This window comes from Rhipicephalus microplus, chromosome 3 (assembly GCF_043290135.1).
Source record: "Rhipicephalus microplus isolate Deutch F79 chromosome 3, USDA_Rmic, whole genome shotgun sequence".
Classification (NCBI taxonomy): Eukaryota; Metazoa; Arthropoda; class Arachnida; order Ixodida; family Ixodidae; genus Rhipicephalus; species Rhipicephalus microplus.
The window spans coordinates 27,697,162-27,841,340 of NC_134702.1; the positions used below are offsets into that span (position 1 = coordinate 27,697,162).

General features: G+C 44.9%; 1 protein-coding gene and 1 long non-coding RNA gene across 2 annotated transcripts; both read right to left on the minus strand.

Moving 5' to 3' along the window:
- Positions 1-6,498: 6,498 nt before the first annotated feature.
- Positions 6,499-94,221, minus strand: LOC142803652 (carotenoid-cleaving dioxygenase, mitochondrial-like). The gene is made up of 12 exons (XM_075889141.1): positions 93,970-94,221; positions 20,181-20,317; positions 19,269-19,393; positions 18,348-18,489; positions 17,229-17,370; positions 16,186-16,394; positions 14,639-14,796; positions 11,785-11,878; positions 10,731-10,842; positions 8,810-8,910; positions 7,875-7,989; positions 6,499-6,752 (listed from the first exon to the last, which is right to left on the minus strand). Exons 1-12 carry the CDS (start codon positions 94,028-94,030, stop codon positions 6,598-6,600), a joined length of 1,551 nt encoding a protein of 516 aa, XP_075745256.1. The 5' UTR covers positions 94,031-94,221; the 3' UTR covers positions 6,499-6,597.
- A 41,582-nt stretch (positions 94,222-135,803) lies between these two features.
- On the minus strand, positions 135,804-139,496 carry LOC142802748 (uncharacterized). The gene is made up of 2 exons (XR_012893976.1): positions 139,271-139,496; positions 135,804-136,015 (listed from the first exon to the last, which is right to left on the minus strand). It is a non-coding gene; the product is annotated as an uncharacterized LOC142802748 (long non-coding RNA).
- Between the last annotated feature and the right edge of the window lie 4,683 nt (positions 139,497-144,179).

The window sequence follows — 144,179 nt, forward strand, 5'->3', positions numbered from 1 at the left end:
TTTATCACAGAGTATGACATTGTCATGTAGCACAAACCAGTGTAGTTTGCGAAATGCGAGACTCTCAATTCTGCTGTTTGACTAGATGAAGGCCAAACGTAATGAAGCACGTGGTAACTGCAGCTGCACTCTTTACGAGGTTTCACTTGAAGTGCTAGATATAACTAAGAAACCCGCCATTTTTCGTCTAGCTTCCTGGATATAGCCAACATAAACCAAAACCTGACTAACAATCTACTGTGGCAGCTTTTTTTTTTCGTTGAGTAATAAGGCAGCGTCTTAAAAGAATATACCGAATATCGCAAGACCGAACGGTTAATAACCATCGTCTTGCGACAGTACCACAGCTTAATAGTGCCCTATTATTGTCTTTGCCTGCCGAAGGACTCGACAATCCCTTCTCTGCAGCGTGACTACATGTTTCGAAATTTCTCCGCGCCCATAACGACCCTCCCATAAACGTGCTTGCGTAATCGCTCTTCCACACGGGTGCTCCTGCAACGCAAGACATAAAACACAATGAAATAGGGGAGTCCATTTTCGGTAGCGCGGTATGGTGCACCTCATCAGCTGCACACACTGCAATCACTAGCTATAGGTCTCGGGCCAGGTATCCTGCGCGTGGCACGCAAGCCCTTGCCGCAATATGTGTTCGCGTGTTATAGCGTCTATACGAACGTGTCCGAGCTCATATAAGCCCGCAGCTCGGGAGCTCTTTCAGTTGTGGTTTACGGTAGCGCCTACACTGAAGGTTCATTGAAAAGAAATAGTCAAATCACTATAAGAAATGAGGTTATTGGACAGGCCCTCACACACAGTCGTGAGTGTGAGCATAGTTACGAAGAGCATAGTGACAAAAATCTGCGTGTGGATATATCTAGCCTTTACTAAGTTGTTATGCCCGTGTATATAAGTAGTCCAACCTTGCCAGGATTTTGTTTCCATTCGTCTTACATAAAAGCACATCTTGTCAAAGATACATTAAGCTCGTGTCTTAGGCTATTACGTTGCGGCGTTTTCCTGATTTTAGAGTGTGATATGAAGGTATGCCGAAAGTCTGACTTTCTTATACGTTTTTTTTTTTGTTTACATGGTAGACAGCTAGAACTTAGACGCCACATTCACTGTGTGGCAGAGAAGGGGCTCTAACGTGAAATTACATAGGTAGAACGTTTTGCGTACATAGTATAGCACGTTTTCCTCGTCTAGTAATGCTACCGAGTCCATGCAGTGTGTTTTGAGGGTGCACCATTTACAAGAATTCAGCATTTGCCTAAAACTTGATTGAAATGGACGGCTTCGAAACTGTAAAAAGGCCAAGCACCACGTTTACTTTTCTGGAAAAGAACATAAAACGTATGGATATGTAGTGTACAGTCTTTCTGGTCTCTTGCGTGGGGTGCACGCAGGAGTCGGACGCGACAACCGCTGGACTACGGGATTCATCTGGCATTTGATAACTAGTGCGATGTCTCGAGCTCCTGCAGATTCTGTGATAGGTGTGGCGTCTGCATTTTGGCATAATGAAGCCCACTATTTCTGACAATGTAGCAGCAGGAGATGTATGGGCTTTCTTGGCGTGATAGGATTACAATGCACCCTGAGTGATAACACAGAGATATGAAAGAAAAAAGCGAATTGAAGAGTTGGTTTTTTTCTTTCGTTAGACAGAATAATAATGGAAACTAGAAGTCAATATCAAGGAGAGTATAGGGAGTGTTATTAAAAAAATTGTAATTTAAATGTGACTTTTGCATTGCAATTACCTAAATGTCACATTTACATGACAATTCTAATAACATCCCCTATACATTTGCTTGCATCAATGTCTGTTAGTTCTCATTATTACTGGGTCTAACACAGAGATATAGGCGACATACAGTGTCAACACAGTGATGTAGACATTGACGTAAACGTAAACGGAGACCTAGATATAGACTTGCACCTTTAGGCAGCTTTTTATATTGTCCTCCATCTTTATTTACTTGTCGGAAATAAATACTTTATTTGATTCGATTTGACATTGACTGAAATATGGATGTATACACAGCAACAGCGCCATAAGGTGTGTTTACATTCTTGATGGAATCGTAGACAGTCTACGCTGATAGCTTAGAAGCTATAACTAAGCCGTACTACTCCAAGAAACGAAAGGAGTCTGGATGACGTTAGTGCAATATGACGCCACTTCGCGTCGAGAAGGGAAAGCTAACAAAGTAAGCTTTAACTGCTATATCTTTAACTTTTTTCGCGTTCGATTCTATGAATAATTGAACGTAGCTTAGAATTAGTGCTTGTAAAGGCGTCTGTGCTGGTTTTCAGACGACCCCACCAGCGAGTAGATTGCGTCGTTTTTTTTTCAACGCCGTCTTTTCGAAGCTGTATGTTTTTCCGGCTACATGTAAACTAAAATAGAGCCATGGTCCTAAAAGACCACAATAGGACAAAGTGGCCACTGTCCTCTCGACTTACCGTTCTGTCATCTATGGTAAGCATTGAACAAATCAATAAACGCGGCACATTGTTTCTTCACATGCGTTCCCCGTAAATATCTATCATTTAGTCAATGGCTAAGAACGAGTCGGACAATGTGGTAGGTTTCTTCATTTTTATTTGATATTGCCAGCCTGGATGCCAGACTTTGGCATGCTTTGGTAGTACAAGCAAACAAATTACATCAGTAGGTTGAAGGTACGAACAGACTTTAGCCAGAAAAAGAATTATGACAGTGATCATAAACTGAGAGGTAGCACAGTGTGTGAAAAAGTGACAATGAACCAGTGCCGTCGTAATGAGCACAGGGACTGCGCAAATGAGGGAAGCTCCAAATTAATCACCTTGTTATCACAGTTTGGGACTGAAAGTGTGATGACTGTACATTCTACGGCATTGAAATTAACGACAATGTTTTTTTTTTTTTGAAGTGCCGCAATAGGATGACCCAGATTTGAGTGAGCACTGGGGCACGTTCTAAAAGCCATAATTCCGTTTGCACTCACACAGAAAAATACACAGTGCACGTAAAGTGGCGAGAAAGCAACTGCTGAACTTCCATGTTTTGGTTCTATTTTTGTGTCATGAATATAAACATGGGTCACCAATTTCGTACAGGTAAATTAAAAAAAAAACTTATCTTGATTTTAAATTGTTTTTTTTTTATTGGGAGCCTTATGCGTAAGCATGATCGGGAAAACAAATAAACTGACTCATGTCAATCACGGAGATAATTTGCAAAAGCTACTGAAGAGGACGGCAAAATAGGCTGGGTTAATTTTTCGTAATTGTCACACACTTGCAGAGCTCGAATTTTAGGCGTTATATTGACGGCGCTTCGCAAGTATTAACAAGCTGCAACGATAATACGAAGATGTGCGAACACCATGAAGATAATGATACCATCACCAACACCCTGAATTGCCAGAAAGAGAAGTGGTCCCGCATGTTGTGGCATGAGGATAAACTCCGAGAACCGATAGAAGAAAAAAGAATAGACTAAAACCATGTGCTAATTAGTTTGTTCAGAACGCCGGGCGACTAGCGTCAGATACTCGGAAGGTGCATCTCCGTAAAGCATTACGTGGGCAGAACCTCTGCAACGACACGCTCAAGAGTAACTAGTGCACTAATTCCACGGAGCGCGTTCTACGATAATTTTACACAAATATAATCTTCGAATCTTTCATCATTACCTGATGCTGTGATGAAAGTCAATCTCTGACTTTATCGCACTAGAGTTGAGTGTACACGCTAGGGGATTCTCAACCTCACCAGTTGGGTTCAGTGCCACGAAACCTGTCAGGTTCGCCACTCGACGAGAGAGAGAGAAAAAAAAACACGACGAGAACAAATTTGTTCTCATCTGTCTCTCATTGTCCTGCGGGAAGCAATTATGTGATATCTTCACTAAAAGGTCAGTAGTACGTTGAGTGCCAGTTACTACTATTTTTTTCTTAGCCCAAATTAGCCTGTGATTGGCTGTGAGGAGTCTTAGGCTGCACTGAACGGGGTGTGTGCAGAAGATTCAAGCCGTACTTCGTGATATTACACTGCCTGAAGAGACCACGAAATAGCCTATGGCGACATTAGGATTCGAATTTTTTATCAATTTAAGTACTGATGCCGTCACTACTGCGGTTGTATATAATTGTCTCCAATAACAAGTGAACCCAAGCGCTGGTAAAACGCGTCTGCTTTATACCACACTAAGCGATTTCTCATCAGCAAGTATTTGGTCTCGGGGATTTTATGGGGGTCGTCTGGTCATGTGGATTTTCTGGGTCACTGATTTCAATAGTATTTAACTGCGCACCTTATCAATATCGGTTACTTTCTGGTAGTCAAGTTTACGTTGAACGCATTTACCTTTGGATCATTGTGTTTCACCATGTTCTACAAAAATGAACGTTATACAATGGATTCACATACTCTTTTCATAATTATGTATGATCTCATTCCTTAAAGTCAGCACATATAAGCACCCCTTATCAATAACCCGATACAGTGTTCTAATGGTCATGGTTCTCGACTGCTGACCAAAATGCAGTCGCGACTACCGCATTTAATATAATAATATATAATGTTCATCATAGTCATATTGTTGTTTCGAGACGTTCAAATGCAACACTTATTACATAATTACCCGGGGCCATTGCTGTCATTGGTAAGGATGGCTTTGTAAACCTATTTCTACAGTCCAACTTTACTCTGTATTTGCGCAGGTCTAGTGCATTATTCCTTCATGGTATGTTTGCAACCATTATTTGGATGCGGAAGAGACCTTGGTATATTACTAATGTGTTGAGGCAAGCGCTTCTCAAATAATTATCTTTTCGCTTGTCGATGAATAATAAGCAAAATTAAATGAATGTAAAATGATATACACAAGCACCAAAACTTAGGTTGTCCTGACGTGGTCCACACAAAAAGCAGGCAGGGAATCAATGAAAGAAAACCGTGATCTATAACTATAGTTGAAGCAATAATTTACTTTCAGTAAATTCACTAGCCCACAAGTAACCTTCATCAGTGCGTAATAGTTGCCGGGAAGCTCACTTAGACTATTTTTTGTGCTCACTTAAGAAGCAACTTTCAAGAAAAATAGGCAAATGGATAGAAAGGATGATTTGAAAATAGTTGATTGTATTCCGGAGTGCCTTCAATAGACCAACTGTGCCATTGCATTTGCTATTGTAATGCAAGCACAACGTGTCTTCTGTCGAGGAGGGCAAATTTTAAGAACTTCGCTAAACTTCATCTTTCTGAGCTTTCGGTGCTCTCTGCTAATGTATAGTACTAGTTCTACGTTTCATCTACACAACTGTGAACGTGAGATCTCTGTTTCTGGGTTTGGAGGATCGTATATGTTATTCTTAGCATGATGAAGTATAATAGCTTATACATCGTAGAAAATATTCTCAGTTTTAAGTAAAAAGAAAATAAGAAGGAGCCAAGCTACTGCCACGACACCTGCACAGTGGTTAGTAGAAAATAGCACAATTTATTGGGAAAGCTGGTTGTTATGCTGGCAAGAATCCTGGAAAACAAAAAGAAGAAAGTTTCAAGCATATGGCTGTGAAACGATGTGAACGCACACACCTGCGTAATTCTTTTGAACTCGACTTCACAACATCAATGTCTCTCATTCACCTACACAGTGTCTGTTATTAACAAGTCTGTCTGTAACAGTCACGTAACATCGGAGATCAACAACACGTTACACACGTGCAACCTTGACAGCAAGTCACTACAAAAAGATTGCTGATTTTAGTCCTTGTTCGTGAGCGTACCGTAATTTACGAAATGCAACAGCACCAGACACTGACGTAAGCTGAACCGATATTAGAGCCTCATTGCCATAGAGTTTCCTAAAATTAACTAGAGGGGACTCTGGCGCTGCGATCGTTCAGCGACCATGGGAATGATGGGAATGACACACATTTGCCTAGTCTTCGTACTTGCGGGTTGCGAATCGTACTTGCGGCTTCGTTTATTGCTGTGTTGCGGTTTTGTTTTGAAAGAAAGATTCAACCCTTTTGAACTTCGTGACCCGATTTGGAAAGGTAAGTCAAAAAGAATCAAACGGTGAAGCGCAACGGCTGAACATTTGCTAATATTTGTTTCGTAAGAAAACAGCTCCAAGCCACACGAACACACACGGAGCCAAAAGCAGGCCAGAAGTGCGAATATTAGACAAATTTATGTACTACCCATAATTCCCATGGGAGCTGAAGCGCCGTGTGTTGCAGCTCCCATAGACACTAGCGCCAGAGTTCCCTCTAATGTATATTAAGAAACTCTATGCTCATTGCGTCCCTCGTATATACACTATCTCAAAGCAGCGTTGCAAGGTGGAAGATAGCGTAACGCCATGGCGCACACGGTAGCCCGTCAGTGTTAGATGCTCTTGTATTTATTAAAACACGATGCATTCCGCCGAGAAGCGGAGGAGGCTTTCTAATAAAAAAGCATGACGTCACTGAATGATACTTTGCACAGCACTGAAAAGAAAGACATGCAATGAATTGGACCAGGGCATCGCGTATACAAAGGCGGTTTGTGTGCTGCTTCCCGAGGAGGAATGAGAAGGGGCTGGCCCTTTCAGCTCCTGATGAAGCAGCCGTGTATCGAGGTACAGGCGCGCACGTGAGGGGGCACTTGGGCCCGCGCAAGTTCAGTCAGCGTCTTGGCGTCCAGCACCAAGAGGAAGTCCAGCTTGTTGTAGTCTGTGTCGTTCACCACCGACAGAAGAACGCCTGTGGTGCGAATGGAGGGGACAATAAAAGCGGAGGAAGAAAAACAAAGGAAAAAAAAAAATCAAAACTATAATTAGCGAGAGCATTTTAAACGAGTTCGGCGACACCTTCCCAAGTTGTGATATATCGAACTCGCTGTTAGAATTTCGCTTCGCGAATCTATTGCCTGAAATTATTCAATAGGATAGCTCCTCTCCGCCCTGTTCAAACCATGAAAACAACTTTGGGCATGCGCTTGACTTTGAAGCTCAGCCAAAGTTGACTTGCTGCTCTTCTTTTTAAGGCGTGCGTCATCATTGCCACAGACATAGTTAGTGATGGTTTATTCTCCTCTGCCACACGTCCCTTTCCGTCGGTCGCCAGACACGCGAGCCAGAGGTTTTGCGTGCCTCAATACTTCATCTCGTGTCGTGTGACTTCCACGCCGGCAATACTAGAACAAATGTGAACGGCGGGCATTTTATAACTTTGACCATCTTCGCCTTTTTGTCCCGCCGTGCACAGAGCCGACCTGCCGCAACGCCGAGCAAGAGGACGCGGTACCTGCCCCACGCATAAAGTAGCCTACACGATTTTGGCTGTGGTGGGCCAACTGGCTGACAGGATGATACGACGTGACGACAGTCAAACATGCATGCATTTAGGAGCAACCGGGCTATGCGGTAACTGGGGAATAAATGTTAGAATAGCTTTCACTCACTACTGCGAACAGCATTAACATGGGTCTAAGTTCACATTTTCTGGAAGAATTGCAGACAGGGATCAATATTAGGAGACGACCAAAGCTATTATTGTTTGCGACAAATTTCAGCCATTGACGTGTTCGAACAGTAGCGAAGCCGGCGAACCAAACAAAGAATGCACTTGCAAATGATGGCTTCGTGTGTATGGGCTAAGGTATCTGTCAAAGCATCAACTGTACCACTTAATTTACAATCTGGCATGACTTCTTTCCATTTGCGATGGCTGATGCTGAATATTCTTTTTGAATCGAAGAAAGGTCACCCACTGTTACTTTCGCCATTATTTGTAAAGCTAAACGCAGAGAAGGAAATCCAGCTTTTGGTACATCGTTCTGGTGTTTTCAAACATGCCTATTTCTGAGGAGAGCAGCATTCTTACCGTCATCCTCATCGACTCCTTCGGGATTCGCAATGAAAATGGCTTCGCTGGGGAACTGTGTGTCCGAATCTCGCCAGAGTTGCATTTCCCGCCTCTCGATGTCCAGTTTGCATATCTGCAAAGGCATCGTTTTGAGAACCGATCAGTGGTGGTATATAAAGGCAACTATTAAATGGGAGTATTAGGACAAATACTAAGTCCTAGATAGCAGTCAGTATATTGTACAGATTTTTAGATCTCTGCACTCAACGGCAACTTAAAAGCTACAACCTTCTAACTTCCACGAATTTACAATTTACGCCAGAAACTTGATAAGTTTTGTCTTCCCAATTTTCATGGGCTTGCTTTTTTTTTTAACTCGCAAGTCATGCGATAAAGTTCCGGCCTAGGCAGCCGCATTTGCATAGAAGCAAGTTCATAGAGGCCCTTGTGCTTAAATTTTGGCGCACGTTAAGAACTTCGGGAAGGTCTAAATCTCCATATCAGCCCACTCCAGCGTCTACTCGTAATCACATCCTTGTTTTGAGATGTACAACCCGAACAAGCTATCATTATGATTATTATTTTCCTTCCCCTGCACCTACCTATAAGTTGCACAACGTACAGTAAGATCGTCGTATTTGTGACTCCAACCCACCGCCTTGTTGACGGCACCACACCGCCAATTTCATCGAGGCCCACAACAGCGCTATTCCTAGAATAACTACATCTCTCTGTAAAGATATTTCCACTTCGTGCCATGTACCCAAATAATTACGTAACGTGAGCAGATGTGAAAGTGAGCATAAATGCCTTCGCACGAAATTAATAAATACTTTGACATTTATGAATGCGTTTAAAGCAGCACGTAATAAAGGGTTGATTGTTACATTATTGAAAAAAAAAAAGTTTATCAGAGTGGAATAGGGTTGAAGACGCTGATGCGCTGAGCTTACCGCATTTCGGCACTCGCCTAGCCGCTCGAAATTCCCGCTGCCGTACGTGTAGCGGTAGGATTTCCCTTTGTATTCTGGATTTATCGTTGGCAAGTCGTACCCTGCAACAGTGAAATGCGCTTTGAAACAATCATGCTTTCCAGCATGTAGAGTACGAGCAGGCTTTGGTGCACTTGCGTGTAAGAAGAAGAGAATATTTCTTTGCATATTTGAAGTACAAATTATTCGATCGACCTACGTGGGGAAAGACGTTTCATGTATGAACGGCTGGAGTAATGAAAGCGATAGAACACCATGGGATAGGACAGAATGTAACGAGACGGAATTGAATTAAATGAAAGGAGTTGAATTGGGATTGTATGGAATGGATTGGAGTGGAATGGAACAGGTTGGAATCGGTCGGTGTTAAACGTAAATTGATGTTGAGAGGGACGGAGTGTCATGGGACCGAATCGTATGTAATAATATGGTGTGGTACCGTGTGGAGCGTAATCAGATGTAATGGGACGAAATATAACAGGATGGCATGAACGTAATATAATCCGATAACATCAAATGGAGTGAAATGGATCAGTATTGAAAGGGATTGGCGGGATAGGAATGAATAAATTGGTTGGGAAAGAATGAAATGAAATGTAATGGGAATGGATCGGGTGGTGTTGGTATTGCGCATAAAATGGTATGGTGTAAGAATAATATGATATAGTATGAAATGTCATGAGATGGTTGGAGTAGAATGTAATGGGATGATGCAATGCAAAGCAATTTATTACCTACTTTCTTCACACAGTGGTGGTGTAAGGCTGTTATCATCCCCTGTAAAGTTGTTCTTGTCTCATGGCGCATGAGCGTTTGGTGGAACAGTCGTAGCTAGCTTAAATTCAGGCAAGCGAGAGGTGGCGTTATGCTCGTGCAGTGTAAGCTTAGAGCGGTGGAGCCAGCAGCACCGCCTGGAGGGAGAAATCTTCGGTTGGCGCACAGGGAACAGCAGTGAATATTTGGGGCTTGTCAGCGTTCGTGGACGGTCGCCTATGGTGCATGTTGCCGTGGACCCACGGACTCATGAGGTCAGTCGAACGTTGGTGACGACACATCTACGGCGTTACGTATGTGATATTTTTAACGCAATAGCATTAAAGAGCTCGTTTCGCAGAAATTCTAGCGTCATTGGTTGTGAGCAAAAAATCGTCATCTCTTGGGGGAGCCGAAAATCGAGAATTATTCAAATAAAATAAGTGATGAAAAAATCCTGGGGCAGAGTGGAGATCGAACTCGAACCGTTTGTGTTGCAAGTGGATGTTCTACACCACACGGCCCCGCGTATGCTTGTGATTGCTGTGAAAAGAACTTCATCTGCTTGTTAATGTAGTGAAATTAGCTTTCATGATTCACAAACAAACGCGCCCTGTATTAATTCTTCACAATGCTACATGAAATATTGCAGTAGTAATACGTGGTACAAGCGCCGATTGCCAGCAAGCATCAGAACTACTGATTATCATATCGGCTTCATGGTTGAGAGCTGGTCACTCACTACAAAAGGCACGCACGCTACTGCGCCTATTAACTTATGGCCACGTTGTGGGTGGATAGCAAGTTTGAAAAAATTTCATGCACTAAGTGTTTTCGAAGTACGCGCTAGAAACAGGATATCGCTTTCGCGTTCAACTCCTAAAGGCGAAGCGTTAGGGTCCCTTAATATTTTGGTGTATGTTCTCTATGTGCGTGTTCCATAACGGTAATAATTAGGCCATTCGTATTGTAACTAGTTATTTATAGATTCCACTGGCGAGCTCATCAATGTAAAAACAGTTAAAAAATGCCCAATGCTCGTTTGTTTGACGGCGTCCACTGTGTCCATTTGTTCCGAGATCGGCGTTTCGTTTAGATCACACCATGAATGACGCAACTGTACTCCTACCTTTAGATCCCATCTCTTCGTGGGTGAGCCAGATGGTGCTGTTGTCCTGGCGGTAGGCTCGGGCTTCGGTGTACTTGAGGCTTACCAGGTTACCTTCCTTCGTGCTGTTCATCTGCGTTGTTTAATGGTGGCAGATAGAAAGACATAGTGACACTGCATTCCGAACATAATTTCGATGCAACAAAATGGCAAGTGTTGGCTGTTCAAAAACGTCCCTATTCCATGTCCCTAAGTTGGGTACAACGATATTCATTACACGTAGTGATGTAGCCTCACTGGTCAAGACCCGTTAGGAATATAAAGCCATTGCTGGAGTTCACAGTTGAGTTTCAATACAAGGGAGGTGTTGTGTCTGGTTGCATTCTTCGGCATCTTACTTTGTGCTGACAGGCATGTATAGATCTCGAAACACATGAGGTGATGCCGGCATCAGCGTCAATGTGCACCGAAAGACGCACCCCTAAATTCCTCTTCGATCGCGTATACAATTGTTGCTGCATAGTGACACCTCAGCCGAGTTAAAACATCTCTGTGGAGGTCATTTTAGCAACACCCAGCTAAATAAAGCTCATGCAGTAGCGATGCTTACACTGATGAACGATAGTTACTGAAGTGAAAACCAAGTGCACAGTTGAAAATGCAAGTTCAAAATGAGACACACCAACTTATTTCAATGCCGATTTCAAGCTGCGTATACGTTTATTTTAAATACAGAAAGACTTCCTCCTTTCCTTCACATTCTCTTCCACTTATCATCCCAACAAGCCGAGCCATCAATTTTGTTCATGGTCTTCCACAAAAGTAGCAAGAACCTGGTAATTTCTGATTTCTTTTTTCGTGTCTTACACTCAATGTGCAATGTCAGCAACCAGTCTTCATTCTTCTGCCTCGGTCAGCAGTTTTTTTGCAGGACGTCTTTTGTAGAGGCTGTAAAACGCGCTTAAGGTAAGGATGAAATACAAAGAAGAGTTCTTTTTTTTCGCTTTTTCCCCCTTAAAATTGGAGCACAGCTTCGTTTTATAACGCAAAAGACTCAGCTTAAAAGACTGAGCACCTTAGATACGGGAATCGCAAAGCGCCGGAAATGACCCTGGCAGTCCGGATCGAAGTCCTCGCTCCCGGAGTTCTTGAGCTTGTCCAGGTAATACCTGCAAAAAGCAAGACAACTTTCGTAAACAGACAGACTTGAAGTAGAGAACTGGAGACTAATTAACTTGATGGGGCCCGGGAAACACATAAGCTTTCAGTGAAGGTGTTCTTCTACACGTTTCGTTATTTTTATTTTCATGCTCAGAATCTTGGCATATGTACATTCGGTGAAGCTTTATTTTTTGTGATGATAACCGCACGGAAATCCTCGACGAGGTTTTTTTTTTCTATCTACGTCATGTTTTCTATCAAGTCCAAATCGATAACCTGTTACACTCGCAGATAAAAGCGTGCGAGCCGGCGCCGAAAGTGGCTGAAACAGATGAAACGAGCCGGCCATTTCCGTCTAAAAGATTGCGCACGTGATAACGTCCCGCCTACGTGCGGCGCCTGCCACCGATCTCCTCAAGCAGAAAAGAAACACCCTGCCCACATTTTCTCGTACGAAGGAGGATGGACGCCGAAGGAGAGGGGGGGGGGGGCTGCATCACTCGAGCAGCATTTGGGAACGTCGACCATAAGGGCGTGGTCCCAAATTCTGACGCACTTATTCAGTCGACGGACATCCCTAAATCACTCGCATACCTCCCTATGTGTTGTGCTCTAACCGCTTCGCGTTGAGAAAACAGACCCCGTGAAAACCACTTCATTCCCTGGAGTGGCCGTAATCCCTTACACCAGCCTTTTAGAGCGAAGTTGTAAAAGCCAACTTCAAAAGGGGGAAGCATTTTGCAGCAGTCAAGATTAAACTTCGCTTAAAAGGCAACTCGTATAAACATGAAACCATGCACTATGTTTGTTAGATGTCATTATTATAGTGTCTGATAAAGGAAACTAGCCCTTAAGCGTACACTTCTTTCTGTCATTCATAGCGAGGATCTCGTTGTGGCAGACTTTGTGCCCTCAGGTAGTATACGAGCGATTATTGATCAGCTGCCAGCTCGTAATAAAATCACGTGCAACGTGACACCAAACAGACAGAAAAAGAGTCGTCGTCATGGCCACAGGCGGCGCTGCTCCCACGCTTAATTCACATATATACGCAATAAAGCGGAGAGGGGGATAGCTGCCATGATAGCTCACTTAGTAGAGCATCAGGCGCGTTATTCGAAGGCCTCAGGTTCCGTTTCTGCTCCCAGCAAGTGATCTTTTCCTTAACTCTTCTTTCTTCACATTTACATTATAATCACCTCAAATAACACGCTCTATACCTTCCTTGACATAATTGTCTGTTAGAGCTCCTTAATATGGCGTAACCGTGCATAGTGTGTGGCATAGCAAGAGGCGAGAAAGGGAACGAAGGGTGAGGGGGAGGTCGGAAATAAGAGAGAGTATGACCTAGTATAGCGGAGGCGAGTTGGAGGTCAGGTGGCATGCAGGTGTTCAAACAGAGACGAAGAAAATTCAGTGTCAAACCGTGTGAATGTTCGTCTAGCCTTGCATCACTTTGCCTTTCATTGCTGAGGCTTCGCGTCAGTTCCACTACACGGTGGTCTTCACGACATTGGGTCAATAAAAGCATCGTATAAATTGCAGAGCTACACTTCACCGGATCCAAAAGAGGTAGCAGCTAGCCTTACTTTGTATGTCATTCCATTTTTTGTCATCTCATTATTAGCTTCGCATTTGCGGCTCAATTGTAATTCCTTTTTTTAGGTATGGAGGTAAAGCTGCTCCACATTGGTAGAAGCAATAAATGACTGGAACAACAGGCACGTTGTATATTTATACAGCTGTTGGTATTACGACCCACAGTCAAGCTATAACAAGTTCGTGATACTCCAAACTGTCATGCCACGAGAATTTTATTTTTCGGTGTGAGCTCCAACACACCTGTTAAATGATTTTGCCGGCGCAAATGCGTGCATTACCAGGATTCTCATAATACTACAGTTTTTGTAATTAAACGAGAACCAACAGAGGTCTGACGTAGACATCATGGCTGAAATTTTACCGCCTGCTATAAATACTGTAGAAAGCTGGCTGAAGTGTTACCTAAGTATTCAGTTATGCAATAAAAAACTAAAAACCACCGAAGCATTCCGCGTACAGCTGGTGTACCATTGAAGCTGAAACGAAATGTCACTGAACTAATCACAATTCGATAAGGTTGTTTTAAATCATTGATTGCGTTAATACAGAAATAATAACTGACGTTTGCCATCCTTGTGTTGCCTTCCTTATATATCTGCGGACGAGGTAAAAGTAGTGGAAATGGCGCCACATCTATGGCACATATGGGCTAACAATGTTTCCGTACCAGAACAGTGTGAGACCGTGCTGTGTAGTCTCGAGCTGACTATTCATAATTCACTTTCTTACTCCTCTTCTTTTCTATATCTTTCCTTTCTATTATTCTCTCTTTCCCCCATTCCAAGTGTAGGGTAGCTAACCGAGCCAAGCTTGGTTAACCTCCTTGCCTTTCCTCTCTATTTATCTCTCTCTCTCTCCATATAAAGCCTGCACACTGTATAAGCGTACATCCATGAGAAGTGCAATGCTAATATAGAACGACAAAAGTTGCGCGGATTCATTGTAAAACAAAGGCGCTCGCATATGAACCGAAATCAGGAAACATGACAGCGCAAACGGTGTTTGTGTTTTCCGTTTCTTGCCTCTTGTACATGCGCGTGCGAGACAATAGACCAAGCACGACGACACTTACAGGGCTCTACCGATTCTTCAAACACAAAAATGGCTTGTACAACACTGAAACTAGGGGTCTTTTAAGCTGGGAGCTATGGATCCTGGCGACGTACCTGTCCAGTATGGTGGCGTCTTCGTAGGCGATCATGTCGAACACAATGTGGCCGTCATCTTCGTAAGTGTTCACCACGTGAAAGAAAAACAGGGGATCCGTGATGAACCGCGTCTTCAACACGGCGCCCGAAGATCTGTCCAGCACCACAAATTTGGTCTAAATGCGCCGTGTTTTACAGGAGGGTATTGTCAAGTCCAAGTCAAGTCCAATCCAGTACAGCAGTCGTGGACGTCCGTGCAGAAAAAGAGAGTGGGTGACAGAAGAATAGAGAATGTGTTATATGAAGTAAAGCAAGAAGCGTTGGCCTATAGGCGAAGGGGTGTTTCTATATCACATAGGATAATAGCATGTGAAAGCAAAGGCATAGTAAATGTATGAGTACAACTAATAAAGAAAATAAGGCAGTGAATAGAGTAAGCTTAACAGTCCTGTTTAAGAACACAAGTGTACTGGAAGGTAAAAATCTTGTGCGTCAGCGCCGCCTATTTGAACATTAGCGCCGTATGACGTGGAGTCATTGTGCAGACAGCGAGGGTAAGCACTCTCCCACTAAGCACGCTCAGCCGGGTCCAGAATCTTTTGGCTGTTCCTTCTTATAAGGACGTCGGCGCATATTAGTGCACTTCGGACAAGTCGTGTTCTTCGGTTTATCACATAAGTGAGAACGTGTGACCTATCTGTAGGCTTTATTTCTGCGATTGGTCGCTGGAACTTTTATCTTCGGAGCATGCAGTTGGAGCAAATCACTCGCCAGTTCGTGTGCAGTGAGCCGACATTAGGTGACGTTCTTAATCACTTGCAGACAATGGTCCCAACTGAGCACGCTTTGTGGACATGCGCTTACCCTCAACTTGTTTGCAACTTCACTCCGGCATATTCCTCTGGCGCATTCAAAAGTCCCAGATTGCGAACTCGTTAAATATTTGGTTGCCTGTACGTAAGGTCTGTGTTAACCGCTAGCTTGGGCTTTACGCAAATGTCTGCTACACTCCTGCTCTGTCCACTAGCAGCCTAAAAACTCCGCGCTAATCTACCTTTTAGCCTGTATCAGTGGTTCGTTTTTCTTAGGTAACAGTGCTACATTGTAAAAGTTGCACATGCGTCAAACCGTTTCAATGTACAAACAATGATTGATTGATATGTGGGGTTTAACGTCCCAAAACCACCATATGATTATGAGAGACGCCGTAGTGGAGGGCTCCGGAAATTTCGACCACCTGGGGTTCTTTAACGCGCACCCAAATCTGAGCACACGGGCCTACACCATTTCCGCCTCCATCGGAAATGCAGCAGCCGCAGCCGGTATTCGAACCCGCGACCTGCGGGTCAGCAGCCGAGTACCTTAGCCACTAGACCACCGCGGCGGGGCTCAATGTACAAACAAATTGTAGCTTTTATTGCTATACTTATGACGTCAGATTTGATGCCGTAAAATTCTACGGGACACGTTCACCTGCGTTACTTCTCATTCTGTTAACTGCCCCTTCTCTATCCAGACACAAGAAGAGATTTACTTTCATATCTGGAATGGAAGAGCATAGTCACCTTCTCCTTGGGTGCCCAGTCAAAGCAGTCCTTGAAGGAGTAACCCTTGATGCGAGATCCTATCAAGCGCATGGCGTTGACCAATAGCGGCTGCTCGACGAACACCACGTAGTTGCGCGTCATGCCGAAGCTGTGGTAGTAGCTGAAGGTCGTCTTCCAGCTCGACGGTATGTGGTAGGCCACCGAGGCCCGCTTCAGACCCGAACAGCCTGCGCGTGCCACAAGGTGTGTTTGTACCTGCCAGAATGGCTGACTGGGCGAGTTGTTGATTCATTATATTTGCAATGTGCGAGCACGGAGACATTACACAGAGACACAAGAAGACAGGGACATGCGCATGGTCCCGTCTTATTGTGTTCCTGTGTAGTTACGTGCCCACCTTTCAAGTATTGTGCTCCTACAAACACACAGTTCCGTTTAACACGTTTTGTAAGAAAATTATTTATTCTGTATAATACGAACATTAGCAGCGCATATCAGCTTATACTTCTAAGCAGGGCACTTCTAGTCTGTCTGTGTTCACATTGACCACGCTCATTTCGTTATAATTTGATAGGCAGTCTTCGCAATATTATCGCGGCTGCTGCCCTAAACCTGTAACTGATAAGCAGCGGCATCACTGCAGACTATATAAGGATGAAAACTTACACTTCACTCGAATGCCCAAATCCTTTTAAAGCCTTGGCGCGGTGTGCTGGTGTGCTAATATTTGCGTAAGAAAGGAAGGAAGCGGAAAAGGAAGGCAAGGCTGGAAGGTTGGGCGTCTGTTTCGCTATCCAACACTGGGGGAAGGGCAGTCAGCGATTAAAAGATATGGAGGTAAATTTTCATGAGGCTAACTGACGTAGGTAGAGATATGTGGAGATGTTTTGTGTAGCCGTAAACAGCCCTATATAAACCATATTAGTGTTTGACTGGTGTCTTAGTCAAAACAAGAAGAAACGTTTGAAAAGGCAACGCATTCAAGATAACGGCGGCACTGAGCATATACACCGGCTGTTCTAACATACTTGTCTGGTGGCAAGAAGAGGTGCATTCGCTACCTTTGCCGGGTGGCGGTATCTTTATGATGTGGTACTTGAGGCCGGATACAAAACTGGCACCCAGGTTATAGCTGGTCCCGTCCTCTTGGGTTACGGGGTGGGCGCTGGCGAGGTTCACCGAGACCAGCTTATTGACGTCATACTGAAACGAAGCAAATAAGCAATGGGTGATGTGTTCTTACCTAAGGTGAACTCTAGACACAACAGATATCGACACAATTACGTATGGGTACCATGAAGCAGCAAATTAAGCAGGACTAGTTATAACTTATCAGAGCGTGTAAAGCGTTTAGTATTGTTGCTTGTACTTATAATTTCAAGGTGCGATTATGAGCATAGAACGTTATACTTACGTTCACTTTAAAGCGGCTGTTATTTTGAACTCGCTTATCCGACGAGTGCAGCAGGTATGTCTTATTAGAAGGCGAAAGAGTTTTCGGTATTTCTTTCTTTGACTGTTTCCGAAATCCAAACAAACAAGTTCGTGGGAGGATGGTGCTTTGAGACCACAAAGAATAATTGACCGTAGAGTGTCACTGCCAACGTTTCGACAAGGGGTCTCTTCATCAAGGCAGTAAGGAAGACAAATTCGCTTGTCGAAACGATGGCTGCAGAGGCCCTTCATGCTCCCTGATTTTTCGTGATTGTAAGCTGCAGAGCACAAATACATACGGGGCAGAGGTTAACACAGAAAGCCTTTCTCTGTCCCGTACAGAATTTGCACTCTGTAGTTCATAATTATGAACAAACTCGGCCAGCAGTGACTTTTTTAACAACCTGCAGGGCACACTGTGTAATAATTGCTACATTATATATGATGTCTCAAAAACGACAATGAAGCGGTCAAAGCCTAATGATAAGCAGTTATTGAGATTCAACATGCCGTGCTGAACTTGCACTGAATTGAAAATTTAATCGAAACGATTCTTAGTTATTCAGATCTATCATATTTTGGCAAAATAAACTAAATTTTATTCCGTTTTTTAAATTAACTGCACGAGAATAGTAAAAGCGGTCAGTGTTTACTTGCAATTTCTTTTCAAAGGATAGCTTTTTGAAGGCATGACCGGGTTTAGGATACTTTATTAATTTCTCGATAAACTTCTCTTTCTCACTCACCCTTTGGACGGCTTCTAAAGTGTCTTGGTCGACCTTCCACATGAAGCACGTCTCTGACGTGCAGAACAGCTCATCCCCTAGCGAGTACACGTTGCATAGGTTGTTATCCGTCAAGTCGCTAGGGACCAGGGCAGCAAAAAACCTGCGTGGTTTGTGGAATCATATTTAACCTCGTCTTGCATTTCTCATCTGTTGCATTAAACTGTGAAGCCAGATCACGCAATTTAGAAGTGTGGCAGCTTGTGCTAGTTGGTATGGCATGACGATAGTTATAGCGCGAGAACAAAACGACGACACAGAGACCTTCGTGTCCTTCTTGTCTCTGTGTCGTCGTTTTGTTCTCGCGCTATACCTATCGTCAGATCATTCAGCTACGTAGAAGAGACACATGCCAACACATTTGGTCATGTTACTGAAAGTATTCGCAGCGTAAACATAATAGAAAGAAAATTATGTAATTCACCAACCATACACGGCACAGAGCTACCAGGTTATCTCGAAAACGCGTTGATGCAGGGTTAGAAGCCCATATTAAGACGAACTTCGTCGGCTAAGATTTTTTTCTGTGAAATTCACATTGATTTCGTTGTAACTGTTTGTTGCAAACGAGGGGTGATAGTTTTTCCTTTCACGATCATTTCTCAATTTTGCAGGATTTCCGTATAGATTAAACACAAGCAAGTAAATATAAGGGACATACTGCCTTTATTGCTACAGCTCTTTCTGAAACACACTTTCTAAGAATAAAGACGGAAGCCATTTGGCTGCAATCTATTCATTCGCGATGCCACAGCAAAATGATTCAATGCAATCGAACAAATAGAAACATGTGAACATAAAGGTAGTCGTTACAAGAAGCGATTACCACAAGGTAATCACAAGAAACACACACAAGGATTACCACAAGAAACATATACTCGCCTCGAGAATATGTTCTTGCAAGGGTCGGGGTAACACTTCGTCCCAAACTCGGTGACGACCGGACGACTGACGCTGCTCATCTTCTTGTACGCCTCTGATTGTAGATATCGCGAACTATACCGCACCTGCGAAGCAACGCATGGCGGCGAGAGATTTGTCGATTTTGAAGCGCGAAGCACTGGATGCACACCTTCCATATCGAAATCGATAAGTAAGGATTCCCGATAACAGCCATTCTGCACTTAAATGAAAAAGATATGCAAATATTATATATATATATACCTCAGTGGTTACAGCTTGAAACGCGTTATTTGAAGGTCGTAGGTTCAATTCTTGCTCACGGCAAGTTATTTCTTTACCCACTTTTCTTTCTTCTTATTTACATTACATTGGTTCTAATATCTTCTTCTATACATTCCTTGGCATTATTGTCTGTTAGATCTCATTATTACTGTGTCAAAACACGGAAAAACGAGCCCTTAGGTATACACTTCTTTACCTTATATATATATATATATATATATATATATATATATATATATATATATATATATATATATATATATATATATATATATATATATATATATATATATATATATATATATATATATATATATATATATATATATATATATATATATATATATACAGACAAGCGGCCCTGTCTTTGTCACGGCACCAGTCATCGCCTTGACAAAGCCAAGATCGAAACGTAGACTGTAAGGACACTACCTGTTCCAGAATTTTTCATCACTTGTAATGTAGGTCTCACGAAGCAACAGAGGGTGAATCTAGTTGACATTTGGTATTAGAAAGTATGCAACCGCTTTAAGTTACTTCAATACAGAATCAGTTTCTCTTTTGTGAACAATGACAAATAGCGTGCGTATGCCAAAAAGTCGCGCACACCTTTCCTTTGTGTATCTCGAATGCAGACAGAATGGCGGCGCCGTCAAACCAGTGGCGCAAGCAGAAACCACCGCCTAGCTCCCATTTGCCAGGACCCAACCGGAAAAGTTTGCCACTCAGCCACTCGGGGATCTCACCTGCGAAAAAAAAAATGTTGTGGCAACCACGTTAGCCTCGAGCATCTTATAGGATCTGCACCGGCTTTAATACCATACCGCATTTCTCGGTCATCATAAAAAATTACACCACCTACCACTACAGGAAACCATGAGTGGCATGCGAAGCAATGCATGGGTAGACTTTAGATCCCGTTCATCATGGGCACGTTGCCCGATGTTAACGCGTCCTTGCAAGTTGAGCACACCATGAATTGACAGCAGTTTAGGTTGCTATTACTCGTCTCGAGCTCTGTTTGAGCGCGCCACGCGAGTTCATCGCCACGCCACGCGGGGCACGTCGATTCATCACGCGTCTGCAGTAGAATGAATGGATGACAACATTATTGTTCAGCCAAGTAAAGAGGTTTCCTTGTCCACGTGCCCGGCACACAGACCTATATAACAAACTGCTTTTGCACTGCCTTCAGAATACGAGGTATTGCAATTTTTCAGAACCTCACCTAATTTTACATTACCTCTTTGATTGGTTTGCTGATCGGGGAAGCAGTGCGATGCGGCAATGTTATGTGATGACGTCAGAAATTTATGCGGTCTGTGTCGTTTTTCATGACGTCATGTGGCGATGTCATCACGGGATGATTTTTCTCATCACTCATATTAACGCCGGCGACAGTCAAGTTTAAGCGTTTGATCAGGCATCTAATGCTATACCACTAATTTAAAAAGTATAATAAGAAACACATCATGAGTTTAATATATTGTCACGGGGGCGTGACGTGGCCGAAGACAGGAGACTTCGTGTTGGGATTTAACTGTTTATTTGGGCGAACCTGTGCCCGGTAAACGGAAAGTCCAATTACAGCAGCAGTCTCGCACAGATAGCAGTCTCGGACTGATAGCGGCGAACGGAGCGTCGGCCTTCGATCAACAACTGACAAGCGGCGAAGCGCGTCGGCATTTATACTCTTGCAGTCGAATGTTCTAGCGTTATCGCTGGCGGTGGCGTAGGTTTCAGAACAATCTGTACCGTTCGCACAGTGGGCGTGATCTTATCGAAATGATCTACTACAGTCCGGAACCTTCTCGAAAACTGCAGGCGCGGTTTGCGCTGAGAATCGTGTGGTGTTTTGGGACGATAACAAAAACTTGGGAAATGGAACGTGGCATTGCCCCCCTCTGAGAAAAGGCATCGTCCCGATGCTTTAACTAAAGATGAAGGTACAATAATAATGCAAGAAAGTACAATGAATGAATTACGATACAACAATAATACAAAACAAAACACTGTTTCAGTTTCTTAACGCGCATGAAACGGCTTGAGGCGCGCGACATGGACGACTTCAGGTCGCGATCGGCGTCGTTGAGAGTTCGTGATGCCGTCGGGGACAACCTCGTAATCAAGTGGGCCGAGACGTCGAACCACCCTGTAGGGTCTGAAGTACCGTCGCAGAAGCTTTTCACTTAGTCCACGTCGGCGTATCGGCGTCCACACCCAAACACGTTCACCGGGCTGGTATTCCACGAAGCGTCGTCGAAGGTTGTAACGGTGGCTGTCGGTCGTCTGTTGATTCTTGATACGGAGACGCGCAAGTTGTCGGGCTTCTTCAGCGCGTTGAAGGTACTCGCTCACATCGAGGTTTTCTTCGTCGGTGACATTAGGTAACATGGCATCGAGCGTCGTTGCCGGGCTCCTTCCGTAGACCAATTTGTATGGAGATATCTGCGTCGTCTCCTTCACCGCCGTGTTGTATGCGAAGGTCACATACGGAAGAATGGCGTCCCACGTCTTGTGTTCGACATCGACGTACATTGACAGCATGTCGGCGATCGTCTTGTTAAGCCGCTCGGTGAGGCCGTTGGTCTGTGGGTGGTACGCTGTCGTCCGGCGTTGGTTTGTTTGGCTGTATGCCAAGATCACTTGAGTTAAGTCGGCAGTGAATGCCGTTCCTCTGTCGGTCATAAGGACCTCCGGGGCGCCGTGACGTAGGACGATATTTTCGACGAAGAACTTAGCTACCTCGGATGCACTGCCTTTTGGCAGGGCTTTTGTCTCAGCGTAGCGGGTGAGGTAGTCGGTAGCTACCACGATCCACTTGTTTCCGAAAGCCGACGTCGGGAACGGCCCCAGTAGGTCCATACCGATCTGCTGGAAAGGTCGGCAAGGTGGATCAATTGGCTGCAGAAGTCCCGCTGGCCTTGTCAGCGGTGTCTTGCGTCGCTGACAGTCCCGGCATGTCCTCATATAACGAGTGACGTCGGTGGTAAGACGCGGCCAGTAGTACCTTTCTTGTATCCTCGCGAGCGTGCGAGAAACTCCGAGGTGCCCTGCCTTCGGATCGTCGTGCAGGGCCTGCAGGAGTTCTGGTCGCAGAGCTGAAGGCACCACAAGGAGGTACTTAGCTTGAAGCGGTGAAAAGTTTTTCTTTTGTAGAAGACCGTTTCGTAGAAAGAACGACGCAAGTGCGCGCTTGAATACCTTCGGGACTTCGGCGGTCCTGCCTTCGAGGTATTCTATTAGGGCCTTAAGTTCCGGGTCGGCCCGCTGTCGTTCAGCGAAGTCGTCGGTACTTATCGTTCCCAAGAAGTAGTCGTCATCCGGGTCGTCGGGTAGCGGTTGGTCGACAGGCGCACGAGAGAGACAGTCGGCGTCGGAGTGTTTTTTGCCGGACTTGTAAATGACAGTAATGTCATATTCTTGAAGTCTCAGGCTCCATCGTGCGAGGCGACCTGAAGGGTCCTTCAAGGTGGCTAGCCAACACAAGGCGTGGTGGTCGCTCACAACTTTGAAGGGCCTGCCGTAGAGGTAGGGGCGAAATTTCGACGTAGCCCAGATGATGGCGAGGCACTCCTTTTCTGTTGTGGAATAATTTGCTTCTGCTTTGGATAGCGATCAGCTGGCGTAACTAATAACCCTTTCAAGTCCGTCAGCCCTCTGCACAAGAACGGCGCCAAGACCTACGCTGCTTGCGTCAGTATGTATTTCTGTCTCGGCGAATTCGTCGAAATGGGCAAGTAACGGAGGCGTCTGGAGGCGATGTTCAAGCTCCTGGAAAGCGTGTTCCTGTGGTGTTTCCCACTTGAACTCCACGTCGGCCTTGGTAAGGTTAGTGAGAGGATCGGCGATGCGGGCGAAGTTTTTCACGAACCGCCTATAATAGGCGCACAGGCCCAGAAATCGGCGCACGGCTTTCTTGTCAGTGGGCAGCGGGAAGTCGGCGATGGCGGCTGTTTTCCGTGGATCGGGACGAACTCCAGACTTGCTGATAACGTGCCCCAGAAACAAGAGCTCCTCATACGCAAATCTGCACTTTCCTGGCTTCAGTGTGAGTCCGGAAGTCTTGATGGCTTGAAGTACAGCTTCAAGGCGCCGAAGATGCTCGTCAAAACTCGAGGAAAACACGACGACGTCGTCCAACTACACAAGACAAGTCTGCCACTTCAATCCTGCCAGTACTGTATCCATAACGCGTTGAAAAGTTGCAGGCGCTGAGCAAAGGCCGAAGGGCATCACCTTAAACTCGAAGAGGCCGTCCGGTGTTATAAACGCCGTGTTCTCTCGGTCTCTTTCGTCAACTTCGATTTGCCAATAGCCAGTCTTGAGGTCCATTGACGAAAAGTACTTGGCGTTATGGAGCCGATCAAGTGCGTCGTCTATTCGTGGGAGAGGATACACGTCCTTTCTTGTGATTTTGTTCAGGCGGCGATAATCGACGCAGAAACGTAGGGTCCCATATTTTTTCTTCACTAACACCACGGGGGATGCCCATGGACTCTTGGACGGCTGGATAATGTCATCCCGCAGCATTTCATCAACTTGTCTCTTCATGGCTTCACGTTCTCGCGTCGAAACCCTGTACGGACTCTGACGAAGTGGTCTGGCATTTTCTTCAGTTATGATGCGATGCTTCGTGATTGGGGTCTGCCGAATTTTTGATGACGACGAAAAGCAATCTTCGTATTGCAGGAGCAGGGCCTTGAGCTGTTCTTGCTTATCGTTCGGAAGTCTGGGATTGACGTCGAAAGCTATGGGAGGGGCTTGGTTCCTCTGAGCAGGTTCCGCAGAATCGGCGAGGGCGAAAGCACTGGTGGCTTCGACAATTTCTTCGATGTATGCGACCGTTGTTCCTTTGTTCACATGTTTGTACTCATTGCTGAAATTCGTGAGCATAACCATTGCTTTGCCTCCCCGCAGCTCTGCAATTCCTCTTGCGACGCAAATATTTCGGGTGACCAGCAGATGCTGACTGCCTTCAACGACGCCTTCCAAGTCAGGTGATTTAGGAGCGCCGACTGAAATAATGACGCTTGAGCGAGGCGGAATGGTGACTTGCTCTTCCAGCACATTTAAGGCATGGTGTCCTGACGGCGTGCGTGGCGGTAGTGCGTCTTCTGTGGATAACGTTATCGACTTTGTTATTAGGTTGATGACAGCACCATGGAGGCATAAGAAGTCCATGCCAAGGATGACATCTCTCGGGCAACGCTGTAGGACTACGAAGTCTGTAGGATAAATACGGCCGTTAATGGTGACTCTCGCTGTGCAGATTCCTGCAGGCGTTACGAGATGACCTCCGGCTGTGCGGATTTCAGGGCCTTTCCAAGCTGTCCTAACTTTCTTTAACTTCGCGGCGAACGACCCACTGATGACAGAATAGTCGGCTCCAGTATCGACGAGAGTGGTCACACTGTGGCCGTCGATAAGAACGTCGAGGTCGCTAGTTCGCCGTCTCGCATTACAGTTTGGGCGTGGCGTCGGGTCATGGCTGCGTCGGCTTGTTCCGCTGCTTCCATGTTGCGTCGTCAGGCCACCTTCGGTAAGTGAGCTTTCGCCGTCAGGGCTTTGCCTGGTTGGCGTTGTGTTCGGAAAGCTCCGTCGCGGCGTCGTCGTCGTCGGAGGATCTTCGGTAGTTCGTCGCACAGCAACCGCACCTCCACCGGTTGCTGCCCTTAGTTTCCCGAATACGGGCTAGGAGACCGGCCCCACGTAGGGCCAGAGTACTGCCGGTGGTACGGTGACGTGCGGCGGCTGGGCGACGGGGAACGCGAAGGGCTTCGTGGTGTCCACCGAGTTCCTGTCAGGTAGTCGGCGATGTCACGTGGTCGTTCTCCTGGCTGTGGACGCGGTGCATTGACGGCGAAGCCACGCAGTCCCATCTGTCGGTACTGGCAACGGCGGTATGTGTTTCCGGCCTCGCCGCAGTGGTAGCAGAGCGGGCGATGGTCAGGGGTGCGCCAGACGTCAGTCTTCCTCGGTGCACTGCGCTGGGCCGCTGGCGAACGGTATGACGTCAGTGGGGGTGGTGGCGGCGGTGGCGTCTGTCGACGGAAGTGCGACGGGGCGGCGTTTTGGCGTTGACGGGGAGGAGCGTTTTGGCGCAGTGCAGTGGCGTAGCTCATAGCTTCCGGCTCGGGCAGCGGCGCGAGGGGAATTTGAAGCGATTGCCGAACTTCTTCTCGCACAATGTCGGCGATTGAACCCACTTGAGGCTGCGCCGAAGGCAACAGCTTGCGCAGCTCTTCCCGCACGATCGCTCGGATCGTTTCACGCAGGTCTCCGGAGTTACTGGCTTGAGCAGCAGCGCAGTCTGCAGTCAGGCGACGAATATACTGTCTGGTGCGCATGTCCAGGGTCCTTTCGATAGTGGTCACTTCGGCTACAAATTCTTGCACGGTTTTCGGTGGGTTTCTCATCAGTCCCGCGAAGAGCTCCTGTTTGACCCCTCGCAAGAGGAAACGAACTTTTTTCTCCTCAGACATGTCTGGGTCAGCGTGACGGAATAGTCGGGTCATTTATTCTGTGAAAATGGCGACATTTTCATTTGGTAGCTGAACCCGGGTCTCTAATAAAGCAGCGGCCCTCTCTTTGCGAGCGACGCTCGCGAACGTCTGCAGGAATGTGCCGCAAAAAACATCCCACGTTCGGAGCGTGGACTCCCGATTTTCGAGCCAGGTCCTTGCGGTGTCTTCCAAGTAGAAGAACACACGACGCAGCTTTTCGTCATGGTCCCAATGGTTGAGGGCGGCCACACGTTCGTATGTTTCTAGCCAGGACTCCGGGTCTTCGAACGATGACCCATGGAAAATTGGTGGTTCCCTGGGTTGGTGCATGACCATCGTGGGCTGGGACGCTGCGGTTGTCATTGTCGCTGCAGTCGCGGTCATGGGCTTGGTCTTCCGCGCCTTGTCTTGTAGAAGCCCGTACTCCGGTGGTAGCCCTTGCTGTCGGCGGCTTGTTCGCTGCTCCTGGTTGGCGTCGGTGTCTTCTCCGCGACGTGGGCTGGGTTCACGGCTTGACGGGGGCGTCCGGTACATGAACGAAGCAGCACCTCCTCCAGATGTCACGGGGTCGTGACGTGGCCGAAGACAGGGGACTTCGTGTTAGAATTTAACTGTTTATTTGGGCGAACCTGTGCCCGGTAAACGGAAAGTCCAATTACAGCAGCAGTCTCGCACAGATAGCAGTCTCGGACTGATAGCGGCGAACGGAGCGTCGGCCTTCGATCAACAACTGACAAGCGGCGAAGCGCGTCGGCATTTATACTCTTGCAGTCGAATGTTCTAGCGTTATCGCTGGCGGTGGCGTAGGTTCCAGAACAATCTGTACCGTTCGCACAGTGGGAGTGATCTTATCGAAATGATCTACTACAGTCCGGAACCTTCTCGAAAACTGCAGGCGCGGTTTGCGCTGAGAATCGTGTGGTGTTTTGGGACGATAACAAAAACTTGTGAAATGGAACGTGGCAATATGAAGACTTGCTGGAAATCAGCAAATTTTCTTGTATGCACGAAAATTCACAACTCTCGCGTGAAGGAACTGTGCAGCGTCTTATGTTTAAGTTTTCGTCTCTCTCGCGAACATGAAACTCTACGCCCTCTTCCCACGTGCAACCTCAAGAAGGAAGCGGAAACGGGACAACACTCTGACGAGCATCGTGCCATAAGGCAGGACCGCAACCAGACATCGTTTCAATTTATTTTTATTTATTTATTTATTTATTTATTTACTTATTTATTTGACAATACATGATTGCCGTGGTGCAGAAGTCGAAAGGCGACTTTATGAGTCACCTGACTAGGCCTCTAGCACCACGCAAATATCTCGTGATATGGCGTGCTCCCCCACTAGAAAAACGTTCTCCAAAAGTATTTACCTCGGGAAGGTCAATCAGGTTGGCTGCTGGTAAAACATCACGTGAAGGTTTCTTTGGTCTAAATCTCTGTGCTCCACCTTTCTGGTCTGTTTCCTTAAGCCATCTTTGCGGTCATCTTCGCCCTTAGTCATCTTTGTTAAAGATGAGCTGATATTCGCTACTTTATAAATTCACCTTTTTGTTTCATTACAGCAGAAAAATCATTCACTTTCGATGAGCTATAGATAGTAAGTTTCTATTCTGTAGGTACCGAACAGTGCTTCTTTGCGACAACTTCGTTGTGAAAGAGCCAGCAAATTCAGTCTATACTGACTTAAAGTGTGCACTCTTATAAAAAAAAATTGTGCAATCTAACTAGCTAAGACACGTTCGTGGTTCATGTTAACCAGCGCCATTTATAATAGAGGAGGCGGTGTGTTAACTAACGCTGGCTGTGCATGTAGTGCAACGAAGGCGCCTATAAACTTCAATAATGACTGCTTCCTGGCTGCACGCTCCCAATCCTCACTCTACTCTTTTCTCTTCTGTGACTCTCCTCATCGCGTACCGCACTGAAACTGAGCCATATATACTACAGGTTCAGTACGTGCCGCTACTAGTCTTGTCTTCCCATCTACCCCTACACCTTTGTTTCCTTTTACTTTCAGCTACGCTAAACACTGGGAACGTCGTCGGATACCAACTCACCCAAACTGCTACACCCTTGCGAACTATGGATCTTTATGTAAAAAAGCGGGTCTATCACGCATCCCACCGTCTCACCCATACCGCTCACACGGATGTTTTCATTCACATAATTTGTTAGGTGCCTTGTGTCTGCCGCGAAAAGCAGACATGTAACATCTAACCACACACACAGCAGACTCCTACCACGAATAATAGATATTCCTTCAATTCTGGGTAAAAAAACTCTTCATCCGTGGCAACCAACGCTTCTTAACAGCAGTCACACAATAGTATCGCTAGTGATATGTGAAAGGCAGCGCTCGGAGCGACTCTGAGAAAGTTGCCGTCAGGGTTTATATATGTCGCACGTTTCCATTCGTGGCTGTGGAACAAATAGCCGCTTTTTTTCGCCACCGTTTTATGACCTCAGGTCACCGAGACAGGAGCCTCCATAGCTCCTGTAGCCACGTGTCGTCTGCTAGTTTTCAGTTCTTGTTTTTCTCGGTGTTCACCTTATTCACCTTGGAGACGCCTTGTTTTCCTTTAGTCTAGACTAGAGAAGCCCTCCTCTACGACAAAAGCGGGTGTGCACATCAGCTATAGCTACAGACGGCGAGGGGTTCTTCTGTTGGCTCTTCTGTCTACCTTACGAAACACTGGCGCAGCAAACATTTCTTGCTTTTTTGTGCCATTCTTTCTCTTTCCTCTGTATGTACGTGCACATAGAATAAATAAGCCGAGCTATGTATCGACCCCACGGGTGACTTGGTTTCAGCTGAGGTGCATTTTCCCGGCCGTCATCTGGTCTACTGCCAGTTTTTTTTTTTTCTGGTTCTCCCGATATTTCATAGCTGCCTGAAACCAAGCTAAGCCAAGCCGAGCACTCCTTGGTGACTTTTCTCATTTCCTGAAAATACCCGTTCGCGGTTTTGTCGTTTCTCTTGTTCACTTTCCGGCTCACCCCTGCAATTTCCTCAAGCTAGACTTCACCCCCTCCTTCGCCACTTCACACACCAAGAGACAGCACACGCGCAGTTTGCTATTACTATTCATGTGATCGTTTATATTATTTTATAGAAGGCACTGAGGTTCGTTGCTGTGATGTATGTTTTTCTTCCGCTATATTACTCCCCTACAAGAGCTGAGCCAGCGAGGATCAGCAAACGTTTCCTTTTGCAGACGCGTCTTTATCAACGTTTCTTCGCTCCTCAACACTAAAGGCGCCACTCACATTTTGAGCACTTAATTGGCCTTTTCTCTTTCGTGTAGCCACAAGTGCCTTTTTTTCTGTATTTAACTGGCTTTCTTCATTCGCACGCTTTCATTATAGTGTTTATTTTCATTCACACAAGAGCGGAGGGAAAACCCAATGGCAGTTGCTTTTCGGGAACTGCTATTAACAAAATGGTAAATGTAATTGCCCCCACGTGCAATGATGTAAACACTTATCTTGCTCTTTTTAACTCATTTCTTCTTTGGTTCATGTTTATATATTGGCCTTCAGTTTTGTTTCACAGGGTACTATTCACCATGCACATGCAGGCGAAACAGACTTTCTTCTTTGCTTGCGGCATCCGGAACACTCACTAATAATATTTCTAGTACAATAAGATTTTCTGTAGCGCCCCTAATAATCCCGAAATCGAGGTGCACACGTCTGTATACACAGAGCCTATTCGACGAATGTAGTCCGACCTACCACCCTCACAGCGCTTCTTTACCAAAGGTTTGTACACAAGTGTCAACTTCCTTGCATATTATTACAGTGTAGAAGAAGACCATAAGACAGCTATTTAATTGACATGGATAGCTCACAACTACGGAGCTTCCAAATATAAATGAGTGCATTCCAAAAAGAAAAGGCATTCCAGTGTAAGGAAAAAAAAAGATAGGACCACATACAAGCAGTCTTTTTCATGATCGGCATCAACATTTCCCAAGGACACAGAGTGAACTGCAGAGTTTCCTAGCAGTGATTTATTACTTTGTGTTTCGAGCTGGTGCTCGAATTAGCCGAGAGTTTTTCACAAGGCTGCATTAGGGTTTACTATGCTGTAGCCAATGAGACGTTAGCAACGAGTGCCCAAACTTGGCTACTCGCCAGCGTAAGGCAACTGCGCATTGCTGAACACTGCAAATTGAGCGTAAGTAAACCATTGGTTTACTTCTTGTAGCCTGTACTGGTGCCTGTAGTCAAGCGTGAACTGGTGGTGCTCTTGCACCCGAGAGCTCCTAAGTGCCTCTAGGTGACGCGCTATCACTGGGCAGAGCGAAGAGGCCTAAAAGTCAGCTCATGCTGGTCCTCGCGATGGGGAACGTGTGTCACTAGCTATCCGTGCAAAAGGTTGCCATGCTCTACAGCAACCGACGATACGGAAACTTGAGTTACTCTGTTAACGGCAAACAAAGCTGAGACTGATTTTTGCAGATGCGTTTCTCTTTCGTGTTATGACTGATACTGATGACAGATCGATTACTTTCCTATTCATTTTATTACAAATGTGTTCCGTTCTAACTGACTCGATGTAGAGAGATTCGAATTTAGGCCACCTCAGCTATTGCATTTATGTAGCATCTGCAGTGGCAAAAAATAATTTTTGAAAACAAAATTCTGGCTACGTTACTGGTAGCCGTAGTATACCTGCGATTCGCACGTAAGAAACGCCTGTGTGCTTTTATTCTTGTGGATGCTCCAGATTTCTAGATGACGTAAGCTGACGAGGCTGTCGAAACGTGGTTTCCTTCTAAAGTATTCTTCGATCGCCTATCTTCGCACACTACGTTTCTTAAAAGGCTCTAACTTTGCAATGCACCGTTTAAGTGCGATTGTTGCTGTACACTTACTGTTTTCGTAGAGAGGAGACTGCAGCCTGTTCGCCACTAAGTCATCGGATACGCGCTGCCATTAAAAAGGAGTATACTCGGAAATCCGCAGGTTCAAAACAATAAAGCTCTCGAGTGACGGCCCTCTCTGCAACAAAAAAAAAAAGGGGGGGGGGTGCGCGTGGCTTACGGTTGTGCGCTTATCATTCCGTAGCACCTCGTCCGCGTCCTTTCAGCCACCACAAAGTTAGAGACGAGGCGCTAGTGCTTTGGTTGCGTTTAGCTGTATCGTCCGTACAGGCGCAGACACTCGCACGTGTGGCCCCACTGCGTCACCGTTTAATAAAGCTGGTCGTCTCGATCGATGAGTGTAATTATCGCTGAATCGGTGGCACGGAAAAGAAAGAGGATGGATCCAGGAACGACTTCCTGGCGCGACATCTCTCTAAATGCGTGCAGTAGCGTCAGACATCGCGCAATACACGCGTTACTAGTCATCCCGGATGTTGCTCGATTCTCCCATATAAGTGGCGTAGGAGAAGCGATGAACTTGTGACGCATTGCGAGGATGTAATATTTTGCTTTTCTATAGTTTCCTATTACAGTAACCCTATTTGTTGAGAACACATTCTCTTCAATAGAATTAATCAGGATACATTGTATTGAACAAGCTTGTGAACAGAATTAGCGCTAATGCTAGAAAAGGTTAACAGTGATTCCTTAATTTGAATAAATCGAAAGCGGCGACAATGACAATCTGACGTCAACCTTTCAGAAAACTTATGAAGCAGCGCAAGAACAGTTCATTGTGATACGTAGCTACAAGTTGAAGAAATAATGGTGATCCTGCCGAAATTGCTGGTGAGCAGGAAGTAATATTACAGAACAATGCAATTCTGTTTAGCTATTAACCTGTTAACCATTTAACTTGTTTCATGCATCAACACTGGCTGTACATTGTTAAAGTTCGACTTTGTACGAATATACTCAACGTCTGGAGCCTGAATCTGTTCTCATATGCAAATGTGTTATTGAGACGCTTTGTACATTCAAAGGGCTCGTTTCTGCGTTTGAATGTCGCAGGAGTGTGCTCAGTATTCAATACACGCACGCTCGTGTATCAGTCAAAGACATGGGCTCTAAAGCCGCAGAACGGCTCGCGTAACTTCAGAGACACCGCACGTTTTTCACGTTGGCTGAATGTACCCCCCCCCCCCCTCGCACACATCCTAGCAACCTTAAGAGAAGTTGCTAGGATATGCGCGAGGTAGGCGATTACACTGCCCTGTCAAGCGCGGTGTCGGAGGATACAGCACCACGTTTATATCCTGTATACTGACACGGATGTCACTCGTACTGTTGCCGTTTATTCCATTTTTACAGAGCAAAAACGGGCGGGACCAAGGAAGAGAAGCTACGGGACTCTCTCTCTCTATCTCTGTTTGTGAGTGTTCAGCTGCCACAGAGCGAGATAGCCAGGTAAGTGAGGCAACAAAAAACATTGGAATTAAGCAGATGCACGTTCAGTTTACTACCCTGCAATGAGGAAGAGGACGCAGGGGTGAATATATATAGAGAAAAAGATATTGGGATGGACAAAATCGCAAGCCTGTTTGGGGAAGTAAATCTATAGCCTGCAGGTGGTTACACAGATATGTTGCTTTTGGGTATAGCAGTAGAGATTTTGTTGCCTTCTGAGCTCTCGATGCACATGCCCACGGTCCTAGAATCTTGGCGCCTCAAAACGGTACTCATTGCAACTGGTTCAGAATCACCCACAGCGAAAATGACTGCGTGTCAAAACAAGCGCAGCGGCACAGTAGGTGTTCAATTATCCATTTAATTCGCGACATGCAAACACTGGATATAGCTGTCAAGTTATAGGAGAGTTTAAAAGCTTTATTGTGGCACACATAGGAACAAAATCCTTAGATTCGAAAGGAATCCAGTGATTTCCTGACGTTGCAGCAATCCTGCTATCCTTAGTGAACATTACGCAGTACTGTAGTACATCCTGAGACTGAGCAGCGCTAACGAGGGTTGATAAAATGCGTATGAACACGGTAGTGGAAGTTATATGACTAAAAAAAACGTTGCTAGACTGCACAGCCGCCGAGCTTGGCTGCTAAATTTTGTTAAACTTGTCGTCCGTGTTTCGGCCGGGCTCCCTTCCGAGCAACAGATCGAACACTCATCAGGAAGAGATATCATGGAGACGCACTTAGCGCAGGTGATCGATGTTCCCGATACGCCCGAACGAATCCAATCGGAGCTTGCCCTGCTTTCATGGTGCAATTAGATAGCTTCGAAATTCGCTGTGCTAACAGATTGCCACAACAGCGCCGGCACAGAAAAACGAGGACTACCAAATAACAAGCTATCGAAAGCGCTATGCTACTGCGCTAACCACTCTCAATGGCGTTGCGACTCTTCGATCGATTGCTCACTCACTCACTCACTCACTCACTCACTCACTCACTCACTCACTCACTCACTCACTCACTCACTCACTCACTCACTCAATCAATCAATCAATCAATTATTATTATTCAGTTTGTGAGGCGGTTATAATATTTCTTGACATCAACTAAGTATATACACAAGCAAAATGGTTCTGAAAAGATCTGACAGGTAGAGACCAAGTCACAAGTACCCCCCCCCCCCCCTTCCTGAGAAAAAATAGACTCGACAATGGTCAACATTTCATATTCATATTATTGCCTTTTGCTACGAAACCCATGTATTATACTTGCCTAATTATAAATTTACGGGGATATATTATGGGAATGTGTATCCCACGCGATGCTGATTCTTGCCAAATATGTAAAATACATTCGTCGTCGTATGATGTTTAACGTATGAAAATTTGTACAAGATACCGCATCATTATTGGAGTACCGCTGAGCTAATAGGCTGCTATTAATTCTTGAGCACGCTTCATAGTTTCCTCTCACGTTAGTCTACGACTGAAAACGTTGGTGGCCATAAGGCATCCAAAGAAGTCGAAACGACCGGAAGCGAGTTGGCGCTTTCGGTTCCCATTGTTTCTAATTTACGGGGCCCACTTTGCTCGAAGTGACTGCATTAGTCGCTTAGATTTCTGAACACAATAGGAAGGCCAATAAAGCGTACCGGAGTCATTTAGGAACGCCACATCCCCAGTGGAGATTCTTGTTGTTGTTGTTTAGCCTCAGAAGCCAAACACAGCGCCAGTTGCACCTGGAGGTATCTTGTCTGACACGAGGCTTTCAGGTTGACTGGCAGCTGTGTTACATAGTGCTTTCATACACTAAAAAAAAGGTCTTAGACAGTTATTTTTGCGAGTTCTCACTTGCTATATATTGAATGTTCTTAAAGAGACACGCTCTCTTTGGAGATAGTTACACTTTCAACAGAGAGTCGTGAGATCCAAGTGGGAGTTAACGAGCGTCTCAAAGATAGTAACTCAGGATTCACTGAGAGTGTCTTACGTACTCGCCTTTTAATGCGATGATACTAAATAGGGTATTTCGCAGAAATTACGTCGTTGGCGGTGGTTTCGGCATCGTTGGTTGTCAGCGAAAAATCATCATACTGTCCATGAGCGAAAATTCGAGAAGATTCAAATAAAATAAATAATAAATATTTTCAGATCCGAGCGAGGATCGAACCCAGGCTTGTGTGTGGCAAGCAGGTGGTCTACTATACTACAGCCGCACGTCTGCTAAAAATGTAGTGAAAATAACTTCCCCTGCTTGGAAATGCAGTAAAAACAACCTTCATGTTTTACAAACACAGGCATCATGTTTACAGACTCTACAATTCACCACGTGATGTCGCAGTAATATTCCACATTACAAGCGTAAATTGCCATCGGGTGTCAGAACATGTGCTTATCATGACTTCGTGGTTTAAAGCGGGCCACCCGTTACAAAGAGCACACACGTTACTACGTATATTCTCTCAAGACTACGTAGTGGGTGCCTCACAGGTTCTAAAAATTGCACAACCAGACGTTGTCATGGTTAAAGATGCTACGTATTACACAGAATGCACCCATATGAGAAAGTTTCACTGACACAAACCACTCTCAACTTTACCGACTGCATTGTAGTAATGTACAAATTAAACTTCCCGAGTGACAACATACAATAAAAAGTATTCACTAAGTTCATGCACACACTAGGCACAGGATACTGCTATCGCATCCAACTCTTCAAGGTGAAACTTAAGAATCCTCCAAATGTTTCGGAGTGTAGCGTAGCAATGACTCATGTCTGACAATGTGTACTGTGACAGAAATTATGATGAACATTCTCCCAACTATTTATCTCTCTCCTGAAATATGTGACCCTGAGTAAGGAGAGGGGAATGCATATGTGCATTCCACATTTTGATTGCTGCTCGCATTGTAGCGTTTTCTACTTGGACTAGCTCGCAGACCGTTACGTCGTCGAACGGTTTAAACCTCTCGGACCACCTTGGCCATTGTTTTATTATATAGACGACTCAGAACCACTATTTCAAAGCAGGGGAACCACAAATTTGAATTTCTTATCCTCTGTTTATTTTCGTAAGCTGGGAATAAACCTTCAAAACTACGTGGAGAAAATATCGGCATAGGGGTGGTGCCAGAACTTTTCATTGTCTCTATGTGTGTGAGGGGGGGGGGGGAGGGGGTGTCGTCGACGAATTAAGTTCCTTCAAGGAGGCTGAGAGGCGAGGAGTTTGCGTTGTGTTTCGACGCTAGTCGCCCTTAGGGAAGGCAAAAAAGGGGGACGAGGGCAGGCAAAATTATGGAGAAGATTTAAATAAATAGAATATTTAAAATAAATAGAATATTTTCAACTTAATTCAAAGCCGAAAAGGCGAGGAGGAGTAATACCTCAATGCAAGAGTGAACAGAAATGTGAATAGGTTGTGCTTACACTTCCTTTCTTAGCAAGTGCTTTTAGAAAATTAATTAAAAAAAAGCTCATTTGTATAGTGATACTTGACTTGAATTCGCACACTTTAAACTGCCGCATTTCGCCGGTATTGACGGCTGCATTTCCGATGAAGGCGGAAATGTTGTAGGCCCGTGTGCTCAGATTTGGGTGCACGTTAAAGAACCCCAGGTGGTCTAAATTTCCGGAGCCCTCCACTACGGCGTCTCTCATAATCATATAGTGGTTTTGGGACGTTAAAACCCCACATATCAATCAATCGCCGGTATTGAATTTCGGCTTTGTGTGAATTATTTGAGCTTGCTTTAGTTTTGGCATGTAATGTATTTGAGTGCTTTTTTCATTACACCTCGGCGTTCTCTACGTGGGCGTGTAATCAGTTAGCCCACTTTGGGCAATTGATGTGCCTCGACGAAAAACAAGAGGGCGTAATGTCCTCGGGTGACTAGGATGAATAGAGATTTTACTTTAATGCGACGCAATCCTCAAACTTACTGAACTAATACGTCGTGAACCACTTGGCGGCGACAGTTTTTCGTCGGCTGGTAACACAGCCCAATAATGTAATGCGAAACTTTCAATTAGAAAACTGAGGACAAAACTATAAAGTACGATGCTTACTAGATATGCCAGAAATGTACAGTGAAGATACTTTTCAAGTCTTTCGTTTTTAGTAATGATTTAGTTAGTTCGTGTTAGGAAATGAAATGCTTGTAAACATTTCGTATGTCTGTGGCATTTATCTCTGTAACATTTTAGTTTTTTTATTCTATTTACCGAAATAAAAATGTTAGAAATTTCCTCGGTGGTTCAGGTAGGCAAACAACGGCATTGAGAATCGGCTTTCGGCTGTGTATTTTTCAACTTGAACCCACGCTTCGCACAGACGCACGTACTTACACGTGTGTTCTTCAGGAATTTAATACGCACTTTTATTTTTTTTATTCTGTACAATCAATGCTGCACTGAAAAGGAGAGGCTCGTTATCCGGAGTGACGCTCTCCTAATATCCCTGATGGAGTCTGCTCAGTAGAGTGCACTCCTAGTATTTGTACTCTGGCGCAATTTCCTTCAAGTATGTTGAAAGCTTTTCAAGTATGTTGAAACCTTTTTCTTCTGCAACCAAATTAGATTCGCGCTTAATGCATACATTACACGATTACCCCTCCACTCGAGAAAAAGTCTCAGTGTTCAGAAGATACGAAATGCCACCTTAGAAAGATGACATAAACAACGCGAATGTTTCAGTTTAAGGAATGCAGTGGTGTTTGATCTCGTACGTCATTGGTGAAACCTTGCGAAGAGTCTTATATGACGGATGACAAACAGTGATGGTTCCGAGTCATAGTTAGCTTGCTAGGTTGCACTGGTTTGTTGAAATACTCAAGCATGCTGTACAACGCATCTACACAATGAATACGTAGCCAGTGTCATGAACGCGCATTAGATCCCGGTTGCGGCATTCTATTTCGTTAAAGACGACATGGTGTTAAAGCACGTTGAAGAACATGAGATGGTGAACATTTTTAGAGCCCTCCATTATAATGCCCCTTATATTCTTATAAAGGGTTTTGGGACGTAAAATCTTGGATATTATTAAAGACCCAAAATTTACATTACGGAGAATGACGATGCAGAAATGTTATAAAAACGAAATAAAGGGTTTTCTTAAGGTGATATACTTGTCCTTTTCATTCGACTACATTTCCCGGTTCACCAGACCGAGATGATATAGTCGCAACATTGTGCATACTTTTCGGTGTTCCCCAGTGCACGAGTGTATAAATGAGACAGGGATGCGTCATGCATTATGTCGTCTTGCGTATAAGTTCACCACCCGTGGAACCTTCAGTACGGAACACTTTATTTCCGTTAGTGTTCCGTCTTTCGCACAACCGGAACAAGACAGCTTGCAAGGTCATCTTTAGTTCAGACGTCTTACACTTCAAAAGCAGTCACAAAAAGAAAAAAAGTAATTTGTCAGCACCTTCTGGTGCGATCTGTCATCGTTAGCCCTTCGTTATTTTTGTGGTCTGTTTTTAGGCTTTATTCTTCATTTATTAGTGGTTTCTGCCTTGAGGCATCAACGTTTGTCATGCACAAATTAAGAACGCTTCATGTTGACTTCTGAGCAGAGAAAACTGACGCGTGCTTTCTCGAGCGTATTTCAAAATGGCCTAAGCAAGCTCGACTGACCACGAAAAGCCTTGCGATGTCCGGATAGAAACGCACCGAAACACGTGTTTTCCTGAAAGTACGGCCAAACTGGCGCTGTGTGAGAGGCCGTGAAAAAGAATGACCCGGAGAATGGGTTGGCAGTGGAGAAATTCAAACGCTAGCAGGTAAATTTATTGTATTTTATTTATTTTATTTACTTGAATTTGAGCAGCTACTGTAAATACTCATTGGCAATGGTGGAGGAAAGAGACAGAGTGAGAGGGACCTGCTATAACGCAACTGTAAAGAGAAGTCTTCTGTTAGAGCCCAAAATGAATAAGGTACAGCTGCGGTAGTTTTCAATGAAGCGTCGGAAGTGTTATCCGAAAATTGCAGACGAGGTGCCTCCATGCGACAGGTTTCATCATCATCATCAGCCTGACTACGTCCACTGCAGGACGAAGGCCTCTCCCATGTTCCGCCAGTTAACCCGGTCCTGTGCTTGCTGCATCCAATTTATACCCGCAAACTTCTTAATCTCATCTGCCCACCTAACCTTCTGTCTCCCCCTAACCCGCTTCCCTTCTCTGGGAATCCAGTTAGTTACCCTTAATGACCAGCGGTTATCCTGTCTACGCGCTACATGCCCGGCCCATGTCCATTTCCTCTTCTTTATTTCAACTATAATATCCTTAACCCCCGTTTGTCCCCTAATCCCCTCTGCTCTCTTCTTGTCTTTTAAGGTTACACCTACCATTTTTCTTTCCATTGCTCTCTGCGTCGTCCTCAATTTAAGCTGAACCCTCTTTGTAAGTCTCCAAGTTTCTGCTTCGTAGCTAAGTACCGGCAAGATACAGCTGTTATATGCCTTCCTCTTCAGGGATAGTGGCAATCTACCTGTCATAATTTGAGAGTGCTTGCCGAATGTGCTCCACCCCATTCTTATTCTTCTAGTTACTTCAATCTCGTGGTTCGGCTCCACGGTTATTACCTGCCCTAAGTAGACATAGCCTTTTACAACTTTTACAGCGACAGGTTTATTTTACATTTACTTCCTTTCCAGTTATGTAATAATTACTATGCTGCAGTGGAAACAAACAAGTAATGTGTCCTATACATTCATCAGCTTCACTATCAGTGGGTTTCATTAGGTTGTATATAACAAATAAATAGACACTGAGTCTTCAATCAATACCACCCTTTCTAATTGCGTAGCTTGAAGGTCTTTTTGGAAAATTTCTGACACTTAACACAAGCAGTCGCCCAGAAACAAGCCCAGTAAGCGGGCAATTTCAGCGAAAACTCACATTCATTTGCAAACAAAATTTTCCAACTCCATCTGTCCTCGACAGGAATGCATAAGGCTTTTGCACTACATAGTGGATTCCAGAATGTCGGAGACAGCGTCGCGAGGGAAGCATTTCGAAACTACAGGGACAAATTCGATGGCGCAGCCAGACGCCACGAGATTGCATTTGCGTTCTCCGCCGACATAAGTCGTGATTGGTGAAGCAGTTTTTGCGGCCTAAGCCGCTTATCCGCCCAAGCCATCGTTCAAACCAGCTGGCGGGCCAATTACAGCCACCGCCGCTGCTGTTGCAGAAACAGCCATTACGGGCTCGAATGATTTATGAATTTGCGTTGCAGCTTTGCCCGGAACGCGAAACAGTGCCTTAAGACAGATATTATAGCAGCAAAAGAAGAAAATGTAAAAAAATTGCTCTAAGAGACGTGAATCAGGACCCAATGTATTTAAAGTTTAAAAACAATTTGTGCGGCTGCTTTTCCTTGCCGCACAGCTTTCCTCTAATCTCCGAGCATGGTAAAGGTACCGTGCAATTTGAACAATAATTTCTTTGCTTGCTTTGCATTTTGTCAGCTTGACATGTTTCATTCCAAAATAAAAATGAAAAAAATAGCTAAAATGTGTAACTCTCATGGTTTCAAAAGAAGCGGGAATACTTAAGACTCACTATCTTCATCAGTGTGCCATTTGGAGCAGTGTTCTTTGATTCTATTTTTTTCTCAGCAGGGTGGTTATTTGTAAACTGTCTTCTTTCATTCTCTTTTGAGAAGTGTTTCCTGTCCTAATAAAGGAGAACTTCACTGAAAATAACGATTTATATTGCTAATGATTTATCGTATACGTGGAGAACATCCAAATTCACACGACCACCGCTATGCGTTTACGCAACAATTAAATACTGCTAAAGAATACTAAACACTGACCTTGCTGATCAATTCTCTGGAATACCGCGAAATGGCGGAGAGTTTAAGAAATGGGAATAGACAACTAATCGATTGTTACACGAAGCCACAAAAAAACTCATACGTATTTCTGAGAAATGAGTGTGTATTTCTACGGATTTTTCATATATATATTTTTCAGTGATCCGTATGAAGTTTTTTGTGCTTCAAATTCCTATGAATTCAGTTGTGAAATCGTATAAATTTCTGAGAAATGCTTACGAGTTTCTCAGCAATCCGTAAGCATTTTCTTGTGACTTCGCGCTACGAATGGGTGTTTTTTTTTTGTTTCTTTTCTTATCTATTCACCTTACAGAGTAGCCTTCAATAATTGCAAGATTTAAGCTTTATTTGTGTAATTTTTCTGCTAAATGCGAATAAGAAACTGTGCAACTTATCGAAAACACGAGCGCTTGTTACAAAAAGTTATTTCAGTGCATATTCTGTTGTCAAACAGTTCTACGCAGCTTGCTTAACGAAAGAATTCCCCATTTTCTTTTGCGAGATGTTTTTTATACCACTTTATGTAGCGTGGTCTTTAATCGCGAAAATTGAATATGTTGTCAATATGAAAGTTTTGGGTGTTAAGCTAATGCTCCGGGTAAGTTGGAAATGATGCACGCTTATATCAGCGCTGAAAACGGCAGAGGTGTCCAAGAAGTATCATTTTTCTCTGTCTCTTTAATTTACGCGGTGATTTTGAACACGAGAAAAAAAGTTATGCTCTGAACTCGCAACTTGAATTATTGGAAAAATATTTGCTGGTTTTTCAAACAAAATCGTTAAAGCGAGCGAGCATGCTCATGAACTATACATTGGATGGACGGATAGATTGATATGGCTGTACCCTTCAGATCAGGCGGTGGCTAACGCCACTACGCCGTAATACTTTCTGAATCCAAAACTAGATTTATTTTCTTTTCCTTTTCTTTAAATAGTGAAGTTGGGGACTCGTACTTTGCAGTGAAGCGTTTAATTTACTCTCGTGCCTTGACTTTAACCACCAATCACATAACCTCCTTCTAGTAAATTCTACCCGTTTAAGTCTATTTTGCCCACCTTGTCCTTAATCCCCAGTGCTTTGGAAAACTCTGCGCCATCATCCTGAACTATAGGGTGAAGCCCTTTACAGAACATTATCAAGTGTTCGGCAGTTTCCTCTTCCTCTCCACACGCACTGCATACCGTGTCTACCCCTTCGTATTTGGCCCGATATGTCTCGGTTCGCAATACTCCCATTCGCCGTTCCCAGCAGCACCACCTCATGTGAGGTCACCGGCCACCTTTATTTAACGAGCCCACTTCCTTTCAGTGCGCCAGGAAAGGTTGGCTAACGCATTTAGTTACTGTTTTCGGTATATTAAAAGCCTCGGTCACTGTCCATGTGTACCAATTATTGTGAACGTACAAGGTTTTGGTGTCAACCAAAAACGTCACACACCGAAACTAAGAACAGAACTTTGCCAAGTTAGTTGATTTGTTTGCTAGTGAAGTACTGGTCTTTGAGAGCCTCGCATTAGGGCACCAGAATGTTTACCCTGAGCGCGTACAGCTGTGGCTTAAAGGTATCTGATACACAATGGCAGTCTTACACGAGACATACTTGGTCACTTGTTTTATTCGGCAGCTTTTGTTTTCTCTCTAACGCCTCTCTCTTTTTTTTTCTGCCGCTCCCACATAGGCCACTTGATCAGGAGCTGAAAACAGCACATAGACACCATTACTGGTCTCCACTTTGCGTATCTTGTGGGGAAGAGAATGCACGTTATTACTGTCACCTCTGCGCGTCTCCAAGTCACGTTTTGAGGGTTTGAGCATTCTCAGGATTCTATCTGCACAATCTACAAGGACCAAGTCCTTGAACCTAGCTTCCCTAGAGTTTTGAGGCCCAAGCGGCTTGTTGCGGTGAAGCCGAATTAAAAGAAAAAAAGAAAAAAAAGGACGGACGGAAATGAAGAAATAATAAAATAATGAATGAATGCGGGAACGAATCGTGTGCTTAATGTAGCTGCATTTCCTTTAAACATGCGGAAGTGTGTAGCATGTCGATTCATTGATTGCCTTGGCGCTTGCCACCGCCTAGTTGTCGCGCACATGCCGAAACTGTGGTCCTTCTCTTGCACCGCAGAGGTGTCGACCACATATTTTCATCAGCTTTTTTCCCAATTTTTGGCGATTGATTACGATTTACATTGGCGATTTTTTGGTTTTTATTACATCTGATGTTGTTAGTTTATATTGCGATGGTTTTCAACATTGCTATCCTTGTATTTGGCTTGTCTAGATCATTTGAGACAATGCCACACAAGATGTGTAAATGAGAAGTCTATCCCCTCAAAGAGATCTATAATTAGGTTACGCACTCTATTCGTAAATCAGAGCGACGGCCGAGTGGAGATAACCTACTAAGGTAATCAATGCGATGGCAATCATGAAATGCTTATGTCAATGTGATGCATGACTGAGTGGTCTCTTCAAAGCTGGTCGGGCGCCCTGATGTGGTTAGAGATCAACCAATTTATTGCCACAACTATTCACGCAGTTTCTGCGAGGTTGAATTGCTCGAAGAAGCAACGTTAGACTGCTTCAGTGACGCCATAAATCAAGTCGAGCTATGATTTTGCAGCAGACCTGACCATGCTGGCGATAGGCGCTATTTTATGTGCTTCGGGTTGTGTCCATTACGCTCTCTTGCTTCGGACTTGATATGCAACAGAGAAGCGATGTTTGTGGGATATGTAGCAATGAAACAAATTTCGTGCCCATCCTTCACCATTGCTGACAATAAAATTGACGTTGCCGTAACTAAAATACGAAGATTAGGGTAACAATTTTGCATTCATTCCCGATCATTCCGGATGTGACACGTAATCATTTCTAGATGTCGCAAGCCGGTAGTAAGGAGTAACCATTATCTTCTTTATTGAGGCTTTCGAACTCATTGTTCGATTAAAGACCAGTTGTCTCCGCCCCAGGACATCATGGAGGAGCTTTCCGTCAGTCCTCACTGTCTTGCATGCGTGGTAATGTGGACTGCAATTTGAATTCTCAGCCACATATCTGGAAGCACGAGCACGCTGAAAAATTCTTTCTATCTAAACTATCTAAACACGCGACTGTCTACAACTTTTCAATGCTAATATGTCCACTCATATTGCAATCAATGAAAATTCCTGACTTACTCTTAGCTAATTTGGCAGCTGACACAGATTAGCGTCATCTTGCTTTGTGCGCCTCTGGATACATATTGAAGCACAATGGAGGCCTTCACGTACCTCCCAGCTCTGAAGTTGTAAGTATATCCATTAAATTCAATTATTCATCCCCCTCTACCATGCAGAACTTAAGGTTTTCGTTTCGAACGTGATATAACGTGTCACCTTACGAATAAACACAGCTTGTTCAGTGTAGACGAGTACAATTAAAGGTCGGCATTTAAGTGCAGAATTCTAATATTTTTTTTCAGAATCTGTTATTCACAATAGGTATAGATATTTTAAATTAAGCTCTTTTGCAGTTACCATGGTGTTAAGAACACAAAACCTGCAAATTCAGAACTCCAATTCTAGTTAGCGCTTGCGTAGCTTTTAAAATGTCTGTACCAATAAGAAATTCGAAGCTATTTTTGTCTCCTGATTTCATTTTTAACGCTGTGTTTGCTCCTTAATTGACTTCAAACACCATGCAAGATCATTAGCACTCGCTGAACTCGCTTTCGTATAAACGCTCACTTGTAAGACATTAACGACAGCCACACATCGCGCAAGCGGTAATAGCGATCCCCTGAATCGATCTTCCAGGACTGCTGTGATGACACAGGCTCGGTGAAGTTCAGCCCTATCAGGATGGATTGGCGTTGCACTCTGCTTTGACAACTCACGTTAATCGTCTTACTTGTATAAATAAACCGTCGTGGAAAAGGTTAGGAACGAAAACTCGATAAGCTGCGATTCACTCGAACACTTAAACACTGTTGTGGTGTGGCATTGATGTAAATTAAAAACAAAGTGGCAGTTAGCAAGAGTTTCTGAGCAGTTGTTGCTTTTTTGCCGATACCGCTGGTTGACAGACAAAAAAAAATAGCGTAGCTTGCGTCGAAGGCGCAATGCCAAAGAGGCAGTGGAGATAATTGGTAGCTTCACACCACTGGTGCCAATCCTGGAAGAAGGGTGGAACAGAACGAACTTCTTTGTTTCTCTTCAGTTTTTTTTTGTCTCTCTCTCTTTAGTTTTCTTCTTTTTTTTGTATGTTCTGTCTTTTTTGTCTCGGTTTGCTGCCTGTTTTTTATGTCTTTCTTTTTCCTTTCTCTTTTCTTTCTTTCTCTCTTTCGTTGTCTTTCTGCATTTCGTTATTACTTTTTACTATTGCTCAATCTTTATCTGCTATGCTATACTCTTTCCCATCCTCTTTTACCTCATACTTATTTTCACATATCTCATTCTCCCACTCACTTCTCTTTCCAACACCCTTGCTATACGATAGTTTACAAGGCTATGCTATATTCTGTCAACTTGTCTGGATGGTCGAGTTCCTTAGCTGGCTTTCATATCGTGGGTATGCGGTTTCAAATCCCACCACCTTGAAAAGAATTTTCTGTTTCGCCGACTTGTGTTCGCTTTCTCGGCCCGCGCGCCGCGGTACTCTAGTGGCTAATACCCTTGTTGCACAGGCAGCCTAAACCATGGTTACGCTAACCGCGGTTAACGTTACACGGTACACGAAACCGCGGTTATGCCGCTAACCTTGGTTTTAAGAAACCGAGCTCTGCAACATCGGTTAGGCAAATAACCGAGAAAATGGCGGCGCTCACCACCGATGACGGCATGCCGGCATGCGCGTGTGAAAAATAAGAGCTGGACGGCATGAACCACGCGTAAAGCCTGATAAGAGTGTGGGAAAATTATTTGAGTAATATGCGGAGCATGTCACGCAATGGGAAGGTGTACTCGGCCATTACAGCCGAATTGAACATGGAACTTCCGCTTGACGCAGAGCAATTCACGCCAAAGCAAGTCCGGAAGAAGATACACAATTTGAACAAGAGGTACCGGTAAGTACATGAATAAATTAGGGGGCAGATATGACAATTTTGCCTGGTTGCTGTTGAATGTATTCGGAGCATATATACGCAAGGAAGTGGCTCTGTTGATTGTTCTACACCAGATAGCATTAGCCACCTTAACCGAGAATGCTTTCGCGCTGTGCAACATGGCTGGCACTAACCGCGATTCAACGCGGTCAACCGTGGTTGGTCGTAACCACGCTTGCTTTACCTGTGTAACATGGGTATAAAGCACTCGATTGCTAACCCGCCGTTTGCGGGATCGAATGCCAGCTGCGGCGGCTGCATTTTTGATGGAGGCGAAAATGTTGTAGGCCCGTGTGCTCAGATTTGGGGACACGTTAAAGAAACACAGGTGGTTGAACTTTTCGGAGCCCTCCCCTACGGCGTCTCTTATAATATTCTAGAAGTTTTGAGACGTTGAACCCCACGTACTACTATCTGTTACCTTTCCCTTTCGTGCATCTCCTTCTTGTTCTGTTTCTCTCACCCCCATGCTATGCGATGGACAAAACAGTGCAAGTGCTTTGTGAGCGAAGTAGATTAAGAGGATAAAAAGGACCAAGAGAGAGGCTGTCGGTTGATGCTGACGATAGTTTTGGGTTATGACTGACATTTTACGCTGAGATAAAGCAGGATCGCTGTTAAAATCATTATCAGCTAGGTTGTTTAGATCCCCCCTCCCCGGTTGCCTGTACTAACGGGCGGTTCTACAGCATGTCTACATGGCAATGCTTCTTTCTGTATAGTTGCATCGGCAGCCCAAACTAGTGCAACAATCTGGGATATATTGGGCTCGCGAACGATGCTAAGACCTCCCAATCCCCCTAGTTGGAAATCGCAGGTTGTCCCTACATGGAAGGATCAAGGGGGCAGCGGAAAACGATGTGAGAAAGTGTGGCGTGAGGCTTGCCGCATAAGGAACATGTAGAAGTGTCACCGTAGTGCGGCAACAGCAGAGCGGAAGGAACAGTGCGGATTGGGGGGCATCTCCATAGGATTTTCCGAAAGCGGGAACGGAGGGTTTTGTAGGATCGTCCAAACCCCTCCTTTATTCGATTGTTCAGACGTTGTATTTGCGTGAGTTCTGCAAACGTGTGCTCTCGCTCATTCAAGAAGCCCCAATCGAGTCTGTGTTTAGCCTAGAAACTCAAACCTTGGCTCGATTTATCGACGCTGTCGTTTTCAGTTCTCTCTCGTTGTGCCGGCACCAACTTCAGCTCTAACATGCGTGGTACATTTTTGCGTGTGGGTGTACAGCAACTGTTAGAAGGGGGGGAGGGAGGTGTCCTACCTTTGAAATAATTGTACAGAGCTCTTTTCGAACCACTGATGTGCTGTGCGTGGGACTGTGCAAGGGCAAATGTATTAGTGGTCTCCTCCACCTCATCAGGGGTACAGCCTGAGAAAAGGCGGTGAATCAGGGATGGGTAGAGTAAGATTTTAAGCAACTGCTGGAACTATATAACCATTATCTACCCAATCGGCGTCCTAAACTCCTTCGTAACTCTTGTGTGGGGCATTTGTGCGAGCTACGTGGAGAGTAGTGTGATTCTGAAGACGCACACAGCTATGCAGATTTTTACTTACGGGGGAAGCTTGAATGTGTCGAGGAAGTGCTATAAAGACTGGCTGATTAGCGGGTATGTTGATGTGAAGAAAGGCAAGATTGTGGCAGCTAGTGGCACTCCCGGAAACGCTCGAGTGGTGTGTCTTAGGTGCGCGTCAACTGAATCACGAAGGGTCTTATTAATACCCAGTTCAAAAAGTTTGGCTGTGCTTGTTCTACAAGGAAGGTTCAGGAGTACCTTAGTTGCGTTCACGTTTTCGGCTCTGGGGTCGTTCAACTTGAGACATGTGATGGCGAATAGAAAGGGACTAAGCGCAAAAGCATGTACAACTTTTATGTGGTCCACTTCGTCTAATCTGCTACGTAGGGACGATACATGGCCTAAAAGCAGCAACGTGGGTTGCATGGAAACCATGAGTGTCTGCAGTGTATAGTCGTTTCATCCGTAATCCGGAAAGTAAAGACCAAGGTTGTGCAAGGTGGGAGTAAGAGGGTTAGTGGTTTCTTCTAAAATTATGATGAAGGGTGAGTTAGCGGTTGATTTGATCTCATTGTATGGAGAAGTGTGAACCTAAATGTGGAGTATTTGAGTCCATTAGATAACGCATGAGCTGAGATGGTGCAGGCTTCTAATTGAAATGTTCTCCAATTTTCCTGTCACAGTAATCGGCAGCCCTTGGGAAAATACCATCCGCACACAAAGTATGTTTTACACGTGTAATGCTATTAAGAAGCTGCACTCATAGCAGAACGGCTGGCCTGTCCAATCGGTGTCAAGTTCACTTTTAGGAACTTCCAACGACAAAAAATAAAAAGAAAACTACGGGTGCAACTAAGAGAACAAAATATCAACACACACCTTTCTTTTCTTAATGATCCTTTTTACCTTTGCCAATTCTATCTCTCTGCTTGACCTCGTGCAGTTCGATCTGAGGGTAATATATTCACCGTGGCATGTTGCAAATGGCCGCGCAAAAATTACGTATTTCAGAAAAGTTTCTCATGACCGTTTTTGTTGTTCATGTGACTAGGAAAACAGGAGGAAAAGAACGGCAGGGAGGTTAACTAGCCTATAGGCAGCCGGTTTGCTACCTTGCGCATGGGAGGGGGATGAGGGAGATGAAAGATAGAGAGGAGAGAGGGAAGAGAGATAAACGCGGCACATTAAGCAGCACACGCGCTATGTAGTAAGCGTGATGTAGTATGTGGCCTTTTAATTTTAAAACCTATACTTTTCTTCTGTAAGGATAAGCAATGAAAGCTCCAATAAAAATTTACATAAGTACTTAAGCACACAGCTTCTAAATCTATATTCACCAACTCAGTGCATAAATTTGTGGGTTGCTTACAAAAAACTAAAATTGGTGTCCAGTTATAAATACTGTGTTTAGGTTCGCTCTTCTCCTGATGGTAAGTTTTTCGCTGCGCCGGCCTGCAAAATTACAGTTGTGTTTCGTTCATTCCTGCGCTAGTTGGTAACTTCTGCCATCAAGAGCTATGAAGCAATATTTCTTTGTTGTGATCAATGTAAAAGAAATAGAATTTACCAGCAAGTGATGTTCTTATCTTGAACAAGTCGAGCTCTAAACAACTATAGCTCTTGTTCACAACACAAAAGGGCTATATAATTTCACAAAAGTCACAAGAAAAAAGACAGTGATAGGTGGTTATATAACCAAAAATTAGGACCCTGTAACCGTATTAACAGGGTTCATTCACATGAGTTCACACTAATTTCGATCTTCATTCTAGAATTCCTACAGACGTAAATAAGATACCTTCGCAAGGCCTCGTAAATTTGTTAGAATGTAGATTACACGTGTTCTATTAAAGTACAAGGGACATGAGACGCCTTGGTAGAAGCACTGCGTACCAACACTGCACTGCGTACCATTGTACATGGATGCTGCACATCCACGTACAATGCCACCTGGTATTCTGTGCCAGTGAACAGTGGGTCAGTTCTGTGCCGGTGAACGAGGAAGACGAAGACGAGCAACCCATGCCAGCGGAGACGTCCTTCTTTGTCTCTGAGATTCAGACAGTCGCGTCCCTTTGTACGTTCCTTCGAGCTCTTAGCACGTGACAACTGGTGGAGGTGCTGGGTACCCTATGCACCGAACCCCTCCCAGTACAAGAAGCTCCAGCCCCATACCGGTGATTACGCCTGTTCACCGTGCTAGCCGCAGGATCCGTGGACTGGATTCTGAGTTCGGACTTCTCTCAGAGGAGACGACGGCCCCAACTATTCCAGGCAGCGCCGTCCTAAGCGGCTTCAACCCAGCCGGTATGGAAGGCGCAACGCCATTGCAATATACGCTGTTCAAACCACGAACGCCGAATCCCTTTCATGGTGCTGTCCATGAGGATGTTGAAGATTGGCTAGTCCACTATGACTTCGTTGCCGCTCATAACATGTGGGATGACGCAGACAAGCGCCGACATGTCTACTTCAGTTTGAATGACGGGGCACGCGTTTGGTACGAAAACCGGGCAGGTGTGTTCACGTCATGGGTGGACTTCAAACACCGGCTTCTCGAAACGTATGCAAGTCCTGATCGCCGATAGTGAGCTGAACGTGAACTCCAGTGCCGTATGCAAATGCCAAATGAAAGCGTAGCAATGTATGTTGAGGACATGACGCGTCTTTTTTGACTAGCCGACCCTCACATGCCGCAAGAGAAGAAGGTGCGATACCTGATGCGTGGAGTGAAGGAGCAGTTGTTCGGTGGTCTTGTACGCAGCTCCCCCAAGACTACGTCAGAGTTTCTTGCTGAAGCCGTCCTGATTGAAAGCACGCTTCGGCAACGGACCCAGACGTACGAGCGACAAGTGAACTTTGCTTCTGCTACGGACTACATGGGTGGTCTTGAGGGGCCACGTCGACTTCTTCCGATAGCTCATGCGCTCTGTAATTCGCGAAGAACTGCAGAAGTTATCTGTACCCTCGGCGCCCACTGTCAGTTTTTTGTCCGGCATCGTCCGAGATGAAGTTCAGCAGGCACTACGGCAACCGTCCTGTCGGACTAAGCCGCGGCCCCTAAATGACTTCCCTCGCATGTTTTATGCACAAACTCTGCTCCAGCCAGCACCACCTTTGGCTCCGCTTCCCACCACGGCCCCTGCCATGCTTCCGGTAGACCAAACTCTGCGCCAACCTGCACCACATTTCACCCCGCCTTATACCACAGCCCCAGCCATGCTTCAGGCAGTCCAAGCGGGCCCGTACCTCAGTGACCGCCGACCGATTCTGCGAAAATCAGACGTGTGGCGGGCCCCCAATCGACGTCCCCTTTGCTATCACTGTGGTGAACCTGGGCACATCTACCGAGAGTGCACTTATCGAAAGCTGGGACTTCGTGGTTTTTCGGTCAACTCCCCACCTCCTAGGTTCGGCCATCGGCCTCCGGTAATCGCTGACTACGTTTCTCAGCAGCGCGGATCGACATCTCGGCACCACTCACGCTCTCCATCACCGCGGCGGTTCTCGCCGAATCATCGCACCTACGCGGGCGTGGCGAAGGGCCGATCCCCTAGCCCGCGTCAGGAAAACTAGCCTCAGTGACCTTCAGGGGCAAGGCCGCTCAGACCAGTCATGCTCAAGGCCCCCTATCGGCGCGGACTGAAGATACCGACGATATATCGACAACGACACCACCGGCTGATTGCGGAAGAGTTTCCTTAGATATTCCTGTTCTGCTAGATGGTCGCGAAGTCAGCGCTTTAGTGGACACTGGTGCGGACTATTCCATAATTAGCGAAAAGCTGGCCGCCCTTCTCAAGAAAGTAACGACGCCTTGGAACCGAACGCCAGTCCGTACAGCTGGCGGGCATATCGTCACACCACTCGGTGTGTGCACGGCAAGACTGCAAGTCCGCGGTTGTACATTTGTTGCCAGTTTGAGCGTTCTCCGGCAGTGTTCTCGAGACCTGATCATTGGAATGGATTTTCTCAGGGAGCATGGTGCTATAATTGACATTCGACGACATCTAGTCACTTTCGCGACCACAAACGCCACAACAGCTTACGCCGACACCAGCCACTCCCGAGTGTCTCTTCGCGTCGTCGACGACGCTGTCACGTTACCACCCCGTGCAACTGTTGTGGTTCAGGTGGCGTGGGACAGAGTGATGCACGGTGAAGCAGTCGTGAAAAGCAATCACTCGCTTCTGCTGTCTCAAGGTGTCTGCGTAGCGAGAAGCCTTGTTGACTTCGTCATGATCACTGCGACGTTTTTTTCACAAACTTCAGCTCCGAGTACCGGTACCTTTTTCCTGGAACTGTCATCGCCTACGCCGACCCAGTCGCCAATGTCACCGAGTGTTTTGCTTCCGAGGCCATCGGCACTGCTGAAGCGCCTTTCCGCAGCGTCGACAACAATCCAACGCTTTCTGAAGCGAACAAGCAGCGTTTGAGAGAGCTGTTACTGGAGTTCCACACATGCTTTGCACGTTCTTCGAAGATACGTCAAACACCGATAACGAAACACCGCATTATCACTCACGACGACGCGCATCCCATACGGCAGCAGCCTTATCGTGTTTCGCCAACCGAACGGCACGCGATTGAAACGCAGGTTACGGAAATACTTCAGGATGGCGTGATACAGCCTTCAAGCAGCCCTTGGTCATCACCAGTCGTTCTTGTGGAAAAGAAAGATGGCACGCTTCGCTTTTGTGTCGACTACAGGAAGTTGAACAATGTCACAAAGAAGGACGTCTCCGCTGGCACGGGTTGCTCGTCTTCGTCTTCCTCGTTCACCGGCACAGAACTGACCCACTGTTCACTGGCACAGAACACCAGGAGGCAATATATGTACGTCATCAATTTAGACATAGAAAGCCGTGGCAACACATAGTTCAATACTCCTTCGGTATTTAAGGGTATCGCGATGTGGGCGCGGTTGTCTGTACAATTTCTTTCATAGTGCAGCTGCTTTACATGTTAGTGCCAGTGCACGCGATGTTCGGAATAAAGATATGAGATGTGGTGCAAGTGGCAGTAATCGACCTATCTGAAACTCGCACTTGCTCCGAAGGAGTATGATGCCGATACACGTTTTCTAAAAATGACCTCCGCCGAGCAATACGATGGACTTCCAAGCCCCTCGACGATGTACCAGTTCCAACATCTCTGTGTAACGTGCGTGTCGCGTGTTCTGTGCTAACACATCCCAATTCGGGACGGTATAGAAAGCTACGAAACGACGGAAATGCAATGAACGACAGAACCAGCTCTTGATACGAGTGAAATGAAGCTTTCCAAAGCACTCACAAAGAAGGACATGCTCCTTATTCTTCTTTAGTAGCTTCGATAACGCTTTTCAGTCGTCACAATCAGTGAGGAGAAGGGGGGGGGGGGGGGAATAACGCAATACACAAGTAGAGAACGGCTGATAACGACGGTCAGCTCGGCGAGAAAAAAAAAGCACTGGTACAGCTAGTCCTCTCTAGGCTGTCTGGGACTGGCACATTTTGAGGCGTCGTGGATGGTCCTCAAGCTCACATTCTTTATATATGAGCATGAAGAGGGAATCAGAAATGCTCAACGGTTACGCTTTGACTGCGTCTCGAATCTCGGAGGCACCGAGAAAGGGAGTCGCGTTGCAGTTGTCGACAAAGCCTTTCTATTTGAGGAGGTTTTGAGCACTAGAGAAAGAGAGAGAGATAAAGATGCAAGGAAAGGCAGGGAGGTTAACCAGAAGCACATCCGGTTTGCTACCCTGCAGTGGAGAAAGGATGAAGGGGCGAAAAAAGGTTGAGAGAGCACTAGTGCAGCAAGTTTTGAAATACGTCTCGTCTTTTGCTTTCAAGGGCAACAAAAGAAACGCCATTACGGGTATGTTGTTTCTTCTTCAATAATAGACTTGATGAAAATAATACAAATGCTAAAAATATTTTTGTTCAAAATAAATACATTGCAGGGCTCAGACGAATGAGCTCCGCATTCGAGCGAAGTAACCTACAGATGGCTTATAAATGAAGATAAATATTTTCAGCGAACAATTAGTTTTAACTTCAAAGCAGCTATTGTTTATACGAATAAAAATGCGCCCAATTCACCATCGTTGCCATGTTTAACAACTGGTATAAAATGATTAATCATCGTTTTATCATTGGGCTAGTTGATTGAATCGCATAACAAAGCTTAGCAACGCAACTGACTGAATGCGCAGTAATACACACACACACACACACACACACACTCTCTCTCTCTCTCTCACGCACGCACACACACTCACGCACGCACACAAACGTAGAATTAGAAAAAAAAGCCGCCCGCATCTTCCCCCGGGAGGAACTCGAGTAAATGCGTTGCAGACTCTAAGGGGGGGGGGGGGGGGTATGATGTGAATCTATTTTGGTATGGTACGGAAATGTTTATTGTTATTTCATCTTTGTTATTCTTTTTTTATTGAATGAAGAAGATGCGTTGCTCTGAACGTCAAGCAAAAGCTACGTAAAGACGTCCTTGACTGAATTCCTAATGCGTGATTCAGTGCCAACTCATACGGGGTTGCCCGTGAACGGTTGCGCAGCACGAGTGCGTTAGTCAGCTATCTTGACTCGTGCCTGTGTTTTTCCCAGTAAATACACCTTGTAAATATGACATCAATCCCATAACTTATTGGTGGAAGAGCGAGGTGCATCAGGCGATGGAACTTCGCAGCGGACGCCGCATCGCTCTACCACACAGACATACAAAAACGTCAGCAGAAGTGAGACTGACTGCTTTCTTTTCCACAAGACTAGTATACTTGCGGCAGTGCACGCTTTACAGGAGGCGTGTCGTTATATGAATGTTTTTAGTGGCACGATGTCGCATTTTGGCGTCGGATGTGGCGCCGTTTACACGCCCACTGTGCGTGATCACGTCTCGCGTCTCGTACCGCATGCTCGCGTCTTGTGCCAGCCCAGGAATACTTCCGCAAAACTGTCGCTCCTCTTGCCCTCTCTCACGTCGCAAGGCTGCGTCAGCCTTGCCTTCGTCAAACAGGCAATAAGCGAAGGAATGGTGCGACAAATAAAACGTGAACTTTGCGCGACTTTACGGCCGAGTTATCTTAAAGCGGTAATGTTTTTTTTTTAATAGCTTGGGGACACCTTTTGCACCTTGCCCTTTTTTTATCCCCTGCTTGTGTAAACGACCCACAGCGGATCGATGGTTGCCCTCTTTACCGCCAAAAAAGAGGCGGCGTTCCGCCGAGAGGCCTCCAGCGATGTCACACAAGAGCACCACTGCTCTCCATTGTAGAATAAACGTTATTCTTTCGTACGCTCACCCATTTCACATGAATTTCAAGAGAATGAATGGCGACCGTACAAATCTAAATAACAGAAGTGCCACAGCTAGCTGAAGTCTTTCATGTAAAAATAGGAAGATGCATGATTCAAAATGAAGCGGGACTTGTCTTGAAGGCAACAAAGGTGCGTAAATTAACACACTCTGTCAGATTTGTGACCTTGTATTCCGAGGTGTTCGATGAAATTTTAGGAATGTGTTTTGGAACAATTTCTATTGTTTGCTGCTAATTTGCTGCTAATTTGCTGCTGTTGTTTGCTGCTAATTTACAAAGCTTGGTTTCAGACATGATGAGAATGGGTGAAAAAAATAAGAGAAATAGACTGGTTAGAGATTCTCGGAAATGAAAGAAATCGGTGTATTTAGAACTGAACATACTTGTCTTCTTCAATCGCTGACAAAATTTTCCAACAATAATTGGTGCGAAAGCCGTTGCCATAATCCTGTAAACCATTTGCAGATGTAGCGGATGAAGCCCAAGTAGAAACGACGAAAGGTAACAAATCCGGTGTCACCAGGCTAGCCCGTAACGCCTCACCTACCCAGGCATTGATCTATTTTGAGATATCTGGGACCCCGTTCGTGTTTTTGGCAAGCGAGGTTTTGCGTTGCGTGACAAGAAATGAGCCTGCCAACTAACACGGTATGACTATTATTTAGAGTGCCAATTAAATGTGTAGTGTTGACTACGACACATTCAATTACTGCGAGAGAGTGCCACGATGACACGGCAACCACCAAACATCGATGAGAGGGAATGTTGTGTGGCACACGATGAACTCACAAGCTGAAACACTCTGAAAAGAATCCCAAAGTCGTGATTCCGAATTGAATCAGAGTAATCCTGCTGTTATATGTGCCAAGGCACTATTATTAGGCACATTGAGAAGTTGCAGGCCAACAAATCAATGCGTGCAATATTAATTTTTTAAAATTGTTTTCGGCTAAACGATTGCGTGTAGATGTACAATGGACCAGCGCACATACACCCTGACAGTGCCCCCTTCCCTCTTTATTTGTTATTTTAATCACTTACCGTCCCAGTGTAGTGTAGCAAACTTGACGCACGTCCGATTGGCTTTCTTGCCTCTTCACCCTCATGTGGGGTATATTTTGTGAACTCCCAGATGACTCTTTATCCAAGCTCTTGCCCAAAAGCATCAATAAATGAGTTAAATTCCATGTCTCCGTTATTGTGGAGAGTCGCCTGCACGAGCGCTTAATGTACACTAATTGCAATCGTCGATTATTATTTATGAGACCCCTACTGGCCTCGAGAGCAATATAGTAAATCTATTGATATACGATCAATAATTCCTCATGCAAGCAGAACCACTGTGCAATCCAATCATGTTCCAAATGACCCTGCCGTTCGAAAGTACAGCCTCTCCCACTCCAGTGCACGAAATACACGTGTCTTATGTAGAGGCACGTGCATGAAAAAAATCTTTCGGGTGGTTGCGCAAGTGAAACCGGCCAGGTAAATGTCAAAAACGTGCTCGCGGCGCTGCTGCACTATTTTTGAGCGAATTTCTTTTTTTTTAATCTCATCGCCTTAATGGCCCCTCCGTTGCTCTGCGGGAACTTTGAAAACACCTTTCATTTATGTTCTTTTCTGACGTTTCTGTGCTAATAGAAGGAATACAGAAGTAGTTTGTCCGGTTTGAAACTTGCAGCCTAATGACCTAGAAGCGGGAGAACAGAAAAAAGTACAGAAAAGTATGAGGTAATGAAAAGAGAAGGCAAGAAAAATGATGCCAAAATGAGCCTGAAATGAATACGCAACGCAGTGTGATCTATTATGACACAAAAAAGTCAGAATAGTAACTCTTAATTTGTGGGCAGCAAAAGAGTTGCGGGGAAGTGAGTCACATCTGCAAACTTTCTAACTTCTTTACACCTGCTGAGTTGTCACCAATGTGTTAGAAATACTGAACGCGCCTTTGTTAGACAGAATCCGAGACATGCAGTAATATTGTTTTTGTTCTTGTTCACCTATTATCCGTGGCGCATACCCACTATAGCTTATTGGCCGAGAATCACGTGGTTTTAAATATTATTGTTCAGATTTATAACAACGGAGATATGTGATGAAACTGAGTATGTGCTGCCTCCCAAATAATAGAAAAATTACCGATGACCTAGGAAATTGTGCATCTGGATCTTCAAAACCTCAAGATGATTTCCTTTGGGGCCTGACGTATTTTCATTTTTTTTCATCCGCCAAATATTTTGATTATCTATTGTTTCTTTAATATTTTGTTGTTGCTATAAGCCTTGATAACAAGCTGAAACGGGCGGGCAAACAGGGAGCTTGAAGGAAGCGCTCCATTTATTAACTGTGAACAAACGCCCGCAGTAATAACAAAAAAGTTTTGTTCTCTCTACCATTCATTAACTCCTTGATGTTAATCTTTCCCACTTCTTTCAATTTATTCTGAATTTTAATATTTACATTTGAGCTACGTTTTTTTGTGTGTGTCTGTGTGTGATGTTACCAGCTATTGCAAGTTCAATTACAGGAACCCGTTTTCTTTCCACCTCACAAAAAGGGATGCTGTCTTTATATTAGACATAGGAATTCATATACCTCTTAATAATACTTTTTGTTTCAGTACTGATGTTCATTACTGGATTACTGTGGACAGAGCTGAAATCAGACCAGTGCGAAACTACTTAGTTATTCGTTTCTTCTACGGAGTCGAATAAATGTCGTCTCCTTATTAACATTATACTAGTGGGGACAGTGATCCATAAATCATGGGCAAACGAAGTTTCTCTCGAGCTCTCTCCCGTTTATCGTAGAAAAAGAAATGAGAAATGAAATAAAAACATAAATGACATTCGTTTATTTTCGCATCATAGCCCGTATTCCCCAAGCAGTTTCTACGCCGTCCGAGGTTTCGAACGACCACGCCACAGCGAACACGTCGTTAGCGAAGGAATTCTACCATTAAAAAGCACGCCTTCGCAGCAAGAACAAAGATAAACTAAGTTTTGTCACTCTTTCTCTCCAACGAAAGATTATGAAAATTCTGTTGTCTCTTGTTAATCGAAGAATAAGGAAGGATTAACGGAATGATTTCTTCTGAGGCACCTAAATAATGTTTGTATGTTCATGCATTGTTTTTTTGCGAAGATTTTGCTCGGATCGAGTAGGAAATTACTGTTCTTGGTAAGCGGGTATGCGGCAAGTAGCAGAGACTTTAACAAAGAATAACATATAAAAATAAAAACAACGCGCACAGCGTGTCTATTTCGGGCTTTCTGTAAACAAACAAGGGAAATGCATCAGAGGCTTTTTGCTTTGGCTCCAAGCTGTCGCGCAAGCCATGCGCTCATGGACGTGGAATGACGGAGAACAACAACATCGATTCCTACGTAGCCGCCTCGCAACGAGAAAGCTGAGTCAACGTCACTCTCCGAAGTGTTTGGGTGGAGCTGCGTCAGGAAACTGGCCGATGGAGCACATCTGCGCTATCGTGAGCACGAAACTTGTGAAATATTTCCCGCAGCACGAAGAAAGCGTAGCGCTCACCGGCTGCTTTTATTCTGTTTTCTTCAGCCAAACCTTCTGTCCTTTGTTGTTGTTTTTGGCACCGTTGTTGTTGCGGTTGTACTCACCATGATCGTTGACGATGTCATTTATTTATATTTTACATACACAAAAACACCGGTAGTTGGGCTACGTTAGAGCCGGCAATCCCACAATCATGATATGTATGTTTAAAAACACGCAATAACAAAAAGAAAAAAAAGCGTCGTGCTGGTATAGCGGTCTTTGTACTCGACTGCTGACCCGTAGGACATAAGATCTTTAGGACATGAAACCCTAGGACATGGGACCGTACGACATGGGACCGTAGGACCTTTGTGGGACGGAGGACAAGTTACCGATACCTTAAAGAACTTCGCTATAAAAATGAAAATCACTACGTACATACACAATCTACGCCGTATGAATAATGGACGGAGTCAACAGATAGAGTCCAATACATACAGTGTGAACACGCATATGCAGATTACCGCGCATAGAGTGCGCACTACCGTGCATATAGTTTTTCAAGTTTGACATGCCTGTCAGATATGTTAATTACCAATCTGAAATAGCCCTAAGGGGAGCAATGATATCAACTGAAAACAGCCCATTCAGCCTTTGTCCATAAAAGTTTTGTTGAAGCTGTTTCAGCAGCCTCGAGGTTTTTACTTGCAACTTCTATAATTCTCCCCGCTGCTGGGTGATTTCAGTTATGCCTTGTTTCTTTGTGCCAATGCTCAATTTCATGTTTTCTTTTCATCGAACATTTTTTCCTCAAAGAACTTTCAAAACGCTTATAGCCAGCTGTTAGCAAATAGCTATACTGTGAACATTGACAATTCTATAGTGCAACTATTACATGCGCGTTAGTGCAGTAATGCTCATTTCTGCCTTTTCCTTCCTCCTTTCTCTCTAGATTTTTTACTCTTTTTTCATGCTGTCAACGTAGTGTAGCCGGCCGAACATGCCATCCTGGTTAAGCTTCCTGCAATCTCATTATTGCTTTCTGCCTTCCTTAATACATCGCGTCACACTTTTATTTCCAAATCACCAAAGCGCCAACGTGCCGCGTTGACCTCTCTTGCCCAAGTTGCATCAATGTCCCCATAACACCTTATCTCTACAGCTGATTGCTTCCCAACTTTTTTTTTCCCGCAGACGGGGGAGAAGCCGAGCTGGAAGCAAGAAAACAATTTCACTGAAAAACTTTTTATATCCATTTTGTGTTGTGTTTAGCTATTTTCCTTGGTGAAACGGGAGCCTCTTCTTTCTTTTATTTTTTATCTCTCGCCTTCCATTGTACACATAGAATGTCAGACAAGCTTTAACCCATTCATATTCTTCTTTCTGGTTCACCAATCATCTTCTCAGTTGCCCGACATGGGACGCTGCACGATTGACGTTCTGCTACTTATACATTTACATGTATACAAAGCATTCCGCATGCCTGCATTTCTTTCCTGTCTTTTTGTTTTCAAATATCTCTTACACACCCACCGACCGGATGAAAGTGGAGATTAGGATATCTCTTTCACTCTGCGGCGTTAATTTCTTTTGGTTTTGTATACCAAACGTGAAACTTTCTCTGCGCTGTTGTTTTGCAGCATACTTTCAACTGTTTTGTAGGAATAAGTGTTGAAGCGGTAACGTGAGCAGTGTTTCGCTCTATTTTCATGTTCATTTACAAGTTTCGTGAAAGATAATTTTTATATTTCACACCCGCCTTTGCATTTTATGTAACAGAACGATTTTAGTGACACGCTCCGCAAATGTGCGACTCTTCTCATGTGAGGCATTTCCTCTAATGTGAAAAAAAAATATTGGTGATGTATGCTGTTTCGACATTCCTATCGCGACAGTGAGTGCAATACTTCGCTTCACCTGTTTTTTTTTATTTACCAGTATCTTCAAATACAAAGGAAACAATGGTGTATTCAATCACGTCTTTGCTCATCAAAAAGAGCGCTGTAGAATCCGGCAGGAGGTTACGCTTGATTACTGTTCATTTCCATGAAAGCTTTTAGGTATTTTAACACAATCTTCAAAGACCGAGAAAAAGAATAAGAAAAAATATAGATAGCCATATAATGCCCTTATTCATCATGACCAACGTATTGTTAGTCACATCTTTAAAAAACCTACTTTTCAGGACATAGAACCCTATCTACAAAAAAACATCTTGCGCAAAACATTCAGAGCAAAAATGTTTAAACAACCAGAACGTGGAGCGTGTCATTAGCGAAGCTAGTTGACCAATGAGAAGGTGGACCTATGAAAGAAAAGTTTTGAGAATTGGGCACAATACGCCTCTTTCCGGCGAAGTGCTAGAATATTAAAATTGCCTTCCATAATATCTTTTTTTTTTATTTTTGCTGTTTTCCAAAGCAGTTTTCCGCATTAGCGAAAACGAAAAGAATTAACGAGCACATGTATACTCAACTCATAATTACGATTTCTTTATCTATTTTGAAAAGTGGAAATACCTTCGACTTAGCCCATTAGAGCTCACAAGACCGTTATCTAATCCATGCACAAATGCTCATGCCATATATGCAAACTTTTTAAACTAAATCCAGCAGGAAAGTTGTCGATAAATTCAAGTCCCGAACAGCATAAAATATGTCATACGCAATCTATTGTATAAACAAACAACGACTTTTTTTTCAGTCAACGCAACTTTGAAAAGAAACTTATTACATCTCAACAAGCATCGCAACCCTGCACAAACAGCGAATATTAAATTTAAAACGTTTTTGTCACCACTTGAAAACTTTTTCTGTAGAACTATACGCATTTTAACTGAATTTGATTCAAGAGCGATCGAAACCTGAAACCAATGTTTCGCGTTTCAACATCAATGCATGCTGCTTTTTTTCTTTTTTATACTTCAGCCTTAAAGCCAAGGAGACCTCACCGCTGTTCTAAGCTGTTTTTCAAGATGTGGCGAAAGAGGCGAAAAGGATGGCTTCAAAGACGACGAGGATGTTCAGTGGTGCAGTCTTTACTCCGTGCCAAGTTGGCAGAAAAGTGATGCGGTAAGATTGATTCATACTGAACTTTCTTTCCAGTTTTTTTTTCTTTTTACTTGTAGGAAGGTCAGAAAGTGATGTAGGTTGTGCTGTTTTGCTAGCGTTGACTTAAATATTTAGATATCAATATTTCTCTTGAGTAAAGTAGAGAGAGAATGTGCAAGTATGTCTAAACCGCATTATGACACTGAACACACACGGCAGGAATTGCACAAACCAAACACGTCTGGAAAGAGACGAGAAAGACATAGATCAGCACTTTTATTACATCGAGCACTTATAACATTCGGTGCCTCATTTCTACAAAAAAAAAAGTGAGGGTGACTGAACTTCTTCCACTGCTCAAACAAACCTAAAAGTTCTTGATTTAATTATGTGAACTACAAGTTATTGTGCATCACTCTCTATGAAACAAACGGCAAAAGCAGCCTGTTTCATTTTTTTTTCATCTCTGTCTTACATTCCCTTGTTTTTTTTTATTGTTTCTTAGCGAAGACATGCTACATATAACTTCTTCCCTATACCAGCGCCCATATTTACAGACATGACTTCTGACGCCAATCGCACGGCAGCAAACAGCTTAGTGTCATTAAAAACTCCTCGCACTGTAGTGTTCTTTACCCACTCTTCAATAACGGACAGCAGAAATTGATATTAGAGGGTACTGTGCGAACATGAAAAAACGCGGTGAACAAATTGCGCATTGTGTGGTGGCATGGGTGTAAATGCTTTATTTTTTATTTGCATTCAAAGTAGTGCAAACACAAGTTATGCTACTAGTCTTTGAGAATCATTAAACACATATCCGAAGCAATGAAATCCTGAATTCATATATACTGGCAGTTTTTTTTTCGCCCTATTTGTGTGTAAAGCCCTCATTGGGGGACAATCATGTTTACCCCTACAAAGTAAAATTTTAGTCACGGTGCTTTTTTTTCCAGTTATAGAACTCTCTTGAAATGACAATTTGCAAACAGCATCTTCTTTTCCTGCCCGCAATTTTGGGGTAGTGAAGATGGAGTAAGTAACAGTGTTGGAACTAAAGAAAGAAACTCACCCTATGCGACCACGTAAGTCGGTGAAATGAATGTGAAGTCACCTTCTTTCACGAGTGCTTCGTTTTGGTAATGTACTAGTATCGGTGAAAACAAGCTGAGTTGCATCAGAAGCAGAGCATCTAATTCAATATAGAGTGTCTGCAACTACATTTAGGCAGTATTTTTGGCTGATCCACTCACGAAACAAAAAAAAAACCTAATTAGAAGGCATCAAATTTATGGCGAGGTATGCCTGTCCTGTGCTCCATTTAGCGGCCGAGTCACGTTCGCGGTGCCCTCTATACCTACGGCAGACGACTCACAATGCGATTACACTTCATCTCGCTAGTTCCGTGCAGAGTAATAAGGTTGTTATCATTCACTTATAAAAAAGCTAAAGGACCCTACAGCATTCGTGTGCTCTCTTCATGCGCCAAAATATCAGGGACACGCTTTTATAGCAAGCTATTCATTCAGACATGCAGTAAATAGTATGTAGTGCACACAATTACAAACATACTCGCTTTACTGCTGTTGTGTCGCATGTAATATTGTTGACGTCGGCGACATTGTAGTGCACGAAACCCGTACCTTTGGTTAGAAGCGATGTAGCTGTGTTCATGAATGAGTGCTGCACAGAATTATGGCCAGAAAAGGTGTAAGTGTCCCGCTCGCCTGACATGAATCCAGCGGGGCACAATCAAACGTTTGCTCCAGACCATGTCAGTTCATTCGTTGTGCATGACTGGTGATAGCCTGCGATCTTCTTTACACTTCGTAAATTAGTCGTATCATTGTCAGCTTTTTTTTAGTGGTGGCAATGTATTCCCACCTCGAAAGCTTGTGTGCGAAAATAAAAGGAGCCTGGTAGACATTTTTTTTTAATGTGCACTGGAAAATAGAAATCCACAGTGTCTTCTCTCACACTTCTCAAAAATTCATTGACGTGCTTAGCAAAACCGTAACTTGACGTGGCATTGGCTAAAAACAGTCTGAAATTTAACGTCCCTAAACCCCCACAAGAGATGGTGTAGGGGAGGGCTCCGGAAGTTTCAACCTTGCGGTGTTCTTTGGACGTGCCCCGACATCGAACTGTACACCACTCTCTATAGTGTCCCGGATCGAATCCGTCTTTTTCGGGCAGTAGCTGAGCAGCGCAAACGCTACAAAACCGTGGTGGAACAACATAGCTTTGAATACCGCGATATATACCTTACTGAAATGTATACTCAGCTTTTCCTGTGTAAATTGACCCGCAAACCCAACAAATCATGATAGTTATCACCGCCTTTGTGTCCTCTTATCATTGTAATGTTTTAACGGTAGTTATTTTAAGGGCAAATCTCCTTATGGTCAAGGCTTGTGCGTTGGCTTGGGAAGTAAAAACAGCGCACAAATATCGACAAGGACAGAGGAAGAGGAAGTATGAAGCACCAACTAGCCCAACTTTAGCTAATAATGTGCGTTGGCATTGGCATGGGCGTTGTCGTTGGTGTCGGCGTTGTGCGCCGTGGCCGTCGCTGATGATAACGATTACGTTGATGATGAAGAAGAACAAGCGCGTTTTTGGCCACCCATTCTATTTCTCTCATCACGGCACAGCACATTCAAATGTACTCGCTATACGCCATTACGACGGCGGTGACGCTGAGGGCGATTGAGATGACGATGATTATGAATGATCATGGGCAACGACTGATTTGTGCAGTAGATGGCGTCTCGATATACATTTGATGCAATTTATATGACCGGACGCAACTAACAATCCCCAAGGGAACGTGCCCAGACAGATTTTTTTTTTTGCAAACTTCAGACTAGATCCGATACCACAAAGCACCAATAGTAAAGGAAAAACTGAATTGACAACTCAACACAACATACCAATTATGACCAATACAAATTGTATATAACTGTACACCACTTGGCACTCATTTACATGCGTGAGTGGTCAATGTCACGGAAGATTTACGCTAACACCGAACAATCCCACTGCTTCGCCCATTCATCATCGTTCACTTGTGAGCATGTCGCGTTTTTTTTTTTTAAATGCGAAGCATTCTTTAGCGAACTTAGGCGACATTGAGCGTATCTATCTATCTATCTATCTATCTATCTATCTATCTATCTATCTATCTATCTATCTATCTATCTATCTATCTATCTATCTATCTATCTATCTATCTATCTATCTATCTATCTATCTATCTATCTATCTATCTAGACGCCTACGACTTGGTACCAATCTTGGTATGGCATAACGTCACTGTATGAAGAACATATTTGACTAGCCATAACATGAAAATCATGACATGTATGTCAAGAATGTCATGATTTACATTTCATGGTCCTGCAGCTCTTGCGGTGGTTTCATTCACATGGCATGTTGAAAAACTGGTATGGTATGACATGATTGCATGGCGAACACAAGCGACAGACCCTAACATGAAAAGCATGACATGCGTGTCATGTAACAACATGACTACTTGCCTTGCCCATGATGCGCTCGCGGACATTTAGCTAGCGTCACATATACCAAATTTGGTATTGCGGTACGTGAATGAATGACGAAGGTATGTGACTGGTGCAAACATGATAATAATGAGATGCGTGTCATGTAACAACATAAATACATGCCATGCTCATGGTGCGCTGGCGGCCGTTTCGCTAGCTTCACTTATACCAAGTTCGGTATTACGGGACGTGAATGGATGACGAAGGCATGATACTGGTCCAAACATGATAAACATGACATGCGTGTCATGTAAAAACATGACTACATGCTGTGCTCATGACGCACTCATGGCCATTTCTCTAGCTTCACATGTACCAAACTCGGTATTACTTGACGCGAACGAACGATATATGCGAATGACACGTCCAAACATGATAATCACGACATGCGTGTCATGTAAAAACATGACTACATGCCACACTCATTATGCGCTCGCGGCCGTTTCGCTTGCTTCACATATGCCGAATTGGGTATTACGTGATGCCACGAAGGTATGTGACTGGTGTAAACATAATAATCATGAGATGCGTGGTGTCATGTGAGAACATGACTACATGACACAGTCAAGGCGTCATTACTTTTCGACATGACGTGGTGCGCGTGCTCACCGGCGTTCATTTCGTCGCGTCATGCCGGTGTTGCGACGCCAGGCGCTGGTCCGGCCATATACTCGCAGGCGCGCGCCGCGCTGCGTTGCTTTGACGCATGCGCGTTTCGGCACGTCTGACGACCCTCCGTCACGAAAAGAGGGAGACGCTGTGTTGTCCGGGGGGTAACGCATCGGCATAGAGTATTGTTACTGTATGGCATCGGTGCGAAATGCAGCACGTCGCATTTCGTACCGGTTGCCGTCGGGCAGTGCCGACGGACGCTGGTCGCGCCTGGCGTCAGACTTTAGAGTGCTCGCGTTTTGCTAACGTAGCGTCGCTGTGCCCAGCGTGCGCGCGTGTCAACGCTACATTGCAGTATATTGAGCCCTTCGTTACGCGCTCGCGGCCGTTTTGCTAGCTCCACATATACCAAATTTCGCGTAACGTGACATCAACGGATGACGCAATATATGACTGGTGCAACATAATAATCCTGACACGCGTGTCATGTAAGAATATGACAACATACCACGCCAATAGCGTGTTCAAAGCCGTTTTGATAGCTCCACACATACTAAATTCGGTATCACGTGACGTGAATTAATGATGAAAGTAAACAACAAATCCAAACATAATAATCATGATACGGAAGTCATGTACGGCATCATTTACCTTTACCTCGTGATGTTGCGTTGATTTTAAATTGACATATACATTTCTCATTCATGCTTCGCATATCATCGATCCCCACTGTACGTGGGATCTGCCTTTTTTTTAATCTCTCCAGATTCCATGTAGGCTACACAAAAACTAGGCTAATGCAAAGTTATTTTGTTGCCTAGGATTCTCGTTTTGTGTCAAGTCTGCCAAACCAGGTGAGACGAAAGGTATACAACACGCACCGACGTTTGCTTCAATCAAGGTCAACTCCAACGTCCTATACGTTTCGGGTTTTCGTTCTTTTCAGGGAACGGAACGAAACGAAATGCAATGCGAAGCACGTACGAGACACCCCTCTACAGCCTTTCTATTTTAGGGGCGAAGCTCCTTATGCCGTGGCTTGTGCGTCCCTCGTAGTACGTAACCACCAGTGGCACATACCCGAAATAGCGGTCCTTACGATTTTGACCTCCAAGGTGGTTCCGGTGAGATATTTCTTCTGTGCGTTGTTGAACAATAAAAGATAGTGCTCAATGCACATGTTAATGGCTGCTAAGAGGGAATGAGAGACAGGAGCATTCGGCCTTTAGGTAATGCGCACGCTGCGAACCCCATTAGCAGCTATTGGCATGTACATTGAGCACGATCTCACAAGAAAGGGTTGCTACGTTATATTCGCTGGGTGTAACCTCCTTGGTTTTAGAAAGGTTTAGCGAGCGTTGGGCCGCATAGCCATGAATACAGTGAACTAGTATATACCATGAACTCGAGGTGGTTAAAGGTGGGAAGTAACCCGAAGCGCAAGCCGTAAGAAAGTGTGCATGTGCCTCCTCCCGTTTAGTCCTTGAAATGTCCGCTGGATGGCGGTGCTTCTATATGGAGAATATATGATGAAAAGATGCGAGATGGTGGTATTTGGAGTGCTGAATAGATGGACGAACGGACACACAGACAGATGAATGGATGGACGCATGAACGGACGCAGGCGCGGATGCATGGACGAACGCAGGGACGGACGCACGAACAGACGCACGCACGGACGGTTGGATGGACGCATGGACGGTTACACAGACGTACGCAGGAACGGACGGAAGCAAGAACGAATGGATGGACGAATGCTTCACCCCACTCCCCATCATTCACTCCGTGGATATGTTGCCATTTTTTTGATAGCTATAATAGCAAACCACTCTACAGCGTTCCTATTTTTGCTTGCTCTGGGATTATAATTGCCTAAGCTGTTGACAATGAATACACAGAACTACGCTATTTCGTGCAGGCTTACTCGGCAGCGGTGAATCGAACGAATAAAGAAAAACGAATGGCAAGTGTCACAACGCAGAGCTGTGACAAAAAAAGGGGAGGGGGGTAATATGTGAGCCGAGGACAGCGACGCAGTTGGGAGGGTGGGAAGTATATAGAAAGAGAGGGAACAGCCCGGCGCGCCTGCCCCAAAAAGATTTACTGCGCGAACGCGCGTAGCGTGTATTGCGCATTGCACAAAATACGGACCCATTTCGCAACATTCGCTTGACGCTTCCAGGCTCCCTTTGAGATGAGCTTTCCAGCGGTGAAAGCGTTTATGCCTAAATTCATAAACGTTGGTGTGACGTCTTTCTTTTGTTCGTTTCAGAAGTAGTTTGTTGCGCGTGCTTTGACGGATAATAGGCTGTAAAATAAAGTTAGCGTAGCTTGCACTGGAGCTGCAAAGATAAAGAGACAGTGGAGTTCCTAGGCACCTATGCCATTTTACCAAGTTTTGCGAATTTTCTGTTTCCTTGTCTATCTATTTCCCTCTTTTTCTCTCTTCTATCTGTTTCTGTGTAGTTCTTGCCTTTTGTTTAGTTCTATTTCTCTCTTTCTCTTCCGCGGTCTCTCTGTCTTTTTTTCTTAATCTTCCGCGTTTTTTTTTTCTCTGTGTATTTGCCGTTTCTCTTATCATCCTTTTCTGTAGCCCTCTCGTTATTACTAATTCCCTGATGTTTTAGTTTTGTTTTTCATTCTCTCAGTTCTCTCTTTTTTTCTACGCTATCCTTTACTTTCTCTCCCATGCTACACACACCAACTCCTGGTCCCTTATGCTCACTTTCCTGTCTCGCGCCCTTGCTTTATTATTATTTTCAAAGATATACTATGCTCCGCTAGCATGCCTAAACAAACAAGCAATAAAGAAAAAAATGTGGACCTGTATATCTCAGTGGCTAAGACAGTGGCCTTCGAATGGCGAGTTCAAATCTCACCACAAAACAAGTTTTCTCCTAGAATTTCTCTTTTCCGCTCTCTCTTTCTCTCTCTCTCTTTTCCTCTTTCTTTCTCGGTATTGGTTTTCTGATCCATCAAAAATTGGATCCCGTGCCAGAGCAATCGGCGTACGTGTTCTGACAGTGCAGCGAAGGTGACTTTTGAGAAGGGGACGAATATTAATTACAATTATTTATTTAGTGGGCCTAAGAATTACATAATACAGAAGTCATGGGAAGACTTCAGCTTTTAGTCAGCCAATTTCCTCCAATGAGTGTGTCTTGTTAGAAGGTCAAGAGGTCAAGAATATTGCGAGTACTGGTTTCGTGAAGCAGGTGCGGTGAAGCTCTGGCGTTATATCGGTTGCTCGGCAACGTGATGCACTACGCGGCATTTTTTTTTTTTTTTGTACGCACGAATACTTTCAGGGAGTGATTTAACAGCGTCGTGGTTAACAAGACAGAAACGTAGAGATGAAGCGAGCGAGATGCAACGTAAGAAGCAAGTTTGAAACAGAAGCCAGCTTTATGTGGTCGTTACCAACTTCCTTTCCAAGCGCTCTGTTGACGTAAAAATCTGGAAAGAAATATGACACCCTCGCACTAGTGGTGTCAAGGCGTATGAAAGAGCGGCGCTGGGTGGCCTTCTTTTTTTATATTGTTCTTCTTTGTCTTTTTTCAGTTTATTCTATCGTTTATTTTTTTCTGGATCTTGCTTTCTGTTTCTTTCTTTCCATTTATTTATTACTTTCTCGCTCTCTTTGTCTTTTAGGGGCGAAGCTACTCTTAGTCTAAACTTGTCATGCGTCACGTGTAACCGAGAGAAGAAGAGACGAAAGAAAAAAGAAGGCAGTATCCCCCAAACAGTATAATAGATGGTACTGTCTCATAAAAGTGCATACACACTGCAGTTAAGTGAGTATATCCTAGGTGACCTTGTACCGCTACTCTCCGATTGGCTGCTGCGCGGGCTGTGCCTGGGTAGGCGGAGAACCAGTCAGTGCCTCTCTCAGTCTCCTGGCTAGTCACCGTATGTGGTGGATTGTTGGTGGAGCATAGACGAAGCAGAGCGGCGAGCACTTTGAAGACGCTTGCGCTCGGCTTCCTTGGCTAGCGTCTTGTCGGTATTACCCGCGCTCCGTCGGCATTCTCGAACGCGATCGGACGCATTTACACATGCATGAACGGACGGACACACAAACAGTTGAACGGATGGAAGCTTCCTCCCACTCATTATCTTTCATTCCGTGGATATGCTGTGATTTCTTATTTCTTCTTTTCTTCCTTTTGCTCCATCTCTTCCCTTCTGCTTTCATTCCTATCTTACTTTGTTTCTCATCATTTTTTCTTTCTCTCTTTTCATATCTTGCTCGGTATTTTTCGTTTGCTTTTTCATGTTTGTTACTATCTTTTCAAGCTTTCTCTACTCTTATTTACTCTATTTCTTTTTTACTCTTGATCTCCCCTTTTTATTTCTTTTACGACTATAGCTCATTCTTCTTCTTTCTTTCTTTCTTTCTTTCTTTCTTTCTTTCTTTCTTTCTATTTCCTATTCTTTCTAGACTTTACGCCTTTATTCTCTTTATTTTTTTTTCTGTTTTTCTCTTTCTATTCCTATTTCTCGCTTTTCATTTCTCTCTTTTCTCTCCCCTTTTGTCTCTCGCGTTCACTTGCTTCCCATGCCCCACTTGGAGCAGAGTTTTCAACTGTAAATGGCGCTTGCCGAATTCCTGTGGCGCATACCCACCTGTTATTTTCCGCTAACAACAAACATTTTACCACCGTCTTAGCCAGCGTCGCTAATGAAAGAGAAAACCGCACCCTGCTTTCATGGACTGGTTTGTCTAGGTGGCCACAACAGGAACCGTCGTAGGACGAAAAAAAATATTAATAGCGCTTTCTGTGTTTGCTAGATGATGCTAAACATCACACCGGCACCCGAAATCGGAGCATAAATTGATTTTGAAGATAGAAAATAACTAAATCTTTGGTTTAAGCGTTATCTAAGAAAAGCAGTGTTGAATTAATGCAATGTCATTACTTAAAACCGTTTTTAAAAAGAAATTATATATTGAATGAAAAAACAGCCCTGATCGGGATACCAGTGCCAGCAAAAATAAAGCAAATGCCGTTTATTCCGCACTCCTAATGGGTTGCGTCACTAATTTGTCGGAGGCGTCATAGCTTACATTAACGATGCCTTATTTGCGCGCTTTCTTTTTCGACATCTTCTCTTTGTTTCCGGCTTACTTGGTTGCCATGCTGTGCTGAACTTAAATCGCTTAACTTCACTACGCTGCAGCGCATCAACCCGATGGTATACCGCTACTTTGCGCGGTGCCACCGAAAAAAGCCCAACCGAAGATACACGGCAGAAAAGGATGGGCGTTTGCATTAAACGTCACCAGGGATGCTATCTGTGTTGCCACAGGCATTTTTCTTTGTGCTCTGGTGCTTGCTTTTTGTGAAGAAATCTGATCGGAGGCTGCAGTCGAGATAGAGGCATATAGGGTGCGCCGAAAGAGCAGTAATATGCGTAATGGAGGCCAAAATCACGTGCCCGTAGTTGCCTTTCTAGAACGGTAGTGTCCAAAGAAGACAAGATAGTAGGTGTATGAAAGAGATCGAGGTTTTTGGCGTTTATACACATCAAGGAAAGATAATGATTCGTATATTGCGCCTAACCTAAATATACCTGTAGGACCGCTGTTAGAATTGGTTGCGCGGCAGTTAGTTTACTTTCATTTACATTGCGTCGTTAGCTTGGGGAGGCATGTCAGCCGTTGGCAGGCAGCATTGTTTCAGTTGCACTCAGTCGAAGCGTGTCCAACCGGATTTCGTGCGAACGCAGACAGTATGGCGTCAGCTTGGTATCCCACGTAGTTCTGCAGCACAGAGACGGCTGAGTGTTTCGATTTCCTGTTAACTCAGGAAAAGGAAGCCAACCGTCACGTGGGCAACAAGATGGGTGTGTTTGTGACGGCCCCCTAATTTCCTCACGGCACTGGCAGCCGAAGCATCAATGGGCCTCTTCCGAGACCCAGAGCACCGCAGCGACTCCTCACATCGGTTCGGCTCATGGCACGGCCGCCTAATGTTTGCGCACCTTCAAAATCGGTGGCGTGCATTGCGAAACCGCAGTGATTGCCGTGAACCTTTCGTTCCGGTCCGGTGAGGTAGTTCTCGGAAGCGGGTGGGCTCGCGACAAGTCGGCGCCTGGGGTGCCTATTGTTGAACGGCACGTCTTCGACTGCTTCCACGTTTATCCTGATAAATGAGCTCGTATGTAGAACCACGTGCGGTCAGCTAGTGGTTCCTCTCACAGCGCACAGGGGACAGGCGGAATATGGCCCCGTTCTCAACGAGGTAACGTGTTACAGAGAAGCCGTTCTACGACAACCAAAGCCTAGTACGTGTAGTTCTAAGTCTAGATAATTGTGAGAAAGGAAGACGAAGTGATTCTTTGTGGAACACATCTCGCTCGTCTCAGTGCTTTTCTGGACTTTTCGCTGCAGTTGTGGGGTGTATTGCCCCGTACGTTGCGGTAATGGAAGTACAACCTCACGAGGTGACGTCCGACTCCGGTTCGACCACGGCCACTACCTCGAGGAAGCGAGGAAACACTTCCAGTGAGAGCGATGACATTGAGCTGTACTCCGCATCCTGTGACGAGTCCTCAGACGACGGCTTTCAACCTGTCCTGCACCGCAAGGCCAAGCGACGGATCATCAATTCATCGCCGGTGTCAAGTACAGCCACCATGAAAACGCCGGTGTCAAGTACAGCCCCATTCCATCCTGTTTGTGCCAAAGAACGCTACCGAAAGTCTGCATGTTCTGAACAGGCAAGCGCTTTCGCTCTATTTCGAGAACACTGTGCCGAACGAGATTAAAGACCTACGGCTTAATACAAGAAGAAACATCCTGGCTGTCGATGTGCGGCACCCGATTGCGCTGAGCACGCTGCAACAAGTAACACAACTGGGAAACATTGCAGTAAGGTCCATCATACCAGCCGATGGTGCGACCACATCAGGAGTCATTTACGACATTAACACGGAAATCCCAAACGCAGACCTTCCAATACTTATAAATCCAGCGAGTCAAGACAACGTCATTACCAGCGTTGGACGGCTTGGAAACACACGCTGTGTGAGAGTAACGTTCAAAAGTGACTGTCTTCCCGCATACGTGAAGGTTGGCCACTTTCATCAACAAGTTCGACCGTGCATTCCTAAACCCGTGCAATGCTTCAATTGTCAGAAGATCGGCCATGTAAAGGGTGTTTGCAGGAGCTCCGCAGCGTGCCCCCGGTGCGCCGAACCACACGCGGAAGACAACTGTAGCGCTACCACACTGAAGTGTCCTAACTGTCAGGGTGCTCACAAGGCTTCATCGAACGAATGTCCGCACATAAAGAAAGAATTTTCTATTCTGAGGCAAATGGTACGAGACAGCTCAACCCACAAAGAAGCTGCCGAGAAAATCCGGCGAAGACGACGTCGCCGTCGAAGGTCTTCACGTCGGAGAGCGCCAACTTCAGGCGATAAGTCGACGCATCAGGAAAGATCGCCAGCTGCAGTTTACAGCATGGCAAACACAGACGTTGTAAAAGAGCAAAGGGGCAGACCAGTCTCTACAGAAGAGTGGCCTCCACTTACACGTACACAATGCTCAGAAGAGCCGCAGCAGAAGCCGTCTTCTTCAGAGCAAGCTGCTGTAATGGAGGACTTGCGGAACACAGATCAGCAAGTGATAGCTCTTTTGCGACCATTAATTAACGCCATCCGCTTGTTGTTAAGCAACTTGCACACACCATCAGAAAGAAGTGCATTGCAATTACTGGACGCTTTGGGTCCAGTACTCGCTGCGCTTGAGTAAATAATGGCTCACCAGCCACTGTCTTTCAGAGAAGAGGTGCGAAAAGCAGCGATTATTCAATGGAATGCCCGGGGACTGAGGTCACGCATCGCCATTTTCCGTCGGTTCGAGTACACCAATAAGTTCCCCATCATTGTCATCTGCGAACCAAATTTGCAGAAAGAAATCAGACTTTCTGGTTATGAGTCATTCGTGTCGTCTACAACTGTGGACAATAGCAAAGTTCTGATGTTTATTCGCCGCGACCTCACCTACATTCATCATCCGGTGTCACCCCACGACGACAATCAATATATAAGTATAACAGTGAAAAAGAGACTTACCATCACGGTTGTGGGTGCCTACCTCTCTCCGTCAAGTCGTTTCGACCATACAAGACTACAAGGTATCCTGTCGGCAACTTCTCACCCATGCATTATATTTGGCGACTTCAACGCCCATCATACAATCTGGGGAAGTTCGAAGACCAATGTTAAAGGGAGAAAGTTGGTGTCCTTTGCCTCCGACAACCAACTTTTCTTGCTAAATGATGGCAGTCCAACGTTCCTACGTGGTTCAAGGTATAGCAGCTGCCTTGACCTGGCCTTTGTCTCAAGAGGCCTCATCAGGCATGCTGAGTGGTTTCCAGACATAGAAACACATGGAAGTGACCACATTCCCACTTACGTCAAAATCGAAGGATTGTCCCATGCTAAGATACGCGACAGTGTTCAGAGAGTGGACTGGTTGAAATTCCAGTCTCGCATGGAAGAGCAATGTGAAGCAAACATAACCCTCGACATAGAGGAGATAATTAAAAGCACAATACACGATACTACGTGTACCCTCACCTGCTGTCCCAAAGTAACGGAATTTGACATCGAGCTAGAACGACTTCGAGCAATCCGACGGCGTGCTGAACGAAGGTACCGACGCACGGAGGCAATAGAAGACTTACGGATTGCTGGACGTATACAAAAGAAGATTCAGCACCGGATAAATAAACGCGAGTCACAACGTTGGACTGCTTTTTGTGAGTCACTTGACCAACGAAAACCTTTATCCCAATTGTGGAAGACGGTACGAGGTCTCCGCACAAAACCCACTCAGTGGTCACCATTCAGGGCTCTCGCACTTTTTGAACAGAGACGTAGCATTGACGTGGCAGAAGACTTCTGTGCCAGAGTATCTGGGCCACTCGCAGTGCCCAATAGCCTATTGCCCTCGACTAACTGTCCACAAACACTGGATTTCCGCATGGATATGCCTTTTTCCATCGTGGAGCTCAGCGCAGCACTAGCTTTGTGTGGACGCACGTTGGCACCAGGGCCCGATAGAATTTCTTACAGGGCCTTGTGTCATCTGGGTGAACGCGCGAGAATCCTCCTTTTGGAGTTGTACAACAAATCCTGGCAAGATGGAACGCTCCCGACAAGCTGGAAGACAAGTCGCTTAGTTCCACTTCTGAAGCCAGGCAAGTCACCATTGGACCTCTCATCTTATTGTCCGATCGCATTGGCCAGTTGTGTAGGCAAAGTTATGGAGAGGATGATCCTGGGACGCCTGGAGTGGTTCTTGGAGTGTAACAACATCTACCCAGATGCCATGGCAGGATTTCGGCGTAGTCGAGCATTGATTGACAACGTAGTCGACCTGGTCACTTATGTCCAACACGAGAAAGGCCGTAAGCGTCTCTGCGCATCTTTGTTCCTAGACGTCAAAGGGGCGTATGACAACGTTACGCATGAAGCTGTTCTGACCGCTCTCGAAGATATAGGAGTAGGTGGTCGGATGTATCGCTAGTATTTGTCAATGCGATCCTTCTTTTTGAGCACTGAAGACGGTCCAACCTCTCCACATTACAGCCACCGTGGCGTCCCCCAGGGTGGCGTACTCAGCCCTGTGCTGTTCAATCTTACATTATTTGATCTCACTGAGCATCTGCCAAGCACGGTCAGGCTATCAATGTACGCAGATGACATCTGCATTTGGGCATTGGCTGTAACACGCCTGCAGTTACGAGAAAGAATTCAAAAAGCTGCCACTGAAACATTACACTACCTCCGAAATCGAGGCTTGGAAATTTCTTCCGAGAAATGCGCCCTCGTAGCTTTTACACGAAAGCCTATGGATAAGTACACTATAAGCATCAATGGTCAAACTGTACCATACGTTCGATCGCACAAGTTTTTGGGCGTCATAATTGACAGGAATCTATCATGGAGCGATCACGTTTCGTACATGAAGAAACGGTTAATGGACATCTGTAATATACTGAAGTTCTTTGCGGGGAAGACTTGGGCAATGTCTCCCAGTGCAATGCTACAGCTTACAGAGTACTTTTTCTCGGTTTCCTGCGGTATAGTTTACCGGCAGTGACCAATGCAAGCAAAACAAGCCTTCGAACGCTACAGAGTGTTCAGTCCCAGGCACTCGGGATTTGCCTCGGCTTGCCTCGTAGTGCGTTCACAATGGCTACTATAGCTATCGCCGGTGACCACCTCATCACGACACATATCGACGTTGAGGCACTCCAGACACATATAAGGCATATTGCTCGGACACCCTGCCACCACCTAGCCCCTTTACCAGCAGACAGACCACGTTCGTCATTTTGCCAAACGGTCACCACATACCGCGATTCTTTGCCAACATGCTTCACACCCGCCGCCAGGCCTTTGACTCCTCCCTGGTGCCTGACTCAGGCTAATATCAGACTAACTATACCTGGCATCAAGAAAAAAGCAGATATGTCGTCACCTGCTCTTAGACAGCTTGCTCTGCTCTTGTTATACGAGACGTATCAAGGCTGTATACACGTATACACCGACGGCTCTGTTTTACAGAAGAGTTCAACGGCATCATTTGTTATACCGATAAAAGACACGACAAGAAAATCAGAGACCTCCCACCTTACGACATCAACGGGAGCAGAGCTCACAGCTCTTCGTGCCGCATTGCAATGCATCAACGACCAACCACCACAAAAATGGAATATTTTCAGTGACTCAAAGGTGGCACTGCAATCCCTTCTATCACCTTTACGCCACGGCCCGTACGAACAGCTGGTATTTGAGATTGCAGAAAAGACTCACCAATTCATTGAGGAAGAACATGAAATAGCTTTTCAATGGCTGCCAAGTCATTGTGGAATAATTGGCAATGAACGGGCCGATCGAGCCGACCGTTCTGCCCATACTGAAAGCGATGAAATATCAATTCCGCTTTCCAGAACTGACGCTGCATGGAAACTCCGCTTGCTTTCTCGCAAGCACACCACGTCACAATGGAACGAGTTACATTTCTTCCATGCACGGTTAGGTACTTTAGACCCAACTCTCAGTCTTCGAATTCCTCCGGAATTGCGCCGACGAGACGCTACAATGCTGTGCAGATTATGGTTGGGCGTCGCATTTACCAATGCGTACGCGTTCCGCATAGGAATGGCTGACACTGCTGCCTGCGACCATTGTAGCAGTGATGAAACAACTTGGCACATTCTGTGTGAATGCCCGCAATACTGCTCGCAGAGACAGTCACTCTGCAATGCACTAGATGAACTGGACAACCAGTCTCTTTCGGAACAAAGACTCCTGCGCTGCCGACAGGACTTTATGTCGCAGAAGAAGGCTGTGAAGGCGCTCCTGCGCTTTTTGCGTTCAACCGGCCTATCCAAACGACTGTGATTGGAACTCCCTAAATGTGTGTGCATGTGTTTTTTGTTGTTTTTTGTTTTTTGTGTGTTTTGTGTTGTTTTTTTTCTAATTTATTTTATATATCTCTATATCTATCCTCTTTCCGACCCTTTTCCCCACCCCCGTACAGGGTAGCAAACCAGTTCGTCTAGGTTAACCTCCCTGTCTCTTCCTTTTAATTATTTCTCTCTCTCTCTCTCTCTCTCTCTCTCTCTAGATAATTGTGCGCCGTGGAGCTGGCCCATTCTTCTATGGCTTTTTATAGTTCTGTGTAACTTACATTTTGGTTTTTGTGTTATTTGGGTCGAGGGGCTCGAGCCCTCCTCGTGCACGAAGGTGGCGTCCTTGTGGCGATTTTTTGATCGACCATGTGTACTGCCCTATCACAGGACAAACAGGCTACGATTAGCCGAGAGTTGTTTATAAGGGCGGAGCACCGAAGGAATAAGAAGAGGCCCCGAAGTTCTGTCAAGCGTTCTGAACCGGGCTTGAGGTGTTAGGCACCGTCGGCTCTGCCGAATTCCATAGGGTCGCCCTAACAAAGGCGGTTCATTCCCAAAGTCTTTTTTTTTGTAACGTTGATGTCCGTACTTATGTAACTTTTGTACAGTCTGTAAATACAAGTTTTTCTCAGCCTACAACTCCTCCAGCACTTCTGCTTCATCTTCAAGCGACCAGCAAGTCAATCGCCGCTATTGGTATAACGGAAGTACCGTTTTTGTTTTCTTGTTTTTCTCACCCACTTGATGCGTCTCGGGCGCCGAGTGCCGAGTGGTGAAAGTCGGTTTTTACAACAGCGAGAAGAACCCGGATTTCACTATACCTAGACTGCTGTTCATAGAATTCATTGAATATATATATATATATATATATATATATATATATATATATATATATATATATATATATATATATATATATATATATATAAGGGAAAGAAGTGTATACCTAAGGGCTCGTTTTTCCGTGTTTTAACACAATATTAATGAGATGTAACAGACAGTAATGCCAAGGAATGTACAGGGGAAGTTATTAGAACCAATGGAATGTAAATAAGAAGAAAGAAGAAAGAAAAGTGGATGAAAAGATAACCAGCCGTGAGCAGGAATCGAACCTACGACCTTCGAATAACGCGTTCGATGCTCTAACCACTGAGCTATCACAGCGGCCTTCCCTCCATCCACTTTTTTTTGGGTTTATATGGGAATTTAGAAGTAGGAGTGACAGTCAGCGCCATCTATAAGCCGAGCGACGAGTGTGGAAACACTCTTATTCGCATGTTTGGCGTCACGTAGCACGTGAACTTATTATGAGCGGGCAGCTGATTAATTGTCCCTCTTATACAACCTAAACACACCAAGTCTGCCAGTACGAGACCCTCGTTCAATGAAACAAGGAAAAGAAGTGTATACCTAAGGGCTCGTTTTTCCGTGTTTTAACACAATATTAATGAGATCTAACAGACAGTCATGCCAAGGAATGTACAGGGGAAGTTATTAGAACCAATGGAACGTAAATAAGAAGAAAGAAAAGTGGATGAAAAAATAACCAGCCGTGAGCAGGAATCGAACCTACGACCTTCGAATAACGCGTTCGATGCTCTAACCACTGAGCTATCACAGCGGCCTTCCCTCCATCCACTTTTTTTGGGTTTATATGTAAATTTAGAAGTAGGAGTGACAGTCAGCGCCATCTATAAGCCGAGCGACGAGTGTGAAAACACTCTTATTCGCATGTTTGGCGTCACTTCCCCTGTACATTCCTTGGCATTACTGTCTGTTAGATCTCATTAATATATATATATATATATATATATTGTCACGTCGCTCCAGGGGATGCCGACAAGGTCTATTGATGTCCGAGCAACAGGGCTCTAACCAAGCGCGTCGGTTGGGCTTGTTTTCTAGAGCGGGGGTTCACGCGCACTTCTTTCTTCTTCGTGGTGTGAGCCTTCACCTTGGCATACGACCCACTACTAGAAGTAGGTGGCAATATTCCTCCTCAACAAAAAAAAGAAAGAGCATCGTCCCGATGCTGTAAAGTTATTGAAAAAAAAAACCAAAACAAAGTAGGTTAAACAATGAAAAAGAGCACCAATAATCAAATGTTAGACGCGATAAGTTCTCCAATGATGAGGCAATTGTCAGAGCACAAATAAAAAAAAAACACAGGAAAGGTGGTCTTTTAGGAACGCGCAAAATAGGGCTTCATGCGCACCACGTGAACTATGTCAGAGGTCGGTTGTTTTCGTTGTGCCCATCGTGACGACGTAGCGTCCGGAACCACTTCGTAGTTTACGTCGCTCACGCGGCGTATTACTTTATACGGACCGAAGTATCTGCTGAGCAACTTTTCGGAGAGGCCACGGCGTCGAACAGGGGTCCAAACCCAAACTTGGTCTCCCGGACTGTAAGATACGTCATTGTGACGCATATTGTAACGTCGTGCATCGACCTGTTGCTGCTGACCAATGTGTAGCCGGGCGAGCTGGCGAGTTTCCTCGGCACGCTCTGCAAATTCTTCTGCGTCAGTTGTTAATCGATCAGTGCCTTCATAAGGAAGCATCGCATCCAGCATCGTCTGAACTTCGCGGCCGTAGAGAAGGCGAAACGGTGTAAATCGGGTTGTTTCTTGAACGGCGGTGTTATAAGCGAACGTCACATAAGGCAAAATGCGATCCCATGTTTTGTGTTGGACGTCGATGTACATGGAGATCATGTTTGTGACTGTCTTATTTAGTCGCTCGGTTAAGCCATTGCTCTGCGGATGGTAAGCAGTCGTCGTTCGATGCCTAGTGTTACTTAGCCGAAAAACTTCATCAATAAGCTGTGCAGTGAACGCTGTTCCTCTGTCGGTTATCACTGTAGATGGAGCACCGTGGCGCAGAACAATGTGGCACATGAAGAACTGTGCTACCTCAGAAGCCGTGGCTCGTGGTATCGCCTGTGTCTCAGCATAGCGGGTCAAATAGTCAGTTGCAACAATGACCCATTTGTTGCCGTCGGACGATAAAGGAAATGGGCCGAGAATGTCCATGCCGACTTGGTCAAATGGCTTGTGGGGTGGATCAATTGGCTGAAGTAATCCAGCTGGCTTGCTTGGTGGCGAATTTCGACGCTGGCATTCACGACAGCTTTTAACGTACTGCTTCACGCTTGCTGAAAGTCCGGGCCAGTAGTACGCCTCACTTACTCTGGCGAGCGTTTGCGAGTAACCTAGATGACCAGATGTGGGCTCATCATGGCACGCGGAGAGGACTTCGTCCCGCATGTCCTTCGGAACGACGAGGAGGTAAGCGCGGCTCGTAGAACGGGCGTTTTTTTTTTTGTACAGGACATTACCTCGGAGGCAGAAAGACGTCATGACACGAAATAGATGGCGAGGTATAACGGCGCTATGACCCTCCAGATAGTCGATGAGCGGTCGAATCTCTTCATCCTCTCGCTGGCGTCTGCTCAAGTCAGATGAGCTAAGGGCGCCCAGGAAACCGTCATCGTCGTCTTCTTCTTGATTGACTAAAGGTATGGGTGCACGCGACAGCGTATCAGCGTCTTCATGCTTCCGTCCAGACTTATATACGATGGTAACATCAAATTCCTGTAGACGCAAGCTCCATCGGGCCAGTCGTCCAGAGGGATCACGAATGTTTACCAACCAGCAGAGGGCATGGTGGTCCGTCACCACTTTAAATGGACGACCATAGAGGTACGGGCGAAACTTGGTGATCGCCCACACTACTGCGAGACACTCTTTTTCTGTGGTCGTGTAATTCACCTCGGTACGGGACAGTGAGCGGCTGGCATAGGCAATGACTCGTTCTTTGCCGTGTTGATGCTGGACGAGAACTGCGCCGAGGCCGATGTTACTGGCGTCAGTGTGCACCTCTGTGTCAGCATCATCGTCAAAATGCGCAAGAACAGGGGCTGACTGCATCCGCTGTCGTAGCTCGGCAAAAGCAGCCTGTTGTTCGGTAGCCCATACAAACGGTGTGTCGTCGCGTGTAAGGCGAGTCAAGGGTTCCGCTATCTTCGAAAACCCTCTAATAAATCGTCGATAGTAGGCGCACAAGCCCAGAAAGCGCCGAACAGCCTTTTTGTCTGTAGGATGCGGAAACGCGGCTACAGCGGCAAGTTTGTCGGGGTCGGGTCGAACTCCTTTCGCGTTGACTACATGGCCAAGGAATTTGAGCTCTTCATAACCAAAGTGACACTTCTGTGGTTTGAGTGTAAGATCTGCTGATTGAATAGCCTGTAGCACACTCCTGAGGCGATGAAGATGTTGCTGGAAGGTTTCAGAAAAAACGACAACATCATCAAGGTATACGAGACAAGTTTGCCACTTCAGACCAGTAAGCACAGTATCCATCATTCGCTGGAAGGTTGCGGGCGCTGAGCACAAACCAAAAGGAAGGACTCGAAATTCATACAGGCCATCAGGGGTAACAAAGGCCGTTTTCTCGCGATCTCGCTCGTCAACCTCGATCTGCCAGTACCCGCTTTTTAAATCCAAAGAGGAAAAATAGTGGGCGCGGCGTAATCTGTCTAACGAGTCGTCGATGCGTGGCAGCGGGTACACGTCCTTTTTAGTCACGCTGTTCAGCTTCCGGTAATCGACGCAAAAACGTAGCGTTCCGTCTTTCTTCTTGACTAGGACGACCGGAGAGGACCACGCACTGTTGGAAGGCTCGATGATGCCGTCGTCAAGCATTTCTCGAACTTGCGTACGAATGGCTTCTCGTTCCTTCGCTGACACACGGTAAGGCTGTTGGTGTACTGGGCGAGCGTCGTCGTAAGTGATGATTCTGTGCCTAGTGATCGAAGTCTGGCGCACCTTAGAGGAAGCAGTGAAGCATGACTTGAATTCAAGCAAGAGTTTTCGCAGTGCTGTCTGGTTCTCTGGTGTGAGGTTAGAATTAATGTCGATATTGTTTAGAGACGTATAGGCGGCCTCCACTGCGTCCGACGAGAAGCAGATGGGAACGGTACCTAATTCATCTGCAAACGCTAACGAAGTGCCACGAAAGAGGTGTCGGTGTTCGTTGCTGAAATTTGTAACGAGCAGTTGAGATCGGCCATCACGTAGCTGTATGATACTCCTAGCCACACAAACACCTTGAGTCAGCAAGTGTTCAAAATTACTTTCTGCAATCGCTTCACCATTTCGCAATCCACAGCATGTGACGTCGACAATAACACTGGCTCTTGGAGGAAGCGTTATACTTTCAGCAGAAACACGAAGAATGTCGGCACGTTGTTGGTCGTCCTGCTTGTCGATCGCTCGGTTGGCTGAGAAGGTGATGCGATTCTCTTGAAGGTCAATGACAGCTCCATACTCCTGCAGGAAGTCAACACCAAGAATAACGTCGCGTGAACATTCACGGAGCACAAGGAAACTTGCTACAAAAGTATAACCGCAGACCCGAACTCTGCTCGTGCAGGTTCCAAGCGGAGAGACGGTGTGGCCACCAGCCGTTCGTATCACAGAGCCATGCCAGGGCGTGATTACCTTCTTTAGTAGTCTGGTCATTTTCCCGCTTAGTATAGAATAGTCAGCCCCGGTATCAACTAAAGCACCTACTGCATAGCCGTCTATCAGCACCGGTATATCCAGAGAAAGCCGCACATATCGCTCAGTCGAATCCACACCCTTTACTGTTAGCGTCGATCGGAGGTCTTCAGCACGTCGACTGCCAGCGACCTCGCCTCCAAGGGTCGCTTGCGTTAGTTTTCCCGGCGGGGACTGGGGGACCGTGCGCCAGCATGGCACTGTGGCGAAGATGAAAAGCGCCTCGGCGACGGTGAGCGCGGCTGCCGTCCAGAAGGCGGTGGCATGCGCTGTTGAGCCAGGTAATCCTCAATGTCCCGGGGTCGCTGGCCATACCGAGGAGGCGCTGAATATACTGAAAAGCCGCGCAGCCCGAGGCGCCGGTATGGACACTGGCGGTACAAATGGTCCGCTTCACCGCAGTGGAAGCACAAAGGCCGGCGATCAGGAGTGCGCCAAACGTCAGATTTCCGAGGCGAAGCACGTTTGTCGTCAAGGTAGTGCGCTGGTTGTTCCGCAAGATGCACAGGGTTGGCGTAAACGAGGGGTGGGGGCGCGCGTGTGTTCTCGTAGTACCGTAGAGGCTGCGCCGACTGAAGTGAAACTGTAGGAGGTGCCTGAACAAACAGCGGGGAAGAGGAAGCTGGGCGCTTCAAGGCTTCCGCATAAGTCGCACGGTAGTAGTCAGCCGGGGCCGGTGCGGCGTTATCCAGACTCACAGGGTCACGCAGGGCATGATGCAGCTCGTCCTTGACGATACTTGCAATAGAACTCACCGTAGGTAGTGGTGGTGTGGCAGCCTTTTGCAGCTCCTCGCGTACTATAGAGCGGATAAGGTCGCGCAGACACTCGGTGTTGTTCCCAAAAGTCGTGAGAACTTGAGCAGTGGACGTGCTCACTTGCCGGTCATACAGGGTGGATCGATGCTGAAGCATCTTTTCCATCGTGACGGCTTCAGACAAAAACTCGGCGACCGTGCTCGGAGGGCTCCGTACAAGGCCAGCGAAAAGCTGCTCCTTAACTCCCCGCATCAGGTGACGCAACTTCTTTTCCTCTGTCATACCTGGATCAGCCCGTCGGAACAGGCGCGTCATATCTCCACATATGTCATGACAGTTTCGTTGGGCATCTGGATGCGGGCCTGGATCGCTCGCTCCGCTCGTTCGTGGCGATCAGCACTTCTGTAAGTGTCCAACAGCCGGCGGCGGAATGCGGGCCACGATGTCATCTGTTCCTCGTGATTCATGTACCAGGTACGTGCTCCATCCTCCAAATAGAAGTACACACGCCGTAGTTTGGCCGCGTCGTTCCAGTCGTTCAAAGCAGCCACGCGTTCGAAGTCGACCAACCAGTCCTCGACGTCTTCGAGCTCGGTGCCATGAAACGGTGTTGGAACCTGTGGACTTTCGAGGGTGTACCGAGTCACCGGGGGGTTTCCCGTTCCTGTTAAAGTGGTTTGAACGGACGTGCTCATCATACTGGTGTGAACTGTAGGGTCAGCTTCGGGTGGCAATCCCCTGATCCTGCGGCTTGTCCGATGAACGGGAGTGTGGACTCGCACTGGGCTTGTGGTGCTGCTTCCAGGAGGGGTCTGAAACATCCGTGAGGGGCTACCCAGCACCTCCACCAATTGTCACGTCGCTCCAGGGGATGCCGACAAGGTCTATTGATGTCCGAGCAACAGGGCTCTAACCAAGCGCGTCGGTTGGGCTTGTTTTCTAGAGCGGGGGTTCACGCGCACTTCTTTCTTCTTCGTGGTGTGAGCCTTCACCTTGGCATACGACCCACTACCAGGAAGTAGGTGGCAATATATATATATATATATATATATATATATATATATATATATATATATATATATATATATATATATATATATATATATATATATATTTATATTTATTTATTTATCTTTGCTGACAACGCTCCCGTTGTGCCATTTCCCATACCTTCATGAAGACTAACTGGCCCATTGAATTATTACTCCCAGCGTATATATATATATATATATATATATATATATATATATATATATATACAACAGGCCGTTTATTTGTATGTAAGTGCACGTAAACCTTCGTAAATAATAATTATTAAATAAAAGTTTCAAAAAGTTTCCCTCGGGAAGAAACAGTAAGCCTCGGGACGCTGCAAACTAAGACATACGTTCCTGGTACTCTGCATCGCGGCATCTCACCAAGTGAGTACACCTGCAAGTACTGCGATGCCCGGAAACCCTGTGCCATATGGTATGGAGATGCTGATAAAGCCCTGGAGGCACAGTGCGCTTGCTTAAATAAAAGTTAACCATCTCTCTCTCTTTTCTCTCTCTCTCTCTCTCTCTCTATATATATATATATATATATATATATATCTTTATTTATTTATTTTGGAATATGGAGTTTCACACTTCGATGCACTAGACACAGGCCATAATGGTAACCTAACCGAAGCTATTCCGTAACGCTGAAACAGCATGTTATTACTCCTAACATAAAATAAACATCGACGACGTCTGATCATGGCATCATGGGACGTCTGATTATGGAACCCGGGGCTAACAAGTACCCCTTGTTAGCCCCGGGTTCTGTTCAATTTTCATGAGCTCCGTCTCCAGATTTACTTGAAGTGAGGTAGCTTTTTCAGAGCACGTGCTCTGGCAATGCCTCTTGTTATTTGGCAGCGATCAAGCCAAATAGAAACTCTGCGAGCTATTCGCGTTTCTCGGGACTATATAATGAGTGTGACCAACCTATCGATCTCGTGGTATCCTGGAAACGTTCTGAGTAGCTTGAGCGAGGTGTTTATATCATTGTACGAGATGTAGTTTCGTTTCTTCTTACCATCCGTTCAGTTTATCATATATACCAAGAACGAAAAACTCGGCATATATACCTTGGGAATCGACGTTATGCAAAGCATGCGGAGGGAAAGTGACAGGGTTGTAAATATCTTATTGAGTGGCACGTCATAAAATGTCGCTAAATGTATGTATGAATGTTGCACGCGCAGACATGTTGAAGACTCGCAGATGTTTATATAACCAGCCCTTTGTACTCTTGTGACGATGCCAACAGAAACGTGAGTAATAGCAACATCAGAAGCGATAAGCCGATATGAAGCGCCGACACTCTCAAAGATGGTAGCCCTGAACACTGCTACATAAATCAACTTCACCGCATGGCACTTGACTACAATTGATGTTAACCCAACGTGACGGCTGTATATCATAGGAGTATATATGTAATGTTTATAAAAATGGATAGCCAGCCCTGCAACCACAATTTACGTTTCACGAACACTAGTGTCTATTTGAAAAGTAGTTCTGAGACCTGGCGCGACTCTGAGGTAGAATGGTTAATCTTCACGCAGAATGCTTGGGTTTGATTCTTTCTGGCACCCTGACACTTAATCTTTTCATTCGTTGGGTCAACGCTGGCGACATCAGGGTTTTCTTAACGCTCACGAGTTGAAATTCCTCATGTTTGTTCTCGTCGTTCCTGGGTGGATACTTATTAAGTGTCTATCACCTGTGGCACGCACTCGTATACCAGTGCCACATACTCGACCGCGGGTATGTGTCATTGCCAGGCGGGAAATGGCGGGAATCGTGACATTATTCATGTCTTGACCAGCACGTCATATTCGCCAAACCATCTTGCCTTCCCATAGTAATTTTGGGTCAGGCAGAGTTAGAGGGGTGATCGCGAGAGCACCCAGTCGTAAGCAGCTAGCTAGCTAGCTAGATAGATAGATAGATAGATAGATAGATAGATAGATAGATAGATAGATAGATAGATAGATAGATAGATAGATAGATAGATAGATAGATAGATAGATAGATAGATAGATAGATAGATAGATAGGTAGTAGGTAGGTAGGTAGGTAGGTAGGTAGGTAGGTAGGTAGGTAGGTAGGTAGGTAGGTAGGTAGGTAGGTAGGTAGGTAGGTAGGTAGGTAGGTAGGTAGGTAGGTAGGTAGGTACCAATAGTGCTTGCATTACGCAAAAAAAAGCGTTGCAAATAATACAGGTAAACAGAAATAGACAGGGATAAAGTAATTTAAAAATTATTATGGTATGGCAAGGCTGGCTGTTCCTGTGATTGCTGTCGCTTTTTGAGCACAGACGAAGAACAGAAATAAGCCACCGAGAAGTGATCATGATGAATAAGCAAGCAGATAAAGAGAGAGAGAGAGAAACGAGAAAAAAGGAAGGCAGGGAGGTTAACCAGATGCTAGTATCCGGTATGCTACCCTACACTGGGGTTGAGGAATAGGGGGTTGAAAGAGAAAGGGAGAGTTAAAAAATAAATAAGAGAAAAACAAAAAAGTCATATGCGATATGGGCTGACAATAGGGCCGACTTGCTATACATAGATTATATGCGCTCAACAAATAAAAAAACCCATTCAGACATTTCCATGGCGTACATGTTCCAAAAATATATTTAAATGACTAGGCACTTTTATCCTGTTCCGATAATTTCACGTGGTGTGCTTCAATATACGGATCAATATGGACACTGTACTTATGTAAGAATGATTCATTAATGGCAGTGATGCTGCATATGGCTAGCAGGAACTAAAATTATTGTCCTTTGTATGCTCGTTTATTTATGGGACGTCCTCCCTACGTTCTTGATATTCTCTAGTGTGTTTGCACCACGGAAATCAATCATGTCGCTCGAATCGCCACTCGTCCACTAAAAAATAAAAAGGGAACAGCAGTGCGGTGGACACCAAATAATATTTTTGGAGAGACACGTCCGATATAAACAATAATGAAGAAAAACTTTATTAAACCTTCAGGACGAACTCTATGATAAACGCCAGGGTCTCTTGTTTAAGCTGTGCTGTTTAACTATCTGTACAGAATGCTTGTGCGGTTGGTTCTTGGGTTGGTTGGTAAAACTTCCTTGCAAGTCTTTCAAGACGCTTCAAGCACACTGTGATTACCTACTTTTTTGTCGCTTTTCTAACACCTGCATGGTTGGGCACTCGCAAACCCAATTACTCAAGTATCTTTACGAGAACGGGTCAGGATACGCTTGACGGCACGCAATATGCGCGGAGAAATTTTCATCGTCGACTACGCTTTTATCTTTCACTCTTCTTTGGTTGGTCTGTATTATTATGTATGGTATTTCTCCTTTTTTTCAACGGACTATGAACAGTGCGGCACAAATTGGCAGCGAAGACGCACAAAAAGTAATAAAAAGTGAAAAGGAGGGTATAGGGAGGGAATAAATGAATACATAATCAACATATGCGCGCAATACTGGCAAAGAAAGGAGGATCGATGTCAGCTGTTCTAAATTAAGTGGGTGAACTTCGGCGTTCTTCGTCCACTTTGGTGCCAATCTCTAAGCAAAAAGCGCCTTTTGTTTTGTTTTTTTCATGTTCACCGATGCCTGTCTGGTTGTTTTCTGCGTGTATTTTGGGGGTGGAAATGTTGTAGGCCCGTGTGCTCAGATTTGGGTGCACGTTAAAGAACCCCAGGTGGTCGAAATTTCCGGAGCCCTCCACTACGGCGTCTCTCATAATCATATGGTGGTTTTGGGACGTTAAACCCCACATATCAATCAATTCTGCGTGTATTTGCACTCTACACCGTTGTACAGTTGTTTGAGAAAAAGATATAGAAACAGATATTCATTTTATATGAAGGAAAAAGCAGTATACGTGAAAGCAATGTGAGTACACCAGCTGAATTCGTGATCCGGCCTCTACATCGGAATGAATAATGGGGAGGTCGCATACTGATTGAATAAGCAGATGAATAAAACATGGAGTTGAAAATAGCAGCCTAGTTCACCGGAATTCATATTTTAGAGATGAATTCAACTAACTCAAAAGCAACAGTTATCTGATAACGCTTCTTTTGAAGCTGTTCTTCTGAAGCTGAGTGCACAAACACAGACAAAAAAGTGAAACACAGAGCACATTAAAACGTTGCTGATGTACAGTAGTCATTACTATAATGATTGCTACGAGGAACGTTAGTGGAAACCAGTTAGTATCGCTCCAAATATGGCTGCTATGGGTAACGTTGGGTCTGATGTAAGTGTTCGAGTGTAAATAGTGAACTGCATATGCTGAGCCACATTTCAGTTGGTCAGTATTTTACCTTTTTACATGGATACGAGAGTCCTATCGCGCGGAACGCTCCAGCTTCCGAATCCAGTCGCGCGATTCTCTTCGAGGTCACACGCATATCGCTACGAACACAAGACGCATGCAGCCGTCCCGATATCCGCATTTGCTTGTTGTATGCAGCAGTGCTCGAACATCGTGTGATTTCCAGTTCCTGATCTTTACACGCTTCCCTTCTTCACAATCTCTGTGCCTTTGTGTACTAAATGATCAATATTGATCTTTCCCACACGCTCCTTGTCTCGTCTTTTGCTTTTCTCGTATTTGTCTACAGACTGCCTATACGTCAGTAAACACGTCCTTTGGAATCGCTGCATTCGTGAAATCGTTCGCTTATCGACTGAAACGTGATCCTGCACTGTGCAGCATTACTCCCGAGATACGGCGGAGCTGATCATATGCCACGAGATATGTTTGTTTCCTTTCTCCTCAAGACCGATCGAACAGTTCCAAACGTCTTCGTCATTTACCCGCAGACGCTCGTATAAAAAGTCGGGAGCCTGAGAACGTGATTCCGCGAAGTCGTTCCCTGTATATACGTGTCCCCTGTATACTACAGCACTTCAGGGAACAGGGGCTATGCATCGGAGTATGGGGGCTTTCCCTGCAATAGCGCGTCGCGTACCGAGTTCCTGCAGCTAGCTGCAATCAGATGCTATCAGAGGGAACCTACGCTTTTTTCAGTATACAACGGACTTCTTTTTTTCGAACACTCCGCCGCGGAGCAATGTGCGCGTGGTTTTACCTCATCATTTTTTTGCCGGCCATTTCGGATTGATGCCGGTTCGCCCAGAGTACCATTTCTCCTCTTTTTTTTTTTTTCTTTCGTGATTCGTCGCATGCTATCCAATTTCGGCTTTGGTCAGTAAAATAAAACAAAAAGAAAGCCCTCAGAAAGAATGAGATGAGGTTCTCTAAAGCGCTTGCTCCGAACAGAATCCTATCGCGAGTACATTGGTTTAACGGTTGGTGCCACGCAAGCGAGCTTTATGCATTTTACCCCGGCTACATAGGCACGTATGAGCACCCGCGGCTTGTAAGCTTTTAAGTAGTTGTAGACGCAATCGAGGTATGTTTTACTACAGGTACATGCCACACAAACGCAAGACTTTATTTTTGTCCCTTATATGTTTTCTTTAAGCCATATTTTTCGAAGGAGACCTACCGACTTTCTCTTTTATTTTCGTTGTTTTTATGCGATTACTTCACATAATTGTGAATACCCAAACGCGGTAAATATTCGTACAGACATTGAGGCGAGCAATTAGCTTGATCTTCGGGGACATTGACGTGAATGAGTAAGCAGGCACGTTGCTTACGTAGAAAAATTAGTTTGATAATTTCGATATTCTTGTTTTTGTTAGTACCATTCGTATGGTGTAAATGAAATGATGATTTCCGTGGTTTTAGGTGCCAACCCTGGATTAGAATATGAGGCATGCCACAGCGGAGGGCTTCGAAAATGTCGATCATATGATGTTTCTTAACATTCATTGACATCGCGCACTGCCGGAGCATGTAGCTTCCATTGAAATGTGACCGCCGCGACAGGAATCAAATCCGCGACTTTCACGTCAGCAGCCGAGCGCTGCAACACCTCCACGGTGGCAATCGTACTGAATGACATTGGCGAAATGGGAAACTTCGAGCGACTGCTTGGAAAAGCCGACTTCGTTGCCCCACGCCGTCCGTCATCAGCGGCAGTACTAGGGGATATTGCACCCCGATGTGTATCGCACAGACGATGCTTCAATTTAGTCCCATTTATGGTCGGATTTACACATAAAAGTTCGCCGTGTGGGCCGATACTTCGGCCCACTGCCTTTTACGCCGGCGCTATATTCGAGGCTTCCGTACCGTGGTGCCATAGTATAAAGCTCGTGAATTATTAATATGATGCAGAGCACAGAGATGCGTGCAGTCAGAGCGCTGCGCCGTACAGGAGAGAGAAATTCGCTGCTGAAAGCACGGCTGTGGGTGTGGGAGTCGCATGATACTCCGAGAAGAGTGAAGCAGCGGAAAAACATCGCTTGGGGCAATGTAGGACGCGCCGCCCTGTTGAAAGAACAAACACGTGCTTGCCCCTCGCATATATATATATATATATATATATATATATATATATATATATATATATATATATATATATATATATATATATATATATATATATATATATATGCGCTAAGGACTAAACTAGACACCACAAGCCAAGTGGACAGGATGATTGGAGTCTTCCTGACCACTTCGTTTCCGGTGTGTATATATTTTCATATATAGTTATATATAGTTACAGTTACATATATGCCCCGCGTGTTGGTCTGTGTGGCTAAGGTACTCGGCTGCTAACCCGCAGATCGTGGGATTTAATCCCGGCTGTGACGGCTACATTTCCGATGGAGGCGGAAATGTTGTAGGCCCGTGTGCTTCGGTGCACGTTAAAGAACCCCAGGTGGTCGACATTTCCGGAGCCCTCCACTACGGCGTCTCTCATAATCATATCATGGTTTTGGGACGTTAAACCCCACAAATCAAGCAATCTGTTAAATATATTGTTAAAATATCTAGTTATATTTTATCGATCTTGCCTCTCACTATGTACATTAGTAAAAATCCGGCTGGAACATCGCTGCCTCCTGCAATTTGTTTATCAATAGAACGCGGAGAAACAAATATTCATCAACAATATTTCTTCCTTGGGCGATCTTCATGACGAAGCGGGTACGGCGTCGAATAAAAGATTCGAAATTGGTAATACAGCCGCAAGTTTATATATTACCATGCTAAAAAGATTGTATTTATACACACGCCAAAGTATCACACTTTCTCATGCTCATGGCATCACAGAGAACTGATCAGTCGATATCTGAATCATGCGAAAACTATATGCTAAGCTGAGAACATGTACCACGGAAACTTGCAGGAAGGTGTGGAAAGAGTAGTGAATCTTTTTCTTTCTTTTGTTCCCGCCTTCACTAACATTGGTGTCTTTCTCTTATATTTATTTCTCTATTAATCCCGTCGATTTCGTTTTAAGTGTCAGTCGGATTGAAATGCAAAAGTTGTAGAAATGTACAGTTGATACCTCGTCGCAGATGATTTGTCCTAGGTAACAACGATCAGTTTCAGAACTGAACATCAAAGGCAGCGCGTTAAAATCCAGAGGAAACGAGCTTTCCTTGACGACCCTTTCTCACAAAATGGGCTTTCGCAACCTTTACATGGAGGAATAGGCCCTCAAACTCAGATAGCACTAACTAACTAGAGAGGTTTCTAATTCAGCGCCGATTTCGTCACCGTTTCCGTGCATGCTGCGAGTTTGTCCAGACAACGCAAACGCCAATAACGCAACTGCCTTTGCAAAACTGGGCTGGACACAAAATAGGATGGAGACAGCCGGGTGCAAAGATAACGCGTGGATGCAAAGATCATGTTACGGACTGTAACTTCTCATCGCGAATGCCAGCGCACATAATCAGAATGCGACACTCATCGTGCCACCCCCCCCCCCCCCGCTCTTTTCCGATATAGACAGAACAGGCACACTCGGGCAATGTCCCACAATTCGAGCCGCGATCCTGAGTCAGGATATATATATAGTACATGTACGGGTGGCGCGCAGATCAGTTTGCCGCTCTTCAGCCGATGAATGAATGGGCGTTTGCGTCATACGTTAGGAATACATACACGTGTGGCCGTTGCACAATGCTCGCTACCATAGCAACGAGTCATCGATTCTATATTCCCCATTAGGTTATTATACGTGCTAGTTAGGTTGCTGTCAAATATAGCACGAACCTGATCTAGCTGATATGGATACTCGTGCTAGGCAATATAAACAGCGGTAGAGATTTGACGAATGGAATTGTACGTCTAAAAGGTACAAATACTTTAGCGAGAAGAAAGTTTGTCGCCGACCAGGCCATTTGTAGTTAGCATTTTTAACATGATTTAAAGGAAACCCTCCTTGATATTTACTTCGAAATCCTGTGGACACTTTGACCCGCACAACGATACACTTAGAACTAAGAAAAGTGCACGATACCTCTTAGAAGATACGTAATTAGAGATGAAATGAGCATGGCTGAATGATTACTGCATTGAGTTATTCTAGCGTGTCGACGGGGCAGGCTCGAGAACATGGAAGCACACATTGCGAAACTGAAATCTGTTATTCGGGCAGCCTATAAATATTAGTTCTTTTGTTTTATCTTGGTATATAGAGTGCACTGCTATCGAAAATCGCTTATGTCGCATATATTTTTACGTGCATGGTCGCAGGCACGCAGTGCTGTCGGTGAATCCGAAAAACTGCTTGCATTGGCAACGACGAGCACCACTTGTCGAGTAAGACGTAGTAGTTTCCAGTCGAACACGGCGCACGTTTCCATGCTTAACCCAGACACGCACCCGCACCGCAGACGAAAGTGGTCTTGCACAATATTTACAAAGAGAGAACCGGACTTACTCTCAGAGTAGATCGTTATAATGGTACTGGCGTGCATGCGAGCTTTTGTAAAATTCGCGTTGCCCAACGTGCGTGTTAACGGTGTCGTTGAGGTTTAATTTTTGTATGCTCCTATTGTACCCAAGACAAGGACTAAATGAAAAAAAAATATAATGTCCCCATCGGTGCACCTCTTCTCGTTCACAGTATACGCGAACCAACGTTGTAATCATCCCCCTCACCCTCCCTGCTTGAGGACTTTCTATTTTTTCATAGAAAGACTAAATGACATTTTACGAGGACGGCTAGGCGGGCTAGTTGGTCTTGCACACTTATATAAAACATGTTACGTAAGTACAGAGACTAAGGATGATGAATCACTGTGCGTGTCTGTACCTTCTTCGTCCTGCGCCTGTCTATTCGTGCCGTGTTTTTATTCCGCTAATGGCCACCGAGTGAGATGGGACGAGGAAGTGAACCAACATGGGCGCAATATTATGCATCATGTTTATGCGGCAAGAGTAACGCATTAAGGTAAACATGCGGCGAGCAAGGCCACCACTTTTGCGGAAACGTCTGCTGGGGTGGAAGAAGAGACATGGATCAAACAGGTAACTATCGCAATCGGCTACGTTTGTAGCTTGATACCGACGCAAAAAGCAGTAAACAGTTTTAGAGTGTGCTTTACATCTCCTCTCATATCAGGCTTTGTGTAACCGGTTCTCTATATTTCTATTTGTTTTACGAAGAGGAAAATTACGAGTTTCAGAAATCATTTATAGCGTCAATGCTGAAGTGGTCCGATATTAGGTCGGGGAAAATAAAACAGGTCAACCAAGACTTATCAATTGAGAAAACATTTGGCATTGGTAAAAGGGAACCTCAGGGATGATAGTTTTTTACAAAACAAACAAAAATAATAAATTACAAGTCTTCTAACAGGAAAAAAAAAACACATAGTCCACTGGTATATTGTGTCAAAGTGTTCATTTGATTAACGAGCTCACATGATTGGCGAGGCCCTAACCTTATTCAGAGAAGCAATGCATGTTGCCAAAAATAGAAACACAGTAACACTGTGAAGCTGACATCCGATGCAACAAGATGCGGAAGTAGGCCTGTCGGTCCACATCTGTCGTTTCACTGCTTCACTGCTAAACTGACCAGTGGTATCACTCACAATGTTTTCCGCCAATATAAATATTGGCATCGGTCAGGTGGCTTTGGTAACGCTATGTTCCGCATACATGTTGGTTGAAATTTCATCTAGCAAATAATTCTGAAGCTTAAAAAACTTTCCTGAATTTGGGCTCATTGCTGATGAAACCAGGAAACGGCAAGTTTCTCAAGGTGTCCATAAAGAGCTAAAACTCTCCGGTTCTCGTTATGCATACGCGCACACCGTCTCTCGTTACGGTCATCGCAACAGTTTCAGCGTATGACTGAAGTGGCTCGTCACTCACCCAAGACGCACGTGGGCACCGGCTCGGTGACTTCCTCCCGATTCTCGATAAGTCGCTCCATTGATTGCTGACCTGTCGCACGGGCTTCAGTTCCACGGACAGCTGAGTACGTAGCTCTGAGTGTCGTATCCCGTCGTGACGCTCGTCTTCTGCGGAAGCTTGCTGGGAGTCTGCCGTTCACCGCATCAGCGCCCCATCTGTCCCTCGGCCGAGCGCGCCAGCCCCTCTCGATGCCGACCTGGTGCCGTTGTGCCTGCGCTGATCATCCGCGCCAGCAGTCCGACTCGGCGCGGGAGTCTCCCCCGCCACACCAACGCCCGCGCCTCGGCTCGCGTTTCGGTCGCGGCCGCTTGTTTCGATGGGGGCGCCATTTACCACCTCTGCACGCTGCTGCCGCGTCGCGGTGGCGCTCGTACGAAAAACCAAGCACCGAGCAAAACAGCCGAGGCTCAACTCGTCGCCAGCACGTATGTTCTGGAACCACGGCGCCTGCGATAAAGGATTGAGACGCCTCTCTCAATCTATACCGCAATCCTCTCTGCTCCGGGGGCGAGTTTCCTGAGTCCGTGTGCTAGACGAACGAGTTTTTCAGGAAGGAGTTATATTCATACAGTACGCCACAATCGAACAGGGGTTTTCGTTTGACTGTTGCTGCAGCGAAGAGTGTGGTTACAATGCTTATTGAGGCATAATTATGAAAATTATAGTCGGGGTAGACGCATAGTGTCCAACAGCGTCTTTTTTTGCATATCAGGGCCGCTTGACGACATGTTTACGAGACCACATGTTTGCAGCGCGTATTTGTTTTCTTTTTGAACATGAACACCCATAACACTACGCATGCAACTATATATATATATATATATATATATATATATATATATATATATATATATATATATATATATATATATATATATATATATATATATATATATATATATATATATATACAAGGGAAAGAATTGTATATCTAAAGGCTCGTTTTTCCGTGTTTTGACACAATATTATTGAGATCTAACAGACAGTAATGACAAGGAATGTACAGGGGAAGTTATTAGAACCAATGGAATGTAAATAAGAAAAAAAAGTGGCTGAAACAATAACCAGCATTGAGCAGTTACATATATATATAGAACTTAGAGTTCAAATATAGTGTTAAATTTGGTCCCATGAGGGCTTGCGCATGTTTCTTCGTATATGTCTATATGTCTGTAAATTGTATTCTTCAACAGCAATTTATTTTATAACTGCAATGAGCAGCCCTGAAGGCGCACGCTGCACATAATTCCTGATTGCAGCATTTCTTCTCTTCTTGGGCCTATTGCGTCACACAACTTAAACTGAACAAGCTATAGATTGCTCGCCTTCATCGTCTTTCTCGTTTTATTGTTCCTTCTTAATTTTTCTTTTCTTTTCTGATCTTTCCCTTTTATTCTATAGTCCACTTTTTGCGCAGTTGCAAGGGAGTTTCGGAGTCGCCACACTACGAACTTTAGAAGTCACCATTCTGTTGGGTCGCCAGGGTGGAACGACGCTTTCTGTACGAAGTTTAATGATCCTTGTCGAATGTAATCAAGGCACCCCAACAGCAGAAATGCGAGCACACTGACATTCTGACGCGTAGTTGCCTACATAAAAAAATAGGAGCGCATTAAGCTTTTCAGTTCGAACAACTCAACACAGCTACTGTTATCACACAGTACGCCTTCGCGAACAACTCTTGAGGGTCGTTTTACATCTGCAGCATATTTTATTTCCTTTCCACTCCAGGCCAATCAATTCCTCCCTCCTGTTGGAGGTTCTTTTCATCTTCTTCGTGTTCCTCTTTTGTGTGTTGTTTTGAAAGTTTTCGTAGAATCGGCGTATGCGATTGCGTCATATTTTCAACTGCCATAATGACTGTTTCAGTAACTTACTTCACTGCCATAAATTTCGTCCGAGAGAAAACTAAATCTACTGGAACTCTTTTACAATATGTGCTTTTCAATCAGAAGATATTGAAAAACAAATTGAAGCCCTTTTTTTTTTCTTGTGTACATAAGTTTTGATTGATGTGTGAATATGGCGTGTTGGCAGTGGCCGAGTGAATTATTTGTAGATGTTGCTGCTTATGGTCATTCATTGTTTATCTGCCGTAACACTGCTGGGTAAGAGCTCTATAAGCCGTCTGATTATGTGGTGTGACAGTGTACAGCATTCTATTTTAGTTGTTGTTGCCTCTCCTGCTAAGGTCTAAGTATACATCTGCAGAACCTGTGAATATATAAATCACTAAATGAATAAATGAATAAATAAATAAATAAAATAATAAATAAATGAATAAATCGTTTACCCGGCCAACATTTTTCTGGTGTGCTCGTTATTTGTACTATTTTATATAGGCTGTAATCAGGAGTAGATCCAATTCTCGACAGTAGCAGTCTATATATGCGTCTTATTTGTACGTTCTCGTTCATTGCCAAGGCATAAATGTCGCACATTTCGTGCAACACTGATCGATCGCTCAGAAACATCGTTCACGCATACGAAAAATCACTCTTCCATGTGCCGTCCACATCAGTCGATCAGGGGCGAGGGTGCTCGGCAGCTGCCCAGAAGGTCGTGGGTTTGATTCCACCCACGCTGGTCGCACTTCGATGGCGCCAAAATAGCAGACCCCCCATGCGATGTCAGTAGACGTTGAAGAACACCACATGGCTAAAATTTCCCGAGCCCTCCACCACGGCATCTCGTGTAATCATATCGTGGTTGTGGGGGCTAAAACCCCACACGTTACCATTATCTTCTATGTGTTATATTGCTTAGTAATGGTGTTTGCAGGCTATTTCACAATACTGTGGAATCCTCCGAAGCGTTACTGTTTGCCCTCAGTCGTGGCAACGAACAATGCCATGTTTACGAGATCACTATCTGCACACAGCACCGAACAAACGCAGGGCCCCGATCGAAACGTCCCAACGTCGACCTTTCTTCCCACGATTCATATCTTTTCTAAAGATAACAAATTCTCTTCTTTCCCGTTGTCTGACCGTGTGTATAGGCAGTCGCAACGTGCTGAGACTATTGATCAAACATGCTTTGTCTGCACTCCCTCTCCTTTTCACGCTGAAGGAAGGGAGAGAGAAAATCAATAATTCTCTTTATTCGGTTCCAACAGACAATCAGTTGTCCTTTGAAAGACATATATTTTGGGCTTGAGACTGAACTTCGCTGGTTTTTGAGGCGTGAAGGTCGTTGTAGATATATCTGTCTAGATTGAATTGCATTATTTGTAGCCTGTTGCTGATTCATTAGGTGACTCTTAAATTTCAACTGGTTTTTACTCACACACACGAAGAAGAAAGTGGCACACGGGCTTCAAATCAATTATATTTTCCATATTAACATAGAAAAAAATTACTAAGGCATATGTCGTTTTTCGCCTTTGTATGTGTGTTTTGCCATGATTTTCAACTGATTACATCGTTTGTTGCAATGAAGATTTTTAATTATACAATAGATTGTGGGAAATAGTTACAATATTAGTATTCGGGAATCACAAAAAAATACATCATCGAACGCCCACACTTGCACTTATCAGGTATGTTCTTTCGACTTTCGCAACAAATTTTGCTGTTCGTGGATGCCGATTTTCACCCTTCTGAATAATTTTTGTTTCTCGCTGTGTAGTCGCGTTACAATGGTGAAACCATTTATTTGTCTTGCCTACAACATAAGTGGTAGTAATGAAGTTATACACTGATTGTCGCCGCGTTTTAACGTACAGTATAGTTCTTTTCCTTAATTCTTGTTATTTTTGCAATCTTTACTTTCAATATGTCTGCTCATGTTTTCCATAATTTCTTTTCTTTTTTCCTTCTTTCATTCTTTCTTTCTACAGCAAGTCTTTTGGGTGACAATGGCGTTGATGACGTGGCAATACACATCTTTTTGCCCAAATTTTCTCGGGGTTCACGCAAGACTTCTTGGTGTTTTTGTTGTTTAGCCGATGGGACCCATTCATGTCCCTGTTTCTTTTTTATTGATTAATGCACTTTTTATGTAGCTATGCGCCTTGACGGCAGTTTGTTTTCGTCAGTTAGCTGTTTGCTCACATTTGACCTTCTTCCCTAGCTTTTTTTTTTCTTCTCTTCCTTTTGTCAAGAAGCTTTGCTGTACACAATGGTTTCGTTGTTCAGTAGGGTTGAGAGCTGGGCTAGTTGGTGAGACATCATTTAACCATATGGTGTAGTAGCGCAATTTTCACGGGGACGAAGAGGACAAGAACACACGACACTCGCTACACTCGCAACTAATTTTATTTCAGAAGCAGCACATCATATATAACCCATAACCCTAGCGACACAGAAAAGAACTACGAACATTGAATCATTGCCAACAGAAGCTTCTGTTGGCAATGATTCAATGTTCGTAGTTCTTTTCTGTGTCGCTAGGGTTATGGGTTATATATGATGTGCTGCTTCTGAAATAAAATTAGTTGCGAGTGTAGCGAGTGTCGTGTGTTCTTGTCCTCTTCGTCCCCGTGAAAATTGCGCTACTACACCATATGGTTAAATGATGGTTTCGTTGTGTCTTTTATCTGTGGGATGAATACGACATTACCCTGCCACTCTGGGTGTCCTTTTTGGAATGACTCGTTGTGTCGCAGACTATTGCACTTGACTATGGGCCTTGCGTTTAGTTCTGCTTTATATGTCAGATAGCTGCACTGGTTCTGTTTGTACGGTTTTGAACTTCGCTGGTCTGTAGGTGTCCTACGGCGTTCGGCGTCAACACGCGTGATGCAAAAAATCATGCGATCACGTCCCCATATAACGTTATCATGACGCCACAGATGCCCAAAGTTTGCGAAATCATGCAATGATGTCATCCCATGACATCGTCGCTTGATAAAAGGTACACGTATCACGGAGGCCACGCAAAACCAACTGAAGGGCAGAACGCTTGTAATGACTCCGATCCTGGAAGCTGTGCAAACTGACGTTAGCTTCGGAAAGCTATGGAGGAGGGACGGCGAGGATAAGGACACACAACTCAGAAGAGGAATGATTACGAGTGGAAATCAGTGAAATTATAAAAGGAGGGGACAAGCAAGAGGACACAAAGTGCTGATCTGTGCCTCCTCTACTGTTTACGCCTGACAGTTAGATGATTTGCACTCATAATTGTGGTTTACCAGCACGTCCCATCCTAGCCTTCTCAGAAGAGGTAGACGCCTTTCGCCTTCTAGTAGTCTTAAGCAAATACATAGATAAACCAGCCAGTTTTTTTTTTCAATTTTTTGGGTTGGGAAAGCGGGGAGCAAGCACGTGAATTTTCAGGAAACAGACGCCGTCAGTGTGCTCGTAAAGGATGTGCAGTTGACAACGGCAATTGAAAAATTCTGTAAGGACATTTTCAATGCCACTTGATCAGCGCTGCTTAGAAGCACAAGGAACTCGTTTGAGACTGACATTTTAAACAGGACGTGCGTGTAATTCATCGATAAACTCGGGGCAAGATTTACTAAGCTTGTGAAGATTAGTGTGCGTGAAGATACAGGCAAAACCACACTTTGTGCAATGCTCACTTTGGTGGAGGTAAATTCGGCTGGACATGAATACTTTCTGTATCTCGTCTTGACACATCGTTGACCGATAAACCTTACTCTTTTTCTGGTGATAATGGCCATTGCTGATTCACAGAAGTCCACCTCGGTGAAACAGTGGCTATAGGGTGACCGGCTGATGATCCACCGGTTGTGGGTTTGATCGCGGCCATCGCATCTCTACGGAGGCGAAATGGTACATGCCCGTCTATACTGTGTGGTCTCAGTGCACGTTAAATAACACCAGATGATCGAAATTTTTTCAGCCCTCTACTGTCATTGTCATAACGAGTTTTTTAGACATCACACCCTATAAATTTTTAATTTATTATTACTGAAATTTATTATTATTATTACTGATTGAGCTACCCCATTGTCTGGGGTACTGGAATGTACTGTTTGTACATTACAGTCTATACTGTCTGTAATGTACTGTCTGTACTGACTGGGGTACTGTAGTGTGCAGTAATAGCGTTTTTATAGGGGTGACGCCTATTCTGTTACCTAAATTTGCATTGAGAATGTAATCTAATTGACAGGGTGATTAGCTAAAGGTTTGAAGGGCCTGATGCTCCGAGAACTACTGAAACAAACACATACATTATACCTTGAAATACACATACAAACCCAAAAACCACTTAAACCGTCCTCCCCTCACACACACATACGCGCACACACACGCGCACACACACACGCACGCACACATAAAAGTTTCGCTGTGCCCCTTGTAAGGACGTCTTCAAAAGCATAAAAAAAAACATAGTACAAAGGCAAAATTAATGAAAGAATTATCCAAACCTTCCCACGTCGATATGAACTTGTATCGGCTTGGGATAATACTGCCCAACCTGGACGGCTTAGCTAATTTATTTTGTATTGACACAACCTGTATTAAAGAGATACTATAGCTATCTCCGCAAAGTTAAAAAAGAAAGATGCACAACTAAGAGCAATCTGTGATAGTGATATTTGATTTTAATGAACTATATACATGATTGCTTTTCTGAGCACGTCATTTCTAACAGTTCTTTCATTGTTCAACATCTGCCTGCTCTTGAGAGTTCTCTACGCGAAGACAATTCGTGGACAAAAAGAAATTCCGCTTAAGTAATCAGCGCAGCAGAGTCGTCTTCTAAGCTTGGTGTCCCGGCCAACTGTGAGCCTAGACTCGCGTTGACGCCCAGTTGGCCCCATGCCAATTAGTGAATGAGATCAATACTGAGGGTCGAGGTAAGATGGAGGAAGAAGAGAAAGTCTCAAAGAAGCCGCCCTGGTTTACGCTATTTCACCTAAAGCGCAATTAAGGTCAGGGAAGTCGGCAACAATGTATCTGCTAACGAATAGGACAAACAACATATAACATAGAACAATAGAACAAAAACAAGTAAGTGTAAGCACATATAGCAAATCTCATTGGCATCTTTAAAAATAAAGCAAAAAGCACCACGCAGACTTCAAATTACGGTGTGAAAGGGAGAGATAAGTTTTGAACATATTATGTGCCATAATAGAGTCCATTCTGATGTCTGTCTATCTATCTATCTATCTATCTATCTATCTATCTATCTATCTATCTATCTATCTATCTATCTATCTATCTATCTATCTATCTATCTATCTATCTATCTATCTATCTATCTATCTATCTATCTATCTATCTATCTATCTGTCTGTCTGTCTGTCTGTCTGTCTGTCTGTCTGTCTGTCTGTCTGTCTGTCTGTCTGTCTGTCTGTCTGTCTGTCTGTCTGTCTGTCTCTCTCTCTCTCTCTCTTTCTCTTTGCTGTGTGGTGGTGAGAAGCTAAAGACCCGCGTACTTTTATTTCGAAGTAAACTGAAGAACTTCGGGCGGTGGAAATTTTCGGGGGCCGCCACCATACGACCTGCCTCATGATGTTATCGCATATTTAGAGCGTCACACAACCGATAATATTAACAACCCCAAATGGGGGAAGCCGCAAACGTTCCCGCCATTTGTGAACATCCTCGATGCCTGGAAGGATCGGGTACCTCCTGGTTTGTTATCATTAAAAGTCCGGTAAGTCTAATTCCTTGTCGGATCTCGGTGACAGTACGAGTCAGTCAACTTTTTTTTTCCATAAACGTTTTTTTTCTGGTATTCGGGCTGTCTGTCTAGAAACAAAACAATAGGAGACCGGGACAGCCAAGACAAATGACGCTATCGTTTGTAAAGCTTCGGCGCTCCAAATTGGCTGCCGCCTCTCGCCTCGCATTCTCGGCGCGTGGAAGACATTCAGCAAAATGAACCGGGCTTCGTACTAGCGCCGCTACACCACCTTATTAGGCAGTTTTTGTTGGGTAATCGACTTAGAAGTTAACGAGTTAGCCAGAACGTTGATTTATGCTTCTACACTGACGACTGCTGCATTCCCCTTTGCGAAACAAAGAACTTCGATGTGTTTCAATTGTTGTCTGAAGCATAGATAGGCATTAATGCAAACGAGAAGTAGAGTGAAATATTTGAGTGCTTCAAAAAGTCACAGCTTGCGAAGCAATGAATGTGATAGCAACAAATTTGGATATCAAGCGAAGAATGGCAAGCAAATCGAAACGGCCCCAAGTTGCTTACGCACAAATGACGCGCGAAATGTGCTCACAAGCTCAGATGAATGGGAATAACTGTCTGACTTGTTACTTCATTGTGTCTTAAAAACGAGCCGTTTTTGCAAGTGGAGACTGTGCATAGGGAGCCTTCATGTGCGTGCATCTCCACGGAGACGCGCGCACATGAAGGCTTTCTAACTGTGCAGCGAGTCTAGTGACCTCGTGCGCGTGGTAACTACAACAGAATAATTCTGGTGAAAGCCATAGGCGTTCGATTCTCCTCACCGCGATATAAACGCGCACATGCGTGAGCGTCCACCCCCTTTCTCCTCCGCGGGGCAAAGTACGCGTAGGAGATGAACGCATGAGCGCGCGTCGCTGCGTCTTAACGATTTGGCGACGCGCGCTCATTGAGCCATCTCGCTCGTAATGACGAAAACATGATAGTTTTCCCGAGATCGGCATCTCCACCTGTAGGTGGTAGATGTAAATAGCTTGCCCTTTCAATTTCGAAGTAGGTGGTTCTTTGTGGCCCAGTGGCTAACGCCCTGCACTCAAAACCAAGAAGTCAGACGTTGGATGCTGCGCGCTGGAGTTTTTTCTTCTTGGGACTATTTCTTTTTCTTTTTTCGTTTTCATATATTAGATAGATACCTATGCATACACGTTGAATGATGGCGGACGCCGACGCTGATGCCGGGGGCAAAATCCAGCCGACTGTGTCCATATAATTGCTATCGCAATAAAAAACGACACTGTTTTAATACGAACAAAACCTCTGTACGCAGCAAGCTACACTAGATGTGATTTTTGTGCGGGAGAGGAAGTCGCTGTTTCACAATTCGCTGTTCGAGCTAGATGACATGAATGCCGTCCACTGATTATGACATAGCTCCGGTGAAGTTGAGAAGGAAAGATGACGTATCTGTAGTATGTAATGCCTTGCGTGCTCATTTTTCTTCACCTTTATGTAACCAGCGCATAACACGTGTAACCACTGCCTGCCGCCGGCAACAATGCGTAAGAACTTGGCTAATGTTTTAATATACAGTGATAATATTGCGAAAAGGACAAAGTGAGCGATTTTATTGCAGAGCCAATGTGAGCATCGGTGATAACGCTGGAAGGTTCGATAAGGCACCTGTAAAATCTGACGCACTTTATAAACTAGCAGATTGCCAACAGGCCGACAGGTGTCAGCAGCTTCTGTTGGGCCTCCAAGGCATTGTGGGTCGTCAGCGAGACGAAGCAAACGTAGCGACAGCCAAGGTGCCACATGGCCCACGTCTCGCATTATTTTTAATTAGGCCACGGGTGGCGCCCGGTGCCTTTGTCCCAATGCAGTCTGCGCTTGGGCCACTTCTCAAACTCTGCTGATCCTCCGAATGCAAGAACAACCTACGCAACGAAGCTTTGGTACACAGTGTCTTGCGCCCCCAATTCTCAAACTCTCTCATTTTCAATTTTTGGGCCTTGGGTCAGCACGAACTCAAGAACCCAAAATTGGCTTGGGTTCTGCATATGCATCTTGGCATGTCGCAAGCTTCTTGTGTCCCCAAGCTCCTTGGGGCCCTAATTCTCAAGCTCTGTATTGAATTTATTCGCTCAGAATGAGCAAAAAGAAAATCTGCAAATGACGAGAAATAAAAACGAGCTATTTCGCTCTACTTCACTCATTTTTTTCCTCTCTTTCAGCCCAGGCATCAGTAGTTCTTTTGAAGAGAACACTTCTGCGAAATTCTTTAGATTCTGCGAAAGTGTGTTTACTTAGCCTATTTAAATTGATGGTGTGAATAATTCAGACAGAGGGTTTTGACGTAATAATTTTGCAGCAGACAAAGCTGCTTTCACTTGCATAGCACAGCCTATTCATTGGCCTGTCGCTACCACAAAAATTGGAAATTCTGAGAATGGGCAATGAGTTATCAGCGCCGATAATCAAGGACGTATGCTAACGCTTGGAAGTACGCCGAAATAAATTAGATGTCAGCCCTCTTTCTCACTCCTGGCACGTGAATGAGGATGGTGAGAAAGAAACGCGTTCATTGTTTTTTCTGTGTCATTTCATCATCTATCTCTTTAAGTTAACAGCGGCATAGAGGTCTGAGCTAATCAAGCAAGATTGCAAGTGTTTGCGTTTCTTCTCCGCAGTGGAAAGTGGTTTCACCATTTACTTTCTAGGGAAATAATTGGTAGAACCGCTATTCGGAATTAACGAATAGCGGTTAGCAAAGAAAACGTGACTACCTCACACATGTGCCTCATTAGTAATTTGTGCTGAGCTTTTCAGAAGGCCCTGCATGATACATTCATACATCGTTCTAGTCCAACTGACTCTTCTCTTTTCAAATCGAACTCTGTTTTTTCTCCTCTCTCTCTCTCTCTCTCTCTCTCTCTCTCTCTCTCTATATATATATATATATATATATATATATATATATATATATATATATATATATATATATATATATATATATATATATATATATATATATATATATATATATACAGAGAGAGAGAGAGAGTTATCAGTATAGGTATTTTTCTCAAAACTTGTTTGAATTTTTTGTGGTCTGCGGATGTGGCCTATATATATATATGCGACATGGACATGGCTTTCTCTCAAACGAAAGCGTCATAAAAAAGCAAATCAGTACCCTGTCTTAAGTCCTTTTCAGTGCTGCCATATATGAACTCCTTCCAGCGATTTTAAATGCCGAGAAAGACCTTACGTACAACTCCCTGCATCGATAAGAGCAAATTATTTGCCCCGTTATGCGTTTCATAATTTTGTAAACTGAACATCGTCTTTGTTGCTAATGCGATGTACTCCATGCTATACCTTAAGATTTATGCTGACGACACCCAAATGAACCAGCTAGGTGATCGCTGTCTTGCTGAAGAAAAATGTTCCATAAGGAGACCAGACAGAGAACAAAGTATCTATCTGAGGACGACCATCGAGCTTTTTTTTTAATCCAAAGAGCACGTGGTTCTTTCTTGCAGAGGCCAAGCAATGCAGTGCACAGCCGCCAACTCAGCATTATTCGAATTTGCCCTCACCGGCAACTTTTGTATCTCGAGAATGCGCATAAATTTCAGATTCATCGAACCACGCAGGTTGTTTCAATCTCGAACCGACAGTCTCTGCGAGTGTGCGAGACCTTCACGCCACGCAGTAAACACGGAGATGGGAGTTCATAAATCAAGCCTCCTGTCAGAAAGGGTCTTTTCTGCTTTTTTTTTCACTTTTTTTCATTGCAACCGGCGGAAGCAAAGCTCTGTTTGCATCGAAACGAGGAAGTAAGAATTTTCTGCGGGTGCGTTGAGTCTGCCACAACGCGGAACATTAAGCATAAATGTTAGTGATCTTAAACTTCTGTTTTATCAACACAATATCTCTGTCCGACTACTTTGCGAGAAAGTGCCTGAATAATATTGGGTTCGTCACGCTATCGTAGGTTGCGCTCAGAAACAGTCCTTTACTCGAGTCAAGCTCGCAGACTGAGAACTTGAGTTTTTCCGTAAGCGACCCTTTGCGCATCTCAAGCCCTTGTGATTCCTTTGGCGCGTTATCCCTTTTGCATATGGGCTTGCATCCGAGAGTGAACACGCAAGACAACTCCAAGGTTTGTTGTGAAAATGACAAATTAGCGCAGTTTCTATGTGTTATCACAGCCAACGCGGCGAAGTACCTGTGTTTTATTGTTTTCGACACCCTCTATGTAACCTTGGTCACGTCACCTACGTGCTTTTTTTTTTTATTTCAATATTCTCCATTTTCATTTATTCATTCATTCGTATGGGCCATTGTAACTATGAGAATTGTGTGCATCAGGCAACCTATCTAACACCATATATATAAGGAACTCTCATGGCATCAGTGGTTGACAATATTGGGCTAGTTCATCTAGCATCACAGCAAAGCCAATTTAGCACAAATATAAACGTATACAGAACGATGAACTAGACAGTGACACATGCTACCAATGAGTGCGCATTCGGAAAACATCCTCCGAAATTCCTACCAAGTAGTATTGAATTGATGTCCTTAAAGGAAGCCGGGCGGGGCAATAGCCTGCAAATTTCACCGGGTTAAATCTGCCGGCTACCTACAACATCCTAATCTTAATCTAAAATATCTATCTTGTCGTGAATGTGCCTTGCTAGATCCAAACGGTGCCGCGTAAAATTACATGATAAAATATCAGATCCCCTGTGATTTTTAGGGTGTTATTTTCTACGAGGCTATCACGATGTCTTACGGTGCAAGTACGGCTGAGTGTGTATATTAAGCGCTTGATCTATTACATTGAAGCAAATAAATACCAGTGAAAAAAGGAAAATGTCATTTTCCCGTGACTGCTGTTTTAAATGAAGAAACACTAGAAAACTTCCGCCATATGCGAGATCGCGTATAGCTCGCTGGCACCGCTGAGTTGCAGGCTATTTGTTCTCAAGGCTGGCACTTCCCGCCAGGCAATTTCAAAGTCGTTGTGGCACCACATTTGTCACGCTTTCGCAAGGCACGCCTTCCTTTGCTCCAGGTTTCTCTTGTATATTTGACGTTGTATCAGCCTCACGTAAACAGAGAAGCCGTCTTCAAGGAGAAAATTTCCCATGTCTCTTCCTCTCTTCTCAATTTTCTCGTTTCTTACACCTACCTGACCTTTAACCTTCGTGCGGGCGGTCGCAGTCTCGATTCTAGTCTTCGCTTGAATGGCCTGTATATAAAATTATGTACGTTTTGTCCACTAGTTTGCCCCAACCTCAATCTTTCGCCACCGTGCGAAATAACGCTTGCGTCAGCTGCTATGCGAACATTCATCTATGGGTCATGTTCTCCTAACGCTTCGTACGATCATCCGAACGGGTGAGATAAACGACGTTTACTCTTGATTTCACAAGCCTTCCTGCGCGGCCCTTTATCAGTGTTCCACGTGATTTCTCGCATGGCAGCAAGAATTATTATATGGCCTTTTCTCCCGTTGTTTTTAATCTTGTTTCCGCTCTTAATTCATGCTCGAACATTCATTCTCTACATTCGTGTCATATTCGTCTCTCTACAGTCGTTATCATCATCGTAATTATTGTCATCATTATGGTTATGTCGCTATAAAACTCTGTCGGAGATAAAAGATGGCATCAAAGAACACGGCTTTCTTTGGTAGCCCCGCCGCGGTGGTCTAGTGGCTAAGGTACTCGGCTGCTGACCCCCAGGTCGCGGGATTGAATCCCAGCTGCGGCGGCTGCATTTCCGATGGAGGCGGAGATGTTTTAGGCCCGTGTGCTCAGATTTGGGTGCACGTAAAGAAATCCCAGGTGGTCAAAATTTCCGGAGCCCTCCAGTACGGCATCTCTAAATGCTAAATGAAGAAGAATACATGTGCATGATATACAAAAAGAGGTCCCATAGTCAGAGACTGCAAGGGGAACTCTTGTACAATGTAGAATTTAGAATGATTGTGATGTACACAGCAGGGAGGCAGAGCTACAGTAAAATGCAATTGAAACAAATAAAGTAAGAATATACCCTTGTAATCTCAAAGAAACAATTTAAAAGCAAGAATAACACGCTAACTTCAATGACAAGTGATTACAGAACGCAACTCACAATGACCAGGAATCAATTAAGAAACAGCAAAACAGGCTAGTTAGTTGACATGATATGATTTTTAACTTCGATTTATTTACCTTCAGGGAACGGCATACTTTAATGTCGGAAGGTAAACTATTCCAAAAAGAAATTCCGGAAAAATGAATGGTTTGTTTGCCATAATTGGTGCGAACTTTTGGCAGTAGAAAGTTATTGTTAAGGGCAAACCTTGTGACATAGTTATTTGTGAGAAAGGTAGTAAAGTGTGGAAGTTGGTTATTTATAGTCCTATACATGTAAATACCAAGGTTATACTTAACTAGCTCAGATACAGTTAATATATTGTTTTCGTGAAGTAGTGACTTAGCGTTAGAGAGATATGGGCTTGACGTGAGAATTCTTATCGCTTGGTTTTGAATTGTCTGAACTGAAGTAATATGAGTGGTGTATGTGTTACCCCATGAAGTAATACAGTAAGAAATGTAAAAATGAACAAAGGAAAAATACAGTGACATAAGTATTGATGGATTGAAATAAAGGTGAGATTTAATCAGTAGTGTAACGCCATACGTCGTTTTTTTCCTAATATATGCAACATGTCGGTGGTATTTCAAGTTACTGTGAAGTTCAACGCCTAGGAATCTACAGCAGTCGCTCACAGGGATGTCATTGCGCGCAATTATAACAGGAGGGATAGAAGGTAAGGGTTTTTGTGGTGATTAGAAGACAACAAATTTTGTCTTAGACGTGTTAATTTCTAACATGTTATTACTGCACCACCGAACGAGTTGTGCCAGATCAAAGTTTAGTTTTCCACTTAAAGATGTAATGCTGCTATCGGAGTTAAAAATTGTGGGGTCGTCGGCGTATAAGATACATTCGGATGAAGAAAGGCATTTCGGCAAGTCGTTAATATAGAGTAAAAACAAAAGGGGCCCCAGAATAGACCCCTGGGGTACACCAATATTAGTTAATTTGGTTGACGAATATGCATTAGAAATTACCACCTTCTGTGTCCTGTTGCAGAGATAGCTACGCAATAATAGTAATGTTGGGCCAGTTATACTAAATGCTTCAAGTTTATTGAAAAGAATGTGATGATTGATCGAATCAAAAGCTTTAGTTAGGTCGATGAAAACGCTGCCCGCATAGTAACCGTTGTCAATAGCCTTTTTTAATTGGTCAGTAAGTGAGATTAGCGCAAGTTCACTGGAGTAGCCAGAACGGAAGCCAAATTGACAAGGCGATAGTATAATAAATTCTGGTCTCATTATCACGTGGTGGTTTTGTGGCGTTAAAGCTCACATATCAATCAATAAAATGTTTGTACGCGAAATTCAAGAGCAATGAAGCCGGGATTTAATCCCGCGGCTTGTGGGTCAGCAACCGAGTACCTTAGCTGCTAGAACAACCCGGCGGGGCTGTCAAGCACCAGGTGAAAGTACATGTATTCTTGATTTTCTGAACAAACTCAGTCATTGAGAGCGGCTGAAAAAGCTGCAGCTCACGCTCAACTCACAAAACTCCGAATTTGCGTCGCCAGAAATGCAGTTTTTAGGTGAGGTCATCGGTCGGAAAGGCATATCACCCAGCCGGAATCTTGTTCAATGTTTTATAAATGTGCCACCGCCAGAAACAAAGGCTGGTGTTGAGCACCTGCTCGGAGTGCATATACTTTGGCAAGTACGCAGCCCACCCTTCTGAAAAAACCACGATTTCCGGTCTTGTCAAGTGTAAACACGATACTGAGTGGATGAAAGGGACGCTAAAGAATGGAAAGCAGCCCCTGGCATCTTACCTTCAGTCCCAGTGCTAGCCATTTTCGATCACAGAAACGCAGTTAAGATTACATGCGATGCTTCGAAAAGTGGTGTAGGTGCAGCACTTCTGCCATATCAAGAGGTCCACAGTTGGCGACCAGTTGCCTATGCTTCTCGTGTGCCAATGGAAGCCGAACAATGTGTGCACAAATTGAGAAGGAGACATTGTTTTTGGCTGCGAAGAATTGTATCAATTCGTGTACATGCCACCGCACTTTCAGAGATTTCTTTTTCTTTTCTTATGAAGTATATTTATTCTTTGCTGTTCATCTCAGGCAGGAGACTCATACCAGCCGACTGGAAACAACACCAGGACAACGAAGGACGTCAACGTTCGTGCCATGGGTGCAATTGGTCACGGAAGAGACGCGCCTCAAACTAGTCAACTCTTGTGCTCAGGACGACTACCTAAATGCAGCCATTGTCGAGGTAATAAGTAACCACTGGTAAAAAAAATACAAGGTGCATTAGATCTTCTTCTGCCGAGTTGACGGTCGTGGCTGTAGTTATGTTGAATGGCAGCAAAGTCGTGGTACCGAGAAGCATGCGGCGTGGAATGTTAGATAGAGTTCGCGCCGGATATCTCGGATTGCGAGGGTGGAAAGAAAGAGCCACCGGTCTGCCTTTCTGGCCGAGACTTTATAGTAACATAACTCAGATTATTCAGAGATGTCCCACTTGCAAAAGAATATAGGCACAAGCATACGCTAAAGTCTCTTTTGCGTGAAACTCTAGCCTGCTCATGGCATCGAGTTGGTGCCGACATATTTCAGTATGCCGGACAATTGTATGCGCCTGTGTTTGATGCTCTAAATATTTTCAGAGGTACAGCCACTGAATGACTCAACGGAAGGATCACATTAGAGGATTTCAGGGCTGCAATGTTTTCTCCCCAACGTGTTCTGCTTGAAGTGTGTACGGACAGCGGGCCCCAATTCCCCACTCACATGTTCGCCCACTTCACGATGCAGTACGACTTCGCACATGTGACATCAAGCCCTGGCCAACGCACCAGTCCAATGGACTGGAGGGAAAAGGTGTCCAAATAGTCAAGCGTATCCTGACAAAACTATGTGCCGACTCAAGGGGGGGGACTTCGGGTTAGGCCTTTTGGCATATCACCCATCGCCCTTGAAAGATTGACGGTCTCCAGCTGTGTTACGGCAAGGAAGCCGCCTCTAAAGTAACCAGTCGGATTTGAACTCAATCGCCAAAACGTAAGTGACAAAGCACCCGCAACTGAAGAATTTTTCTCTCGCAAAATGTCATCCACGAAATAATAAGAACTCGCTTCACGTTCGGTTCTAAAATAAAGGTCGAGCGATGCCACCTTTGACGCGAGAGGCTGTATAGTTAGAATATGCGACCATGCGTGGTGTCGTAAAAGCGGGGTCGTCAACGCAGCTGTGCCGAGGTCTTACTTCGTGTGGACAGGGCTTCATCACGTTCTCAGGCGCAACAGACGAGACCTGCTTCGCATAATCAAGGAATATTGACCTGAGTCGATTGACAACCAATATAGTGCGCTTTCTACGCCCCTCTATACGGCTGCGACTGCAGGCAGAGCCTCTACAGATTTGTCAGCCGTCAGTGATGAACTACTTATTCTTGAGCAAAATTTTTCAGACAACGGATGACACAAACACAAACGGGCGCAAAAAATTTGTTGTCTAGAAAATTTTGCACCAGAAGCAATTAATCGAGGAGTACAAACTAGCTCGAGCCCTGGCTCGAACCCACGTCTTAATTGTCAGTGGCGAGACATCCTCCAGTGGCTCTACAGATTCGGCGCAGCAGGCCTGCAGGCTATCCCGCCACGAGCCATCCCAGTCATCCAGGCTGAGCTCCCAAGAACGCCAAGTATGACAGCGCATGCGTGCGCATCGAATCCTGGTGTGCGATGGTCGACACGCTCATTCAAGCCACCTCAGCGCCTTGCGTATGATGTGAACTTTCGGCAGATAGTGTAAACTCGGTTTGGTACTTTTGTACCCGCAGAGGACGTATCGGGTGCGTGCTCATCGCCTGCAGGTGAAATGACTCACACATGCGCAGGGCACATACACCAAGGCATAATACGACGCATGCATTAGAACGATGTTCATTCTTGTTGTGCGCCCTCCTGTAACCTCGGTCCACATACCGGAAGTGTGGTATGTGGAGTTCATTTTGTCCGGTTCTGATACATAGATGTGCGTGCAGTTGTGGAAAAGAATGCGTTAATGGAAACACTAAAAAACGACGCGTGGTCCATACGCGTGCCGTGCACAAACAGTAACGACACGTGCCGTAGCATACCACGAACAAGAAGCCATAAGACACGTAAGAAAACCAAAACACACCTATAACGAACAAGCGCGATGTGTGGCTGAGGTGGGCAGCCTCCGTATTTTATAGGTAGCCGCGGGCCTTCGGCTTCTCTCGGGCCCGTTGAACCAGGCTTCACTGAGTCTTCATGTCTGGGTTCCTTAATTTTAGCTCCCACTGTTTTTCGTTTAGTGTAGGGTGCTAAGGAGGGAGGAGGAAGCAACAAAAGGGAGAAGGCAGGGAGGTTAACCAGGAAGACATCCGGTTGGCTACCCTACACTGGGGGATTAGGGAAGGGGACAAGAAAGATGAGAAACGGAAGAGAGGGAAAATAAAACAAGGGGGGGGGGAGAGCCTGACAGTAATTTCACTGCAGCGTGTAGAACTCTACCGCATGTCAGAGGCGTTCACACAAGCCTGTCTTTCTCAGGAAACACAGCAGGGCTTTCACTGCGTTGTGAGCTGTCGAGGCATGTGGACGTTGCTGTAATAGCACCTGCACAGAAAGAGGCAGATTATCCAGTCACCGCAATGCATTGCCAAGTACTAGTCTATCTGAGGCGAATCGAGGACAATGGCACAGCAGGTGTTCGATATTATCGTCGGTGCCGCAAACATCGCACGCTGCACTGTCAGCAATTCCGATTAACGGGGTATAAGATTCGGTGTAAGCAACTTCCAGCCAAAGGCGATAGAGAAGCGAAGCTGCACGTCGATGTAGGCCGGGTGGAGGCCGGAGTTGGAGTGAAGGGCCGAGCTCGTGCAGTCTTGTACGTCTAAGGGTGCTAAGGGTTTGTATTAATCCCTATATCATATGACATAGAGTACCCGGACACCAGAGAGGCTCGCAGATGTACAAGTGCCCAGTCGGTGTAATGTGATGAAGTAGTGCTCCGCATATGTAAGTGTTTTTTCCGCAGCTTACTGAAGATTACTCCCTACCATAGTTAGCTGGTATGAGCAGGTTAATGAATATCCTGCCTAGTTTGTACTGTTGCAATAAGTCGCTGTGTTTTAAAAGCAAAGGATTCACTTTTTTTGTTTGCGTGATTTAACTTCACTTTTCTTAAGTATAGTATACCAGAAAGATTATTCATCCTCTTAGATTTTCCACTCCACACTAAGAAAGCAGATACAATTTCAATAAAGAGGCTCTTCTATTGGACCGTTCTCAAGCGGTGTCGTAACGGCAATAAGGCCAAAAGCCCGTCGAAGTAGTCATCATTGAGTAGAGTCCGAGTTTTTGTGCAAAATCAGTACAGGTTTTTGCACGGCTCAGAACGTTAGGGGCTATAGATGAGAGAGGAAGTGTTGTCGGCCGTAAATGAGTTCGTAGCGAGGTGAAATTTGCATGTCTTAGTTGTCATACACTTCATTCGGACAATGAAAAATTGTTTATTTGTGAATTATGCTCCTGTTTGGCAGCAAAATAACTTACACTGAAACTTAAAAAAAATTGTTCAATTCTAGCAATCTCTGACCTGGTTTTACGACCTAGTTGTCTGCATCCCTTCGTGAAATTTGTATTATAAATAATTTCCACAAATTTTTCTCTTGTTTACACGTGTTTCTTTTTGAACAGAAATAATTTGCACGTTTTTAGATTGGTTAAAATACTTTTATAATTATAATAACTATATATACCCAAAAAGCATTATTTTTAAGAATGTTCCTGCACAAAATCGCTAATTAAAACTATTAATTGGTACATTATTCACTATTTATAATGTGACACAAGGATAAAAAATTCGAGCGATTTGAGATTATTCTGGCAAGCGCAAGTCATTAAGTGAGATTATACTCTGCACCAGCGTTAATTGAACTGTCAGCATGCTTTATCAAAATAGCATATTATGAATGCTAGCTTGCATAATACGAAGCCACGACCACGCGAAAATTCCATTCCCCCAGCGTGCCTCATTGCATATTGATTACGTAGCAGCAGCGACCCGCGTCGATCTCGCATGGCTAAATCATGCGGCAACCTAAAACATCATCACCACCCTTCCATCTGATGGCGCTAGCGTGCACTACGTTAACGATATACCTTGACGAGTTCGATTACTCGGATCGCTTTAAGTATGCTTGAACGATTCGAGCTCCACCGAGGCTCCCGGATGGGCGTATTTGCTGGGTGGGAGTGCACATGGCAGTGAATGACTCCAGAAGTGTGGTAGCGTGTTCTTGAAGTACACCTGTAGAATAAAAATTCTACGCATCGATTACCATGCTAATGTGTGCAAATATGGCCGTTCACAAAAAAAAAAATATAAGCAACACACGCAAACTCATCATGAGCCAAGGTTTCGATTTCTCGTACGTCAACTGACCCTTGCGCAGTGTTACATGACGGAATTTGCCAGCAATCGTTTTTCCCACCCTAACCCAAATTGAATTCAAATTTAGGACGTTTTTTTTCTTTTTTTTTTTCATTTCATTTATCCTAAAGGCCAAAAGACGTTACATAGGGGGGAGGGAATAGGTGGCAATAAGAACTGTTTAAGCATATCTGAATATTTGTCAGCTTTTATTTCTTCCGCAATAGATCTCGGCAATTGATTCAACTCCTGGATAGACATATCAAGATAGGAACATATAGACACAACGCCGTCTATCGAGCAAGTCATAAACTAGAGGTGGCTACATACTATGTATACGGAGGATGGAATGACTCACGGCCAAAGGAGCCTTGCCCCTAAACGGTTCCGTAACATACAAGAAGAGTGGCTTACTGAAGTGATATTCCTGTCAAAGAGTAAGGAGTACGGATATCGAGGGCATTTAATCTGTTTGTAAACGGTGCCCCAGTTAGAGGGCAACCCGGTGGTGCCATGGAAAGAAATGAGTTATCTCTAACCGCAAGTAGGAAACTCCAGTCCGATATTCCGAGAATTTGGTTGCAACACGTGCTGACGGCCAAGGCCACCGAATCTAACAGACCATTCGTACATATTTGCGTCATCACGTTTACCCTATATCCACCATATTCGCGGCTGAAGTGCCCTCCTCTCGGCTTCTTAACACGGTGCCGCATGGAAGGAAATGACGTCGGCATTGGTAACCTGTAGCGCTTAGCATCGACTTGGGGCCCCGAAAACGGCCACTAGCGCAAAAAAAAAAAGAAAAGAGAGCTCGATCATTCCACGATAACCCTAGCATTTTCATATAGATGGAATTAGCAAGACACGAAACAGGCGATAACACGTGAACGATGACGAAGCAAACTTGCGTATATGCAGGAGCGCTGATGTTCAGCTTAATCGAGTTTCCGTTCACTGATGCGTACCATATGAGGGGTGGGGGCATCAAATCAACAGCTTGAAGAAACATAATGGTTGGGAAGGCCCCTGCAAAAACAGGCTTTCATGGCGAGCCCACGTGCCGCAGCTGTCGGTCATTACGTCAGCATCGTTTCTTCAAGGGGCAGGCTGTGACGCGAGTAATCCTGAGGGCTGCGCGTGGCTTCGCAATTGCTTTATAGGGTGCACAACGCTTGAAGCAGCACTAAAGCGAGACGATAAAACGGTTTAGACTGATATATTGTACTCTGAAAACTCTAGTTCCTTTAATTTCACCACTGTGGGTGTGTCGTGACGTATTTATGCATTTGCTTTTTGCAAAAAGAACAGACAACTTTCAACTTATCTTCAAGGATTGCTTTCTTTTTCTTTCTTTACCTCCTTTTTTTCACCTTTAAAACAGTGTAATAGAATGCAGAATTTATTGTCATGATTTACACGTGTCAGCCTGGTCTAGAGGTCATGGCGCTCAATTGCTGATTAGCAAGGCAGTGCATTTTTCATGGAATCGAAAATGCTAAAGGCCTGTGTACTTAGATTTAGGGGCCCGTTAAAGGACCTCAGATAGTCGAAATTTCCCGGAGCCCTCCTGCATGGTGTTTTTCATAATCATATCGTGGCTTTGGTACGCTCTACGCTATCAAAAGAGATGACCTTTGGGCGTGTTGGTAGTTCACTTTGCATGCGAAACGATAGAGCGAAGGCGCAGACAGGACAGCGCATGCCCTGTCGGCTTCTGGTGTTGCGTTATCCGTTATCGAGCTATCATTTATACCCGATTAAGATAGCGTACCTCTTATTTTTATTGTCATGATCACGTCAATGATTTATCATTACATAATGTATGTATTATCGAATTTAATTTAAATACTCTTTTGTAAAATTGCATTATTATAGATACATTAATATGTAAATATCTTATATTTACTTCGACGCTCTCATTGTATGTCGTGTAAAACGGGGAATCGAGGCCTCTCAAGTGAACAGATCCATTTTTCTCAAACGCTCACGGTCCACAATACACAGACTTGAGGACAAAATAAAACCCATCAATTCATCCGTCCATCCATTCTTCCATCCGTCCAACCATCCGTCCGCTCGTTCGTCTAATGATCTCATTGGTAAAGCAACTAAGGCTAAGTTTGGCAAAAGACGCACACGTCGAGACGAATCAGAGCGGGAAGCTCTTTGCAGACGCAAGCAAGTATTCCACTTCACCATCAACATCGTTACCCACTTTTTCATTAGTCATCGTACTGAAGAAAAAGTGAACGACAAAGCATATTGACATGCGATGGGCACGTGGACTTCGCTCTGATCTCGTTAGAGAGCTGGGACCGGGTTCGCAGTGGCGTATATTAGGAGTTTATATTTAGGCAGCAGGCGATCAATACTGATTTGGGGGCTACAGCAATGACGACCTTTTCTGCAAAGATGAGAAGCTGATTTGGAGCACGTCCTCGTCATGATTCTCGGCAGGCCTCACTTCTTTTCCACATTTGTTTTTTTAGGCGTATGATGGAGTGTCAGCTCGATAGAAGCGAAGGTAAAATTAATGAGATACGGAAGTTCGTAGCATTACTTGTAACGCTTGTCAGTGTACTATATATGTTTCTGTTCCCAAAACAGGTGTTCTTCAATATTTAAAAACATGCTGTTCTCTTTTCTAATGATACTTAAATTAAGGAGGCCACTTTACTTATCTTAGTAGCGAAGCAATATTTTTCATCTTATTGTTACTCAGAGGGAAAGAAGTTTTTTTTTACAAGGGCAATTTAAAATCAGCTTTTGTTGCAGCTATTTCTACGGTGACGTATTCTGGTACCTTGCCCGTACAACGCCATTAACCTCGATTGCGTCACAATATGGAAACTCTGGAATTTTTTCAAAATGAACGCTGACTTCTGAACACCACCAGCACTACATAACGTTCGAAGCGAAAATTTTGCTACTTCTGTGGAGGTTGCGTTGTTTACTGACACAAAAGACTAAATTTCAACGAGTTGCATGAAAAGAGGTGTTAAAATCTTCTGAACAAGGGCTCTGGTAAAAAAGAAACACAAGAGAAGTTAGGACAGATGCCACTGATATGAACTTCCCCGGTTGTTACCTTCGCACTGACGCCACCGGTGCCTATCTATGTCATCTTTGCTAGATTTAAGGTTACTGTCACTTCAAGAATGCCACCCCCTACTTTTTATGTCCATCCTGTTGCTTCAGGCCGTCTGGCAGCCCAAACGGGAGTCGCCGAACCCAACAACTTTTTTCTGTTCATTTTGCTGGTTTTTCATGAACGTTTCGTCGGTAAGCAACCATGTAGTTACAGCGTAGCCTCTTTTTCTTGGCACGACGAGGCAGCAAGTATATATATATATATATATATATATATATATATATATATATATATATATATATATATATATATATATATATATATATATATATATATATATATATATATATATACATATATATATATATATATATATATATATATATATATATATATATATATATATATATATATATATATATATATATATATATATATATATATATATCGTATCACGATTGTCATTTCCGGACTGCCATGACATATATGAGGAGACCGACATCTTTCGCCTGAACTGCGCGTTGACTTTCTCTCGGAAGTCACGTTTTCCCACGACGCGCCTTTGCTAGAAACGCCAACGTGACCTCTATGTCAAAACCATCCCGTCTTTTCCTTCAACAACTCACAGTATAGTTGTGTTAGTAAAAAGTACGCCTGTCGAGAACATTGTTTCTCTCACGTGTGTCTTTTTTTCTCTATATTTTTCTTCTTTTATTTCCCTTTGAACACCCCACGTGTAGGGTAGCAAAGCAAGCCTAGCTTTGTGAACCTTTGCCTATCTGCTTCCTATAGAGTCCGTCCTAACAAAACTTGTCCAACAGAGTGGTTATCTGACAGTTGTACCGAGAAATGCTACCTCGTTTGTAGTAATTTTTTTCCTTATGAGTTCCACATACACACTTATCTCAAGCCACGTGCACCTGCAACATGCATAATGATTATCAGTGCTCTTATCGCAGCATCGGTCTAACTTTTATAGCAGAGTTGTCATGGTCGAGGATTGACGCGTGTCGTGGATAGAAAATGATCGTCATCAAGGACCGAGGCGTCATTCAATCACTGCTTAAGCATCCTGTAAAGATGGTTAATAATAGAGGCTTCAACGTGGGTAACCTAGTCAGTGTTTGCCACATGTGTACGCCCTTGTGAATTTTCAGGAGAGAAGTGTGGTGAGCAGTAAAATTTGCTCAATTTCTGGGGCACTTACACACTACAAGAGTTTTACAGCAAAGCTAATACGGTAGAGGTTTCCATATGTCGTTGATAAAGAGAGATGGAAAGAAGATGAAGAGAGACTGAAGAAAATAAAAGGCGAAATAGCTACTGCAGATATAAAGAGAAAAATATTCATTGGAAGAAACAGGAATAAAGAACAGCTGTAAAAACGTGAAAAAATTAGAAAAAGACAAAAAGTAAAAAAAAACAAGTAGACATAAAAGATATAAAAACACAGACTAAAAATTTAAAAAAGAGAAAACATAACCCCGTATATAAAGTGTAGTATACAATTACTAGAGCATTGGCTACTTTTGAACGAAAATTGAAGTTCTACTTTTACCGAGTCTGAATTACCTTTACTTCTGTTTTTCTTTCCTCCTCTGTAGTGTCGCATTCCACAGTGACAGTTTTCACTGTATTGTGTGTGCCAATCCCGCCCCGTAAAAGGCCATTTGGCCTTAAAGTATCTAAGTTTCAAAAAATTTGGCAAGGGTGGCGGGGGTGACATGGTTAAAAACCTAGCCAAGTTATGACCAGCCAGGTGCTCAACAGCTCGGCAGTCACCCAGCTTTACGCAACTTCGTTGCAAGGTGCACCTATTTTAGCATATTTCTGTGTAAAATCTGCCTAGAACCTGGCTAAATGTCACATTGCCACAAACAACGCCACTTCTGACACTACGCAACGACCTGTGAAAAACAAACGTATATAATGGGATTTATCGATTCCACGATACAAAAAAAGTTAAACGAAAAGACAAAACAAAACAAAGCACTACTTCAAGAAACTCCCATTCCATGCCTGTTTGTTTTTTTTTTTCAGCAAATAAATAATATCCAGATGGGGGAGCCTATAAACGGAAAACAACACAGCCGCAAACCAACCTGCTGGTATGTTTTATTGCATATCAATAACAGACCCTTTGTTATTCAAGACTGCAATTTCTCAGCAATGCTTGTAACTATACGCAGTTTCTATTATCTATCTTTGTCTTGTATGTGCTTGAATTCTTATACATTTTTAGTTGACTTATGTTGCCTTCCTGATTTGCGCATCTGATACTTGTTTCTTTATTTTGTCTTTTTTCTTGTGTGTTATATATGTTGTACCCACCCCCTCTGTAATGCCCTACGGGCCCTGAGGGTATTCTAATAAATAAATAAATAAATAAATAAATATATTGAGCGAATGCTGTGTCGGCGTAGTCACTCTGTCATTGTGCCTGTGAAGTTTAAGAGCGTGCATTTGAAGTCGTAAGAAATACTCTTCAGTATCAATCTCAATGTCTGTCCTCCGCGGTGGTGTATCACTCACGGTGCTCAGCTGCTCACCTGAAGGTTATGGGTTCAATCTTGGCCGTGGTCATCCTATTCCGACGAAGGCGTAAAGCTATAGACCGGTGGACTGCATGATGTGAGTGCACGTTAAATACCAGATGGTCGAAATTTTTCGGATCTTCCAAACGGTGCCTCTCATAGTAATAGCGTAACTTTGGGACATAAAAGTCCTGATTCTAAATTACTATATCGTCTCAATGTCACAATGACCCCCTGACACACGTGTGACTAAATGACCTCCTGCGCATTCTTCTCGAGATCATAGACAAAGGAAACTTCCGTGCACCACGACAGCAAAACTTATAGTCAAACGTAACAACTTCACGCAGTGCTGTGACAGCTTACGGGTGACACACAATCAGCAAAGAGAATCTATAACAATCGCTCAGCAAATGTCGCTCACTAATCGTATTCCTTACCACGACGCTGATTGAATGGAAGCGTCAATGTGGGGATTAGGTGAGTACAATGAACTTTCTCCCCTTTCATGGCACTCGCCGTCAGCTCTCGTTCCTGAGTGGCTGACACGAGCCTCGCAGCCTTTGGTGCACTGCACGGCACACCGTCTTCGGTTTGGTGAGGTAACGTATAATGACCATTCTGGCACTTCGGTAAGCTCACTTATTATAAGATGCAATTGAATGCGTCGTAATTTACGCCAATTTTTGAGCCTGACCCGACAATCGTATCAACTTGCCCTAGTTTACGATTTCTCTGTCAGGCTCAAGCAATTTTAGCCACGCAGTTTGTTAACGATCATTTCCAAGGAGCCGTCAATTACAACGAAACAAGCCATTGATATCTTGCCATCATGAATTGCCCGCTTAAGTGATGTCAATGAAATTTGTAAGCAATCACTATTCTAATGAACTGGTATTGAGTTTACAGGGACGCATTCCTTTAGAATAATGGTGGACAGTGCAGAGAGGCCATTCTGAAGAGTAACTTTATTCTCATTACGACTTGTAATATGGTCAAAGCCATTAATCTTGAATGGTGCTTAAAGGGAAAAGAAGAGAAAAGTGAGCCCCATAACTTTCTGCATCAGGTGCGACACCTCAGCAGTAGCTCACAAGGGATGGGGGTAAGGAGGGATTAAAAGGATAGGATTAAGAGATATATAGAAATGGAGGAAGGTGAGAGCGAGGCGGAGGGACAGCGAGCGACGGAAGTAAAGAGGAGATAGGAAGATGGTGACGGTCGCAGGGGTCCGAGGACGGGGCACCACTCGACGAAAGCTCTTGTCGACGTCAGGAGATGGCGTACGGCGAGTCCAGTCGGCCAGAACTACGCTGTCATCGTCGTCGGGGACCGGCATCAGGAGATGGTGTAGGACCAGCCCAGTTGGCCAGAGCTGCACTGTCGTCGGAGATCGTGAGGGAAAAACGGGTCGGCACGGAATCCAGCGAGCAAGTCACCAGCCATTAATCTGGACAAAAGTGGGTGCTATGCACGTACGGTGTTCATGGCAACGAGTTCTCGTAAGATCAGTTCTAACGTATCAAGAGTGATGATTTTTATCTGATGATTCGGCATCATCTGATAGAAGAACTGTTATAACTCAGATTGCGTTTAGAACCAGTGTTCGGCGATTTAGGGTACCATGTGTTCTACTATGGGAGAGCAATTAGCGTACCCACTTGTAAAATAAACAAGATGGATGTGTGTTTAGAAAAAGTGTCTAGAGTACACGGTTTAGAGTACCAGATACGTTACTATGGGAGAGCAGAAAGCCATGCCGATAATATATTGATTGGATGTACCTGTGTTTGAAATAAATGTTCTACGACTTAGAGTACAATGTATTCTACTATGGGAAAGCAGTATGCTTTCTTAGCAGGGGCGTAGCGATGTGGTGGCACACTGGGCACGTGTCTTCCCTCCACTGAAATTTTCTTTCGTCATGGCATAAGAGCGAAAAATAGCCATTTTAAGGGGGTACCTCTCCTGAAATCAAGGTAGTGCACCCTTTCCCCGTTCCCCGAAAAAATTTCTCGCTACGCGCCTGTTTCTTAGTACCCTAACGCTGTGTTTATAAAAATTGTTTATTGATTCAGAATACTTCCCTAATTTACAATGGGAGATCAAAAAGCCTTCCCGTAGTCTTCACACTTCATAAGGTCATGTCGACAAAAAATATGCCCCGCCTCTCCGAAAGAAACTGCAAGAAAATGTGAATGTATTTTCTGTGTCAAAGGTAGATAGCGTAGTAATTCTAATGGCCTAAATAATGATGAGACCAGAATTTGTATCTTAACCATTTATTAACACATTTATTAGCCAGCGACCAGTCGAGAGCGCGCGCTTCACCACATTTATATATAGGTACGAGTGAGCGGACGGGAGAGTGGGGTGCAGGCAGGGGAAGGAGCGAACGGCGAGAGAAGGAGCGGTGAAACATTGCACCTACCTTCTCCTTCACTTTCTTCACACACGCGGGTTCTCCGCCGAGCTCCCTAAGGTCCCTAGATGAAAAAAAATTGCCCGCAGCTTCCCTCGGGGGAACACTGAGGAGGATGCGGACCATATAATTGGTTAACGGGGTGTTAAAGTGCGACTTACTTGGGTCGATGGCTAAATTGGTTAACGTGGTTGTGAAGTGGGGTGTTAAATTGCGACTTACTTGGGTCGATGGCTAAATTGGTTAACGTGGTTGTAGGAGGGGGTGTTAAATGAGTGAACACGTACACACGTATGCGAAAGGGCGGCGCTGGTCGAAGGGACGTCGATCATTGTGTTTGTGGATTCGTTGGAATTCATTTCACCGCGACCTTGGACGTCGACGCGCCGTACAAACCAACCGACGAGCGGCAACTGAGCGAGCGAGCGCCGACCTTGAGTATATATACAGCACAACGGCGCATGCACTGTCAGCTGTTGAATGTTCTCGAAGCGCGACGCCACATGCGCGTCCACTGGAGAATCAGGAGAATTGTAGATGTCGAACGCGGTGTGTAGAGGAGGAAGGGTGCACAGACGGTGGAGGAGTAAAGCGCGCGCGGTGTGTAGAGGAGGAAGGGATGCGCAGATGGTGGAAGAGTGGGCGACGGCGCGACGGCGCATGCGCGCGCGTCAGCTGTCGAATGTTCGAGAAGCGGTGCGGACGGCGCGGACGGCGCACTACAAGGCGCGAGTATAAGATGCTCCGCATCTAAAAAGGTTTCAAAGTAGCGTCACTGATTGTTCCCGAGCCGTTTTCCTCACCCTCTCAATTACCCCTCTTCTTCTCTGCCATCCGCGTCTGTATTAGGCGCATTCTTTGCACGGGATCTTGAAACTGGCTAGTGGTGTTATTTATTATTATGTAAAAGGTTTAAAACGAGTACGCATGAGCATATGGCTCCAGCCGGATTCTTGTCGTGACCGAAGACAAAATCGTAGCCAGGACATAAACTGTAGAAGAGGAGCGTTTCAGTGTGCGCCGAGTCGACCAAGATGGTTTCCCGGTGCTCGTTCAATGCGACGTCCGCGCTTTTCAACAATACTGCGTTGCCATAAAACAACAGAAAACATCTTCGCTCTCTTCAACTTACCTCGTGCTATCCGAAATGAAGCCCACCATGAAGTGTAGCTATGAAACATTTCACGCGAATGCTTTCGTGCAACTCCGTCGACGTACGTCGACGCGGATCTGCGAGTGAGTGAGTAAAAAAATGGCAGCATATCCACGGAGTGAATGATGGAGAGTGGGGCGAAGCATTCGTCCGTCCATGCGTCCGTCTGTGTGACCGTTCATGCGTCTGTTCGTGTGCCCGTCCCTGCGTTCGTTCATGCATCCACCCTGCGTCCGTTCATGCGTCCATCCATGCATCTGTCTGTGTGTCCGTTCGTCCATCTATTCAACACTCCAAGTCCCACCATCGTGCATCTTTTTATCATATATTCCCCATATAGAAGCACCGCCATTTAGTGGACATTCCAAGGACTAAACGAGAGGTGGCACACGCACACTTTCCTACGGCTTGCGCTTCGGGTCTACTTCCCACCTTCAACCACCTTGAGTTCATGGTATATACTACTTCACTGTATTAATGGCACGGCGGCCCAATGCTCGCTAAACCTTTCTAAAACCAAGGAGGTTACGCCCAGCGAGTATAACGTAGCAACCTTTTTCTGTCAGATAGTGCTCAATGTACATGCCAGTGGCTGCTAATCAAGATTGCAGCGTGCGCGTTGACTAAAAGCCGAATGCTCCTGTCTCTCATTCCCCATTAGCAGCCACTGGCATGTACATTGAGCACTATTTTTCATTGTTAAACAACGCACAGAAGAAATCTCTCACCGGCACCACCTTGTAGGTCAAACGTTATACCTATTTCGGGTATGTGCCACTGGTGGTTACGTACTACGAGGGACGCACAAGCCACGCCATAAGGAGCTTCGCCCGTAAAGCTTTATTGACATTGCCCAGTGGTATTTAGCGGAGTGGGGCTACAAGCACCCCAGCCTAGGTGACGGCCTCGAGTCCTTGGACACGGGTGGCTTCCTGGGCGTACCGGACTTACCACAGTTGATCGGCGAGGTCGCGGCTGAGTAGAGCCGCCTCCCATCGCGCCTCGCAGTTCGAGACTGTCATGTCTACCCGGTTCATAGGAGGCTGCTGCACACTCCCTGTGCACTCCCGCCGCATGTGCTGCAGCGTAGCTCTCGCTCTACACGCATTACAGTCGTCGGATGTATAAATGTCTGGCTGACCGAGACGTAGGATCCCTGGGTTCGGGTACGTGTGAGCCTGTAATATATCTCCTATCTCTCATATATCGTCGCTCGCTATCCTAGTGCATCTCTCTTTCTCCCTATCCCTTTAATCATATCCTTTCAATCCCGCCTCATCCTCATTCCTTGTGAGCCTCTGTTGAGGTGTCGCACGCTGATGCAGACAGTTACGGGGCTCACTTTTCTCTTCCTTTCCCTTTTATAACCACAATAGTCTCCAGGCAACCTCCTGTTTCTTGTTTAGTTTTAGGGGCGAAGCTCCTTATTGCGGCACCCGTTCGCCACTCGTAGTCGTAGTCGTAGTCGTAGTGTGTAACAAGTCTTACGCTTTGACCCCATGGTGGTGATGGTGGGAGATTTCTCTTGTGCGTTGTTGAACAATGAAAAAAATTCGCAGCGTGCGCGTTAACTAAAAGCCAAATTCTTCTGTCTCTCATTCCCCGTAAGCAGCCAGTGGCATGTTCAAGTAGGAAACGTTAGTAGAAGTAGAAGTGTTAAAAGCCGACTTCTGCTGTCTCTCATTCCCTGTAGCAGCCATTATTTACCTCCTAGATAGTGCCTGGTGAGATTTCTCCTGTGCGTGAATAAACAATAAAAATTTTTTTTTCACAACGCTGGTGATTTATGAAATAAACCAACAAAACATGCCAGATGTTTCCTAAAAGCAAAACGAAAGAACGCCAGATGTTTCTAAAGTAAAACAGAAAGAAGACGCCCGCTGCTTAACGAAAGACGCCAGGTGTTTTCTAAAGCAATGGTTTTATAATTAAAATCATATCGATACAGGTTTGTAGTTGCCGATGCTCGTTGCCGTCGGTGTGTGCTCGTATGGATAAGGATGCCGAAAGGCGGGCGCGCAGGGCAGCGGCGGCGTGCGCTCGCAGAAAGGAAGGACCCTGAAGTGAGAGCACGTGAGGCAGAAGCGCGCCGGGAAGCTGCGCGACGTTGCCGCCAAGATCCTGCTGTACGGGAATAAGAAGCAACATCAGCAAGGCAGCGTCGGAAAGATCCCGCCGTACGTGAACAAGAAGCTGCAGCGGCACGTCGGCGTCGACAAAATCCTGCTGTACGGGAACAAGAAGCCACATCAACAAGGCAGCGTCGGCAAGATCCCGCCGTACGTGAAGAAGAAGCTGCAGCGGCACGTCAGCGTCGGCAAGATCCTTCCGTACAGAAACGAGAGGCCGAGGCAGTACGTCAACGTCGTGAAGCAGATCTTGAAAACGTTCGACAATGGGAAGCGGCGAGGAAGCGCGCCTATCGCCAGGCGAATCAACGGAAGAAAATTTCACGGTATTACTTCCAGGAGCTTCACCCAATCTCATCATCATTCACCTCGTGGAGCTGCCGTCATTTTTTTTTCGTGTGGTGGTGGATATTTACTTCTGTTCAGTTTGTAGTGTTGGGTGATGTCTGTGAAAGTTGTCACGTGACCCCCTCCCCCTTCCACTCCCACACTGTTCTCGATGTCTGCGAGCCATCGGGGCTGCCTGCCGGCGCCACAGCTCGGCGTGTAAGGTCTCAAGCCGCGGCGTGGGCAGTCGCGTTGCCCGCGAGTGGAGGATCTGTGTGTGTTTTTATTGAAACACCAGGCGCGCGTCTAATGTGCATCTAGTGCATGCCAGTTGGTACAAATATTTGTGCGTATGCGCGTATACAAAGCAGCTAGGGCGTGTAATCAATGCACCTTCAGAAACATTTCACGCTTTACCAGTTGACCAAAACGCATCATAAAGGAGCTGAAACGCACTGCTTAGGGACATCTCACCAGTAGAACTCTCACTTTCCAGGAAGATCCGCGCACCACACGAGAATTACCTTGCATCATCATTGTCGAAATTGGCGCATTAAAACGAAAACGTCATCGCAGTGCTGCTAGTCAAGCGTTCGTACCAGTCTTGCCGTGGTTTTTCCTTGCTTGTGCATAAGCCAGCTGTAATCGCTCGTCACAACGTCACGCCCTGTGGTCACTGACAGGATCCATTAAGAGGCGCGTTCACTGTGTCACGGCATGAACAAAACATATTCGGAGAACTGGACTAGTTTAACTGGATGAACTACGATTTACGATGCCAGATGCCATGGCTAGCGCTATGAATTATAGAACTGCACATTGTGGCCAGTTGAGTAACGCACATCCCGCTTGCTCTTGTGTTGTACCGTTTGTGTTCATAAAGGTAACTGTTTACTCTATGACTCATTTCGTTCCGTTTTGTTTCATTTACATCTATTCACCGCAGCAACTGAACACAATCGTTCGCCTTTTCATGAAAGTTTTGAACTTTCTGGGGGGCCCTCCAGGAACATAGGCGAGGAGGAAAGGTAAAGGTGTCGGTATATCTTGAAAACTTGTTTCATCTAGGACCCTAGAGCTCCCGCGATGCGAGCGCCCTCACACGCCAGAGCGCGCTCGTCCTCTCCACAAATTAAATAATGATGGCTATCAAGCATTCCAATATTAAGCTGGTTCACCAAAAAAAGATTTAATTTTGCATTCCGAAGGTTTACTCAACCTACCATGGTGGTTAGTGATTGTGGTGCTAGTGTGCTGACCCGAAGGTCACTGGATTGAATTCCGGCTGTGGTGTCCACATATTAGATGAAGGCAAAGTGCTCAAGGCCTGTATACTAAAACTTAATCATCATCGTTATCATCCTGCCTGTGCCAACTACAGGGAAAAGGTCTTTTTTCACATTCCGGCCATTAATCTGGACATGCGCTTATTCTAGTGGTGGTCTGTCACACCGAGATTAAGGTGCACCTTAAAGAACCCCAGGTGGTAAAAAAATTTCTGCAGCCATCCCCTATTGCATCCCTCAGAACCTTATCGGGATTTGTGGATGTTAAACGCCATGAATTGGTGTGATAGTTCGCTTTGCAATTTACTCTCTAACGGCGAAGCTACCCTACTTCGCCGTGAAAGATCTCCTGCCCCCCCCCCCCCCAAAAAAAAAAAAACACCCGCCATGCCGTTACCTAGCAACCGAGAGGCGCACAGCTTGCGTGCTACCTGTCATTGCCGTGCATGCGCAGGGGGAGCAGCTTCGCCATTCCCCGTCTATTTCCGGAGACATCGCACGCAATCATACATTGGTCATTTTTAAGAGTTGCAAAGTCGTCACTTGGTAGCTTTTAAATCCTACCTTGGTAGCTGCAAAGCCCTGAGCACGTTGCTCTCCAATTCGTTTAGCTTTAGACTTGAAGACTGACTAGATTCGCTAAGCCTAGTCTTGTGCTACTCAGTGCAAGCTTCCATGTTCTTTTTAGTCAACTGTAATAAGGGGTCAGTCACTGGGTAACTGGCAGTAAAGCGTGCACATACAGCATACATGTTTGTATCCCATGGCAGTTGTTTTTGGCATCTACTTGCTTACTACGCTGATTGCACTGATGGCGTGAGATGGAGGTAGGCTAGCAGGTACTCGTAATTCCTTTGATAAGTATTTCAAACAAATTATAAGTGTGCTAAAGTCACTTTCTAACATCTACAAGAGTAAACCAATTTTTCTCGAATGCGTTTGCTCTTTTATGCACACGTATGCCGTATCTTTCAGACATAATATATATTTAGGGCTTTCGAATAGATTTCTAAGGCACTTGTAACGTAGGAGAAGTAAACATACCAGCCGTGCATTGCATATTTCTGTAAGTTTTACAAATTGATTTCTTGCTTCTTAAGAAGTTAAGGTAAGCTGCTAGGACTGCCTCTAAATTATCTACATGACATATTCGTTATACCAATACTATTACAATTCTGATTTATTAATATGTGAGTGTGTCATTTTACAAAACATTTAGTGCTTTATAGTTTGGAAATTGCGAACACATGCAAGCAAAATGGGTCGTTAAGAGAGTGCTGTGGGACTAAAGCTGCTAACGTAAGACAACCCAAATGGCCGTCTTCAACCATCTACGCACCGAACGAGCAATGCTTTTTCTGATCTGTCGGATCGATAAGCGCAGCTAGAGCACTTGCTGCATCAGGGGACTTTCTTGTACTGAACCTTTAATGATGCGAAGCTTATAAGCGAAATACATTGCCGCTTAATATTGATAGTCGGGAGAGGGGCATGCATCCGATGGACGAGGTTTTCTCGAAGCTTTATGGTGGTGATTTACGGTCACGTTCATCGTTTGAGTGCAAAGAGCAGTAATAGTGGCCATAACTTATGATGCACTTAAGTACAGAAATCGCCTTTGCCATGCGAGCCACGTTCGCTCCGAGACTCGGTGAGACCACAAGAATCGGGGCCATTCATTCTCACATTCGTCACGCACGTTCCAACATCTTTTGCGTCTCCATCAGGGCGGTTAGTGAGAGCAAATTGTGAATCAATTGAAGCGAGATAAGTTACCGGCACTAAAAGATTGTTATCTCATCTTCGACATCCTTATAGCCCCAGAGATAGAGAAAGGAAGGGGAAAGGGACTGAGTTTAACCAAGCGTTGGCTAGGCTGACTGCCACAGAGTAGGTGAGGGGAAAAGGGAATGATATATAAAACATAGGAAAACAAGGCTACGATCTTTTAAGAGCGAAACAATGAATGCGATAGCGAGAAATTGGATTATCACGGGAAGGACGGCAAGCAGCTAGAAAGACAAAGGACGCACGAAAAGAACGCACCGATATACAGATGATGAGCGTAAAATGCCACAGTTGTTACTTCAACTCACTGTTAACTGGGCTCTTCTTGCACACCACGCGGCCGCTGTGGTGTGCAAAGGGATTAGCGAAGGCATGAAATCACATGCAGATGGGTTCAGGGATAGAGCAATAAAGAAGTAAGAAGGACAAATGCGTTTTTGCTTTAACTTTAGCCTCAGGAATACGTACCAGCTAGAACCAAATGAAGTTTTGTATTAGTGACCAGTTTTGATTTACTGATATATATACTGTGATTCTAGTTCAGCTGTATTGTTTCTTTGTTCCTGTGGATAAGCTTGCAAGAGCCAAAGCGTAAAGTCGAGTAGAGTAGAACCTTGAACAGTGGTACACCCCCACGCTGGGTCACTGGCCAAGAAAAGGGTAGTTTCAAAATTCTTAATCATTAGATTAAATGTCGTCTATTTAAAAATGAAAAAAATAATAATGTAACTAACTATCAAATACCAAAAGCAGATGCGTAAAAACACAGATAGTAACGCTGACACGGGTAATTTGAGGAAATAAGTTTCACTATAGCCACCACGAAGCATGTGTTGCTCTTCTTTTTCCCTGGCTCAAACCCCAGTGGTATGCGCTTCTGCACAGCTCCGAACTTCAGGACCAAATCCTGGCCGTCCAGTGTGCCCGCGATAGGGCCGTCAGGCTAGAGCTAGCGGTCCCCACGTGAGAGTAACCGGGTGACGCGTGGCAACCTGAGCGTCTGCACCAGACCATAATAAAGTTGTTGTCACTCACTCTCACACACGACTGACGCGGCGCTACAACTTCAAAATGGAACCTGAAGAACGAAAGGCAAGGCAGCGTGCTGTGGAGTGCCAGGTCGCAAGTTGAAATCCTCCGTCGCACACCTCCGGAATATTTTTCCGGAAATATCTATATTTGCAGCTTTCATGTATATTGTTATGCCACAAGCATGGTCCTCGTCCGAGAGCGCTTGTTCCCACGAGAACCAGCACTATTCCGGCGAACTCTCCTCCCTCCCAGCGCCACCTTCCACGCAGGTGCAGTTCCAGGCAAAGCGTCGCCTCCTCCGCTGAGCCACCTTGCCGTTCCGGGGAAAGCTTCACCTTTTCCGCCAGGCACCGGAGAACTGGTCTCGCAGAAGGCACCAAAACGTTATTTAAGGTCGTGCCAGCCTCATGTTTGAGAGATTTCGCCCCAGCCGCCATCCTCGTGCTGGCCGGCTCTGTACAAACGACAACCTGCTATAGTAAACGCTCCTTGTTGTTGCTGTTTTCAAAACTGATCGCCTCCCTATTCCGCCTCCTGGCGAAGGCTTCAGCGAAGTCCGTTCGACTGCTCGCCGCTCTTGGCTATCGCTACCATCGCGACACAGCGAATTCCTAACAGTGGTGGCAGACGTGAATGCCATCGAACCCACATTTATAACAATACATGGATACGGAACATATACAGAGCATTACGACAAACGCGTCGGCAACAATCCGCTCAGAGCATTCATATAATTGCCACCATAATAAGAGAAGACTTAGTGGGAACGCACACACAACATGAACTTGTGCTGGTAGTTCACAAACACCCGCGAAGTCTGATCACCTTCAAATGGCACATGAAGGATTTCATGGCCTTGTGCGTTCAAGAGACGCGGAACAAGGTCAGTATCTTTTTTCTCTGATAGTAATTTTGTATCAAGACCACAGACTTTGAGGTTTGTCTTGACATGTTATGTACATCAATTGAAGTAGAATAATTTCTGTGTCTTCGTCATACTTTTGACGGTCATCTTATCTCGCGTAGCTCCTGCATTAAGTGTAATTGGTTACAGCCTAAGCATAAATGCAAGCTCCGCCCACAGCGGTGACCGTTTCACGCAGGCAGAAACGTCTGTTCTGAAAAAAAAATGTTTAACGATTTTGAGTACTTCGTACTCAGCTATAGGAGAGCAGCGAGCCGTCCCAATTACAAGTAAACTCAAATTCTCAATAACCCTCACTAATTGCAATTGCTTATTCACGTGACGTCAGGAACATTCACGTGTTGCAGGTATATGACTTGGCCGCACAGGTACGAAATTTTTTGGGGTAAAAAATTTTATTCGTTGGAAAATTTAATCATAAATTCTCACTTTACTCTCAGCCAAACGTAACAATTTGATTGATTTGATTGATTTGTGGGGTTTAACGTCCCGAAACCACCATATGATTATGAGAGACGCCGTGTTGGAGGGCTCCGGAAAGTTCGACCACCTGAAGTTCTTTAACGTGTACCCAAATCTGAGTACACGGGCCTACAACATTTCCGCTTCCATCGGAAATGCAGCCGCCACAGCTGGGATTTAATCCTGCGACCTGCGGGTCAGCAGCAGAGTACCTTAGCCACTAGACCACCGTGGCGGGGCAAACGTAGCATTTTAACAAGAAACGACGAACAATTAATTTGGTATTATTATTTCTATTACCACTGAAAAGGTGCTTATAGTTTGAACGGAAATCCCCAATAATTGGTCTGATGCACAGGTGAATAAAAAGTCCCCTGCCTTACTTGGCCAGAGGGCGTATTTATTCTTAGATTGTAACCGACTGTAGGCTACTTTTCTTTCTGTAAAAATACATCAATGTAACTACCGCGATGCAGGACTAGTGTGTGCAGATTGCACACTGGTAAAAATATGTGCCTAAATTGCCTAGCTAAAGTTTGAACACAAAAGTTATTCGGGTGTTTCTGAACTGCACCATGTTGCCCGATAGAAATCACATTAGTTTCTTAGGTTTTCCTAATTAGTTTTGTACTTCACCAAGGACTGTAGTATTACAATCAGATAAATTGCACCTGCACATATTACCTTAAACTGACCACATCTCTTCCTCTCCTTCTTCGTACCTTAAGCGTGTCTATATTTTACTGTAATAGCCCCGCCGCGGTGGTCTAGTGGCTAAGGTGCTCGGCTGCTGACACGCAGGTCGCGGAATCGAATCGCGGCTGTGGCGGCTGCTTTTTCGATGGAGGCGGAAATGTTGTAGACCCGTGAGCTCAGATTTGGACGCACGTTAAAGAATCCCAGGTGGTCGAAATTTCCGGAGCCCTCCACTACGGCGTCTCTCATAGTCATATGGTGGTTTTGGGACGTTAAACCCCACATATCAATCAAAGTCACACCCTCGAAATATTTATTTTAACACTGTATTTTTTTTTGTCAGAAGAACACATTCATAAAGTTCAGATTAATTCCGTTCAAGCAAGGATTGATTGAATGAAGGAAAAAAAATGATGTTTAGCTCAATGGTTAAGAAGGTCGCTTTATGGTGCGAGGTACTGGGTTCAAATCTCAGAGCTGAGACAAACGTTTTTTTTTCTTTTTCATTAAAACGCATTCATGTGGTTAAGATACATTCGGACTACGAAAGTGTAGGTGTTTAGCTCGATGATTAAGGCACTGGTCTTCGGAGCTTGAGGTACTAGGTTTGAATCCCCGTGTTGTGGTAAAAGTTTTTTTCTATGTAGAGAAGACCCATGTCGTTCAGATACTTTCGATACAACACAAATAGTATGTAGCCGCTTCTAGTTTATGAGTTGCTCAATACATGGCGTTGTATGTATATGTCCTTGGCAATAATTTAACTAGATGGCGCTAGTGGTTTTCACAGCATATCCACGAAGTTAACGATGATAAGTGCGGCGAACCGCTCGTTCGTCCATCCATGTGTTCAACTTGTAACTCGGAAAGAACGCATTGTAGACTCATCACCGCAAGGTGTGACGTCAAACAAAAGTTAAGCCTTATCGTGTGCGATAAGGGCCTCAACTTTTTCGACTGGTTTTGGTCAACTATGTGGTGCGGTGAAGCTAACACATCAGGGGAACCTTTAGCTTGAAAGGAACGCATATTGGCCCATCGTTGCAAGGTGTGACGTCAGACAAAGTTGAGGCTTATCGTGGGTGATAAGAGCCTCAACTTTTTAGACTGCTTTTGCCCATCCATTGCGGTGAAGCCAGAGTGTTGGGGTACTCTTAGCTCGGAACGAATGCACTTTAGACCTATCATCGCAAGGTGTGACGTCATACAAAAATTGAGCCTTATCGGGTGTGATAAGGGCCCCAACTTTTTCGACTGGTTTTGGTCAACTACTGTGGTGCGGTGAAGCTAACACACAAGGGGAACCACTAGCTTGGATGGTATGCACATTGGCCCATCGCTACGAGGTGTGACGTCAGACAAAAGTTGAGCCTTATCATGGGTGATAAGGGCCTCAACTTTTTCTACTGCTTTTGGCCATCTATTGCGGTGAAGCCAGCGTGTTGGGGGACTCTTAGCTCGGAAGGAACTTAGCTGTAGGCGCATCACCACAAGGTGTGATATCAGGCAAAAGTTGAGCCTTATAGTGCGTGATAAAGGCCCCAGCTATTCTGACGGATTTCGGTCAACTACTGTGGTGAAGCCAACACATCAGGGGAACCTGATGTGTTGGAAGGAACGCATATTGTCTCATCACTACAGGTTGTGACGTCAGACAAAATTGAGCCTTATCGTGGGTGATAAAGTCCGTAACATTTTCGAATGCTTTTGGACATGCATGGTGGTGAAACAAGCGTGTCGAGGAAACCCTTTCTCTGATTTCTTTCACTGAAATACACCCTTGACCAGACAACCCAAGGAATTGTATGTATGGGGTTAAATGATAAATGGAACTAAGCTCCTTATCACATACTTTTATTTATTTATTTATTTGTTTGTTTTTTCATTTATTTACTAAGCTATAGCAGTAAATGGCTCGTTTTGCAGAAATTATGGTACCGGCGTCAGCGTCGTCGATTATGAGCGAAAAATTATCTTGTCCGTGACTGAAAAATAGAGAATGTTGAAAATAAAAGATACTAACATTAAAATTTCTGTACCCGAGTGAAGATTTAAGCCACTTTGTTTGAATGAAAACCAGGTCTTCTACCACTTGCCAACCCTTCCTGCTAGGGGAAACTGTGGAAAAAGCTTTTTCTGCTTGGAAATGCAGTGAAAGAAATTCAAAGAAAATAAATAATCAAAACTACCGTGTCCGAGTGAGGATCGAACTCGGGCCGTTTGCGGGGCAAGCAGGCGTTGTACCACACAGCCACGCGTCTGTTGGACAGTTGGCAGAAAAGAACTTCCTCTGCGTAGAAATACAGTGAAAACAAACGGGAGAGAGGCTTAACTCCCGTATTCACGAACGCTCCTCGACTCGATTTTCACCCTTCATTTGACAGACTTGAACACAGCGCCACTGTTCAGCTGAAAATAACGCTGTGCTACTCAAGAATCGCAGCAGATTATCGCTGATATGCAGTGACTTTCCGTGCCTATATTAGGCGCTCCAATAGGCTTTCTCAAGTGAAGGTGAAGCGTTCAGTGAAATGACGTTGTATGAAAGAGTTGAACGCGACAGCGCTATCCGGTTCCTAGTGCGTAGCGAGTTAAACAAAAAAGGCTTGTGTCGGTGAAGCTTTCGCATACGGCTCAATTCTGTGTAATGCATATAGCAAGCTTCAAACCACCGGCAATTGTGCGCATGAAATATTTTAGAGCTTTCTACGCACTCACTACATCGTCTGAAAAAAACGGCAAATTAACGTGAGTGCCTTTTGTAGAGAGTGTCTGGCTTTAAACCATGAAGTTATGATCACATGTTCTTACGCCCAATCAAAATGTATGCTTGTACCGTGCATGACTACTTCGATACTGCATGTTTCACCGTGAAGCCTGTATACAGGACGCATTCGTTTTTTTTTTTTCAAAGCATGCAAGTTACATTTGCTGCATTGTCAACCAGAAAAAGTTATTTTCGCCGTATTTATAAGTGGACGCATGGCTTTGTGGTGGAATACGCATTTGCAATCAAAACGTTTGGGTTCTGTCTCCACTAAGATTCAGACTTTTTTAAATATTTGTTTCACTGACATTTTTTTCGATCTTTTTTCAGGTCACGCAAAGCTCATGATTTCTCGCTGACAACCATCGAAGCCGACACCAGCACCAGAATTTCTGCAAAACATGCTTTTTTAACTTTACCGCGTTTATAGACGGTTTCAAGATGGCAAGCGTTGTGCCTCCCCCCCCCCCCCTTCCAGAAAAAAAAAACTTCCGGTCACTTCATTTATCAGCTCGTAACGTCGAAACTGAAAGGATGTTTTCACTTTTTTTTTTCAAAGGTAAGGGAAGCATTTTATTAGTTTTTCATATGAAAAGAGCGTGCGTAATGTTCAAGGCAATCTCTACAGTATTTATGTAGCCCAAAAGAAGATTTATTTGAATATATTTTGTCAAACGGTGGATGGAAAGTGTAGAAAATCAGCGGGCTATTTTCTAATGCTCTTCTTGCCCACCCGTGCTATTCAGGCACATCAGTGGACAAAACCGGATGTCATCAAGGGTCTGTGTGTAAACAGTGAAAGAGTCTATAACATTCATAATTTACAAACGCACGTGTCCCGTATCAATACTTCACAATACAAAATGCAATATCGCAGAAATTATATGTGGTACAAGAGTATATTGCAAAATTCGCACACGATACTGCACGTTTTCTTTTAAGGCTGCATAGTAGGTGCACAGTAAGAGCGAAAAAAATTCATGCGCATAATTGCTCGTGGTTGATTCAGAGACAGTCTAGAGAAATTGTCAGAGGAAAAATAAGATAACTCGTTTATTTGCTCTTTTGATACAACAGAACATATTTTTAACAAGTTGATGTGGTATGATGTTACATAATAAGCCGTCGTCGTCACCTCCGTGCAACAGTCCTCTGGCCTGGCCGACCACTCGACTTTGACCACTGGATTCGCCGACCTCACCACCGTTCTTTACTGGGCTTCATAGACGAATCAAACCTGCATGTGTATTTTTAAACTAAAATTATTACGCTAAGAACAGGCTTTCGACATAATAAAGAAATGTTACATATAAAAACAATTCCTATCATATATGATAAAGTGGGCTTATCTGAAAAGATAAACAGCACGCCAATGTCATCCTTCACCACTAATATTAATCAAACACAATTTATTTCCTTGGTGAGGCTGTTTAGAAAGAGTTGTACAAGAAACAAAGGTTTCATAACATTTCAGTAATAGGGCACATACACTTCGGCACATCCATGTACCACGACAAACATCACTATGTTGCAAGGAAGACATCATTGCTCTAATATACATGACCATGTTGGCATACGTGTACACAAGAACTCATGCTGAGGCTGTGTTTAGAAAAAAATGTTTAACGATCTTGAGTACTTCGTACTCAACTATGGGAGAGCACCGAGCCGTCCCGCTGAAATCATACATTTGTTACGTTATCTGATGAGGCTAAGTGTGATGCCACATTTTGAGAAAAAGATGTAACCGGGCTTATTTTTATTTCTGCACAGTTTCTGCGGCGCAGTCACTGGTTCGTCACCAGTGGGTAATGCCCAACACCATCGTTCAATGGCCGTCCCTTTTAGGGGCGAAGCTCCTTATGGCGTGGCTTGGGCGTCCCTCGTATGTAACCATGCACCAGTGGCACATACCCGAAATAGGTATAACACTTGACCTCCAAGGTGGTGCCAGTGAGAGATTTCTTCTGTGCGTTGTTTAACAATAAAAAATAGTGCTCAATGTACATGCCAATGGCTGCTAATGGGGAATGAGAGACATGAGCATTCGGCTTTTGTCAACGCGCACGCTGCGATCCCCATTAGCAGCCATTGGCATGTACATTGAGCACTATCGGACAAGAAAGGGATGCTACATTATACTCGCTGGGTGTAACCTCCTTAGCTTTAGAAAGGTTTAGCGAGCGTTGAGCCGCAGTGCCATGAATACAATGAACTTGTATATACCATGAATGAACTCAAGGTGGTTAAAAATGAGAAGTAGATACGAAGCGCAAGCCGTAAGAAAGTAAAAGCCGAATTCTCCTGTCTCTCATTTCTCATTAGCAGCCATTGGCATGTAAATTGAGCCCTATCTGACAGGAAAAGGTTGCTACGTTATACTCGCTGGGCGTAACCTCCTTGGTTTTCGAAAGGTTTAGCGAGCGTTTGGTCGCAGTGCCATGAATACAGTGAACTAGAATATACCATGAACTCGAGATGGTGAAAGGTGGGAAGTGGACCCAAAGCGCAGGCCGTAAGAAAGTGTGCGTGTGCCACCTCTCGTTTAGTCCTTGGAATGTCCGCTGGATGGCGGTGCTTCTGTATGGGGAATATATGATAAAAAGATGCGAGATGGTGGGACTTGGAGTGTTGAATATATGAACGAACGGACACACAAACAGATGCATGGATGGACGCATGAACGGACGCAGGGGCGGATGCATGAAAGAACGCAGGGACGGGCGCACAAACAGACGCATGGACGGTCACACAGACGGACGCATGGACGGACGAATGCTTCGCCCCACTCTCCATCATTCACTCCGTGGATATGCTGCCATTTTTTTCGTATTTCCATACAGCATCAGGCACTTCGACAGCACAGCGATGAACTCACGCAGCTTCACACTGGCTTGGAGTGTGCGTTCTAGTAATGCCCACTGTATTAGCTATGCTAAGAGTGAAATTACCCCGCTATCATAGAGTCCCAAGCTACCGCACATCCCAAAAAATTATACCTGGAGATCAGATAATGTATGACGCTAAGCAGTTCATAGACGGCTTCAAAAAACATACGGCGTAATTTCATTTTCTAATCTTGAACGTTCGAGCTGGAATTTCATCACGTGCGGTGCTCGAGGAGGTCATCCAGTCGTCTAGACCAGGGCCGTGGAGTGGGCCACACAGGTCGCCGTCAACCTTCGGCGGATGGCCATCTAACACGGAATCATCCACGTATATTTCTGACATGAATTTTCTACATCCATCCATCAACAGTAAGCTAGCGGCGCTCTGGTGGCAAGAACTAGAAGCACGGATATTCGAAAACACTTTTGAACGTTCCGTAAGCGCCGCCAACCAGCTTTCGCACTTTCTGTTTTTAGCAGAGGGCCTAGCTTCAAAGTGGTCATAGCAAATTTGATACGCTGGGCGTTGTGGGCCCAAAGCACTGTTACCCATTACACATATTGCGGTCATATTAGAAAACTTCACTTACACTGGTCACTTCCGACTTTAGTGTGTACATTTGTAATGCGCAATTTAAACTTCTCTAGTAACTTGGGAAGTAAAAACAGCGCAAAAATATAGACAAGGACAGAGGAAGAGACGACACCTTGTCTATATTTTAGTGCTGTTTTTACTTCCCAAGTATGAACCATCAACCAGCCCAACTTTCGCTATCATTGAAATTTATCTCTAGTGACGTCGAAAAGTATCAAGCATGCATCAAGTGCCTTAAGTACCTACTAAGGACAGATATCGCTAAACCACCATATGATTAGGAGAGACGCCGTAGTGAAGGGCTCCGGAAATTTCGACCACCTGGTGTTCTTGAACGTGCGCTCAAACCTGAGCACACAGACCTACAACATTTCCGCCTCCATCAGAAATGCAGCCGCCGCAGCCAGGATTTGATCCCACGACCTCTGGGTCAGCAGCCGAGTACCTTAGCCACTAGACAACCGCGGCGGCAATGTGAACTTGTTGGTGATTGATTTGAAAAGCTCTCATATAGCGTGAAGCGACACACGGACAGAAGAAGGCGCTTTGTGGTGGAAAGCTGCGTCTGCTGTCTATAAATGCTTTCTCGTGTCTCTGTGCCTTTGTCCTCTATGAATGAAGGCTTTTCAGAAGTATCAGCGCGTATACGATTGTCCGCTTACGGTATAGTATCAGTTACGGCACTCGATTGCTGACCTGATGGTCACCGGTTCGATTCCGGCCGCGGCGGTTACATTTCAGTGGAAGCGAATTTCTAGAGGATTGTGTACCGTGCGTAGTAGGTACACATTAAAAAAAAAAACACCAAATGGCTCAAATTTCTGGAGCTCTCCACTACGGCGTTCCTTCTGGTCATATCGTGGTTTTAGGATGGTAAAAACCTAGACATTAGCGAGTCTCCGGTTTCACGTCAAAGTAAGTTATAGCTGTGCATAAATAGATGAAGGGGGGCACTGTACCGAAAGCGACGTTCAACACAGAATAGAATGCAGTATGCATGCAGGCTTACGGTGAAGTGTCAGGGCTGCCACTACGACAGTCTTTTCGACCAGGCTGAGCAGCAGAGCGGCCAGTCTCGCCCACGAGTGTCACATTGTAAAGTGCGGTTTGTTCAGGCTGATACTGTGGACGAAGGCAGCCCAACAGCCGGGCCATGCACACGCTCGACGCCGCCTGCAGCGTCGAGTGCAGTCGCGTCCGGTCGAAGTGCACCAACAGCAATGCTCGATTAGTTGTCAGGCTGAACTGCGCAACCGTCAATTTCTGCTGTCTAACTGAGCCCGTTTTCACAATTCCGGATATCATGTAGATTAGGAGCGCTCGTGTCAAGTGCACGTTTTCTTAAACTGGCAGCAATTTTCGGCGTTTTCTCTACTATGACGTGTATACAGATATGGCTATGAACATGCATAGTGCATAAAGAAATGCTGAGGCAATGTCTTATTTTGACAATAAAGTCAATTTTCGCATGGCGCATCTACTATCAGGGTGTACGAGCCGAAAATCAGACTTAGCACACCAGTATGCCTAGTTGTAATGACGTCAGGTTCGAAAACATACAAAATAGCCGCTTGTGCGTCGCCAACGCAACCATTCAGCAGAGCTGTTCTGGTGACATTAGAATATCTTGCGCGAGTGCATCACGAGGAGCTCGTATTGCGACGTTAGGCCACTGTATCAGAACCAGAACGAGCTTTTGAAAACATGTTGGAATTAAATTTCTTTGGTCTTTGTTTTTAAGGTATACACATGCGCTCTCCAGTGCATTTCGTATTACAGGCAGGACCAGGAGTGCTCAAATTGCGTACGCGCTGCTGGACTAGACTGACAAGCCCTTGTGGCTCAGCTATTTTGACACATTCTCATCGGAAGAAAGCCGCGGCCGACCAGATGCAGCACAAAAGGCGTTCGGGGACTACCATGTATTAATGTGCGAGCATTTAGATAGTGAGTAACCATCAGTACGAACGTGAGTCAGTACACATGAGTGTATGCAGACGTCAGTATGAATGTGAGTTAGTACGTAAGGGTGAGCACACAGAAGTATGACCACGAGTGAGTAGCTTGTATTTTGTGGTAGTTATCCAGGAGACACTGAGTGCGCTGCACCACTCAGCGAATTCCTTTTGGCACTAATACAGGACCTTCACTTCAAAGACGTGCTACTTGGGATACTTCAAACGGACTCCTTTAAGAGTCGTTTCGGAGAGTAAAGTCAGATGGCTGGCGGGCAGTACCATATATCTGTCCGTAAGCTTTGCGAAACAGAGGGCAGAATTCGTCTTCAGAATTTACCCCCGAGGATGTAGTCATGTTGTTACACGTGGAGGGAAAAAGACGAAGTTTTTCCTGAGTGGAACGCTGGTTTCAGTCTCTGTTATTTTTTCTCGTTTTCTTTCGTGCTAGTGGAAGACGCCGCTCTTCTGCCTGCGGAAATGGACGTAGAATCACCAGGGCCTCCACTCATACGTCCCGCGTCATCTGCGGCCACTCTAAGAAAGCGCTCCGGCCACCCAAGTGACGTCGACAGTGAGGACACGCTCATGTACTCTACGGCCAGTGATGAGAGCTCCGATGAAAGTGACTTTGTGCCCGTGGCAAGACACAAGGCGAAGAGGAGGCTGCTTACGACATCTCCTTCCCAAAGTAAGGCCACCACGAATATTCAAGCGCCACCGGTTCACACAATTTTTTTTGTCCCGCTGAATGCCGCTGACAGCACGAACCGACTTAATCGCCAGGTCACGTCTATGTCACTTGAGGCGCTCGTTCCGGGACAAATAACAGACGTGAGAATCAATGGCCGCAAGAACGTTCTGGCGATAGACGCTACGCAACGTACTGCCCTCGACGTATTGACCAAGGTGAATGTGCTCGGGAACATCAACGTACGTTCTTTCATACCAGATGGCAAGGACTCTAGGGCAGGTGTTATCTAGGACGTCGACACTTCTATCAGCGATATTGATTTTCCCACTCTAATCAAACCAGTGACGGAAGCTACTATAATCTTGCAAGCCCACCGTCTCGGGAACTCACGATGCGTGAAACTAGATTTTAAGGGTGACAGCCTCCCAACTCAAGTAAGAGTTGGTCATTTTCGACACACAGTACGGCCGTTCGTGCCGAAACCTCTTCAGTGTCGGAAGTGCTGTAAAATAGGACACGTGAGTGCTGTTTGCACAAGTTCTGCTGTGTGCTCCCGATGCTCGGAGTCGCACAACACGGAAGCCTGCCAGGCAGAACACCGCAAATGCGGCAATTGCCAAGGTCCTCACGAGGCGTCGTCAAAGCAGTGCCCAAATGTGAAGAAGGAAGTGCAAGTGCTGAGGAAGATGGCCAGAGATGGTTCCACCCACAGGGAGGCTGCTGCCAAAGTGCGACGTCGGCGTTCGCGCCATAGGAAAACTCCTAGGACATCCTATGCGAAGGCCAGGGATACACCGCTACCCCATATCACGCACTCACCACCACAAGCATCAACAAGTGCCAACAACAAGCATCCTCAGAAAGACGCAAGAAACATTGACCCTGACGCGTGGCCAGCGCTGCCGTCAGTGACACCGCCAGTAAGCGGCAGCATCGCCCACTGAAAGCTACTTCAGAGCGAGTAAGTCATGACAGTCAAGATAACGAAATAATAGACGTGATTAAGACCCTCATGAAGACAATTTGAGTACTCCTGAATAATATTCAGACTCCGGCTGCCCACAGCGCTCTTCAAATATTGGACGCTTTGAATCCGGTGCTATCAAATCTACAGAAGCACCATGGCTCTTTCCCGGCAGCCCTTCCGTAAACAAGTGAAAGAGGCAACAATTTTCCAATGGAATGCCTGAGGTCTTAAACCCCGCATTTCAGATTTTCGACCATATGTTTTCAAGAATCAGTTTCCAATTATTGTAATTTGTGAACCACGTCTTCACAATGCTATACGACTTTCTAAATACGAGGCTTTCAGATCTGCAACCCGCAACGAAACCAGTAAGGTCATTGTTTACATCAGGTGCGAACTCACATATATTGAGTATCCAGTAACACCGGACGACAGCAACCAATACGTGTGCCTGACAGTTAAGCGTAAGAACGTGAACTTCACGCTAGTGGCAGTATATGTTTCACCTTCAGGCCGCTTCGACCCAGCAAGATTAAGCGCCATTATATCAGCGACACCTAGGCCATGGATTATTATTGGTGATTTTAACACTCATCACCCCCTGTGGGGAAGCCAGAAGATGGACCGTCGGGGAAGAGATGTGTCCTCCTTTGCATCTGACCACCAACTATATTGTTTAAATGACGGCGCTCTCACGTTTTTACGGGGTCTGACATATAGTAGCTGTCTCGATCTAACTTTTGTGTCAAGTAGCCTGAACACCAAGGTGCAGTGGTTTGCGGACAATGAAACGCATGGCAGTGACCACATCCCCACCTATATAAAAATCAAGGGGTTAAGCAAGTCGCAAATTGCGCCCACTTCACGGATAGACTGGTCAAAGTACAGATCATCCAGAGAGAAGCAATGTGAGAGAAACCAAGAAGGTTCTCTTGAAAGCCTAGAAGGTATAATGAAGGCCGCTATTCAAGAGGCAACGTTTAATAGTGGACCTTTGCCAGATTTCTGCAAATATGAGGTGGAGTTGGAGCGACTTCGCGCAATCCGTCGTCGCGCCGAACGACGTTATAGGCGCACGAAATCCATCTACGACTTGAGGGAAGCGAGACGTCTACAAAAGAAGATTCAACGTCGAATCAATGCACTACAGTCGCAACGATGGAAGTAACTATGCGAGTCGCTCGATCCCCACAAACCTCTTTCGCAAATATGGAGAATAATCCGCGGCCTACGAACATTGCCACAACAGAATTGTCCGTTCAAATGCCTAGCTCTCCACCAAGGCCGGCGTGAAATCGATGTAGCGGAAGACTTCTGTGCCAGGGTTGCAAACAAGGGGTCCGGGATCAAGATGAGTAACCTACGAAACGCGCTGGTGTCCAGAGACACTCGGATGGACAATATGTTTTCTCTAGAGGAGCTTCAGGCAGCATTGGCAGCATGCAAGCGCTCGTCATCGCCTGGAACCGATGAAGTCACTTATATGGCCCTTGCTAACCTAGGACGAACAGCTCGGCGTGCCCTTATAGCTGTATACAATGACTCGTGGAGCAATGGTTTGGTTCCTCCTTCGTGGAAGTGCAGCCGCCTTGTGCCCCTGCTCAAACCAGGCAAATCGCCTCTGGACATGGCCTCCTATCGCCCCATCGCGCTTGCCAGCTGTTTTGGAAAGGTGATGGAGAGAATGGTGCTGACTCGCCTGGAGTGGTACTTGGAACATAACAATATATACCCCGATGCTTTGACCGGCTTTCGACGTGGACGGTCTTCCATAGAAAATGTTGTTGATCTTGTCACGTCTGTACAACAGCAGAAGAGCCTAAAGAGATTATCAGCGGCACTTTTCTTGGATATTAAGGCTGCATACGACAATGTATTACATGAAACCATCCTGGACGCCTTAGGCAATATTGGATTGGGAGGCCGCGTTTACCAATGGATCTACAGCTATTTGAAGGACAGAACCTTCTTCGTTCAGACAGAAGATGGCGCAACAAAGCAACATCATACTTATTGCGGTGTACCTCAAGGTGGGGTCTTAAGCCCCATACTTTTCAACCTTGCGCTCATCGGCCTCGTTGACGTCCTGCCACACTCCGTACATCTGTCGATATACGCGGACGACATCTACATCTGGGCATCAGGGGTCACGCGTCTACACGTACGAGCCAGGCTTCAGACAGCGGCTACACTGACGTCAAACTACCTTCAAGGACGAGGACTGGAGCTGTCATATGAGAAATGCTCACTAGTTGCGTTTACGCGCAAGACAATGACGCCATACCGCATCAGAATTGATGGA

Bases quoted from the DNA above. Each gene is read 5' to 3' on its own strand.
- LOC142803652 (XM_075889141.1), bottom strand. From the start codon at position 94,030: ATGGAGCGACTTATCGAGAATCGGGAGGAAGTCACCGAGCCGGTGCCC. The intron at 19,394-20,180 runs GTGTGCGCGACT...GTTGCTTCGCAG, and splicing joins TCGAGATACACAAAGGAAAG to GTGCGGTATAGTTCGCGATA. The intron at 11,879-14,638 runs GTACGTCGCCAG...TGCTTTTTGCAG, and splicing joins GACGCCACCATACTGGACAG to GTATTACCTGGACAAGCTCA.